Source organism: Periplaneta americana, chromosome 10, assembly GCF_040183065.1.
Source record: "Periplaneta americana isolate PAMFEO1 chromosome 10, P.americana_PAMFEO1_priV1, whole genome shotgun sequence".
In the NCBI taxonomy this organism is placed as follows: domain Eukaryota; kingdom Metazoa; phylum Arthropoda; class Insecta; order Blattodea; family Blattidae; genus Periplaneta; species Periplaneta americana.
The window spans coordinates 11485462-11619112 of NC_091126.1; the positions used below are offsets into that span (position 1 = coordinate 11485462).

Sequence of the window (133651 nt, forward strand, 5' to 3'; positions counted from 1 at the left end):
TGAAGTTATAGGTTATGTTTATTCTATCAGTACTTGCCTTATTTCCATATTCGCAATTATGCATTATAATTAAGCATAACGCTACGTATAACTCATAAATGCAATTTGTCTACACTTCAATTGTATTTATTCGTTTCAGACGGTACTCCAGTCTGAAGTCTGATTAGTTTAATATGTTACTAGTGCTAAACTAGCGCTGAGGTAGTTGCCTTGATATTCATACATCTTGCATATACAAATTAGTTCGGTTCGTTCAGGATTTTAATATGCCTTGCTTATAGGATCAAACGCATCTCGACAAAAAATAAATTCAACTGTTTTCAGTTCAGAAATTACCGGAACTATACCTCAGCGCTACTAAGTAATATAACATATGTACATTTCATAGGAGGGACTGTGGTGAATTTTCTACCTATAAGTAAGGACGGTAACCGTGTTCTGAAGTTTATCCTAAAAATATATTCTTCTTTATTAAATCTCAAAACCGTTATCGTTCTCAACTTAAGCCTAAAATGTTGACGCAGATAGGTTATGTTAACATGGTAAATTCTCTTCACATAAAAATAACAGTTTTATTTATTATTCCTGCCACATTATGCAACACATAAATGGCACTTATGCACATATTACATTGAATAAAAATTTAATTGTATTATTTATTTGTTCCCTACTATACTGAGTTGTAATAAATTGTATTTATCTAACCTACCAGATTAACACACAACTGTACATACACTAATTTCATAGGAGGGACTGTGGTAAATTTTGTATCTACAAGTAAGTAAGGTAGATGTGCTAAATTAAAATCACAATATAAATAATTCTTCTTTATTAAATCTCAAAATAGCTTCCATTCCAAACTTAAAATGTTGATGCAACCAGGTTATGTTACCATGTAAAACTCCGTTCACATTAAAATAACACAGTTTTGTAATTATTTCTGCAACATATTATGCAATAAGAAGTGTGAAGGGGTCTTATACACACATTACACTAAATAAAATTGAGCGCCGACACGCATTAAAGTAATATATTTCACTCAGCTCCGTATACTCAAATAGAAAAGCCCGACTCATCGAGTGACGTCACACAACCTGCATTACGGCCTGGTCTAGATCACGATGGCAGTGGCTCGAGCAACGTGTGTATGATGTGGCGAGCCTTTTAAATGAACAGAATGGATTTTAACAATAAAAAGTAGCTGTTTTACCTTCTGCAGCTTCAAGTGTTTTGTTAGCTTGCACTAATGAGAAGCAAAAAAAAAAAAAAAAAAAGAGAGAGAGAGAGAGAGAGACTGGGAAAGGAGATGGAGGTCCGGAAGGCAGGAGAAAGGGTTATTCCATGTTCTCAGTACAGATTTCAAACTGAAACAAAATTGTCCAATAGATATTTATTATATTAAAATGAATTGAAAGTTTAATTTTTTTTTCTTGCATATTGACTTCTGACGTTCTTTATTTTTGTTTTGATGTCGGAGGGACGAACAGACTCCAAATTTTTACAAATAAACTCCAGTGCATTTTCCCTCCGAATCCTATTGTGATAGTCCTTATTTCTGATGTGATAAAAGTATGGAAATTCCTCGTAAAGCTTGATTAATTTCATTACTTGGTTTTTGTTCCACTCTGACATGATGCTACAAAGCGCGCGGAAAGAGAGTAACAGCTGATTATAAAAGTTATCTGCTATTGCTTTTCCGAAACATGTTCGGGTCCTGTCGCGTCAATTCGGCTGGCCCACCTAGGAAATGTCGCACAGAAATAGAAACAGCTCCTACCCAGCAGACGTCGAAAGGAATGGAACGAAATCCGTACTGCGCATGCGCCCGCGTTGTAAGTCGAACGACAAATAGCAAGTGTAAATAGGGACTTAGGTTTTCTTCGTGAATATTGAGGGAAGGAGAGCTCTCTAGTGTCCTTCAAGAAAAACATTTCTTCTTCTCTATGTGTGGCTGTCCCGACCTTAAATATGTAGCGTGCAATCCGTGCGTTTTTTTTTAAGAGCTTCACTGAAGCGCTCCATGCCTTTGCTGCAGCAAAATGAGGGTCGAAAAAAAACGTAAGTAGGTCAACTGACTGCAAAATGGTGGACAATTAATATTGGCTTCTATTTCTGCCGTAATAAATTTAACCCTAAAAGAACCAAACATGTTAAATAATTTCGACTTCCATGATAATGACATGGAATTATTACTAGACGATTTTGACAATAATAAACGTTGCAAAAGACCAAAACACACATTCCGCCATGATGGATCGTGCAGCAAACTCTTCTTCTTCTTCTTCTTCCTCTTTTATGGCCTCGGTCACCAAAAAATGTCCATGTAGCCAGCTCAAATTATTTATACTATAGTCTCTGACTTATCATGATATCCTCTGAGAAGTACAATATCTTCTTTGGTGTCATAAAAAATCAATATTCCTCATACTTTAATTTCGCTACGTCTAATAAATTTGATTAATATACTTATAATGTCCATATTTGCCGACGCTAGTAATGTTTTAAGATTAGTCGGTAAAGGTATCTTCTTTTGCTGTAATTCCTCATACATTTTTTCCCTGTGTCCATTATTTAATTCACACTCAAAGAAAAGATGTTGATTATTTGGCCTCCTATTTCCACAATGACAATAAGGATTTGAAGTTAATTTAAAAAGAAATAATTTTTCCGGGTTTAGTGTATGATTTACCCTCAATCTATTAATTAAAACTATTTCGTTTCTTTTTACCTTGTATTTACTGAACCATGGAAAGTGTAGCCATCTGTTTTCGAGAGTATATAAATCTGTAGGTGATTGTAAATTTTGATTTAACCACCAGGTTTGATTTGTAGTTTGGAGATTTAGCTTCAGTTTTGGTGTGTAGGTATTATACGGAAGCAGTATATTTAGCAGTTTTCCTGAGAGCACTTGCAGCAAACTCGTAAAGCGAAGTTCTGATTTGCTGCACGCTTGCTACAGCGCTGCTGCAGCGACGGTGAAGCAAATGTAATAAAAGAACGGTCTTGCTGCGGCGCTTTACGTCTTGCTTAAAAAAAAAACGCAAGGAATGCAATCACAGCGGCAAACAATTGCATCAGCTGTGTACAATACGGCAGAAAATGTGAACAATACCACCTACAACTCTGTATAAAAACGACAAGAAGCGTAACTGCAATACAATAGATAAGACTCAAATATTATATGCACATTTGTTCGCATTTCCTCTTTATTTGTGCAATCAGAGAGAATAGTTGGATATTGCGATTTTAGCGCCCCTGCTGGAATTTATGTGAAATAAAATAGAGCGTGCGATCGATTGGGTTGGAGACTACTTCCAAGAAACTTGGGTTGGGTTCGAGACCTTGGAAAAAATGGCTACTAGGCTGCTGAGGTTTGGTGCTTCGGTGCGAAATAATACCAGCTTGGTAAAGGTGTATATTAAATGTTTCCATATTTATTACTATTATTCGTTCGAAATGTGTTGTTGGTTATAATATTTTGTAATAATAATGTTACAGTTTATCCATTATTCATTAACTTGTATTTGTGTTTTTTTTTTCACTTTATTATAGGCCTAATCTTTTGATAAAATGTAACTAGCTGCTTTAAACCACAAAGTTTTGTTATAATTTGATGCAATAGTTTTACTTAGAATCATCGGGAATCCGAATCATCTACCGTATATGTATTGTTTTTACACTATGCATTTTCTTAAAGGGCGGTTGCAAATGGCAATCAACAGCACCAGCCAAACAAGTTAATTATAGGCAGGCACTGATCAACTGCCCTCCAACCCAACTGACTACTCTTCAGAACGGATTGCGTGTAGCTTCTGAAGATAGTGGTGCACCTACAGCCACTGTAGGTCTGTGGATTGATGCCGGTTCGAGGTTTGAAACGGAAAGAAATAATGGAGTTGCACACTTTCTGGAACATATGGCCTTTAAGGTATTAAAATGTAGTACAGTTTTGTATTAATGTTTTACTATGTCTTGGGGGGAACAACTGGATAATACCCACGGCAGAGCAATGTCGATAGTCAACGTTACTCGCTGGCCGTACCGAGCCGTGTCAAACAAAAGACAATCGAAATGGTGGTAGTAAAATTCGCGACTATATTCTTAAATAATTCACTCCATTAGTCAAGTACAAGGTTTTATGTACTACAATGTCGGTTTTTTGAATGCATTAAAAGAAAATGCAGATGTAGTAAGATCTTAAAGTAGGTTATCACAAGGAAATGAACAGGAAAAAAAAAGGCGTGTTTCACGGAATATCATTAAAATGACGGAAAGTAAATTTCCGGTTAATGTTCGGCAAAGCGTAAAGTACGTAATTATGACCGCGTTGCTGTTTTATTTCTGGCCTAGTGAAAAATACCACGCCTTTTACGGAAAAAAAAAAATTAGGGGTCATGAAATTATTCACCGCTTTCATTATAGGTCTATTATTGTTTATCAATATTACGAATCAAAAACTGTCATATAATTTAAACTACTACATGGACGAATGAAATCAAATTTTATGTTAAAATTAAAAAGTTTCGTCAAATACATGAAAATAACATTTATATTACATAATATGTAAATGAACTTCATGTTAAAATCTCCTGTCACTTCCCTATCCCTAAACTAACCTAACCAAAGCTAACCTAACCTCCTATTCCTCGACCTCGTATCACTTATCACGTGCGGCTCGCGACAGGATATTACCTGCCTGCGCATGTGCGGACTTGACTAATAAAAACCTGAACTAACCAAACCTAACCTCCGTATATGCAAGGTCTGTAACTGGAGCAAGAAGGGATCTCAATCATTTAATTTGCAATGTACACGCGAAAATAAATTCAAGTAACGATCATGCTCCCACTGCATGAGAGGTCCACGCATGCGCTACAGCAAAACTGTTTCTGTCGCGAGCCTCTCATCTAAGCGAGTCGTCATAATTTACTCGCAATATTTACGCAAATACACATTGTCGCTAACAGTGGTGCTATCTCTCAATAATGTTCAGAACGAAGGAGGTAGACAGAGAGAGAAAAAAGAAATATAGCAAAACTGTTTTGTCCCGAGACTCATCCAAGCCACGTAATAAGTCACATAATCTACTTGCAATATATTTGAGCAAATACACCTTGTAGCTAACGGTGGTGCTATCTCTCAGTAATGTTCAGAATGAAGAAGGCAGAGAGAGAGAAAAAAAAACAAATTTCTCCCTCCAACTACACCACACACCAACGTCATGTTCTTATGTTGGCGACATTGTGTATTTAGTTAAATTTGGTGGTAAACATAACGGCACGGTTCAAAGTGACTGTGGTAATTCTCCAGTTTAGCAGTCTTGGGGATTTTTTTGAATCAGATGTACATCATTTACAAGCCAATATTTGAAGTAATATAAATATGTCATAAATTCATTTATATACTGTAAGAATGTCTCATGACAAATCTGCTGATTTTCTTGTGAAATTAAGAAAAGGTAACATGAACTTCAGTACTGTTTCCATTACCATGAAGGGATATTTGTTTCCATTGTATTATGTAAAACAACAGAGTTTTGTATATAAGTTTTACAATATATAGGCTACCTAAGAATAAAATAATTTGGACAAGTTGAGAAGTAAGTGGTAGAGAATTCTAGTTGTGTTAGATCTTTCAAAGTTAGGTTTCATTTGGTTGGTTAGTTTATTGGAAGCTAGAGACATTTTAATTAATTTCCTTTTGATACCAGTATATGTCATTAGAGATAGAACAATAAGAGATTTGGGAATATAATCTCATCATAAGTGTTACTGTTTAAGTCATTAATACTCGTTTATGTTTGTTAAATCTAAGTTAGTTTCAGATGTCATAGAAATGTAAGAAAATAGTTAGAAACATGAAAATATATACATGGAAAGCGTGTAAGTAGAAGATGGGACAGTTTAAACTAATTACATTAAAGTTTATACAATAGAAATATGCAGGAGTAGGTCTGCTTGATACAAATATAAATGATGTTCCATTGTACACTATGAAGAGTCAGTACTTTCAATCCAGGACGCATAAAAGTCGTTGGAGTATGGTTGGTTGATTATAACTTATATATTGTCAGAAGAACATATTTATTTACAACCTGTTTATCATCTGCAATTAACAAGGTTTTGGGTAATTCTCCCGAACATGTGAACTACCGCCCCACATTCTGACATTCCAAGAAGCATTCAGGCAAAGCAGAAAGATTGGTGTTTAAGAGTGGAAGAGGGTAGCTATCTGTGAGGAAATAAAAGAATTACAGGTTAGATTAAGAATTTGATTGCTAGATATCTCTCGCATCTGCTCAATGTGAACACTGTCCTCTCTTCCCTTTTCTGCAGTCTTCCTAATCTCTTCTCTTTCTTTCTCTGGCTATCTCTATGTTCCTGTAACAATGACATATAGTTACATATAACTTTTTAATTATAAATATTTACCAGAGATCGACTCGCTCCATCCATCTTCAGAATTAAATGTTGCCAATTTAGCAACTTTGTCGCTAAATCTAGCGACTTTTAACTGTTTTACGGCGACAATTTAACTTTCATATTGTTGAAATAGGTATTTAGCAACTTTTTCAGCACCCTCTAGCGACAAAAAATAAAATTTTCTCTGTTGATAATAAAGAATCTAGAGATTTTTGAACTACCATTTGGCAACTTTCTGTACACTTCATTTAGCAACATTGCCTCAGATCCACGGTCGGACACGTTACCCCTATGCTACTGTAGCAGTTGCGTGAAAAATTTCAGGTGTTCCTCATATCTTTCTCGAGAAATTCAGAGAAAATAATATTTGAAATGGACAGCATAATATTAACAAGTCTGCTGAGTTAGCACTGTGGCAGTGTATCTGCCTCCAGAGCAGAGGCCTGGGTTCGATTCCCAGTGGGATCAGAAATTTTCGTGTTAACTTTCTACCTCGAGTCTAGGAGAGGTGGTGGTGCATAACTTCTAATCGCTAAATTGTGTACCAATATGCCTGGGTTAAATCCCAGATCTCACCACAGTGCATATGAAAAGAAGGCATATTTCACAGTTGATAGTGATTCTTCCATCTGATGAGAACATTAAGCCTGGCGGCTCCCTTGGTGTTACGTGACAGGAGTAGGCTATGTGCCGGCACCGGGTTTCTCCTTCTCTCTTCCTCATCTTTATCATGAGCCTCACCAATTCCCTACACTACAGTTACACGAACACTTATACATTCACTCACCCTAGTACACGACATAACTCTTCACAGATACACATCATGTACAGTATAGCCCGCCAAAGTGGTGTACAAATTGAAAATGGGTCATAATCCTGTCATCTATCCACAATATGCAGAATCTGAATCACGCAAATGAAGTGGGTAGGCGTTAGATACATACACATTGTCAACGGCGTAATGAAGGGGCATTATAAATGTGGTGAATGACATAATAAATAAATAATGGGGTATGTGAACGTTGTGAATTGTCAGTGAAAGTAAAAAGAAATAGTTTTGTTTTTAATTGCGACAAATATTATACATTGTCAAAAACTAAGTCGAGAAAGTCCAGTTGGAAGGTTTCAGGGTGAACATTACCCAAACGAACCTAACCTCTGGAGAGTGATGGGTAGTCTGAAGTATAGCTACAGATGTGGACAAATTATTAGCAAAATTGAACATTTTTATTACATGTTTTTACAAAATATGATTCTTCAGCTTAGACTACAGTTGACATTTTTGCGTATTTCGAAATTATTAGCAAAATTGAAGATTTGTATTGTAAATTTTTTTTACAAAATTTGACTCTTCGATTTGGACTACATTTGATATTTTTGCATATTTACAAATTATTAGCAAAACTGAAGATTTTTATTATATATTTTTACAAAATTTGACTCTTCAATTTAGAATACAGTTTACATTTTGGATATTTCCAAATTATTAGCAAAACTGAAGATTTTTAATTTATATTTTTACAAAATTTGACACTTGCATTTAAATTGCAGTTGACACTTTTGCATATTTACAAATTATTAGCAAAATATGAAGATTTTTATTATATATGTTTACAAAATTTGACTCTTCAATTTAAACTACAGTTGATATTTTTGCATATTTCTATCTATTGTAATGATAGAAATATGCAAAATTGCCAACTGTAGTCTAAATTGAAAAGTCAAATTTTGTAAACAAAATTATCATAAAAATCGTCAATTTTGTTAATAATTTGTCCACGTCTGTAGTTGCAAATCACACAGGAGGAAGTAGAGAAATAGTGTGTACAAATCAGTGGCGGTTCCTCGGGGGAGGGAAGGGAGGAACATCCTCCTCACATTTTTCTTCTTTTGAAAGTAAATACCAAATGAAATATATGCCTTGAAATTCGAGGAAGATTCGATAACTTTTAAGTTCACAGCTATAAGAAAACCTCAGTTGATCGAGTTTTAAATGACGTTCACTCACGTGCTGCTAGAAAACTGTGAGAAGGATGCGAGATTGTTTGTGTGGAGGAAAGTCAATCCATTCCTCCTTTACTGCAGTTAACACACATAGACAAATTATAAATCAAAATATCTTATTCATTGCACTTTATATAAGCTACTATTCATGGTTTGAAACTTTAGAGGATATCTGAAAGTTGAAGTTGGATTTATATAAAACAAAGAGGAAGTAGTTCTAAGTTAGTATCGCAGATCTTTTTGGCCTCTGAAATTCACTTCCATTCATTGTCTACTAGACAGGACAACAGCCAAGTTGTCAGTTTTATACAGATATATTTGCAATTGAAAGTACTGCAAACTACATTATTTTTAACATAAAAAATTAATCGGCCACCGGCAGCTTTGAACAATAATGGTAGTATGACTTTACAAGAACTGACATTCTTCAAAAGCATGTGATACTGAACTTGTAAAATGTACATGTGGCAACACAGACCACGTGGGTGGGTGCAGTGTTCTCCCTTTCCTAACAGATTAATTCTCATTCCCATTTCCGTAAAACGGTTCTGGTTATGTGTTAGTAACTAGTCTCTTCCAACACGTGTGATGCTGTAGTGTGCGCGAAAAATGCTGCGAGGTTGTGAATTTCCTGGTAATTGTTAATTTGTGCAATTATTCAACAATGAATGGAAATGAAAACATATTATATTTTGGACAATTTAGGAAACTCAGTTTACAAAAACAGATTATTGCTGTACAAAAGGGAAGGCCAAACCTAACACTACCTGGTCTTACATGTATACATGTAGGCTAATTTGTAGCATGTTTCTCTCAAGGTGTAATTTTGCGCTGTTAACTTCTTTCCTCCTCTTAAGAAATATGTAGGAGCCGCCACTGGTACAAATGATATTGCTGAAGTAAATAATTACACAACTTCATTTCTTTTATCGCAAATACTCGAGTTTCCCCTGTAGGCATTTCACTATTTTTCCATTTGTCATCATGTGATGCTATGTAGTTTGCCTCCATGATGCATTGAGGACAATGCTAAGGTGGTGGCAAGGAAAAATACAGCTTTTGCATATTACTCCTGTATGGGGACGTTGGGTGACTGGTGCAGAGTAGCGTACCTGCCATTAGATTAACAAAAATCGTTATTTCAACTTTGTATTATGTTCACAAGAAAGATGTTCCAAGAGTTTTATTTATATACTTACTTACTTATTGGCTTTTAAGGAACCCGGAGGTTCATTGCTGCCCTCACATAAGCCCGCCATCGGTCCCTATCCTGAGCAAGATTAATCCAGTCTCTACCATCGTATCCCACCTCCCTCAAATCCATTTTAATATTATCTTCCCATCTACGTCTCGGCCTCCCCAAAGGTCTCTTTCCCTCTGGCCTCCCAACTAACACTCTATATGCATTTCTGGATTCGCCCATACGTGCTACATGCCCTGCCCATCTCAAGCGTCTGGATTTAATGTTCCTAATTATGTCAGGTGAAGAATACAATGCATGCAGCTCTGCGTTGTGTAACTTTCTCCATTCTCCTGTAACTTCTTCCCTCTTAGCCCCAAATATTTTCCTAAGAACCTTATTCTCAAACACCCTTAATCTCTGTTCCTCTCTCAAAGTGAGAGTCCAAGCTTCACAACCATATATAACAACCGGTAATATAACTGTTTTATAAATTCTAACTTTCAGATTTTTTGACAGCAGACTAGATGACAAAAGCTTCTCAACCGAATAATAACACGCATTTCCCATATTTATTCTGCGTTTAATTTCCTCCCGAGTGTCATTTATATTTGTTACTGTTGCTCCAAGATATTTGAATTTTTCCACCTCTTCGAAGGATAAATCTCCAATTTTTATATTTCCATTTCGTACAATATTCTGATCACGAGACATAATCATATACTTAGTCTTTTCGGGATTTACTTCCAACCCTATCGCTTTACTTGCTTCAAGTAGAACTTCCGTGTTTTCCCTAATCGTTTGTGGATTTTCTCCTAACATATTCACGTCATCCGCATAGACAAGAAGCTGATGTAACCCGTTCAATTCCAAACCCTCTGTGTTATCCTGAACTTTCCTAATGGCATATTCTAGAGAAAAGTTAAAAAGTAGAGGTGACAATGCATCTTCCTGCTTTAGCCCGCAGTGAATTGGAAAAACATCAGATAGAAACTGGCCTATACGGACTCTGCTGTAAGTTTCACTAAGACACATTTTAATTAATCGAACTAGTTTCTTGGGAATACCAAATTCAATAAGAATATCATATAAATCTTCTCTCTTAACTGAGTCATACGCCTTTTTGAAATCTATGAATAACTGATGTACTGTACTCTTATACTCCCATTTTTTCTCCAATATCTGTCGAATACAAAAAATCTGATCAGTAGCCGATCTATTACGCCTAAAACCACACTGATGATCCCCAATTATTATAATACACTTATGTTAATATGGATTTGAGGCTACATCTAATGACAATTCCTCAATATTGTGAAAACTGGAACATTTCTGTACTACTTCTAGCTCTGAAATATTGTTGCTGACATTTAATGCTTGATTTGTTTTACAGGGGACAGACAAGCGATCACAAACAGATCTCGAGTTGGAAATTGAAAATATGGGTGCCCACTTGAATGCATACACATCAAGGGAACAAACAGTATTTTATGCTAAATGTTTGAAAAATGATTTACAAAAGGCTGTTGACATTCTTGCCGATATTATTCAGAATTCAAAACTAGGTATGTTTTTGTTCTCTTGTACAATTTATTTTGGAACATGTAGGTTTGGTGGACGAGAATGAATTGTGGATGATTTTGTAAGCTCTAGAAAATTGGAGTTCATTGTCAAACAGTTATGCGATATTATTATTTGAGGGAGTTATGAGGTCTTTCTATGAACCTTTCTCATTTACGTTTGTAATATTGTCAAGTGTTTGAAATACGATTCTGTGTGTTAATACCAATAATAACTAGAGTACTAATATTAATAAAAGCTTACATTGTCAACTCGTACATTTTCAGTCTGCAGCTTCCGCTTCTACAGTTACCTTGAAAAGAAAATAATTTTTTTCTTAGAATGACTTATATGTCAGCTATTCTGGATAGAAAGTAATATGGCTAGTCGTTACAGATTTTATGCCAAAATATAAAAAAGCATTGAAGCATGTTCTAATGGCAGCGTTACTGTTACTATCTTCCCATTTTACGAAATACGTAGAAAATATTGTGTTGTTTCGAAAAACATATGTTCAAATCTTCGTGGGGGGGGGGGACTTGTTGTTTTTGTCACTCCATACATCAGAAACAATAGTGAGGAAAACGAGGTAGGTTGTATGTTGCCAAAGAATACAGCTTGTAGCAATTATTGAGTTCAGAAATTTGCATTAAAATCATTTAATATCATTAATTCGCATAAATTAATGTTCAGACATTTCATTTTTTTAAATCGGATATGATTTTGTGTGAATGAAGTTGAAAATCAAAATTAAAATTAAAATTGTGAAAAACTTTCAAATAAATATAAATCAACTGGAGTTTACAAACTAAAATGCAATAGTTGCCCACATTTTTACATAGGACAGACAGGAAGATCCTTTCACACAAGATATAATGAACATATTAAAGCTATAACCAAACCCTACATCATGACTACAATAATATACTGGGTGTTCATTTCAAAGTGTGTCATGACGTCACTGTTTTGAGTCAGCGATTTGAAGCGAGTTTCAGCTTTTATGTCAGAGAAGTTGCCTGTTATTCAAGGCGTTCAATCTGAACTTGAGAACGTGTATGGTATAACTTGAACGTCGTAACAACAGATGGCGGTCTGTACGGTCTTTGTGCTACTATAACCTTTTTCGAACTGTGTTTTGCACGGGCAAGTCGTACGCAGGGTATTTGATATCATTGGTTGCGTACGGCAACATTCCACAACACAAATCAAATGCTCCGTGTTCATGTTGACCGTCGAAGTTAATGTCAACGAATACGTAAGTAATCGTCTTGACCCTCTCCCTATATCCCGATAGTAAGAAAAAAACTCACTCAGTTTCCAAACAGTTCACATTCCTGCTACTACCAGCGGTACCGTACGTATTGGGACGTACTCTTCAGAATGAACGCCGTACTTGCTAGGAAACTTCTCTGGCACATAGGTAATACGCCTCTGCGGAAGTGTAGGAAGATTGAATTCTCTAGGCTCATCGGCTAGCCACATGACTGCATACAGCGAGCCATGACACACTTTGAACTGAACACCCAGTAGAAACAGATATGGAAATTTCATATCACACCAAAAAGTTCACAGTTAAACATCTTAGAACACTGAGGAAGACATGACATCACGTCGAAACGGGCCGTCTGTCAAAGGTATACCTTTTTAAAAATCTAACACTTTTTAACGTATGACTAAGTAATTTTATGTTTTTAACAAACAAAATGTTAACATGAACTTTAATCAATGTAAAATTGTGATTCTAAAGTGTCTTGAGATCAGTTTTGTATTTGCGTCATTAAAACATTTGGTTTGCAGGCGAAAAGGAAATTGAACGAGAAAGGGGCGTGATCCTCCGTGAGATGCAGGAAGTGGAGAGCAACCTCCAGGAAGTTGTCTTCGATCATCTTCATTCAATGGCATTTCAGGGAACTCCACTTGGACGTACAATCTTGGGACCTTCTGAAATCATTCAGTATGTACACATTTACTAGCTTGTATCACTAATTTTCATCACCGTCTTTATCATAATTATGATTATCACCAGATTATTGTTTTAGTATCACTACCACGTTCACATCCAGGAGAGTATTATTTCTATTAACCCATAGTATACCCCAGGAGATAGCTGTTGTATTAATGATATTTAATTGATATGAGGGTCATTCCATAGTGACACACGTAACATTTTTGAAGTAACTAACTATGATCTTCGCAGGATATTTAATTAAATACTTAGTAGTTCATGAAAAAGACATTACTGTCTTTTAACATAAGCATTCCTAAATATAAACACAAATTTGTAATGAAAAAGAATAATTAATATTGTAAAAGATATGATCCATGTTGAATCTTCCGTACACTACTTTTAACACTTGAATATAAATAATTGATTAAATGGCGATGAAACAGCTGTAAGCCGCACATGCTTACACAATTAACACGAGTAAGATCGCCATTTAATCAATTAAAAAATATGAAATATTGTATAATGTGACACACGAACATTTTCTTGCCACTTGATTTATTACCAAAATGGAAAATGTTCATGTTATTGTGCCAAATGACATAAATGCATTCAGTTGTTTTCCAAACAATGAAGACACTTGTGTAGTACATGTACTGCTAAATCACAAACTTTAAAAAAAAAAATTAACAGTGCCATTAAGAAATAGAATATTGCAAATATGTTGTGACACACGAACATTTATGTCATGTTGGTTACTAATTGTTTTAAATGCACTATAATACATCACTTTTTGTGACAGACTATGCCTACATTTCTTATTATACAAAACAACACTAGATTACACTAAAATACACTTTTAAATTTGTAGTACTTCTCTTCCTTGGACATCACAGACACTTCAAATTCTTCGCCACCACAAGCTTCTGTAACTTGACCTATATATATTTTATGTCTTTTTTTTTTTCTACTTGGTCATTTAATGACACTGTATCAAAGACTATGTTATTCGCCATAGATTACCTGACATTCGCTTTTACGGTTGGAGAAAACCTCGGAAAAAACCCAACCAAGTAATCAGCCCAACTTAAATTCTTGAAAATACTGTCAAAAAATATTCAAGATGTATAAATATTTATATCAATAGAACAGCTAAGTTAATATAGATTTAAAAAGGCCTATCTTTTAGAATTGCTAAATGATATCTAGGGTAAGTTAATTAATGTTATTAAATAAAACGATTTTAAATTAATATCAGAAATTTAGTACCATTTACCTAATGTGCAAATAATTACACCAATTTATTTATACATAGGCCTAGTATTGTGGCTATCTAATTACCATAAAAATGTACTGTATAAGCTTGTTTTTTATATGAAATAAATTAACATAAACCAATTCAAGGAATTAAAAAAATAATAAATATTTTATACGAACTTTAGGCATAAATGAAATGTCATATGCTAATTTTAGGCCTACACATTATATTTTTACAACAATTGTTGTTTAGTCAACTGTCCAAAGACAGGTGTGAACCTCACAAGTGATACCAAGTAGGCACCACTTATGAGGTAACTAGGCCAGGAGATAATGGGGTAGTATGGCCAGTTCCTTTCTCCCTTACAACAGTTATGGAACACATATTTTCAAGAGTGTTTAACCTACAGTAGCCTATATGTACATTGAAAAAAAAAAAACGCACAGGTGCGTGTGCACACACACACACACACAATTATCTAAATAAAAAAATAAGTATTTGAAATTCCACTACTACTTATGTTTAGGTGTAAAGACTTCCAATAACAAGAAAAATTGTGACTGGATTTTAGGATAAACTTTAGTGACACACGAACATAACATTTTTGTTCGTGTGTCACAGTCTTTGTGTTACGTGTGTCACGTGTTTTTCTTGTAGAATTTGTATATAAATCAAAATGTTGTCCATATAAGAAGTTGTATGTTATGTGATGTGTCTCACTTTTATATTTATGAAACATTAAAAAATGAAATGGTTTTTGAAGAAATATAAACGAATGTCCATTTGAGCGTGACACACGAACTCTCAACCTTTCCGTGTAATAATTGTAATCAAGCACGAAATAATCATTGTATTACAGTTTCTATGCAGTATAATTATTAACAAAGGTCAGCACTTCATTATTAATTTAACATAAATAAGTAATGATTTTTTTTGCCTTAAATGTGCATTCAAATATGTGATTTCTAATAGATAATTTCGCGCTCTTAAACTACAGATTTCTTTGTGCTTTTTCTCCCGCATGTTGTTACACAATCAGTGTTGTCGGATTCAAAAAATTCTGATCATAACGAAAAAAATGACATATAACAAGCAGATTCGTGAGATTTTTATTTTTCGCGATAATGTCGCATTTTCATGGAGTGACCCCACGATATATATTTTGTCACAGCATTTCTTACATGTAGGCCTAATTGTGGACCTCATATTTTCACGTATATGGTACCACCATTAACAATCATTACAAATAACACTTCTTTGCAGTACACCTTATTAAAACTACTCTATTCTCACTAGCTATCTCCCCTCCTACTGCTCAGTCCGTCGTCTATATAAAATTTATCTTATTTTGCTATTCACTATTTCACATATACCTTATTGTTTATACCATTTCATTTCTATGGGTGATTCGTTATTCAGTTCACTATTTGTTATAACAGCTTTTTTCCACTATCAAATAATTCCTATTATTCACACCTTCGTTACTTTGATGCCTTGGTATTGATTTAGTTTAGTACCACCAGACAGTTCCTACTATTTTCTCGATCTTTTCTAGTTCACTAATATTGGTCACTCATTACTCTAAAAATACTATTCACTTGTCTGTCTTTTTTTTTTTTTCACGTTAGTAAAACAGGTCGTTACCAGCACTGATCTCTACCTCTTTCACTGACCACTCCTTCCCTCCCTCTCTCCCCCTTTGTAGCTTGCACTTTCTTCACTTGCCTGTCTTCCTTATCGTGCTATCAAATCTCGTCTCCCCCATCATGTTTTACACCACCTTTTGTTATCCCCATCGACTCACTCAACGTTTGACTTAATTTCTCGAATTTTTTTTACCATCATACTTCTAAAATCTTCAACATCCGCAATAGACAATGCATTTGAGGCTTCTAAATTACTTCTTTCAATCCCACCCTTATTACTATCACTTTCTCCCCCATTTTCACTTCCCGACTCCTGGATTGGCTTTCTCCCATCACTCTTATTCTTGTTCTTCCTCCCTTTTCCCATGCTCCTTGTGCCACTCATTCTCACAGTCAGATATTCTAATTACAAAATCATACTTGCAGACACTCCTATATAACTAAAGCCCAGTTTCAGACGGTGCGTGTTTCTGTGATGGATTCCAAGGTGGCTGCGCTGATGGGTAGCCTGCGTGCTCACTTGCTGGAAGTAATGCGCTCTGGTGGCTCCTTGGATGGCTAGCTTGCTGGATTTCGAGGGTAGGTTCCTTGCTATTTTTCGTGATGGTTTGCAGACTGAAACCAAAGATGATCATATAATATCACCACTGAAACCATTTTGCCATGTTCGTTGTTTTCCAACTAAACCTGTTTTATATATATTCTTTAGTTTCTAAGAAACAACAATTAAATATCAGACTTTAGCTATTTTGCACTTATGGCTTAATTACTTTATTACGACATTTACTACTGTTAATGTAGGACTTCAGTTGTTTTCCACTCACGGATTAGTATCTTTTTGACCGTGAGTGTTGGCAACAGATGAAACAGCAGATGATTTTCAAATTTGAACTGTGAAAAGAACCAGCTCCGTGAGAACAACTACCATCACCGTAGCCAACACTGGAGCCAGCAAGTGAGCACGCAGGGCAGCCATCAGCACAGCCACCTTGGAATCCATCACAGAAACTAGCACCGTCTGAACCCAGGCTTAATACAAATTAAATTTTTCATTTGTATTTTTGTAATATGTGCACAATTTCCAATAGAGATGTCTTGCAATTCTGTGGCACTATGTTCCCTGGAGACATATTTCTGATAATTTTGTAGTAAATATGATATATTCTAGTTGAGCTAATAATTAGTGGTATTCCACATACTTGTGTATTGTACGAAAATTTCGGTATCAGTTCCTCATATTTCACGATCATTTCAACCTCCTTCCTTGTAAAGTTTCTGTTTTCCCGCTATTTTTTTTAAATTATAAAATTTACAATTAAATAATCTCCCTTTCTCTCCATCACCATGTCTGGCTTATTGGATGCCAAAACTTTTCTGTGTTTATAGGTTGATTTAAAATTGTTGCCTGTCCATTTTTGGTACTGCCATACCAGTTTCCTGTTTCTTCTGCTATTTCTCCTGTCCAATAGCATTTTATGCAGATGTGGCATTTTTTATAGTCCTTTCAGATATATTTTGTGTGCAGAGGATGGTGATCATATATACTGCTGTTTCGTCAAATAGATCACAGAAAATGAACCATACAAAAGGTTGCTGTGCTTCTCTTTTGTAATAAAATGTGTACTAATATCCATATATAAAGTGCAGAGGTTGTGTGAGATTGTCAGCCAATGCAGTACAGTAGAACCCCTCTTAACCAGCACCAAAGGGATCAGGCTAGTTCCGGATACGAGATTTTTCTAGATAATTGAATAAATACCGGTATTATGCAAAACAAGAGTTCATAATATTTCATGGTGCCAAATGTTGAAACTGCAGCATTTGAAGCTTATTTCTCTATCACTTGTTCATAACTGAATAAACATAAAAACTATGTGGATTTTCCTTATTACAACACATCACACAACAAAAATAATACAGTAAAACCCCGATTATCCGTCACTCTATTAACCGATTGGTGGATTATCCGACTGTCTTTCTCTCTCGCAGAAAAAAATATGAAGTACTGTACATTAAAGTAGCACGAATTTTTTCTACAGAGTGTGTTTTACAAACCTTTACCCTTACACTTTATAGTCTAACTATTCGAGTGGCCGTACTGTTTAACTTCTATGCAAAATGTCTTCTACAAGTGTCAAAAGAAAACATGTTTTACTACGGAAAAAAGTGCAAGTAGGTTTTTTAAGTAGGTTTTAAGTGCAAGTAATTGAGTGGTTTGGGAAAGAGAAAATGGGGTTCATCTCACATCACAATACGAGATAGGAATTAGAACTGTGCGTGATTTAGGGTAATGAAAAGCAAAATATAAAGTGTATAAAATTTGTAAATCTACAACATGAGACCTCTACTATCCCTATCTTTCCACAGACGGCCGTCATATGGAGTTTCCTTGAGCATTAAAAACTCGTTGTTGAAAACCAGACTTAAGTACAATAAATAATGTTTTAATAACTGACATCGGAAAATCAAACTTGAATTGCTAAAAAAGATTTAAATTAGTGAACTTCTGATCCACTAGTTATCGTATTACAAGAGACCATAGAGGAAATTACGAAAATATTATGTAGCTACTTAGTTTATGAAAACTTTTATGGTACGGATTATCCGATTTTTTCGATTAACCGTTCACCGTACCCCCCTTCATTACCACGGATAATAGAGGTTCTACTGTACACTAATTTTAGGTTTGAATATTCATTGAAAATGAAAGTTCGTGCAAACTTCCTAATGTGGCAAAACTGACGGACCAAACATAACTAAATAAACATAAAAACTATGTGTATTTTTCTTATTAAAATACGTAAATAATACACTAATTTATAATTTTAGTTCGAATATTCACTGAAAATGAAAGTTCGTGCCAACTTCCCAATGTGGCAACATTGACAGTCCGAACATAACTAAATAAACAGAAACTGTGTGGGTTTTTCCTTATTAAAACCCAAATAATACATTAATTTTAGGTTAGAATATTCACTGAAAACGAACTTCCTAATATGGCAAAACTGACGGCCCAGACTGTGGCAATGTGGCAGATTTAAACTTTTTTTTTTTCCCCCAGTTATTTGGGTGGCGGTTACGAGATATTTTACTGTAGTTAGCTCTTTTTTTCTGTATAGAAAGAATTGAAGCAAGCCAAACTTGCTTTAGAGGTATTTCCTCAGGTCAGCTCAACTGCAATACACAGGTCACAAGTTTATAATTGCTGGGCGTTGACGACACTAGTTGAGTGACAGAGGGTTTATAGTAAAGTTGAAGAATGAGGTGAAGCATTAAGGGGACACTTCTGTGAGTTTTAAATCTTTTACAATTTTCATCCAAGATTTATGAATTTTAAACTACATAAACATGCCTACAAAACTATCATCTGTACAAAATTTGGTGCCACTGACGCTAATAGTTTTGAAATGATATTTTATAAATGTATTTTATATTGACGTCACTAAAAAGGCTCCTTGTGTCACAATTTTTTATTCATATTAGCTCAAAAGCTTGAAAATAGTCATGGGAACATAAATTAATTAGCTTTTTGAGCTCGGTCTAAATAGAGAGCCACAATAAATTTTTAAATCGATTTTCTTAATTTTTCACCATTATTTCACCATAGTGTCCCCTTAAATTTGTAGGAGAGAACACCTCGAAGTGCAGATCAGTCATTCCAGTTGCTACACGTTACATTTTTACCATTTTTAAACTTTATATTTTGAAAATGAAATTACTTTTGTCAACTTTTATTATTAGAATCAATTTAGCTGATCAGTATCATTTTACAGAAAAAAAGTTCTTGAATGAAATTTATTATTATTGCAGAAAATGAAAAGTTTCTGTCACGGATGTTACAAGATTTGTGAACTCACTTCACACCTCACTGTGTTCATGTGAGAGCTATGCAAATCTCATGGCATCCAATTAGTTCACAAAAATATAATCGGTAAATATTTTATAGCTGTTTCTTCCATGGCACGGATGTTACACATATTTTGTCACGAATGTTACAGATGAGTTAATATCCTTCATTTTTCCAGTTTCAAAACCACTGTGACACTTCTAAGTCAAAATATTCACTTGAACTGTAAGATTAATAGTTATTAACCCAAACTACTGAAAATAAGTGGCAGAAATAATATAATACAGAGTAAAATATGGCTTGATCCAGGAGCTCTGAAATTAACTCTCAAAATATTTCTTCAATAATAGCTCCTTGAAAAACAGAGATTTGGATTTGCTTTTGAAAATAAAACATGAGAATACTTAAATTTAGAGTTTTATCTATGTCTTACTCTAATAATAAAGAAATATTCCTAAGAAAAGACTTTTTGATTGGAATTCCCAGTTTGCCGAAATGGCTGAGATCTGTATTGCTTGAGTATGTTTGATGAATTTCTATAGTACAGTTTTGTGTACTGTGTCTGCAATATTGGTAACATTAGGCTTGATTTGCAGCATGGCAGTATAGTCACCTTCTGGGATCAGTGCCCCTTTAGCTAAATCTTTCTTCACAACATTAACGAGTAAATGAGTATTTTTTGTCTAACGTTTTTTTACACCATCTGACATCTGCCAAGCCACATGCTTGTTACAGAAACTGCACAACATTACGTCCCCTGACCTTTCCATGCTATCTTGGGAAAATTGCTTAACATGCTCGTCTAAATTTAGTTTCTGAGGCATCACGTCCTTTTCCAACATCAAACTTAGTGGATAGTCAAGAACAGGGAGATCCCTGGTAAGAAAAGAAAGAAAATGATGCCGATTAGTGATGAACTTCCATTTCAGTGATCTGTTAGCGAAACAGTAGCATGAATTGTCTGAGCTTCAATTCTCTGACAATAACCTCTGTCATTTGACGGTAGAATTATTGTTGTTAACTAATGCCGAGTTCTTGGCAATAAAATCATTAACTCTATTACTGTACAATATTTACCACACACAGTGGATTTAGAGGAAATGGCTGGACATTGCTGAACATGATTGTTTATTTCTTCCTGAAGACTGCACATTAGACACAGTGGTGAAGAAAATATTCCAATCTGTTCAAGTGTGTCATACAGTAGAATTATGAACCTGTGTAACATGCCATCTGGTGACATAAATCCAAAACTGCAAACTTCTAACATACAGCGTATTCCGAATCTCACCGGACATGTGGACAACAATGACGTCATGCTGCAGCAAAATACAGTAGAATCCCGATTATCCGTCACCCTATTAACTGATTGGCGGATTATCTGACTGTCTATTTCTCGCTCTTTTTTTTTCTTCAGAAATAAATAACATATGAAGTACTGTTTTGTACATCATATTAGTGGGTTCTACATATGTTCTTGCTAGAGAGTGTTATTACAAGCCTTTATCGTTACACAGCATTATCTACTGTTCGAATTGCCTTTCTATAATATAACTTGTATAATCATAAAATGTCTTCCACAGGTGTTTACAGAAAATGTGTTGTGCTAAATATCGAAAAAATGGAAATAATTGAATGGTTTGAGAAATAGAAACTGTGGCTCATCTCAAATCAGAATACGAGATTGGAGTTACAACTGCGTGATTTAATAAAAAAAAAAACACGGATAAAGTATAAAAAGTATGTAAATCTACAACATGAGACTTCCTTTATTACTGTATTTTCGAGACAGTCATTAGGAAGGGCTTCCTTGCCCCTTAAAATTCCGTCGTTGACAACCAGACTTAAATTAGTGAATTTCTAATCCACTACCTAGCGAGGTAAATACAAGACCATGAAGGAAATTGCATAATCTTTTATGGTACGGATTATCTGATTTTTTCAATCAACCGTTCAGTCCACCCCCTTCATTACCATGGATAATAGAGGTTCTACTGAAGGAACAAAATTGCTGGAAGGTTCGATGGCTATCATGGCAGCTGTACAAGTTGTCTGTGCTATGCTAGCAAGATTTTGCGAAATTTCTGTACTGCCATCTCGTTCAAAGAAAAGAGAGCATAAACAATTTATTTCTTGAACCGGTAGTAATAACTGGTCCGTTGACATGTTCGCTCATATTGTTTTTACGTTGTGCTCATTACAAACAATACAGCAGAACCAAAGCAGAACAGACCGCCATGACACAACATTGCATGATGTCATTCGTCTGCTAATTCCTGCCCTATACAAGAACCAATCAGATTCACTGATGGCAACTGCCACCACCTCTGCAAGCTGATGAAACCGGTGCGACACTGTTGGAGCATCAGTGATGTCATTGTTGAAATTCCGAACACTGTGATGCTCAGCGCTGAGATTCGGAATATGCTCATGAAGTTCTTATTTCTTACCAATGACAGAAACTGGCATTAAATGTTGAATTAACCAAAATTTGAGAAATTTATAAAAAAATATAAATTTTGAATAAATATATGTTAAAATCCCGAATAATTACAATCATATGATAAAATTAATGAATTTCAGCGGTTTTTACCATTTTTGCGAGTAATTCGCCAGTCCTAACCTACAAAAATATGAATGGAATAATGTTAAAACATGTTTAAAAGCACTTTTTAAAATTTTCTCGATTTCGTGAGTTGCAAAATGTGATTTTTTATAATAATTAAAAATATTTCACCTGTCTTCATAATAACACTTTTAGTTTTCCTATCATTGAGAGTATAATTCAAAAGAATTGTGTAGATCTAGATCACTTTATGTTTTTACACATTACTTGTTTTAATGTCTAGTGTTTGTTTGCAAGTTAATTTTATAGAATTACTATAATTCACTTCTTACTCTTTAAACCTCGATATTAACAATTTCCTTTGTAATGTTTGATAATATTAAAAAAAAAAAAATGTCATGACTACTGCAAGCACTTTCACGTCTCACTCCAAACTTTGTATGACTTGTATAGAACCGAAAGCAATTTTTACAAATGGAAATGGGAATTGGTTGTTATTATTATTATTATTATTATTATTATTATTTATTATTTATTTGTTTTTTATTATTATTATTTATTTATTTTTTTTTTGCATTTATAAACTTTCAGTTACGTCTATTTAAACAGTAACTCTGTCAGTGACAGAGAGAATAGGAGATAATCTCTTAAGTTATTAAGGTATCAAATTCTGAATGGTGCAATGTTAATTTTTCTTCCAGAATTTTTTCACACCAGCTGTCTAATCATCTTTCGTTTTGTAGATCTCATATATTCAATCCATTTGAGGCATCTGATTTTATTTTTGTCAGTTCAAGTTGTTTTAAATATGTTTTGTTTCAAATTTCATCTTTATTTCTCCAGTAACAGAATCCTTCACTGTTCCAAAAATTTCCTTTCCAATATTAATTTTTGCTTACCTGTCCAGATTTTGCAGTCATACTTTAATATGTGCTTCAATTCATTAAAGATAAATAAAAGTGAAGAAAATTATGTTTTATAAAGAAAATTGAGGCATTCTTTGTGGTTCTTAATCTCATGGCTTACATACATAATCATGCACTGGTCATTGAAAATGAAAGAGTATGCCCAGATAAAGTATCTGACAAATCAATTTTTCAACTTACTCTGCATTGAGAACAGTCTGATTGGTTGATAATGATGTAAATTATATAGCTATTCTTATTCTTATTGATTTCCTTATTTTCTTGAGGCAGAAGTCATAAGTTATTACTAACCTTTTTCATAGCTTACCAACTAACTTTCGTAATCAATTGTTTCTGTGAACGTTTACTAGTCATACCAAACGTGTGAACACTTAACACAACTGGAGATGCTGGACAAATGATGTGAATGATATTATGAGCACATACATGCTTTTGAGTAAATATATACAATTTGTGAAATGTGAACGCTAGTAAAGAGCTTAATTGGAACTAGCTGCTTCCCTCTCATTCTTTCCTGAGCGTTTCAATGATTTGTGGTCCGCTCTGGGAAAATAGTTATGGTGTTCATCAGGTCATATGTTCTCAGTTTGTATAATAATCATGGGAAGTGTGTTACAACAATTACTATAATTATTATTGTGTTTGTAAAAGCATAAAGTTTTATATATCTAATTTAGTACTATATTTGTTAAATTCATTGTTTAAACAATACAATTGCTGCACAATTCATTTGTATTCTGGATCCTCGTGATCAACTGCAGTTCAGTAAAAGACGAAAATTATTACATTTTATTAGTAGTAAACTGATTAAGTTGTGAATATGTACATTAGAATGGAAATAATGTTGATGCACACCCAAATGAATATCTTCACTTGAGTCAGTTGGGGTAGCACTTAGAATTATGGACACATTTGTGTGTTTGTAAGCTGACATGCAACAAAGTTGTTACTTCAGTTCATAATTTGCATACTTTAGGTTTCAAAAAATGAAGAACAACACGTCACAATACAATACAGTATATATTATCATATTATAAGTATGGAGAACTATTGATAGTCACAATTATCGAGAGTTATGGGTAATTTTAATGTGTTCTCGATAGTTTCCTATGTGTGACAAGCACCAACATGAAACAAACTGGCCAATCACAGTCATAGGCAAGTGCTACCGTCTAGCAATAACTAAAAAACTAACTGAAGAAAGAAGGGCAATAAGATTATTTCGTTGAACGTTCTTATGAGTTCATATTTTCACATTTTTTCATGATATTAAAGTTGTAATGGAATTAAGCAAACTGTGCATTGATTTAAATTCTTCTTTGAATAGTAGATGTTAATATTTGAGTTTCCAGTTCTGAACTAACATTTTCTTGCCTCCTATTATAGACAAAAGTAGTGACCAGCAAATAATAAATAAATGTAAAAACAATTGTGTCAGTATGTTTCGCTGAGAGTTCTTGTACTAACAAAATTTACTGCTTGGTGGCAGCACTGTTCCTTATTTCTGATGTCCAAGTACTTTCATGATTATGCTTTATCAAAATGCTTGTGTTATATGAATTTCCTCACATGTTACTTTAGTTACAAAGGAATTACAAATTAAAAAATACAGTCCAAACCTCTTGAAGAAAATGTGTTTCATATTGTAATATTTCTTTCAAGAGGAATAACAGCAAACAGTAGTTGAAAACTTGCATAGATTAAGAAAATACAGTGTTATTTATTTCTTACTGTGAATTTATGAGCAATTACTTCATGCTAAGATCCAAATTCCATTGACATCTGGATAGAAATAGTAATTAAATGAATTTGAATTATCTAAAAAAAATCTTCATATAAATACAGAATGGAAATGATATAACTATGCAGATTGAAAGGGGCAATATAATACATTAAAATAAAATAAACTAATGCATTTTGCAATTTAAGTGCATGGTTAATTAGAAAATTAGGCTGAAAGTTTGGCAACAGCGCATCACCAGAACACCTACAAAAACACACATGCGTGAACATGTGTGAATAGCAACATTCTGCCCCTAGTCACTGCAGCGCATTGCTAGATTTCCTAATGGCAGGAAATTATGATACGTGTTAATCTTATTTAATTTGCAAGAAAACCATCCATTTTATTGAAAAAACTGCGAAAGAGTAAACTATTGTCAGTTTCTCTAATGAAAAGATTAAAAATCATAGTTGTACAGATTGTACTTATCGAATAAAGTGTCTTAACAGTAAGGGCAAAATTATTTGGGACTAAGATGGTGTTAGAATTTTTTGTTGTACTCTACCCAAGGAATAAGCCAATAAGATCTGCACAGTTATATTTCTTACAACCTGTATATTGCCACAAGACTTAAAATTTTCATTTTGTCGATAAAGCATTCCTTAAAATCTCATCACATTTAAACATTTTTTTGAGAGCATCCACATTATCGATAGTTCTCCACTTATAATGGTCATGATTGCTAAAGACATTTCTGATTTTATTGAAGGAATTTCATGAAATAGTTAACATTTTCTTAAATACATTGAATTAAACAAGTGACTTCATTTAACATATTACTTGAAACAGTCACGTTTAACATATTACTTGAAATAGTCTGTTTTCTGTAGTTTCTGTAGCAGATTTTATTTTCTAGTCTTGCTCGTAGTTGCAACAATGCCTTAAATCGAGAATGTAATAATTTACGAATTTTTAAATAAGAAAGTGAATGCTTGAGGAACCAGAGAGACAATACTGTGAGGAGTCAGTTCTGGGTTGTAGGAACAACGTAGTACACAAGCTTTTTGTATGATTTCTTAAAAAAAGTGATATATTGCAATGATGCTGGTTCATCACTGATGTGCTATTGAACCACTGAAGACATTATTTTAGAAATGTTTTTGTGGACATTTATGCCACTGGTAGTGTCTTCGTCTATAAAATAATGGTTGTGCAGCAAATCCTGTACTTGAGAAACCATCATTAAAATGATATACAAATCACTTTCCCATGCATTAGTGCAGAAAATCTGTACTTGAGAAACCATCATTAAAATGATATACAAATCACTTTCCCATGCATTGGTGCAGAAAATCTGTACTTGAGAAACCATTATTAAAATGATATACAAATCACTTTCCCATGCATTAGTGCAGAAAATCTGTACTTGAGAAACCATTATTAAAATGATATACAAATCACTTTCCCACGCAGTGATGTCAGAGCACGGATCTTAATACTTACTGTTAAATATTTGAATCCTTTAAGGTATTCATAGACCCTTTGAATGCCAATTTAGATGAATATCAGAGGTTTTATGGCTGTTCTGTTTCCAAATAGATATTGTTTATAAACAGTGTTTTCATTACTGGCACACAGTTTGCATTTTCTAGCTGGAAACATATTTCCCTTCATTCTGTTACGAAAATTTTCTCTCTTTCTTTTTTTACTTTTAGTTTGTCTTTTAAGTTTTCAGTAAAGATAACCATGTACTATATATCTCTTATCCCAATTTCACCGATAGCTGTACTTGATACAGCATTGTTAAATAATTGACGAAAGAATGCTGAAACTATAACTAAATGCGTTTAAAAAACATTAAATTTTTCAGCATTAACAAGATTAATTTGTTTGAAGTTTCAGACATTTCTCACACATTAGGAATATGTTGGAGCAAGGAACACCAACTTAGAGCAATTTAGTAAGAAATTAGTTGTATTGTTCTGATTATCTCCTACAAAATTTTTGGCATTTAAATATGGCTGGTACAGTAAAATTGTGTAAATAGTTTTCCAATAAGTGTAAATTCCCGTGTCAATGGAACATGAATATTTTACAGTCTAAAACAGGCATTTTGAGGAATGAGGTCACTATTACTTTCAGATGGTGGATGTAGCGACCCATGAATTAATGGGTAGATGGAAACTGCACACTTTGATCCAGAAACTGCACACCGCTTTTCGAGGGACCCACTAATCCTACCCGGATATTGCACACTGATTCACGAGGGTTTTACTAATCTTACCTGGAAACTGCACAATTTACAAAATATGTTTCTTTTGCATTTGGCTGACTTTACTCTGAAACTTCGGTTACTTCCTTCAGTGCTTTCCAGTTTAATAATACAAGTCTCAGTTTGTATGTCCAAAAGTTGATTCACGAATTTATACAATGAAAGATCACAGCTGTAAAAACTGAAATTCAAATACTTGTGAAATGATTCACAGCCATTTGTTGTGCATGACTCAGTCTGTCATGAACTTCGGGTTGTGATTTAGGTAGAATAAGTTGAAGTTTCCTCCACGATTTGTATGTTACCTTTTATTCGAGATATGTCACGTCTTTTAGGTTTTCTTTAGGCAAGATTTGACAAACAGCATGAAATATTTTTGATGACTTACTATTAACAACATCGATGGCTTTTCTTTTCGTAGCTATAGTAATTATTTGGCGATTTAATATACTATTGTTCAGCAAGCTACAGAGGTGGACAAATTATTAACAAAATTGAAGATTTTTATTGTATATTTTTACAAAATATGATTCTTCAATTTAGACTACAGTTGACATTTTTGTGTATTTCCAAATTATTAGCAAAATTGAAAATTTGTATTGTATAATTTTCAAAATTCAACTCCTCAATTTGGACTACATTTGATGTTTTTGCATATTTACAAATTATTAGCAAACCTGAAGGTTTTTATTGTATATTTTTACAAAATTCGATTCTTCAATTTGGACTACAGTTGACATTTTGGATATTTCCAAATTATTAGCAAAACTGAAGATTTTTGTTTTATATTTTTACAAAATTTGACTCTTCAATGCAGTTGACATGTTTGCTAATTTACAAATTATTAGCAAAATTGAAGATTTTTATTATATATTTGTACAAAACTTGACTCTTCAATTTAAACTACAGATGACAATTTTGCATATTTCTGTCTACTGTAATGATGGAAATATCGAAAATTGTCAACTGTAGTCTAAATTGAAAAGTCAAATTTTGTAAACAGAATTATCGTAAAAATCGTGAATTTTGTTAATTTGTCCACGTCTGTATAAATTTTCGCATTGCAACTTCTAACACAACACCTCCACATTACTTCATAGTTTTTCAATTCCTTGGCTTTATAAAATTTACAGTCGTCATATACCAGTACTAAATTACCCCGTTCACGTTCAGATGTAAACACGCTCCATTTAGAACAAAATTAAAACAGTTTGGTAAATTAAAATTATCTATAGGCTAGTATTGGCAAAGCAGGTAGAAAATACTTTGGTGTGCAGTTTCCTTATGGCCGTAATCCAGGTAGAAAATGTTAGTGTGCAGTTCCTATATGACCAAAATCCAGGTAGAAAATTTTGGTGTGCAGTTTCCGACGCCCGGAATTAATGAGGCAGAAAAACATTTTTTTGAGATCAGTGTTTATGAAAACACTACTTACGTAAGAAATTTAAATCAGTAACTATAGAAAATTTACATTGGTGCTTCTGAAGAATTTGATGTGACCCTCAATGTGCACTTAAATTAGGCCACTGGCATAGCGTAGGTCGTAGCATGTTTGCCTGCTGTTCTGGAGTTGTGCTTGGGCATAGGTTTAATTTTTGCTTGGGCTGATTATCTGGTTGTATTTTTTCTGCGGTTTTATCCAACTGGCCCACCACTGTGGAGTTATGGTTAGCGTGCCTTACTGTGAAATGAGCGGGTCTGGGTTCAAATCCTGATTGGGACAAGTTATCTGGTTGAGATTTTTTCTGGGGTTTTCCCTCAACCAATTAAGAGCAAATGCTGGGTAACTTTCGGCATTGGACCCTGGACTCATTTCACTGGCATTGTCACCATCTCATTCAGATGCTAGATAACCACAGCAGATGAAAAAGCGTCGTAAAATAACCAATAAAAAACCCAACTGTAAGGCAAATATCAAGTAATTCATGGCGGATCATCTACCTAAATACTGTCTCACTATTACCAATTCCATTGATGCTAAATAACCTAGAAGTAGATACAGCATCATTAAATAATGGAATTAAAAATACTTCAATTCACATGATACAAATACGAAGGATATTCAGATATTTGTTGCAGTATGTTAATCATGCCAGAAGAGCCCAGAGGTATACCAGAAAAGTAAATGGTATATTTGTTTGAAGAGGGATTAACCGTAAGTAATTCTTGCGATGGGATAACATTTTATTTAAAATATAATTATTCAGAATCTAAAGTCCTATATTTGGAAATAGTGTAATGTGTGAGAAAGTAACTCCTTATAATTTGAGAAAATATAAATTGATCTCTATATTGTTTTTATACTGCTAGAAGAGTTTGTATCCACTCTTATTGGAGATTCTTTATGCTTAATTTACAATGACGCGACATCGCAGTATCGCGTCGCGGACTAGTGTTCACAATTCCGCGACTTGAATCGCTGGTTCGTGTTGATTAGGAAACTTAACATGAAACGATGCCTGCCTTCTCTGTTTTTGGAGTAGAAGAAATCAACATATCATAACTATATGGGAATGGCATCTTCGCAATTTGATGATCTCCTGCATATCATTGGCCCTCAAATACAAAAAGTCCAATGCTGGAGGCATCCAGCAGAGCATCTAAGCGTAACTTTGAGGTTAGATTTCCCTTTAAGAACTTGGTTCTCTCCCTACGTTCTCTCTTTACGATTTTCGTATTGTAACTTTCACAATGTCCATTAGTTTTAGAAACAAGTCCTGTAATCTGGGGTAAATTTAAAAAAAAATATCATTAAGTGGAAGCTCTCTGAGGACAATTTCACGAAGGTAGAAGAAGGATATTGGAAAAAAGTAAATTTTCCGAACTTCATGGGAGCCATGGATGGAAATATTTATGTATTTCATGTACACAACAGTAATATAAAGGGTGAACCGATTAATTTCATAGGGTTATTCTTGAGATATTTTAAACAAAAAAATAATATGATTATTGTTTTCGTTTTGCTTCCTTTTCGAGATAAAAACTGTTTTATATGAAACATGTCTTACCATCTTTTGGAAAAACCATTGATTTAATTACCAATATGTTCAGTAAATTTAAGAGAGTATTGTATTTTCATAATAAATACGCAGAAATTTGATCTAACAAATGTAAAGTTTTAAAATTCCTTTTCAGAACGAAAATTTACAATTGTTCAGATGAAATTTCTGCATATTTAAATGACAAAAACTAATTTTTTTATCATAATACACTGCTCTCTTAAATTGACTAAGCATATTGGGAATTAAGTTAATTCAATAGCTTTCCCAAAATATGCCATGAAATGTTTCACATAAAATTTTTTTTTTCTTGAAAATGAAGCAAAAACGAACAAAATTATATTAAACTTTTTTGTTTGAAATATTCTAAGGAATAACCTCTTGAAATTAATGATATTACTCGCGGTTCATTCTGTATAATTCAGGGTATCCTTTAACCAATTCTATCAACATCTCATCTGAAAAAGTATTCAATTTTGTTGCAGACGACGCCGTCATAAACAAAACACATACGCATTCCGGTAACGTCACGTGGTAAAAGTTAACTCAATTTCAACTTTCATTGCGTCGCAATCTCCTTCGTGACGTCATGGAAATCTGATTTCCTATTGGGCCATAATTTATATAATGTCGCGTTGCTGTGTCGTGTCGCGTCATTGTAAATGATGCAAAACTCTATCTGACAATAAACGACGATGTTACTATGATAAGAGGAGGTCAGTGTTATGATAGGTCCACTTAATATAACACAACACATTGCTTTGACAATGAACAAGCATGCATGTTCTTTCTAGTCATGGGTTAGAAATACTTAGGTTTGATATTCCTTAGAGGGGGGACACAAGGGCTGCAGTTGACCTATTTCGGCTGTTACGTCATATTGTTGGGCCGAATAATATGGCAAAAATTAGGGTTACTATCTAGAGCAGTGGTCGTCAGCACTCGCTGAAATGTGCAATGGGTACGTGGTGCCGTCCCATGTGCACTGTCATGCAACAGGGAGAGATAGAGAGCATATCCGCTAGAAGCTACGAGAGCACTATAGTGCACTGCGTTTTCCGCGGGTAAGGGAGGCTAGCCCCACCGTGCTCTGTGCTGACGACCCCTGATCTAGAGTAAAGCTCGTGGTCTGAAGGCCCATTCACAATGAAAATTAAACATAACCGTAACATAAACACAGAAGTTTGCGCCCAGGCTACCAAATGGGATCATTCACAATGATTCACATAAGCATTGACATAAACATTACCGTAAGACGTTAACATGAAAGTTTACAAACTCCAAACTTTCATGCTTATGCTTACATGATTTGCAAACAGAACACAATCATGGAACGCTGAAGTATACGACAGAATATGAGGAAATGGCGTCGTTATGTTTCCATGGTTACCAAGTATGTTTGCAGTTATGTTTATGTTCCCATCGTGACTGATGGTATGACTTCTTGATTTTGCTGTAATGTTTATATTCTTAAGTTAACGCATACGTTATGTTTAATTTTCATTGTGAATGAGCCTTGATTCCTGCATCACACATGGACAAATAAGCGGCTGCTTTAAGCACAACACAGCATTGTTTGGTAATGTAATCACGAGAGAAACTATTGTCTTGTTTTCATCTTGTTCAATCAGTCACTCATTGCAATCATCCTAGGGACATACGGTACAAAATGGTAATTCTGTAAGCTTATACTCTTTCTTTGGCCTACATTTTTCCAGTTATGTTACATTGCCTCCTAGGTGATCGATGAACAGATCCACTGTCTTGAGAGAAGTTCTAGAATCCTTATGTGCGTGCTGTTGTCATCTCGCAAGATGGCAGTACACCAATCACACTTTGCACTTAATGCTACATGATTGAGTTTACAAGCGCTGATACACTTTATACATCATTCTCTTGTTTCTTTATACCACATAGTTACAATCTTTCTGTTACAATTTTTGAGATGCACACATGAAATTTAAAAATAAGTATAAAAAAATGCAAATCACTTTTACTGTAGAAAAGCAAGCGCAGATTGATGCTCTGCTCATTGGTTAAGACACTGCCTCTGCTTTGGTGTATCCAAATTAGAATGGCATCCACCTGTGCAGCTATGTTCTGTACATTCAGTGGGGTAATTAGTCCCTGCCAGAAATGTATAGATGATTAATTGTAATATGCATTATCAAGTATCTATATGAAGATTTAATTTTTTATCCTACAGAATTTTCTGTTGTGGTTATTATTTATTAGTAATGGAGAAAAATTCGCTCCGGTGCTGGGGATCGAACCCAATTCATTTTTGATCCTACAGAACAGATTTAATCATCTAACAGTACATAATTTTTGGTTCCCAGTTGTGCAAGTCAGTCTTATGTTATAATATATGTCGAAACATGGAGTAGACAAAAACAAAAGGGAAAAACCAAAGGAGAGGAGTTCGATCCGGTGCTGTGGATTGAGCCCTGGCGTATTTCAGTGGCGGAGCACCCAGTGTGTAGAACTGGGGGTCCTGGGTTCGATCCCCAGCGTCAGAGCGAATTTTTCTCCATTACTAATAAATGATCAAGTATGTTGTTTTCCAGTGACATCAGGTTTTAGACAAAATGTCTTCCAGCAACACAATAAGAAGTTACCACAGCTTCACTGTTTGTAGATAAGTTTGCATGTTTGACTAGGTGGTCCTTGTTTAATGTTACAGAGTATATGCATGGCTAATATTGGCAAAGAAATTGTCATGTGTGTAATCATGTTGAAACTATCTTGTTTCTTGATGTATATACATAATCTGACAATTAAATAACAAACCAGACGTCATGGGATTAAATATAGTAAAAACAGTTGGACGTACTTTTATTTTATTTGAAGTACATCACTCCGGCACTGGTACAGTGAGGTGCATGATTCAACAATGATGGAACGACCTCTACAAAATCTTCTTTAAAGATTGTCTTAAGAGTGGATGTTACATTTCGCTGGATGTCTTCAATGTCGGTAAGAAGATGCCATTTCAATGGTAACTTCACTTTTGGAAACAAAAAAATATTTGCGAGGTGACTAATCTGGAGAAAAAGGTGGATGGTTGAGCATACACACACATACTCACACACACACACACACACACACACACACACTTATTTCTGCACTAGAAAGTCCTGGACAGCTACTTGGCTGATATGTTGTGCAGAAGAAATCAATGCTTAGTGATGAGCATTTGGGCTGTACGTACTGAATCCTTTGCTTAATTGTTCCAGAACACTCAAATGATGTTCTCTAGTGATAGCATGCACCTCAGGTACGAGTTCATGGTAAATAATCATTTGGCTCTCTCAGAAACCCAAATCATTGTTTTAATCTTTGACTTTTAAAAACGAATTTTGCCTTTCGGTGATCCAGGGGACTTCCATTGAGCACTTTGGTGTTATGATCATAGTGAAAACACCATGTTTCATCCTCTACCATAATCTGTTTCACAATATTGTTATTTCTAGGAGCAGTTTTAAGGATGTGTCTTATATATTGCACGTGGTCATGTTTTTGATCATCGGACAAAGAATGTTGTGCAAACTGGCTAGCAATCTTCTTCTTGCCCAAATATTCCACTAAGATATGGTGAATTCTCTCTTTAACATTAAACTTATCTGCAAGTATTCTTACAGTCACACAATGATCTTCTGTAAGTTTTTCTCTACTTTGGCAATGAGTTCCTCGTTACAAACAGAAATTGGTTGACCAGGCCTCATTTTTAGAGGTTTCTGAATATCTGTGCACGTGGTAAACATTTATCCCTATACAATCGCCTCAGAAGTAAATTTCCAGTGTTTAAAATATAATTTTATATTCGTTCTCTGCTCTGTGGAGCTAACATGAAGTTGGCTTTCCACTATCTACACATAATGTCTCCATATTTTCCAACATGCTTTGCATAGTTCCATGATGTGGCGCCACATTGCAGAGTGACGCTAGGTCTATGGAATGCACTTGTGTGCTAGACTTCCTTAATTTTTGTATGATGAAGCGTTTCACCCTGCCACCCCCCTAAGATTTATTTTGCAATCTTTCTGTTTTGTGTGCCCAAAACTTCATATAAGATGTTTGGTAGAGTTAATTACTGTATGGGTGAATATTCTGAAATGGGTAAGTGTACGTCCCAGCTGATTTAAGGAGTTTCTTGAAAATGTTAACTGATTACTTTTGCGTTTAACTAACTAACTCAAACATGTTTTAATTGGAAACAAAGCATAAAAGGATTAATTTTAAAATTTATAATTAAAAAATAACATCCAAACGTCAAAATGTAACTACGGTCCCTATGTCACCAACTACATTTTACTCTTTTTACTAAGTTTTTCTCAGAATGTTTCGATTTGATTTTATTTCCTCGGCCAAGATTATAAAAATAAGTAGTTAAAATACTTATGAAAGACAGGAATTGTTGTTTGTTTAATTCTGAAAGGACACAACTTTAACGTAAATTTGTCCCCAAAAATTTCGCAACGCCGGTCCCTGGAAATAAAAGAGCTACACAAAAGACAATTTTGCTTCATTTGGTAAATTTTAACGGTTGGTAGTGATGAGAGGTCAACATGGTGCCAGTTAAAAAACTTTTCGTCCGTTGTCGTAATTTATTATATTGAAAAAATACAAAAATCATCACTGATGACTGAATGTTATGTTTTCTATTGGTAACACGGTCCCAGGTGGCATTAAATATAATTTGTATATATTAAACTTTCATAGTATATGCAAAACATTACAATGTTTGTCGACTAAAAATCTAACCTCCATGATATTTTCAACGATTTATTTTGTCAGAATATTGCGGAAATTATACTAATTTGTAGCAACAGTCCCTTTATTGTGGGACCGAGGTTTAATTTAACATACAATTATTAAATACTGGTGGATAAAGTAACTTCGAATATTATTTCATGTGATTGTTTATAGGAAAGAAAAAAAGTCTGATGATAAAAGTAGGAAATATCAAAGGGAGAAGATACGTAGGCAGAGGGCAAATATGACTGAAGAGGAGTTGCAGAAAAAAAGGGACTATGGCAAAGGATATATAAAAAAAGAAAGAAAATAGCAGATATGACTGATCGTGAAAAAAGAAATGTTCGAAGACAAGTGAAATCTGAATTACAGAAGTTTAGAAGATACCTTAAACAATGGGCTGTAAGGGAAAGCTAACAATCCCTTGGTTTTTTTTTTTAATTAGAAAATCTCACATAAAATTTTTTTTTAAGCTCAACTGATACCAGAATCTTCAATAATAGAGCAAATGTAACCAATGTGAGAAAAAAGTACACAATTTAATATAATATATTTTTCCAGTTTTGTTATTCATTTTTGCCCATTTCAGAATATTCACCCGTATAACATTTTTTTTTTTTACCTTCTCCCATTTTACACAATATAATTTGGCATGGAATGAAAACCTGGAATATTATGGATGGTTTTAATGGGCACTGTGCTGTATACCTTATTGTTACTGAGGAAGTGAAGTCTGTCATCCCAGTGATATTGGACTGTTTTGACACAGTGCTCTATCACAGCCAGACATTGCATGGGGATAATCATGTATCAGTGTTCACCAAAAAATTTGAATTAATCCACAGTACATATATGAGGGGCAGTCAAATGAAAATGGGTCAGATGCAAAAAGTATTTCCAAAACTGTTTATACATTTATCCCACTGCGAGACAAGACGATCAACCCCATTCTTGAAAAAGCTTGTGGGCTGTCTACCGAACCAGTTCTTTACCCAGTCACACATGTCTTCGTCCGATGCAAAACGAAATCCACGAATATCTTTCTTCAACTCTACAAAAATGTGAAAATCGCATGGGGAGAGATCTGGGCTGTAGGGGAGCTGTTGAAGTATTTCTCAACCAAATCTCTGAATCGTATTCCTCACAGAGTTGGCAGTATGTGGGCGGGTATTATCATGAAGAAGGATAAAGCTGTTCGATAGCATTCCAGTGCGTTTTGACTTAATGGCGCATCTCAGTTTCTGTAAAGTTTCTTCATAACCCTGTGCATTGATTGTGGCCCCATGCTCGAGAAATTCAACAAGCAGAGGACCCGTAGAATCGAAGAAGAATGTCGACATGACTTTACCGGAACTTGTGTGTATTGCTTTGAACCTTTCCAGTGAGGCAGAATCCATGTGTTTCCATGTCGTTTGCTCTCTGGTTCAAAATGGTGATACCACAATTCGTCCCCAGTGACAATATGGGACAGAAATGCATATTCTTCCTTGTGGTATTGTTGCAAGTGACCCAGTGAAACAGCCTTTCTATTTGTTTTTTGTTCCTCCGTCAACTGATTTGGAACCCATTGCACACAGATTTTTCGTTAATGCAGGTCCTTCATCGCACCTGCTTGTTGTGTTTACCACTCCTATTGTAGGGATGATTTTTGAAGTCTGTAGCACTGCATTCCTGTGAGTGTCGTGATTAACTATTTGGTTCACCTTGCACAACACTCCGTTCCAACGAAGTAAGTGCATTTAATACTCCTCCATCCCCTGAGACTTCTGCAATATCCTCAGAACAATATCACTTGTAAGTCAACGTTACTGCATCCTTTGTTGACCTGATACTATGATACTAATGAATGATGATGAAATGAGTCCAAGGGCCCAGCACTGAAAATTTTCGAGCATTTGCTTTGATTTGAGTCCCAATCTCGATTTGAACACAGGCCCACTAATTTCGTAGTTAGATTGGCTTACCACTGTTCCATAATGCTGTAATATTTAACTTCATAATGAAAATTTAATAGTGAATGTAATATACTGAAAGATCAACGAAATGTAACATGAGTTCATTCAATCTTCTTCCCAATGTTAATATGTGTTGTCCATTGAGTAGGATGTGGCAGTACATAAACACTTGGCAGATGCAGGAGATAGTAATAGTATATTTTATTTTTGTTTTATTATTGTGAAGTGTTGCTTACATTTTAAGTGTAGGAAAGTGAATACTGCAGTATGTAATTTGTATGCAATATAATACGTTTTTCCTAAATGTCTCTCTCTCGCTCTCTCTCTCTCTGTCTCTCTCTCTCCTTGCACATATGCTCGGTTTCTCAAACAGTGTATATCCATTCGGTTACTATTGATTTGTTTAAATCTTTGTCATGTTTCTAGAACATCACAACATCTAACTTATCGAACTGTAAATTATTGATTGGTTGTTCCAGTGTCACAAATGTCCGCTAGATGCCATGACAGTCCAATTTGCATGTTACGCACTTATTATTGATTATTGTTCAATTCCATAGATATAGACAGGGTAGTCTTCTTTTCCAGACACCAAATGTATGTTCAGTAGACATTCTTGTTCTAATATGGACATCATTACCTTCAGTATTAGGATTTAGAATATCATTGGAGACATGAGGTATGAACGACAAGGATAAGCACTGTCACCAAGACATATGCCATCAAATTCCTCAGCTTCAAATGTAGCTCTATTATGGAACTATTGAAAATTTTGCTATTATGAACAGATCCAAGGAATCGTACAACATATCTTCAACTTCCAAGAATTGATCACAGAAAACTTGAACCTTAAAAGAAATTAATCCTTTCCTGTTTCAATAAAGTTCACCTATATTTTAGCTTGGTGACTAAATAGGAGGAATTTGACTTCCATCAACACAATACATTAGCAGTGATTCTCAAACGGGGGTCCTCGACCCTCTGGGGAGGGGCCAAAGAGCAGTTAATGGGGGCTGCAAACAAAATAATAATAGTAATAATAATTTATTTCAATCATTGAATAAATTATAGTTGTATGTTTCGTAATAGTAGAGGTATAGAACATTAATTAGACCCTTTCGTGCATTTGACCACAAGTTACACAATGATTAACTCCTTTTTGACAGACCTGTAAGTTAGCAGATGACTTGTTGAACTGATAGAACTATCTCCGAGAAACGCGAAAACCTCGGTTATCCATTCGATAGCATTATAGGGTTGATATCTCATGTTTGAGAAACTGTTGTATTGACCAAAGATATTATTGATGTAAATTGCAAGATGTTTTAAATTTTGCCTGTGTATGTGGGGTAAAATATAGTAAAAACAAAGCAACCAAAAAATATGTTGTGAATTGCGAGACTGTAAAAGCGGGTTGAAATATGAATATATATGTGTCTAAATCTGCTGACAGTGGTTGTTGTATGAATATTGACATAAAATGAAATCAGATTATGTTCCTGCTTTACTTACATATCTCTGAATTAAAAATGAGTCAGTGCAGTGTGGTGATACAGAATCAGCATAATATGAACAGAGGATTTGTTAGGTCGGCCCTTAAAAAGATGGAAGGAGACCGTAACAGGCCACTATGCCTACTACTTGAATGGCTGATGATGATGATGATGTGATGATGATAATGATAATTTTTCTTTTGTAAGCATGGTGGCTTGCTGCGACTTCTCATGTCCTCTCATTACAATCTTTTGTCCTTACAGTGCACGGATTTTTATCAAGTTGCAAATTGAGCACATAATTTGAAGAATTGCAGTAGAGCTATAGTGGCGTAGGCAGGGAGGGATTTCAAGACATACAGTAAAACCTCGATAAGACGCGCCCGCTTATTACACTATCCCGTGTAATACTCTTTTTTTTGTCCGGTCCCTGAACATTTCATATATAACGCCTTTATAAAATACCCCGTTTGTTTCGCCCAAGTCCCGCATAATACGCCATTTTTGTGGAATATTTTCGATGTAATTTTCAGCAATCTACTGTAACAGCAATGAATCACTTTGGCCATTGAACTTACTGGTGCCATTAACCTGAAAAGTATTGCATTCGACCCTTTACCTGCGCATTTAAACCTTCATACTATACAATACCCACCCTCTTGCTAACCCTCTCTTTCTCAAGCAACATTCCTTACTCGACCGTAATAAAATTCTGGAAATTTTTGCTGGTCAGTTTATCTTTTAGTGCATTGAAGTGTCTGTGTGATTACAATGAGTGTTAAACGAAAAGCACTTTTTGTGTCTGAAAAATTCGAAATCTTACGAAAGTGCGATGAAAACAGTACTCTTAATCAGAAACAACTGTCTGATTCATTAGGAATCCCATCATCGACATTAATAACTATAATAAAAAATCGCGACTCAATCACTGCAACTGCGATGTCGGGAGAGCATAAGCACAAGAGAGTGAAGTGTGGTAAACATGAGGACTTGGAGAACACGCACACGGCAAAAAACTGTAAAGGACTCTTTTCGAAAGAATTAAGTACAGTACATACATTCAGTATCGTAAATGTCTTTATGCTCGACCATGCCGAAATGTAGTAATTATACACCTGGTAGCAGACCTTTAATACATGTCATTAAAGTACACCTACTCATTAAAGGTCAGGTCTTTCAGCCAATGACAGGTCAGCTTTCTACCGTTATAAAACCGCAAGTATCGATTATTCTCGGATATGCAATCGAAAGAGACTTAGCGAAAAGTCACGGAGGCTGGAAATCCAATACTGTCGCAGAAGGTTATGTTCTGTTACTATAATAATTAGCGTTAATTGTAAATAATATTCAAATAAATTCAATTTGTCATCTCGTTTTTCAATGTCGAATTCAATAATCAAGGTTATAATATAATATCAAGTTTAACGGGACTACGTCAAGGTCAATGACATTATTGTTCCTCGGAAAAAATCAATACTTTCGCGTCTGCGCACATCTCACAATTCACGACCTAGAACAAGGTCACTTCCGATCTTGTCAGTTACAAATAAAATTTATACATCTGAATACCGGTAATTTCAAGTTAGAAATATGGTCGAGCATAAAAAGTCGTATGAAACTCGCCTATAATGGTAATTAAGAAGCTCGTATGAAAATTATGAAACTCGCTTGCATAATGTACTATTAACGTACAGTACAGTAATTACATAATGGAGTAATACTGTATTACCTTTCATGAATCATGTATTTCAATAAAGAAAAATGCTAATAGATACTGTATATAAGTCAAAATTAGTATACCCGCCTAATACGCAGTCCTGGTTTATACGCGGTCTCGGTTAATACGCTGTTTACACGCGGTCCCTTGAACAGTGTCTTATCGGGGTTTTACTGTATTTTCAAATTTAAAGTGTGAATGAACAATCCATCATGGTGTTGCAAGTGCGGCACTAAAAAAAATTGACTATTTCTGCCTAAAATGACCAGTATTTAGAATAACAAATCCTTTATATGTATGCTGAAAATTGTTTTAAAGTCATCAAGGTTTTTGAAAGAAGCTATGAAGCTATAGTTCTCAACACAATAGCTAGAATTATTGTCATTTATTTAGGGTCGGCATCTGTTGAGTCACTCTGCAATAACTTTTTGTGAGTGTAAAATAATTTTAAATTTCATAGTATTAAACAATAATTATGTTGTATGTAAGTTATGGACAAATTTGCAGAGCGATATTCCCAACACTTAGCCCCCTCCCTCCCAAATTGAATTCTTGTCACTGAGTAGTGAATGTTATGTTAGTAAATGAATATCCATTTCTGTGCAGATTTTCAGGTCTAATACAAAAGAAGTAGAGAATGTCTGGATTATTGAACATAAAAATATGCTGTTCTCATATTTTGTTGTGTACCAGTATGTTTTGGTTCCTGCTACGAATTGTATTATGGTATCCATTTGTTTTTCAGAGCTATGTTCTCAAAATATGCTAGCATTGTGTTATCCTCAGCTGTTTTGTTTGTAATTGAACTGTTGAATGAATTTTGAATTTTGTTAGGGAAAAATACACATTAAAAAAATTTTGAAGAACCCAGAATTTTCTTATAATGTAAGGCAATAGTATCTGAGGATGTGCACATATCCAAAGGTAGTTAATATGGCACCAGGTAATCACATTTTGCTGATTTCTTTTAAATAAGCTAAGTATGTGATTTAATGAAGTCACATTTCTTAAATTACTCTTAGTTGTGTTTGTTTTTGAAACTAAATTGTGGTGCTGATAGGTTCGTCAGAATAAGTTTAGTTCGTGATACTTTCCACAGGTCAAGTTCATGCACCAATCACAGTGCATTTTAGTGAAAAAGTGAGGTTAAAGACTGAATTTACCAAAACTGACGGGTTACCATCTAAATTTTTTTTAACTTCAAACTACATAACTGGTACGTGTTTCTTGTACATGCCACATGAATTTCATTCTGATTGGATGAATGGTGTGGCTATATTGATGAGTTCTTTGAAATTGTTTTTTTTTTTCTGTAACTCAGAACTTTGATTTTTATTGTACCTTTTCTCAAAAACTAGGCAGAGGTGTGAATATTTTTTCACACACATTAGGAGCCATATGTTACAATCTGAAGAACAAAAATCTCATATCTTCAATACCAGTATATAAAAAAATTATTTGTAATGTTGAACATTTTCAGTAAAAAGAAAAATGTTTTCAGAATATTTAACATGCAATATGAATGAGTTTTAAGACATATCAATATGACTGTCCACACCTGTGGCGTAATGGTCAGCGCGTCTGCCCGCGAAACCAGGTGGCCCGGGTTCGAACCCCGGTCGGGGCAAGTTACCTGGTTGAGGTTTTTTCCGGGGTTTTCCCTCAACCCAATACGAGCAAATACTGGGTAACTTTCGGTGCTGGACCCCAGACTCATTTCACCGGCATTATCACCTTCATTTCATTCAGATGCTAAATAACCTAGATGTTGATACAGCGTCGTAAAATAACCCAATAAAATAAATAAATAAAAAATCAATATGACTGTTCGTTACAATATAGTAAACATCTGTGCAAAATCTGAATGAAATTGGACCCGTAAGTTCTGAAAAAAAGGAGCATTGAGAATTTCAAAATGTTTTGGAGAAAAACAGTGAAGAAGATAAATGTTATTATTGGTGCTGTGTACTCTAACTTGCTTAAAAACGTGCCAGTTAAGTAGCGAGTATCATAAATGACAAATTTAATAAACTATATATATTGCAATTCAGAAAAAAAATGGCAAATTTAACTGAATTAAGAGTGAAAATATTTTTTGGTCGTTTCAGTCTTTAATCTTCCTTTAAGTTACTTATGTCTTAAAAGTCCTTAATATTACATAATTATTCGTATTAATAATAAGCATGTACAGTCTCAGAAAAAAGTTTTGTCGCACAGATACTAGTTTTCTTTTGTTGCATGTCTGATCATGCACACTGTCTCCTTTCTGGGCCTTGTAAAGTATCTGTGTGACAAAAACCTTTTTCTTTCTAAGACTGTACTAAATTATGACTGCCTCCTTGATGTAGTGGTTAGCTTGCCTGACTATGAACTACAGTCGCGCTCAAACCTCCTGACGTTTCACGAGCGCCAGTAACATGCGAGCGCGATGTTGTCACAATTACTCTCTCCGTCTCTGTCTCTCAGCGGCAGTAGTTTTAAAACTGTGGAGCACGACCCTTTACCTGAGATTGGTTTGATAGGGAGATCCAGAAGGCTTCTTAATAATAATAATAATAATAATAATAATAATAATAATAATAATAAGTATTATCAAATTCCATCGGATGAGATTAAAAGTCACAAAATATAGAAACATTTGTTGAGTCAGACGTAAATCATCATACTCGCTGAGTTTATATCAGTTTTTGTAATAGTTTTACTTTTATTAGGGTTAATAAAGTTATCGAATAACACAAAGGCGCAGTGTGATAAAATAAATTGAATGATAGGCTTAATTTGAGACAGCGCCATCATATTATATTGAAAGAGATGGAGCATGCTCTCCACTCCGCGGTTTCTCTCTCCCCCTTAAGATTTTTCTTTCTTCTTTCCCCAGCAACTTTTTACTCAAATACAGGGAGAGTTTTCTTCAGGGAGAAGCGAAGTGTAAATCATGTATTTCAATAAAGAAAAATGCTAATATGTCTATAATACGCAGTCTCGATTAATTCGCAGTTTACACGCGGTCCCTTGAACAGCGTATTATCGGGGTTTTACTATATTAACCCATAAAATTGGAATCACTGGGGGTAGAAATGTGATCTTTGTTTCTGTGTGTTCAGACAACATTAAAATTTCATCATATAGACATGCAGGGTCCGTACAACATACCAATTTTCCGAACAAACTTTATATTTGATTTTTAGACTTTCTAAGCAGCGAGTCTGCGTGCCCATATGTTGCAACGCAGCACTGGCGTGATTGGCTACCGTCGATAAGCGAACACACCTGCAAACGTCAGGAGGTTTGAGCGGGACTGTAGGTTCCAGGTTCGATTCCCGGCTATATCGAATAAATTATTTGAGGATATTGGGTCTGAAGCAGGGTCCATCCAGCCTCATGATCTGAAAAATTGGGGAGTCACGATAGTTGGCAAACTTCAGTTAAAGGAAAGTTGATTAAGAACATCTATGGGGACTCGCAGAATTGACCACTCAGTGTCTCTACTCTGTATTCCAGCTGGTAGTTGTGCAGGTGCTTGGCTTGCCTCTGGCCCCCTGTATGGCTGTAGCTTCATGTACTTAATAATGTCGTCACATATGTTTTCGTAGTTAAGATTGTATTGCTGTTGGGTAGTGGTGTGTGTGTGTCTAATGCCTACTCACTTCACTTGCGTGATTCGAGTTCTGCATCCTGCAGCTAGATGGCAGGACTTTGACCCATTTTCAAGTTGCACACCACTTCGGTGAGCCATGTTATGCATGATGTGTATCTGTGAAGAATTATGTCGTGTACACGGGTGAGTGTATGTGTAAGTGTTCGTGTAAGTGTAGTGTAGGAAATGGTTGAGGATGATGATGAAGGTGAGGAAGGGAGAAGGAGAAACCCGGTTCTGGCATGTAGCCTACTCATGTCAAATAGCACAAAGGGGGCTGCCAGATTTAACGTTCCCATTTGACAGACCAATGACTGTAAACAGTGACATATGCCTTCTCTTCATATGCACTGCAGAGAGATTTGGGACTTAACCCATGCATATTGGTACACAATTTAGTGATCAGAAGTTGTGTACCACCATCTCTCCTAAGTCCCAAGGTAGAAATTTTACATAAAACTTTCTGACCCCACCGTGAATCGAACCCTGGCCGGCTAGTCTGAAGGCAGACGTGCTACCACAGAGCTAACTCTGCGGACTGGGTAGTGGTGTAAATTGTGAATTTTTGTGCCGTAAATGCTAATACAAGAAACAATTTTTATTTGTACATTCTTACTCTGTTTGCTTTTCCAGAAGTGAAATTGTATATGATTATAGAATTTCAGGGTGTCCAGTTACCCTACGCTTAGATGTAGGCCTACATTGAGAATATTTTCAGCAAATACTATGAAACGGAGAAGTAGCTACTCTTGTTAATGTGTTAAGAAATCCAAACTTTTGTGCTTTCGTGTTAAGAATTATTCTGTTGTATTTGTGGGTGAAATGTGTATTGTTGCTGGTATGTTTTCTGTTTGAGCAACCTGTTACATAGGTTAAAAATGACACATTATTTCATATCACTATGTTTTATTGAAATTCTGTAACTTTATCAACACTATTTTGTGGTTTAGTTCTCGACATTTCATTACTGAGATATCTGAATGTATCAATCTGTACTGTTAATTCTGTCTGGAATACCAGGAAATGCCGGGGAATTCTGGGAAAACTGCTGGAATTTTATTACTTCTTACATCTAATAATAATAATAATAATAATAATAATGATTCAGACACTTTGGTAGATAATAATGCATACACTTGTCAATACTGTAACTTGAAGCAGTGAAGATAATGTTTGCTGCATTTTAACCCACAGAGCACAGAATATGATAGACATGAGCATAGATGCAGACCTACCAGGCAAACAATAAGTTTAAGCTGGCTACTATCCAATGAGGAAGGTGTATTACATTATATTAGACTGCTTTGACTAATAAAAATATTAGTTTTGTAGGTACAAATAAAGGCTGGAGGGAAAAAGACCTTTATGGAGGCCGAGACGTAGATGGGAAGATAATATTAAAATGGATTTGAGGGAGGTGGGATATGATGATAGAGAATGGATTAATCTAGCTCAGGATAGGGACCAGTGGCGGGCTTATATGAGGGCAGCAATGAACCTCCGGGTTCCTTAAAAGCCAGTAAGTAAGGTACAAATAAATATGGTGGAGCACACATTCACCAGCGTCAGTTCTTAACTGTTCTATTGCTTTATTCTTGTTTCACAGCTTGACTTCCTTCTCTATGCGTTGTGACGCGTTGTTTTAAAAATATATTAAGTCTAATGAAACAAAAAATATTTTAATCTAATAATTATTTAATAATTGTGCATAAATTATTAATACTAAATTTAAAAAATAAATACAGTTTTACAAATTATTTAATGGACAACTACTTTATTTCCAGCTTCATTTTATAAGATGTAATGTCAATGAGGAAAAATGACTTTGTGTCTGGAAAACAGGGAAGTGTCAGAGAATCTTAAAAATAAATTTGGTTGGACATCCGGAATTTCCTTTTCAAGCACAAAGTGAAGAAAAAATTTAAGTTACATTGCATGGATTTAGAATGATGGTCTGATCCGGAGCTGCTCTCAAGCATGGGTTCGATTCCCGGTTGGGTTTTTTTTTTCCGAGGTTTTTCTCAGCTATGGCGAATCCTCGGCCTCATATCGCCAAGTACCATCTGCTAAATAACTGAGTAGTTGATACATCACCGTTAAATAACCATCTAAAAAAAGTATAATGACTGTAGCTTATAAAAGGAAAGGAATATATTATTGATTCACAGGTTCATTGCTCTGTACAAAGCAGGATTTCAAATTATACAAATTAGCATTTTGAAATATGTGCACCGTTTAATAAATTTACAAGTTTTAATGTTATGAGGTTAGTGTGTTGTGAAATATAAAATATTGGTAGCTGTTTGCTATGCCCACTCCTTCCATATTATCTATTCAGAAAGGTAATTCCACGAGGAACTGCTGGGAGCACACATTTCCCACCTTAGAAAACTGTTGACAGTTGATACTACTTGTATGTTGTACTCTAATCTTAGCGTTCATATGTTTCAGGAGTATCACAAGAAATGATCTGAAGGAATACGTAACAACTCACTACAGACCTCCACGTATTGTCCTAGCTGCAGCTGGTGGTATCAACCACAACGACCTGGTGAAAGCTGCGGAGAGAAACTTCCAGAGCTCCAAATCTGAGGCTATGGGAGAAATTCCAGTCATTCAACCCTGCAGATTTACAGGTGACTATATCTTCTTATTGTGAAGCTCACAGTTTAGATATTTAATGTTGAAAAATGAAGAATGATCATGAATTGCAAAATAACTTTCTCTCTTGAATTATCAGTTAATACAGTAATGTTTATCCTCTGGTTGATATGAACATCTATTATCAGGCAGTACATCTCACTTGAAGATATGTGTCAAAGGAAGAACAATTGTTTTTATGCATCTGAAGTCTCACTAGTGTAATATGTAGTTGGCAATGTATGCAATGGAGGGGGAAAAGAACTGGCTAGCCTACCCCATTATCTCCTGGCCTAGTTGCCTCATAAGTGGTGCCTTTTTGATATTTTGCCTTTGGACAGTTGACTGAACAACAGTATTAATGTTTCAGCATGATACATTCAATTGAAATTACTGTATTTTCTCTTTTATGATTTGTGTATATATCAAGTGAAGGAAAAACTCAGTGAGGTAGAAACAAGTAGTAAGAATAAAAATATTAGAGATTCATACAGTGCCTTTCACTGTCAAGTCACCCGTTGCAAGGCAGCCGGCGATAGCAACCAATGATAGCCCAGTTCCCGGCTTATATCTTTATTTTGTTTGAGGAAGACAACTGTCTTCCAATTAATAGCATTTATTTACTTATTTATTTTTTTTCTTTTGGACCAGGCAAGTCTAATAATAACTGACAGGAATTGGGCAGTAACTATTCCACATTTTGTTTAAACAAACTGAAACATCATTCCCAAGACTTTGTAAAACTCAATTTTAACGTTATTCTGGAAATAAAAATAAAATTCGCTTGGATGATGTTCGAATTCACTCCCCTCCACATGACTCATGCAGATCTCCAATTGATCTGAGCTACTGAGACGAGACTGAAGGCTTCACTTCAGCACAGCATGTCAGTATCCCGAAGAAGGCCCAAATTTCGATTTTACTGCACGATTTTTATCAATCTATTGTTTACAGCAAATCCACTTTCTTTGAATCTTTTCGAGTGCGTTTCAGAATGGGTTACAAGACAACACTCAAAATAGAACGCATTTCAATCTGGGAATTGGAATATTGAAATGGCCCATTACTTTTTGTGCGAGATCGTGCGTATTTGCTTGGTTTCCGCACAAAACCAATCTGCGGAAAGTCTAAAATTCCACATTCAGTATTCCCAACCTAACACACATAACAATTTCCCTCTTCTTACTGCTTAAGTGACATTGATTTTACTGCTTTAGGCTTTTAACATATTATTTTTAGAGGCGTTCAATGTAGTAATAATTATAAATAGGACACTTACCACTGCAATTTCACCTAACTTGCATTGTTAATTATTGTTTTTAAATATTTGCAAAAATTAAGTAAACTCTACAACTCCACTAAAGTTACTGCATTCGTGATGCAAGTAACATTAAGGAAGCCGTGAAAAAATCAACAATATTCCAGACTCATCATAGACTGGGGGGAAAAAAAAGACAGACGTATATCACGGCCTGCTGGAGTATAGTAAACACAGAAAACATTTTAAAGCAACAATGTTGAAGATAGATATTTTTGTTTTGCAAATTTGCCGTCATTGAACAGAAACCAAGATGGAGATTTCATTGCAACTAATTAGAAATTCCTCTTTCAGGTATGTAATAAACGATCTTCGCACAAAATAATGTACGATACACGAGCGGTATGTTTTCTTTCAATTCTCGGAAATTAAAAAAGCTCAACTACGTTTCGCTTTTTCAAACTTTTTCTCGAACATGAAAACTTCAACATACCGCTCTTGTAACGCATATTACTATTTCTGCAGTGTACATAAAATTGAAACGTGTATTTTGTTACAGGCTCTGAAATTCGAGTTCGGGATGATTCAATGCCCCTGGCGCACATTGCAATTGCTGTGGAGTCCTGTGGATGGGCGGACTCTGATAACATCCCCTTGATGGTTGCAAACACTCTCATTGGTGCATGGGACCGCTCACAGGGAGGTGGCATGAGTAATGCCTCTCACCTTGCTGCAGCTGCCACTGAGAGCAATCTGGCACACAGTTTTCAGTCTTTCAACACATGTTACAAGGACACAGGCCTTTGGGGCATATATTTCGTCTGTGAACCATTGCAGTGTGAGGTGAGTAATGCAATCTTTCATCAGTATTATTGTTTGCTCTTGTTATTCTTTATTTTGTATTTGAATGATTTCACAAACCCCCAAAGAATGTGGTTGCAGGATGTCAAATCACATGACGTCGGTGGCCAATTCTGGTCGATATTATATGAGATTGTTTTGTATTTATTTTCATTTCATGGTATTCATACATTGCTTCACTGCTAGAATATGGAAGATGTCAAAAAAAAATTAATAGTACTACAAAGTCTTAATTATAGTCAGTCTAGTTGAAATACATACAGAAGACTTTTACAATATCCCGAAAGGTTTTAAAATATACTAACTAGTACAACACAAGGAGTTAGTTTCGATACTTAATATAAGACAGAAATATTCATTCAATGTTGTTGAATGTCATAAATTCATCTACAGAATAAAAGACGTGAGAAATTACTCATCTACCATTGAAACTCATTACAAAAATATATATATTATTTTTTCTAGGACATGCTGTTCAATATCCAGAGTGAATGGATGCGGTTATGCTCGACAGTAACTGAGACGGAGGTTGACAGAGCGAAGAAACTCCTGAAGACCAGCATGTTGCTCCAGTTAGATGGCACGACACCAATTTGTGAAGACATTGGTCGTCAGCTGTTGTGCTACAATCGCAGAGTACCTCTTCACGAGATGGAAGCCAGAATTGATGTAAGAATAGTTGGCACTAAGAATACAGAGAAATGTTTTGATGCTTGTTGGTGACTATTGACTAGGTAGGAAATATTAGGAATATTCTGAAACAATTTCCTGGTTCCGTATGAATTGGAGCATGCAAATAAGGGTTTAAAGGACCTAATTACAGAAGGGTGTAAGACACTGAAGCGTGGCGTTGAACAGTTGAAAGATTTTAAACAGTGCTCTCAATCACATCTTGTGATGTAAAGTATTTTCTTTAAAGAACATTATAAATAGTAGTGTTTCGCAAATTTGCGAAGTGTATTGTGTTGATTTTTTTAAATACAGTAGCGTGCAAATTAATCCAAACAACGTAATTACTTATGCAAAAACACTCAAATGGGATAAAAAAAGGATCTAAGACATACCTCAGTAATCTATGTGGCCTCCCTTGTTCCTAATAACAGCTCTGAGACGATTTGGCATGGATCCCACTAATTTCCCACAAATATTCTTCATTTCTTCATTGCGAAACCATACACCAATGAGGGCAGAAATCATCTTCTCCTTTGTAGAACAATCCATTTTTTGCATTCTTCTTTTGCAAATTGACCACAAGTTCTCAATGGGGTTGATGTCGGGTGAGTTGCCTGGCCAGGGGAGTACCTGAATATTCTTCTTGTTGAAGAATTCTGTAGTTTTTCGAGACGTATGGCATGGTGCCAGGTCTTGTTGGAACACACCTCTGCCATCCGGAAATGATTTTTGCAGCTGGGGTACGATTCTGGTTTCCAACAAGTGAATATATTTGCCAGAATTCATCATTCCCTTGATAGGTATTAATGCTCCAGGCCCTTCATGTGTAAAACAATCCCAAAACATTACTTTAGGGGGGTATTTGGGTGCTTGTTGGAGATGAGCTGCTGTTACTTTTTCGGATCCTTTCCATACGTAAGAAACACGGTGGCCGTGGACCTCGAAATGAGACTCATCGGAAAAAAGTACATTCTTCCAGTCATTCACTGTCCAGTGTTGATGTAATTTTGCCCACATTAAGCGTTTTTTGCACATAACAGGGGTTAGCAGTTGTTTCTTAATAGGCTTACGAGCCCTTCGTCCAGCTTCCAAAAGCCTACACCGCACTGTTGTGACGTGAATATTCGCCCCAGTGGTAGCCATTAACTCGCGAGTTAAGTCGACAGCAGTTAGTCTAGGATTTAATTTACTTTTCCTGACAATTAAACGATCATCTGCAGGTGAAGTCTTCCTTTTCCGGCCACAGTTTCCTTTTTTCTGGGGTGTGATGGATCCAGTCTCCCTGTATCGTTTTATGATCGAATTAACAGTAGCCAAACCGATGTGACATTCTGCAGCAATTTGCCTCTGTGTCATAGAAGAATGCTCTGCTAATGTTATAATTTTAGACCGTTTTCGTGGAGTTGTATCCATTTGTGAAGACGACAGAATGTACACAGGATTGCAGTATTAAGTCTTCAACACAATTGAAATGCTTGTAAGTACAAAACGACAGGCAAAATTTCACATATTATAAAAAAAAATAATGACAGACCTTCAACAATGGAATTACACGTATTACAGATGTCAATTAAAGCGGTATGAGCAGCTGTGAGGCCAACAATGACAGAAAATGTAAAAATATGTCGTGTTCGGATTAATTTGCACAATACTGTACTAGTAATTACACAGGGTGGAAGTGAAATAGCTTTGCAGATTTTCAGAACAAATAGTTCATGTTGTATGTGACAAAAAAACTATGTCATATTGGTGGAAAGTTCATAGTTTTTTTTTTTTTTTTCAGAATTTTTTTTCCCCAAATGTTTAACAATCTCTTATTCGGTAACTATTGCGAGTAGAATCGTGATTTTTGTCCATATCGATAGGAAAACTAATACAGAACAATTTATCCCTCTGGTGTATTTCAATAGTGTGGACGGTTTTCGTGTAAATTTAATTTTAAAAACTTCTAAATTCAAGCCATTCCACAGTGCAATTTGGTTGCAACACAGCGCCAGAGAACAGCTCATCTAGCGAGACACACAGAGTTCATTGACCTCTTACATCTGTAACACGAGAAGAGAGTGTTAGTGGGGATGTTGCCGGACTGCTGAAACTTCAAACTTAATTTTCTAATTAACCGTGCATTTAATTGCAAAATGTAATATAGGTTTTGTATTCATTTCAGTACCCTACCATCCCTTTCAGTCCGCAAGGTTATTTCACTTTCACGCTGTATATCTAAAATACTTTATGTGCCTTTCCTGAGTCATTTATCTATTTCTTACATAATTCGTCCATTCATTTTCATTGCATAATTACTTTCTTTCGGTTTCTTCTCAACAGGATAATATTTTATTCTCCTTCCCCATGCATATCTTCTGTTTTGGTAAATCTGCCATCTTCAGTAAGACCAACTGGGTAGTGTCATAATCGATTATTTCAATTGTAGCCATTGTACAGACTCAGAAACAAAATTTGGCCCACCTGAATTTTTCAAGTTTCAGTTATAACGTTGTACGTATGCTCAGTAAACACTCGGCATGCGCAGTTTGTTGTAACTGAAACTTGGAAAATTCAGGAGGCCCAAATTTTGTTTATGGGTCAAAAGACATTTATTGGCTTTTTATGTTCATTTTGGTGTTACCATTAGCCCTTTATTTGAAGTCTTTGAACATGAAATTAAATGGACACATGAAAGACTCGTGATACCGGGTCTCCATCTACATCACAAAGACAATGAGCAGACACTCATCCTGCTGTAAGGGATTCAAACACACGACCATGGCTTCTGTTTATTACCAAGCATCTAGTAGGAAACTCAGCATAACAGTAATTAGAGTAAAACTGCTAATCCTTCTTCTTCTTCTTCTTCGGTTCTACAGCCGGGTTCCAGCCTTGACCCCCCCCCCCCAACGACGCTTTTCCATGTCCTTCGATCTAACACCTTTGTTTTCCATCCTCTAACACCTGCTGCTATTATATCCTTCTCCACTTCATCCAGCCATCTTAGCTGAGGTCTCCCTACTTTTCTGGTGCCAAACAGTATAGTGAGAGTATAACGACAGAATGTTCCATGTTCCTAGTCGTAAACATTTATCCTTGCAGGGTCGTCTATAATTAATCCGTCCGGCTTCCATTCGTTGAGGTTTCATAACATTTAAGTTTTTACAGGGTGGGGTGTCAGCCCCACGCCCAACCCCCAACCTGGAGGACCAGGTCCCATATTTATAACCCCTGGGACAGGGTGACCTGGCTATACCCCCAGGCACTGGGTACCCATTTTAGTTGCCTTCTACGACATGCATGGGCTACAGTGAGGCTATTCTTCAATCCCGGCCATCACACAGGATACTGCTAATCCTAACATGTCAAAAAAGAGAGAGAAGAGAAACGGAAGGGGGGGGGATGAGTATTTAAACTGTAACTCTATTAATTTAATGCTGCGATATGTAGAAACTCAAAATGTATAATATACAATATAACTTGAATTTAATTTAAATGGGCTATGACAGCGACCTGAATTGTACTTCCCGATCATAATATTCTATCAGTCCAGTAGTTTAATGTTCTTGATGAACTGAATCAAACTACAGATTGAGACAGTTGGTAACTCATCAAGCTTTGGAAAGTGTGTTCCAAAGACGAGAGCTCTTTGATGAGCAAGAGCATTGCAATCACATAACAGATGAACTACAGACTCATCTCCCTGTAAACAACGAATACAAGCTGGATTAATGTTTTGTTCCATTCTTTGCAGGTTCTTTTTGAGGGTACAATGTCCTGTAAAGAATTAAACTGCCCAGAAGAGCTGTCTCTTGCTCAGTTTTAACAAGTCACTTGACCTGCTTTTATCAAAATCTCTTATGAGGGCCTTGCAGTTCTGCAGCCCTCACTTGAGTTCCAGTACTTTTTGTGTTTCTTAAGAGCCCAGTCTCTGATAACCTGCTTAACTGGTCTGGAAGATAGTCTCAGCATAGTCTCAAGTCCTATGAATGGTATCTCGATCTCCTCCTTGGCAGCCTCATCTGCTCTCTCATTACCTTGAATCCATACGTGTTCTGGCACCCATTTCAATTGAACTCTTTTGTGTTCAGCCAGTAACATCAGGAACGTGCAGCATTCAGAGACCAGGCCTTAAGTGCCACTTGACTATCTAAAAGTATATAAACATGTCTACGATTGTAGCCCTTCTTAATACTTTGCCTGACACTAGCTCAGATAGCGAAAATCTCAGCCTGAAACACTGGCATACTGACCCAAGCTGAAAGACACCTTGGTGCCATTTCTGGACAATCCGTCACCAGTTCCTAACTTGGTTTTGGAACCATCAATATACCAGACTCACCCCTTGTTTTCCTCAGGCATAACCTGCCTCTCCCATTCACAGTAAGTGACAGTGATTTTTTTTTGTCAGACGAAACCCTTGATTCTAAAATATCAGTTCTTATATTATCTGATAAACATCTTTATTCCAAGGAAGTTTGAGGTGATCCAAGTGTTCAATGTTGAATACAGTTGTTTGGCAGCAATTACAGTACAACTTACTTGATCACTAGTGAATGAATTAGGCCTCGAAACTGAACACGTGGAGAGTGAAGGGTGGGGAAGGGAATAATGCATGGTTTTCTTGCTTGTATTCCTGTCCCGTGCTTAATCCGAACAGGTCCGTCACAATTAGTTCGGATTAGCGGGGTTGTACTGTATTTTGATTATGTTCGAATTCACACTTATGCCCATGTGCACCATTCTCGATTAAAATTTGACCATGGTTAAGTCGGCACTTGATCTTCAATGCCAATTTGCAGAGTATCAATCTCGATCAAAGTTAAACAAGCGAGTTGATGATGATCAAATTTGATCACGGGTGTGGGACCAATTATCTTGAATAGAACATGGTCAAGTCTAGAAAATCAAAATGGCGGCACGATTTGACGTACTTGATGGAATTGAAGATGAAATGATGTATCTTGAACACGCAAATCACTGCGGAAATAACAGAATTGGTGTTATTGTAGAAAGAGTAAGTTTGTAGATGAATAATAAAAATGTTCTTTTTTCTCAAAATAGGCTTATGTTTTATATGTTTCTGCTTTGGAAGATCGGGACTTTACTTGAGGACAAAATATTATTTAGGCCTAACTGTCCAATTTTGTTAACATAATAAAGTAGTTATTCTACGTGGTACAGTCATTAAGTTCTAATACTGAGCGCATAGTGGCGTTGTGGTGCACTGTAGCGCATAAGTGGCGCCATGGTATGATACCTTGTCAGTTAGTCTCTCGACCCAACAAGAGACAGTTGAGTGCATGCACTGTAAGCAGAACTACGGTCTTTGTTGTGACGGTGATTTGAATGCGCGCGTCGGAACTCGAGTATGTTGCAGTTTGAGCAACGGGCAAACGTCACGTTCTGTCAGAAATTAGGCGAAACTGCTATAACCGATCATAACTGGAGATGAAACATGGTGTTTCCTTTACGATCCTGAAGCGACAATCCGCCACCTGGAAAACGCCATTATTTCCACGACAGAAAAATCCGCAACAAGACAGGTCAAAAGGCAAGGTGATGCTTTAACAGTTTTTTTTATTCAAATGGAATTGTTCACATAGAATTCATCCCACAAGGTGCAACTGTAGACAAGATCCTCTACAAAGAGATTCTTGGCCGTTTAAGCAATTCAATTCGTCGTAAGCGTCCTGAGCTTTGGCATAGGAAGAATTGGCTGTTCCTACACAACAACGCCCCTGCACATCGCTCCATCCTTGTCCAAGAGGAACTTGCAAGGCAACAGGTTGCTGTTTTGCCACACCCTCTGTACTCACCTGATCTCGCACCATGCGATTTTTTTCTTTCCCCTCATGAAATCAATCCTACGAGGGCGTAATTTTTATGCGGCCGAAAAGGTCATGACTACCACAAGAGAAGCCGTACGGCATCTTCCTGCCAACATCTTTCAGCAGTGCTTCCAGCAGCTACACCAACGTTGGCAGACGTGCATAGCGGCCAACGGCGACTATATTGAGGGAGGATGTCGATCTGTTTAGGTGTACGCCGTATCACGCGGCATCTTCTGAGACATCCAGATTCTTGTGGGTGCCTACCCTTCAGGCGTCAGTGTCAGAACTTAATGACTGTACCACGTATGCCGGTAATAATATAGTAAAACTAAATGACCATTTTGTAGAATGCGAGATTATCACTTATTAGCTATAGATTTGCTGTTTGAAAGTATTAGGACCTACATGACGTTTTGGACAATTAGGCTATTTACGCTTGAATTAAGAGAAATTACACGGATACCTTCCTTTCTCTCTTACTCCAAAATTCCAACCTTGTGAACACAAAATAAATTGGCACTAAAAACTTCCTTTTCGTATGCATGATGATGCATATTCGACATACACAGACAAATTACTTTTTTTTATTATTTTAAAATAATTGTTAGCGAGATATCCGTATACTGAAATTTTCCCAAATAAATTATTGGCACTGAAATGTATCTTTTCGTAAGCAAGATGATGAGCATTCGACAAACACATACAAATCTGCTCTTTTTACTAGCCTATTTCAAGATAATTGTCAGTGAGGTATCCGTATACTGAAATTTTCCCAATTATTATCAATAATATGAAATAACCACTGTATAAATTACGTTACAAATTATGTGGAATTATGTAAACACATATAACTCATGTTGAATTGTGAGGTTAAATCCAACCAGGTAGCCTGCTTTTCTCTTAGAGAACTTCCATCAGTACTTTTATTCCCTAATATGGATGCAGAATTACAGACGAGTTCTAAAAGAATTCCCACTTCGAACTGTGAGAAGTTGGGTGCTCTTTTCTTTTTTTCTTCCATGATTATTGAAACTTGTTATTTGAAAACTGCGAGGATGTTTGAAACAGTCCGACAAACAAAAACGAAGCGATAATTGACAGAGTGCGTTCGTTCGCTGTTTTATACGCGATAACCTAGCACTCAGATGATTCTTCTCAAACGAGCGTACCATCAGCTGACGGTACTGAGTTGATCTAGGGAAAATGTCAGTGCACCACGTCTATAACTTGATCATTGTCAAGAATTAACCATGTTTCCGTGATTGCTGATAAACGGGCTAGATGATCGAGAGTGGTGCACACGGCCATTAAAGTAACAATTGTGATTGTGATTTAAGCTTCTCGAAGCATTTAGAAAGAATTTTTTCATTTCTCAAATTTTAGTTGTCTAGCTTGTACACAATAACCAAAGTTGCAGTAGAACAAACCTGTTGGACGGTTTCCATGATTACATGGCCATTTATTGTTAATTTAGTGTATTTTATCTGAAAACCTTTGCATCACACAGAAAATGCTTGTTATTTTAAAAAATTAGAAAAACTTTCCTTTCCTGAAAGATGCATAAATCTCTGAACTGATGACCATAGTGACGTTGAATGGTCATCATACTATTCATTATTATTCCGTAAAAACATCAGTTTTATTTTTTGAACTTAGAAAGGAAGCTTGAAATGTACTGAAGACCAATATTTTCACATGAGCAGTCGAGAAATGAGCTCTCAGCAACCGTACTACTTCTAGTTCTTCTTGATTAATACTGCCATTGATGATTTGGTTGCTGGGAGAGAGAAATGTTTTGTAGATATGCAACATAATCCTGTATCAAGTAAAGATTTTTACACCTTTTCTTTCTCCAAATATTCGACGTCGTTGTCTTCATCATCACCAACTGGTAAAGTCTGATGTGGGCCCAGACCTCCTCTAGCAAATTTCGCCATCTTTTCCTGACCTGGGCTACCATCTTTCAGTTCCTACAGTCCAGCTTCCCAAGGTCGTTTTTACTTCATTTCTCCATCTGAGCTTACGTTCTTCAAATAGTGAACTGAAAAATTTATTGGAATTCTTGTTATGAGTCCATTTGTAGCAATATTCGCTGTTCAGTTAATTTATTTACCTGGACAGTATTTCACTGAACTTAATATTTATTACACATATGGTTCGGAAATAAACGGCATTTTTATTTATATTTTATCTATTTATTTATTCATTTATTTTTTGCAGAAACTTACAGCAAAAGATGTGCGAGAGGTTATGACAAAATACATCTATGACCGATGCCCTGCAGTTGCAGCTGTTGGTCCAGTTGAGAATTTACCTGACTACAATCGTATCAGAGCATCCATGTATTGGTTAAGAGTGTAAATACAGGTAAATTTCAAATTTCAATAACGTTTGTAGATTATGTATTATTTAGTTATGTTATTGTTTTTGTTGCTGTTGTACGTTCTGCCTTCCAAACAAAGGAATTGAAGTTTTTCTATTCTGCCAGGTTTGACTTATGCTTCTTTCCATCGCCTGTATCACAGTAGTGTAGAGCAGTGTATTGCGTATTGGTAGTGCTGTTGTGAAATGGAAAACACTGGAACAAAAAAAATCGTGGGACTAATTTCTCTTCGTTCAACAGAAGCCTTCTATTCGAAATAATTTCGCAGTATAAACTAATTATTGAGAATAAACAAACAAACGAATCTGTGTTAAAAGCGAAAATTGAGGCTTGGCAGAAAATAGCCTGTACCTTTGTATGAACTTCTATTCTGTCAGATCACTCAGAAAAACTTCTATCCTCTCTGAATCAAACAATGGAAACAAGCGAGAATCGCAATTGTCAGCGTTTAAAAAACAGAATTCAGCCTATAGCCTACTTGGTTATAGGTTATAGTTAAACCCTAGAATATCTGGTCCTAACAGAGAGTTAACAAACAGAATATTAAAATGTGAAATGTAAAGTTGAAGAAACGCAATATTTTTAACAGCATTTTATACTTTTAACTTACAGTTAATTAACGCTATGTTAGGTGCATTTTAACCAAGGTTAAGGAAACCAGGCCTAAATCTAATAGAGCAGTAGATATCAAAACAGTGACAGCAGTAGCAGTGACGAATCTCGTGACAACAGTCAGCTCATGAATATCAGTAGTGGAAGAGTTAGAATATAAATCAGTGATCGGAAATTTACAGTATTTAGTATAATTGTATGTATGTATTTATTCACACTGCAAATGGGTATATACCTGGTGGCAGTGGTAACTAATTACACTCAATAATGACAATAATAAACACAACTAATAAAAAACAATAATTAATAATAATAATAATAACAAGGAGCATCCTAAATTAAATGAAGCGTGGTCGCTTAAAATAACATTTAAAGTATATCTAATTTGTATCTTAACCCTAAGTTCGAACTAAGACCCACGAGTGTGACAGGTTCATACCTGCACAAGTACCTTTCGGCACTTCACTTATTTCGCTGTCAACTCACTCACTGCACTGATTCTACCTGATTTCACTAAGGCTCAATTGTATAAAACTCCCTGACTAAAGATCAACTTTGATCGAAGATCGAAGAGTGAACCGAGTTCAGACACTTCTTCTATTGTATAAAACTTTTCTGCGATCAAATTATCTTGGTTCAAATGCAGTCTAAGTTCACGTGAAAAGGATTTGGCAACATCGCGTAAACAGGTGAAATACGTGATGCGCGGACAGGTTTGTTCAGTGTTGCCAATCTAGCGACTTTAACTTTTTTTCAACAACAATTTCTTTTAACTTTTATATTGCTTAAATAGGGATTTAGTGACCTTTTTAGCACCCCATAATGACAAAATTTAATCTTTCTTTGTTGATAATGAGAAATATAGTGACTTTACAACTACTTTTTGGCCACTTTCCGTACACTCTGTTGGAGACACTGGTTTTTTGTGCAATGTAAATAATGGCGAACAATAAGAAGGTTCGCTAATATGTTTTCGCGGGATATCAGCCGAGTTAAGATTTTGGAATGCTCCAAGCTTTCGACTGCTATCTCTGCAGCCATCTTCAGGGAAGTGATGTCCGAACAGAAAGTCGAAAGGTTATATAGATGTGGCTGTCTCAGGTGAAACGGGATTGGTTGGCGGATCGGCCAATCCGGGGCCGGGAATTGTCATCGCTCGTAAGCTCCGCCCCTCCCGGGATTACTGCGTGAAGTTTGGCGGGCGGCGAGCCCTGTTCCGCCGGTTGGAATCGGTTGCCGTCCTCGGTCCGTGATCTTCATGACCTTGATTGTAAGAGGGCCTGAGTTGGTCTAAGGCCGGTGTCCATGCCTGACTGAGCTGGAGTCCACTGTCTCTGTTAATATAACCTTTCGACTTTCTGTTCGGACATCACTTCCCTGAAGATGGCTGCAGAGATAGCAGTCGAAAGCTTGGAGCATTCCAAAATCTTAACTCGGCTGATATCCCGCGAAAACATATTAGCGAACCAACGCCGAGAAAGCCTCAAATCATACAAATAAGAAGGTTGACTGTTCTCCGAGTTGTCATCATGTTATGGTGTTTGATACTGCTAAACATAATAAAGCTTTATAAAACGACAATTTTCGTTTAGTAATACAGTTAATTGAAAATTTATGAATGTACCTATCATATCCATTAATAATTAATGGTTGTTATAAACATAATATAATTATAGGTTATGTTATTTGATACTGCTGAACATGATAGAGCCCTATAAAATATAAGATTGTTTGTGTATTAAGGCAAGGAATTGAAAGAAATATATATAAATGCACCTATCATATCTATTATTATTAATAATAATGGATATTTTATTTGCACAATCTGTCACTCGTATATTTCAAACAGAAAAGTAATAACTGAACTTGGATCATCTAACTTAATCGGAGAAATTTCTTCAGTCAAAGTTGACTTCAGTTTGAGACAAATTAATCTCAGATTAGACTTTATACAACACAAAATTCCAAGTTCAGCCGAAACAAGGATCAATTTAACCTCTGATCTAAGATTAAATGGTTTATACAATCGGGCCTAACACTTCTAACCATTTCACTGTTCAAATACATTGCACAGCCACTTCACTGACACTACACACTTCACTGACACAACACACTTCCTCACTGATAGAACACTTCAAATAACAAGATATCAATTACACCCTTTAACAAGTGTGTATAATATACTACCATCTATTAATAAAGTCCTTAAGCCTATTTTTAAATACATTTTTGGTTAATTAGATATGGTTTGTGCAAAGAGATGTAGGATAACACAATACTTCAGTTCTATAGTTAGCATTATGTGCATGGTTTTTGGAGGTGTCCATGGATACTTCGGCTTGTACTTTTTGATCTTGCACTGGTGAGTTACTCACTCTGATATTGTCTGCATGCCAGGCACAATGTTGCTTCTACCTGCACCATTTTGGTAGAGACTATTGAAATAGAGAGCAATGGTGAAATGATGGAGAAACTAGAGAACCCAGAGTAAAACTCTTAGGAAACTTGGTTCTGTTCGCCATAAATACGGACTACCATCACCGGGATCTGAACCCAGGTCTGCAGTCATTGTAATCCAGTGCTGTGCCAACTGCACTGTGAAGACAGCATTGTGTTGCTTTACCTCACTGTAGTTTAGAATTGAATTGTTGGGAACTTGGGAATGCAGTATTGTGCTCTTGTTACAAAATAATCGAATAAGAAAAATTCTCAAGTTTCAAATTATAAATTTATTTTGTTTCAGTGTAATTGAACTAGAAGAATGCCGTAGAATCACAAAAATTGGTCATCATGAAGACCTGAAGAACCTTATAAACCCGAAGAAAATTTTTGTTACATTCTCTTTGTTAAAGCATTTAAGGGGAGGCAGAGGTGAAATTTTCGAACAAAACTGAAGAAAAAATGAAAATTTGGTTTTTTCCATTTTTATTATCTTTATTTTGATATTCCGATGTTAGTTTTTGATTTTGTGCCCTTAAAAGTATGAAATTAAAGCCAAGATAACTGTATTACTATATTATTCCCATAATAATCTAATACTTATCATTATTTATATACCTTCTCTGAACATATAAATAAAAAGAAATATTGAAAATTTCTTACAATATGGTGAATGGAGCATTTTATATCAAATGATATAAAGTTTTATCATCATCATCATCATCATCATCATCGGCGCTACAGCCCAATTTGAGCCTCGGTCTCTCTTAGAACTCTCTTCCATGTATCTCTATCCGTGGCAACCAACCACCATCCTTTAATTCCCACTTTCTTTAAATCCTCCAACACTCCATCCATCGCAGTCTTGGTCGTCCTACACTCCTTTTTCCTTCAAATTTATTCCTCATAACTTTCTTGGGTATCTCATGATCTGCCATCCTTTGCACATGTCCTGCCCATCGCAATCTTGCTATTTTAATAACTGTAAATAAAGTTTTATAAAATTATTAATATTTACAGAACTGTTGTACTTAGAAAGTTGAAACTTGGTATGTCCATTACTAATAACATACTCAGTATCCATGATCAATTTCTAACAAATCGGATAAATTTTGTGGATTTTGAAATATTCACCTCTGCCTCCCCTTAAATGAGAACTTTGTAATTCTATTTCAGAAGTGTCATGATTGGAAACTTCGGCATCTGTACATAAAGCTAATTACTTTGCAGAATGTGTTTAATTAAATAAAGTAATAATTTAATTATTTGTTATTACTGTGAAATTACATAAAAATAATAAAACACATATTGAGAGAGTCCTGCTCACTCACAGAACAAACTATCCTGAAGTCATATAAATTAACTTAACCTCACCTTACCTAACCAACCAGATGCAACCAAACTGGTGTAGCATAATCCAATCCAATCCCATGTAACCAACTGAACTCATATTGTCCTAGTCAGACCTTATGTTAGTTGGTCAGTTACAACAATATTCAGTAGATTTTGTTTGAACATCAAATTAACAAGTACAGTAGCATGCAAATTAATACCAGGCCCTTCATGTGTAAAACAACCCCAAAACATTACTTTAGGGGGGTATTCGGGTGCTTGTTGGAGATGAGCTGCTGTTACTTTTTCGGATCCTTTGCGTACGTAAGAAACACGGTGGCCGTGGTCCTCGAAATGAGACTCATCAGAAAAAAGTACATTCTTCCAGTCATTCACTGTCCAGTGTTGGTGTAATTTTGCCCACATTAAGCGTTTTTTGCACATAACAGGGGTTACCAGTTGCTTCTTAATAGGCTTACGAACCCTTCGTCCAGCTTCCAAAAGCCTACGCTGCAATGTTGTGACGTGAATATTCGCCCCAGTGGTAGCCATTAACTCGCGAGTTAAGTCGACAGCAGTTAGTCTAGGATTTAATTTACTTTTCCTGACAATTAAACGATCATCTGCAGGTGAAGTCTTCCTTTTCCGGCCACAGTTTCCTTTTTTCTGGGGTGTGATGGATGCAGTCTCCCTGTATCGTTTTATGATCGAATTAACAGTAGCCAAACCGATGTGACATTCTGCAGCAATTTGCCTCTGTGTCATAGAAGAATGCTCTGCTAATGTTATAATTTTAGACCGTTTTCGTGGAGTTGTATCCATTTGTGAAGACGACAGAATGTACACAGGATTGCAGTATTAAGTCTCCAACACAACTGAAATGCTTATAAGTACAAAACGACAGGCAAAATGTCACATATTATAAAAAAAAATAACGCCAGACCTTCAGCAATGGAATTACACGTACTACAGATGTCAATTAAAGCGGTATGAGCAGCTGTGAGGCCAACAATGACAGAAAATGTAAAAATATGTCTTGTTCGGATTAATTTGCACGCTACTGTAGTAATTGTGTTGCATCTCATTAAAATGAGAATTATTTTGAAGTGAAACATCTATGTTCGACCTACAAGAGAGAGAAATTGTAACATTTTGGCGTGAAATATTTATTCTGATATCACCCATATCATGGAAACAGAAATTTACACTTCCTGCCTGGGATCTGCAAGCATATGAGTGATGTCACACAGTGGGTAGAAGCAGTATAGGTAGTATATCGTCGTTGTTCTTGTGATAACTCCTATGTGCAAATGAGGAGCATCATTTCAAATCGTATTAAGTCCACTGGTGAACAAAATTGAGTTTGATACATTTTCGTATAGTTTTGGATGCGCTCTTTCACGCTGTGAACTCTGATTTATCAAATCGTATTCGTTAACAGTGTAAATAACTGCTTAAAAGTAGCGGTTGTTTCAAATCGTATTCAGTATTTATAGTGTCTGTTTCATATCGTATTACGTCCAATATTCATGTTATAGAATACGTATAAATGAAATTAATTACTTTCTTATGTTAGTTATACTTACAATCTGGCCCACTGTTTTCGACAATGCTACACATTCAATACGGACAGCACAGTCTTTTTCTCGTGAGCTGTGTATAATGGAAGTTGTTTAAGTTTGGAACAAGAAACTATTGTAAGTGACAGTTCAGGACGATGCCCAAAGAAGCAAAAGCAACCAAACCATGCACATAAACTGAAATCTGAGGCAAGGTACGTAAAGAATAGATTTTAATGAAGAATGCAGGGATTATGAGAACCACTACAAACATTTATCACACCCCGGCAATATTTTAATGAATGTAGAAATCCTATAATTTCATTTAATTTAACACAATACTAAGTCAACATTCAAATCTTCAGGTCTTCACCTCATTCTTACGCATCAGGATATTTACGAATTCATACGAATTGATGTCGGAGAAGGGAAATGGGCTGAAATCTACCCTCGGAAGTTTTAAAATGTAAAATTACTGTTTCATTTCTGTATATGACCTATAGTAACTTATGGCAGAAAGGAATAGTTAAAAAAAAAGGCTGATTATTTCAATTGTGTGAAGCTTTAGATTTCTGTGGTAACATCGATGCAGTTACTATGGTAACTGGCAATGAGGATGATGGTAGTATGGCTACTTGTGGCTGCTTAGAAGAAGAAGGATGATTGGAAAAAATGTGAAAAGGAATCAAACACCATGAATCCAGCCGGATGGATGTTATGAACACCCTGTAGGCCTACATAAAATTTGTTTATTAATAAAATAATGTTTTATTTAATAATAACAGTAATAATGGTTTTTATGCATTCATTTATCTCGTTAAAGACATTCGATAGCAGGAAGAAGTTATGAACATTCTGTATATCAAAATGTTTAATGTGGAAATTGTAATTTTATATTAACAAATAATGTTATTCTTTAATAATAACAATAATGATTGGTTATTTTATATATTTGCCTCATTAAGAATTTTTAATTACGAACATTTGTACAATTATTGGATCAAAACGTATTATGTCCAACACATTTTCCTTCAATTTGAAGAACACAATTGAAAAGTGATTTCATTTTTTCAAGTTCCTTGAAGTACGCCTCAAGCATAATAACTTCACTTTTTTCATTTTATGAAAAATTACCCGGATTAGGAGTAATCAGTTTTTCGTTATTCCTGTAAAATTTTGTTTTTTGGCCATAATATGATTTGAAACGATGCTCCTCAAATTATACCATTTTTCAGTAGAAAAAACACATTTATTCATCCTATGACAGTCGTACATAGGAGATTGTGAATTCTTACATTTTCGAAAGAAAGAAATATAATTACATATAGGAGATTTTATTATTTGCTGTATCACTATTTAAGTTATTTAATAGAGCAAATATCTGAAAATCGATAAATATGTCACATAGGAGTTACTGCAGGAACAACGACGATATGCTCGCGCGTGCGCACTCTCTGTTTTACAGACGAAGCTAACAGCCGCTATGCTTTCAGATTCCAGGCGACTAGTGTAAGATGAACTTTATTTATCATGTAATTATTGAAATTATACCGAAAGTAGCTTTGAAAATCAAGGGAGTTAAAAGTGGCATGCTTTTTTTTTCTCCTGCAAAACATTTTTAAAAGTACATAGATGATTTTGGAGGTGTAGCGACGATATCTAAGTCATTTAAAAATTCTGTAATAATTACTGTAAACTAGAAATATAACATTGTGCTATTGCTAGGATGTTGGAGTTTCTGTTGAGTTTTGGCCCAGAAATTGCAACGTGAAAAAAAAAAAACATTCGTCCAGTATACTCAAAATAGCCAAGTGTGTAATACTGCATTGGATAATCACCTTAGAATTCAGTGGTTCCCAAAATGTGGATCACGATTCCCCAGGGGTCGCGAGATAATTTACAAAGTAAAACAAAATGTGCCTTTTTAACATGCATTCAGGTTGTATCCAGAAACATAATCAATGTTAAACATAAAAATAAAAAAATGATTTAGTTATCAAATAAAAAAATGCGAAAAATATGCCTGTTTTTGAAGCAGTACCTTCTCAGATCTGAACTCTGTATTAGATACACAATGATATCATTTTCAAGTTCAAGGAAATTTCTCGCTTTTGTTTTGATGACAATCATAGACGAGAATATTATTTTCTATAAATACGAGGTTACAAATACTATAATAGTACATTAAGCAACGAGCCTATAATGGTAGTAATTAAGACGCGAGTATGTTTGTTTATGAAACGAGCGCAAGTGAGTTTCATAATTTTTATACGAGCGTCTTAATTACCATTATAGGCAAGTTTCATACGACTTTTTATGCTCGATCATATTTCTAACTTGAAATTGTTTATAAGTATTCATGTTATGGTTATGTAAGTGAGGAGCGGAACTGACCTAAATTGTGAGATGTGCGCAGACGCGAAAGTATTGATTTTTTCCGAGGAACGAATGTGTCATTGACCTTGATATAATCTAGAGAATAACATGAACATTAATTTTGATATAACTTGGAAATTGATTTAGAATTGAAAAACGAGATGACAAATTGAATTTATTTGAATATTATTTACACAATTAACGCTAATTATTATAGTAGCAGAACATAACCTTCTGCGACAGTTTTGGATTTCCAGCCTCCGTGACGTTTCCCTAGTTGTCTTTTGATTGCATATCCGAGAATAATCGAAAACCTGAACTTTAATGAATAGGTGTACTTTAATGACATGCATTAAAGGACTGCTACCAGGTGTATAATTACTACATTTCGGCATGGTCGAGCATAAAAAATGTACCGGTAAGAGCTTCTTCTGAAGGGCGAGGCTTTCTTACATTCTTTTGATCTAAAATTGGTTTACACTTTGCGAAAAAGGAAATGGATAGTTTCATACTTTCATCAGTAGGTAAATATTTCAATTAGGTAATCTCTCTCTCTCTCTCTCTCTCTCTCTCTCTCTTTTTATTGCATCCGGTTGAACATAACTGTCTGTAAACAGATTCAGTATCCATCTGCGATCATCATAATTGTTTTGAGTTTCTTTCGGAAAATGCTCAAAAGGCTTTTGTTTAGAATTGTGCAAACTTAACTGTATGTCCGCAAAAACAAACTCAATATTTGCCATATCATAGTACATAGCTTTAATACACTGAAATGAATTAAATTCCTTTTTGTTAAATCATGTCGACTAGAAATTAAGTCTCCTTACAAATCTCTCGATTTTATCTGTGGCTGCTATTATATTAACATCTTGGTCTTCCAAAGTACAATTCAAAGTGTTTAAGTGTTCAAAAAAATCAGTAAGGAAATCAGCGTAGGAAGCCAAAACGAGAATTCGAAAATAGGTTTGCATATTCATATTTCTCTTCCTGCAAACACTGGTAGGTACATTAGAAGTTTGGTGGTATCCACTAGTTTTGAGTAAAATTATCGTTGTTTCCGATTTTACAAAGATTTGTACTTTTCCAATGGTGTTGAATACAGGTATGGTAGTGGAGGATTATGAATAAATGTTTCGCCAAAAAGTGGGTTGCAACTTCAAGAAGTTTGGGAACCATTGCCTTAGATAATGGGTCGACATTTCGAATGTTGGGATTATTTCTCCTGCTAGAAGTTCTTTCGGTTGTACCACATTCTGGCTTCCACATATGAAGTTGCAGTATCTCGTGGTATCGTCACATTTTTGGATTCTCTCTTTTTCTTCTGTGTCCTCTTTTTCAACTAAGGTTCTGCCGGTAATGTAGGCCTAATTTCAGCTTCACTAATTCATATTATTTCTACCTCCATAAATTCATCATACAACACCTTCATTTCCGCATTGTCTTCGCCTGTGAATAATCATCACTTCAAACTCACTCAGGACCCTCAGATTAAAATGAGGTACTACATTTTTCATATAACCAAAGAACTGTTGTCTTTACCTTCTTCCTTCTTTTTTTATGAAGGGCCCCCTCTACCAATTGACATACTTTCTCTTCTCTCCTCCATTTTCTTGTTCCTTGTCTGGATCTGAATTTAATGTTCTAACACTTTTTCAGTTGGCCTCCACTTGCAATACTATACTAATATTTTCCTATGCTTTTGATTTTTACTATTATACATAACATTCCAGTAATGATTAAGGATTAAGGAATGAATAATCAAAGCAAAATGAATTGTTTTTATAGCACAATTTTTCCTCTATTTATTAGGCTATATTTACAATTACAGTGTAACCTAAACAACATTAGTCCTAATTCATTTCCTGATTTATTTAGGTAACTTTATTCTAGCATGTATTTCTGCCTGAAGTAAGCGGTTGTTGAATTGTCAACAATAGGCTACAATCTAATTTCAACATGCAACAGAAGTCACTCGAGCTTAAATACAGTAGTAATTTTCTTTAAATAATAATTCTGGTTTCCGTATATTTCATCAGTGGATAGGAAATTTACAACAAGAAATTGTGACATTTGGCCTTTTTCGAAGTTCTCGTAAGATTTTCTCATTGACTTACATGCAGTTCACGAGTGCAGCACGAGCCCCTACCACGCCGTAGCGGAGAACTGAGAAATATGTTCCCAAATTGAAGCAGCAGAAAGCCGCCATTTGTTTGTTAGAAAACGCGCGGGATTTCGAAACAGCTATTTTAATACGTGTTGTATTGCGTATCCGAAAGCTAAATGTTTATGTTTAGAGGAACAATACTTCCTTTGCGATATACCTTTAATAACGTGTGTCTGCTGTCAGCAGAGTTGCTAGGTTTTCTTCCAGGGAAATCGGGATATCAGAAGCTAACTTAAGACATTAGATTTATCATCACTTTATCAAAGAGATTTATAGTTGTTTTCTGCAAAGTAGTATTCGCGTGCTTTTAATGTAATATTCGCCTCCCTGAGAAACACTAAAATACGAAAGACACACAGTACAGTGAATACTACAGGCTAATCGTTTTTTGTTTTATTAACCACGAATATGTTTTAACCATTCGCTACTAAATTAACTTTGCAACTTTTCTTTTTCGGAACCGGTACTGCAACAGTACATCTGACGATGAGTCCATGTTTAAACATAGTTCACTGCACTACAGAACGCAGCAATTGTATCAGTAGCGACCGGTGATCGAAATCCTCGGTGAGGCCAGATGCAACTAGTTTAAGTGCCTTCGATAGGAAATGTTTGCTTATGATATTAGTTATTATTGTTATATTATTAATATCATTATTACTGTATTATTATTAGTCTATTATTATTACTATTAATGAAAAATAATAATTTCACTCACCAAATAAGCTGTTATCAGTGGCGTAGCATGAAATTTTGAGCAGGGGAAGCTAACTCAAGTTGTCTTTAATGTACATATGAGAAAACGTATTACAGAAATATAGTCTAAAAATAAATAGTAGTCAATGTCAAGTTAGCAGTCCGAAGATTGGTTGGAACCTCGTAAGTAACACCAATAAGGCATGACCTCAAATGGTACGTAGTAAAATATGATTTCATGGTTTACACATATCTCTAACAAATAGACACGGTCATTTGTTTTTTAAATCGCACTTTTATTCGTAAGTCAGTCTTGATAATAGAATTGTCCCAAAAATTCAAGTAAATTGGTGTCAGGAACTGTTATTTCACTCATTATTTATTATATCAGCCACAATGCACACTAACACTTCAACTGAACACAACTCACGAAAGCGATAACTCGGAAACTTTCAATGTAAAAGCTAGCTTCTTCCGTGCCTTGCGACCAGGGTAGTTTAGCTAGAAAGGAATGGAAAATCTGCGGGGTGGGTTACACAGAAGAATGAGTGAAAGAAATCAGTCTGCTTGGAAGCTGGTATGTGCAGGCTTCTTGTTAACTGCTGCATCACAAATCATCCTGAGCTGCCGCATCACAATATTTAACGCATAAATACTCGTATAAACTCTATTAAAATTAATAAATCATTTTCTCCATAAACTGCAGGTTTATTATGAAATTATTATTAACGGGGGAAGCTGAGCTTTTTAGCTTACATTGACGCTACGCCACTGGCTGTTATGCTCTGAGTTTCAGTGATTGTTTCAGTGTGATGAAGCAACCCATATGCGTTGAAATTCCCCTTTCTTTCTTTTCTTTTTATTTTTTTCCTTTGACAGCAAAAAACAAGGCCAAGAGAAGTTTATTTTGCACCACATTACCACATAAACATTTATGTTGCCCATACCAGGATGCAATAGAAACTCGCGTTTTAAGATTATCTGTCTGAAAAATTGTCAGCGATGTCGTAGGTATCTCGGTAGTCTCTCTCTTTATTTAAAACTTCCTTTATTTCAGTATTATTTCTTCTCGAAAATGGATACTCTAACAATGAATTAACTGCACCAGCATTATTTCTCTCATTTGTTTCTGTTTATATTTTCCCGAAATATATACCATTGGCCCAGATTCACTACTGTACTACGAAGTACAATATTAGAACACCCTCGCTTATGTCATAAACTAAGACATAAGGGGAGAGAATAGAGTGGGTCTCTGCCTGCCAAAGAGCTGGAATTTTGTCATTTATGGCCTATTTAGGAAGACAAGTCACCACTGCTATTCCCACCCCACTCGATCCTTGAGGCCGGCCCATGGATGGGAGAAGTGAAACCTGACCAGGCCAGATGAATTGTGCCTCAGCTACAACGTTTTAAGCGCAAACTCAAAGCCCGCGAAAGGACATGAAATGCATAAGCCAGACCCGGCAGAGCGATTCTGGCCTCAGGAACAAATTTTACTGCAAAACAGGTCTATATACATCACAAGCCAGACCCGGCACGAGCGATCCTGCCCTCAGGAACAAATTTTACTGCAAAACAGGTCTATATACATCACAAGCCAGACCCGGCACGAGCGATCCTGCCCTCAGGAACAAATTTTACTGCAAAACAGGTCTATATACATCACAAAGTTTTCAAATGCTTCTACAGCGATATATGCTTCATTCAAATAACTAATACATTATAATAGAAACACAAAATTTGATTTCAGTTAAGCCAAGTGACTGAGGCCCGGCCTCACTTGCCTCAGTCAATCAGCCGCCACTGAATTTTATGTGTCTGTTATTAGTGTAAAATACGATATCAAAACGCTCTTTTTTTTTTGGCACTCAACGCACCTAAAATACACAATGTTGATTACTTGCGAGAACAGCAACTAGGTACAGAAACGGATTAATCAACAATGTGGTAGAACTAGGGGAACTATTATCTTGCGAGTAGAGTTACCTTACGGCAATCAGCTTGGTTACCTCACAGATTTACTAAATTTCCGCGGGTTACCTCTATGTTTACAATGTAACCATTTGAGTCAATATATAAATAAAAATATCGGATAATAGGAAATGCAGACTAACTTGTTTAAATTACGTTCTAGGCTATTATCCCTCAAATCGGGATTTTTATCAATCTCGATCCGCTTTATCGGGATTCAACCAGGCTGTCAAGCTTGCATCATTTTCATAGGAACTCCGAATGTGAATATTCATGACCAAGGTTAATAATGTCTACTTTTTAATTTAATCTGTAGGTTAAAATGTTGTATAAAATCAAAAAGCATTGTTATTATTATTATTATTATTATTATTATTATTATTATTATTATTAGTAGTAGTAGTAGTAGTAGTAGTAGCAGCAGCAGCAGTAAGTAGTAGTAGTAGTAGTAGTAGTAGTAGTAGTAGTAGTAGTAGTAGTAGTAGTAGTATAAAAACTGTTTCATTAATCCGTAACTAAGACAAGAGTTACTTTCAATCAGGCCATATTATAAAATTAACTTTTTGTAGTTTATACAGTTTCTGTTGAGTTGTCCAAAGGAACGATGGTGTGAAAATTCCTCTAACAGGCTATGTGGCCTAATACTTGCTCTGAGAGTTGAATTTGAAATGTGTTATGCCATTACTTAAAGAGTGGATAGTACATGCAGTATTAACATGTTTCAGCTTTTAGGCTCTGAAATTTGTTTATATATATATATATATATATATATATATATATATATATATTAAACAGGATCTATTTGTACCGTCCCGAGCCGTGGCGTCGTGGTGTAAGGCATCCCGCCTAGGACTCGCGTTACGGAATGCGCGCTGGTTCGAATCCTCATGGGGAAAGAAATTTTGTCATGAAATTTCGGCCAGTGTATGGGACCGGTGCCCACCCAGAATCGTGATGCACTTGGGGAGCTACGATAGGTAGCAAAATCCGGTTGCGAAAGCAGCTGTAAAGGCTGGGGGGATCATCGTGCTAACCAAACGATACCTCTATTCTGGTTGGATGATCGTCCACCTCTGCTTCGGCATGTGGGCGTGAGGCCAGCAGCCGGCTGGTCGGTCTGGGGTCTTCACGGACTGTAGCGCCACGGATTATTATTATTATTATTATTATTATTATTATTATTATTATTATTAATTCTGTGTCTTCGAATTCGGTGAATAATTTTATTATTCATGTATGCACTGAAACAACAGGTGTTTGAAGAAAGGGAAGGATATGGAGTGGATGAAGGACAATAACAATGTATACGGTAATAACGTAATTTGAGAGGTAACAACTATCTTCGAAATGAGTTGAAACACTGAATGATTCATTGTAGGGTAGAAATTCTCTCTGCGGATTGCACCTATCCATTTTCGGTTAAGGGAATCTTTACTCAGAGGACATCTGAAGCACAAACAGTCGTATAAATACAATAGTTTGTCTTCTGTAACATAATACGGGCCAAAAATATTGTAGAAATTAAAGATTAACTAATCAGTGAAATGTAACATTCCTTTCTTCTTTATCTTTACATCTGTGTGCATTGCTGCAATTAAAAATAGCACACGAACTAAACCTGTACTTATTCATCTCAACCAAGCAAATGGCCGCCCGTCGGCTGTTCAATTTGGGAGCATAACACTAGCGCCAATGAGCGGTCTAGCGGTTATTTAGTAAGTCTATGGTGCGGCATAGTGAAGCAAGATGGCGGCTGAGCGCAAGGTTAAACTTCAATAGCAAGAGCAGCATCGCCGGGCTGTGTTCATATATTCGCGCAACTACGACACTTCCACCCCCCCCCCTCAAACACACGACAGCAAATGTGACAGTAGCGTTCCAGCGGCAGGGTGTGTAGAGTACATATGATAACAGAGCAGAGAAAAGCATTGGTTTTTCTGAACCGACGCATGCGAGATGCGAGGCTGGCGCTGCGAACCATCTTCGCAATGATGCTGCGAGGCTTGTGATTTCTCAAGCTGCGAGTTCCCGTGGATCAGTCGCTGAGCGCGTGGTGTGTCCAATGGATCTCGTCGCCTGTTTGCTAATGATGGAAGAGGAAATGATTCTGCGTTTTTTTTTTTTTTTTGTGGTGAAGACAGTGATATCTTCAAGAATAGGAAAAGCGAGGGTGCCTATAATAACTTGTAAAACGCTATCTGATTGATGGTGAAACAAAATTCAGAAGTTATTTTAGAGTCTCAAGAAACCTTTTCTACAGAATTTTGTATTTAATTAACCCATTAAAGCCCAAATTTTTTTTATTAAAAAAAAAACGAAAAGAATGTATCTATTTCATAAATTTAATCCATAAGATGCCAAGAATGTTTTGTTTCTTCTGCCTTGCACAAAGTAGTTGAAAATCACCCGGTCTATAAATAGACCGTTGGGCACTTATGATATCTGCATATTCATTTGGAATAAAGTAAATGTATATATATATATTTTTTCGTATTTAATGTTTTGTAACCAGAAACATTTTCACCAATATAGGCTAAATAAATTTATTTATGACAGTTTTAGTATTTAATGTAATAATACAATGCTGCAGCAGTAATGAAACACATTTATTTTAGTACCGGTAATGTCTGTCTTTACCTAGTATGGTAAGGCTCAAAGCATCTTTGACAGAGAGTTACATCACACTTCTTGCGGAATGTTACTGGTCTGCATTTACACCATTCCATCCGGCGGTGTTCCTGAGAGGGTCGTTTTGCAATGAAATGACCTCTACTATCAAACCTCATAGGCCTATCAAATTTCACTCCTCGAGGTGATGAAATAGGGCTCCCCATTCTCTTGCAGTTCGAAAACATCTTGATATTGAACAGCCAAGCATCGTCGGAATTCAAGTAGGTCCAGGGAGTCTCGTCCACGCATTTCTCTGTAGATAATCCAACCATTTACTATAGCAATATCCACATTCTAACAAAGAGATCCTAGTACAACTTTTTTCCACGGGTTGAAGTGGCATATTTTCCTGCTAACCAGTTATGATGGTCCACAACACCAATTTATTTACTGTAGTTCTCTATGACCTGTGGTCCACATCTGTGGAGTAACGGTTAGCGCGTCTGGCCGCGAAACCAGGTGGCACAGGTTCGATTCCCAGTCGGGGAAAGTTACCTGGTTGAGGTTTTTCCGGAGTTTTCCCTCAACTCAATATGAGAAAATGCTGGCTAACTATCGGTGCCGGATCCCGGACTCATATCACCGGCATTATCACCTTCATCTCATTCAGACGCTAAATAACCTAAGATGTTGATAAAGTGTCGTAAAATAACCTAATCTACATCTTCCGGCTGCGAAACAAATCACGTGGGAGGGCGCTGTAATATTTTCTATTCAGTTTTAATATTGCTGTATGACAGCTCAGCATACGTCAGGGAGGTTTAAACTCTGTTGCTTGATGGGGACATATGAAAACTTCGACCGAGTTTAAACCTTCCTGAGGTACGATTGCCGGTTTTTTTTACACGTTTTCTACAAATTTACGCTTCCCTATGCTATTCTACTGCTAGATTCATGGTTATTTGCATCCAGTAGACACTTTCCCTACTCCTCCATCATCATCGTCATCATCATCACTATCCTCATATTAATTATCTTGGACTAGGCCTTCTCGTCTTTTCCGCTTCAGATGAACGCTGGTTAAAAGCTGGTCTCTCCACCGCTTCCCATCTTTTCGCCTGAAAATTACAAGTATATGAAAATATCCTCAGAATAGGGCATTAGTCCCTCATTGAGTGCGTTTCGTGGTGGGATTGTTACCTTAAGACCTCTAAACCTGCCTGCTTTTCTATCTGGGTATGATCCCATAGCCAAAGGATTCCGGTTTGTGAGGAACGGACCCTCGCTCTCATTCTCTCCCGTTTGCTATAACCAGAGTTTACACTGCCCCGGGGGCCACGACGTGGACGTGAATGTAGGTTTTCCCTACTCAACACATCTAAATTATAATTGTTCTATTTTCCTATATATTTCATTATTTTCTTCATACATCTGTTCATATATCTCATATTGTTCTTCAACTTCTCACTCTCCTTTTTTTTTCATCTACGACGAAGATAAAACCATTCTCCGAAACGTTGTGAATTCATTTACAATTAAGCAATGTAAAAATAATCCAATCTACATCTCTCCTATACAACCCACCATTGTTTCTTCCCTCTAGATGCAAAGCTATTTGCTGAAGCCTCGCAGTGCGCGCCTCGCACAAATTCGGCCGGACGAATCTGTCCGAGGCGACGCAGCGAGACCTCTCTGCGACGCTGCACAGATCGCGCATCTCGCAGCTGTAGAAACCACTCACTATCTCTAGTGTAGTTGGTTCAGAAAAACCAAGGCCGGTGCTGCGTATCATCTTCGTAACAAGTCCCCACACTGCCGGCTGCGCAGAAGATACGACTGGACCCAAATTGAAGCGGTCTCTCGCCGCCATCTTTGGGCCGTGACGATAGCGGACGGAAAGCAATGCTGATAGAACGCAATCGTAAAACAAACTAAGATTTATTACTATACAACATAAAAACAACCAAACATGAGCCTAAGAGTAACAAGGATAAAGACAAATATAAATAGTAAAACGTAATTATCTGCATTCTTGTGGTATAACATCAAATAATCAAAGATATTAATCCTTCAACTGTCAGTCAATAATCGTCGTCGTCTTTGTGACTTGGGGGTATTTATATTTACATAATTTATCATATCCGTAGGATGGGCTTCCTGAAAATTATTTCAATAATCGAGTGAGAACATTAACTTAATCTTGCATATTGTGTGCATCTTGCAGTCGTGAAAAATAGCGGACGAAAAGTAATGCTGATAGAACGCAACCGCAAAAGACACTAAGATTTATTACTATACCATAAAAAACAACCAAATATAAGCTAAAAGAGTAACAAGGATTAAAAACAAATATAAACAGTGAAACGTAATCACCTGCATACCAATAGTAGTCTACAACAGCAAATAATTGGAGAAACTGGAACTGTCAGTCAGTAATCGTCATCTTTGTGAACAACAAATATTAAGGTAATATGCTAAAACTGTCAATTAAAAATTCTTGTCTTCGTGATTTGGCCTATTCATATTTACACAATTCATCAAATCTGTACCGATGGAGTTCCTGAAATATTTCATTAATCGAGGTAGGACATTAACTTAATCTTGCACACTGTGTGCATTTTGCTTAGGCCTAATAATAAATATTTCAATAAACAAGGAAATGCATCAACTGTTATTATTAAATCGAATATGTGCAAGAATGTCAAAATATTGTAACTAGGCCATATCTAGATAGTATGAAAATACTTAACCAGATTTATTTTGCACTCACTTATTCATTCATAAATAAAATTGATTTAGAGAGATGCTGGCTAACTATCTTCTTGTGCAAAGCAATACTGGTGGTGAATTGATGGTATAAATTTATCGCGTTTAACAGGAGATAACCATTTACAGAGAAGCTCAGGCTTTCCCAATGGAAACCTAAAAAGAAAGTTTGCGCGTACTCCTATAAAACACTCTCTTCTATTAACACAATAAATATGTACTAATGTTCTCAGTCATTTTACAATATCCTAATACAATATGTAACTAACTTACTTGTGAAAAGAAATTTCCGAATCCTTCTTACGTCGATTCGTACAGTTGTATGCGGCACAACTATGCACCATGATTCCTCTTACGGAATTTATATAGGAGTACGATGAAAATAAATGATAAAAGAACACTATTTGTACAGTTGTATGCAGCACAAGAGCACATGATGGTTTCACTTATAACAAAGAAATATGATTAAAATACTATTTGTATAGGCCTCACATGTAGCACAATAGTAGGCCTACACTTTGATTTCACGTATATCACAGGAGAACGATTCATTTAAACTATATAAACACTATACACACACACTATTGATTAAATTAATACGCACATACTCCTAACACATTCAATAATACTGAATAACCTTCTATGTTATTTCAAATTAAGCGGAATTGTGATGTAAACATATTGTAATCACATGGCTCTCTGCCCCAAGATGGAGATGCGCGAAAGTGTTCAATTTTTGGTCGAGGAACAGCGCTCGTAGTGAGTCTAGGTTAAACCATAAAACGTCTTTGCTTCGCAATGACGCTGCGAGACTTGTGGTTTCATATTCTGCGATTTCCCGTGGATCAGTTCTGAGTGCTCGTTATGTCCAATGGATCTCGCCACCTTGCTACTTTTGAAAGAAGAAGCCAAAATTATCCTGCATTGTTAGTGGAGAAGACAGTGATATCTTCATTAGACTATTTTCAACGCTACGTGTATCTAATTCTAATATTTTTCTTGCGACGAAATTGGATATAGATAAACTGAAGAACGAAGAGAAAGAAGAAAATTTGAAGCAAGTTTTCAAGAGAAAGCCACTAAATTAGAATCCACACCTGAAAATAGTAATGAGTATTGGACTCATTTAAAAGCTGTAAACCAGGGATATCAAAGCGCCTGCACTTGGTGATCTAAGAACCTGCAAAACGTTTCCTTAAGAGCGATGACTGCACTTTATCTTGCTGAAAAGTGAACCTTGTTGGATTTGTATTGCTTGTAGTATGAGCACGTAATACAGGCGCGTTGATATCCTTGCTGTAAACAGATAACAAATTGGTTGGGTCACTGGCTGAAAAGAAACTATCTACTGAATGATGCACTGGAAGGAAAATTGTGAACGGGAAAAGAAGTTCGGAGCAGAAGTAATTATCAGATGATGCATAACATTAAGATATTTGGAACGTATGTGGAGACTAATTGTAAGAGGAAGGTAGAAAATATGGAAGATTGCATAATGCTGGATTTGCAGTGAAAGATCTGCCCTTGGGAAGAACACTGTTAGTGAATGAATACGGTTTTACTGCTAGATGCACAGTTATTTGAGACCAGTATACTGTCTTTTTCTACTCTACCTAGGCTATCTAATTTCAATTTTTTCTAGATACGTTAGTATTTTCTTCATATATATTTTCTTACGAACCCTCATGTTCGTTTTTCATCTCCTACTTATTTTATATTCCGCTCTTTGCAATCTATCGTTGGTTAGTCAAGTAGAATAGGTGTTTGTAACGACTTCGACAAGTACGCTACCCTTCTCACCTCCTCCTTTTCTCAGCTGAAGAGGAAGATAGAACCAATCTTCGAAAAGTTGTGAATTCCTTTAAACTTAAGGAGTGTGTTAAATGTTATGGTTTATTTAACGACGCTCGCAACTGCAGAGGTTATATCAGCGTCGCCGGATGTGCCGGAATTTTGTCCCGCAGGAGTTCTTTTACATGCCAGTAAATCTACTGACATGAGCCTGTCACATTTAAGCACACTTAAATGCCATCGACCTGGCCCGGGATCGAACCCGCAACCTTGGGCATAGAAGGCCAGCGCTATACCAACTTGCCAACCAAGTCGACTCTTAAGGAGTGAAAAAAATGTGAATTTACAACTTTCCTTCACCACCCACCATTGTTTCTTTCCTCTAGATCCAAAGCCATTTGCTGAAGCCTCGCAGTGCACGCGTCGTACAAATCCGGCCGCGCGATTCGGTCCGAGGCGACGCTGCGAGGCCTATCTGCGAACCTCCGCAGATCGCGCACCTCGCAGCCATAGAAACCACGCACTATCTCTCATGTAGTCCGGATTTGTGCGAGGCGGGACACGCACTTCGCACGTCGCATGCATCGGTTCAGAAAAACCAAGGCTAAATGATACGGTGTAGTATTCAATTGTAGTATTAAAATGCAGATAAATTGAATGTGCGGGGTATCATACATGACATTATGTTTAATTATAATCTGTAATTGCGAATATAGGAATATATGTTAAATATAGTAAACATAGCCTATAATTTCCATATGACATAACATACACAGCTTTGTAATTATTTCTGCAACATATTCAACAAGAAATAAACGGAACTTATGGAGACATTACACTAAATAAAACTTAGCAATGATACGCAATAAAGTTATAATATAGGCTAATATTTCACTGAGCTCCATACACTGAAATAGAAAACCCGAACATATATTATAGCCTGGTCTAGATCGAAAAGGCATTGACTGTGCCGTATTTCGCATTGTTGTGAAAAGTTTAGTAAACTATGAAATGTAAGTTATCGGTTGTAATAACTGTAAATGGCTAAAATACAATAATTTGAATAATAATGTGGGACAAGGAGACGATTGTAGCACTATAAATTGTAAGAAAAAGAGGTCAGAGTTATCTTTCTTCCGAAAGATCCAGGAAGGTGAGTTTATAAATATATAATATATACTTTATGAAAATAATATATAAACCTTATGTATTTCATATTTCAGTAGTGGAAGGAAGGTGTTATTTTTTTCAAAAGAACGCGATATCGAAAGTACAATACGTTTTATCAACTACTAGGAAAAGGGTCTGTGATGAGACGATAGTGGCGATCCTGGTGGTTAGCAACTATCTATGGATGCATGTTTAGTAAGTATTGAGCTTCGTGACTGTATATACTCGACCAACGAGCTAGAAGTCTAGCTCGTTGTACTAGACTGTAGTGATGAGCCCAACCGGCTCTTAGGCGCGCTCCCAAGAGAGAGTGGTTCAAAAGAGTCAGTTCGTTCACGAGCTGGTTGCCAGCTCTTTCGTTCGCGAGCTGGCTGCTAGCTCGTTCGTCAACGAGAGGCTAGACAGATCGCGAACGACGTCGTTCAACTATAAAACGTCTTTGCGTTCAAGAGCTGGTTGCGTAACAAATTGAAACTGTCAATAATAGTCTAATCTATGACATTAGGAATCAGAAGGATAAAAGGGACAATCGTATTATGTTAAACAAAATAGATGAAATAACAAAGCCTGCAACATAAACGTCAGCTGACAGCTGATAGAAAACCGCGTAATATTAGTTCCACATCCGTCCGCTACCAGCGTATGGCGCGGTCTCATCTTCTCTGTCTTTCTCAAAGTAACTACAGATCAGAGTTGCCACGACCTACTCACGAAAATCAGAAGAAAATCATCGAAAAAAAACAGGAGATTACAGTAGATTAATTAAACATGAATTTCCTTTTTGTATTACCATATTAATTACAGTGTAGGCCTACTGTAAGAAAGCAGTAGCGGCTGGTGATCAAAATAATGAGTGTGCTACAATCTCTACATCTGCCTACTGTATACACATAAATGTATTTATCTTAATTTGAGACTCGCCTAGTGACGAAATATGAAGTCCATACGAGGTTCCTTCCTACTGCAGAACTTGTCATTTACCCTGGTGTTAAACCCCTCCATCTTGCACATCATACTCTTTTCTATTGACAATATTGCAAGAGCAGCGAGGCGATCCTGGGACATAGTGTTCCTTAAAAACGTTTTTATGCGTTTCAAGCAAGAAAAACATCTTTCTGGCTCAGCAGTGGTCATTGGTGTTGTAACCAAAATATTTAACAACTTCGTTACTTCACAGAATGGATCCTGCGAATTATTGGAGACTATGTATTGTAACAATTGAACAGCCATCTATATTCCGGAAGTCGAGTCTTTCGTATAGAACTCCAACTTGTGTCTTTAACGTTGCTTTAACACTCTTTTGTTCAGTACAGTATAGCTGTTGACAGCAACTTCAAGTTCTCGTTCAGGAAAATTATGCGAAAAATTGTCAAAAAATGTGCTGTTTAACAATTTTTTTGCGTCTAGGTAGCTTTCACACATCATCTCTGTATTCCTCATCTTTCACTGTTGCTATCTCTCGTCACTGGAACTCTCTGCCGCCTGAAGTCAAGGGCTGCCGAACATTGAAATCTTTCAAATCAAAGTTAGAAAATTATCTTATGACGAGTTGCCAAACTAACTTACTATTATGACAAATGTTGTATTGCATGTTTCCACGTATTCACATTTTTTTATGTTCTAGTGACATTTAACTTATTTTATATTTTTGTTTTCATATTTTCCGATAATGGTGTATCTCTAATGTGATAAGTTGAGCTATATATAATCATAATTTTCCTTACTGTGTACTTAAAATATTGTATTCATTGTATGCTTTGTACTGCACTGTTTTATTACTACTATTAGTATTATTATTACTATTAGGCCTGTTATTATTATTATTGTTATTATCATTATTACCATTCTTATTTATTATTATTATCAATAATTGTCTTATTTTTTATACTTTGTATGCCTCATTTATTTTTGACTTGCTGTTCACGTTTTATTATGCTTTTTTCTTTCTTTCTGTATGTTATATGTTATGTCTGATTTCTTCTTACTTGTTGTTTACATTTTATTATTATTATCTCCTTCAGTTTTGTGTGTAAAATTGTAGTGTACTTTGTAAATTTGTAGTGTTTTTGTAACTCAGTTTTTACTCCTGGTTGAGTGTTAGAGAAGGCCGTATGGCCTTAACTCTGCCAGGTTAAATAAATCATTATTATTATTATTATTATTATTATTATTATTATTATTATTATTATTATTATTATTATTATTATTATTAAAGGCTGGAAACGGGTGAGTAGCTTCCTGAATTGTATGGTCATATACTTCCTTGGCATCAATTTTCTGGGATTCCGTTCTCCGTCGCTTGCTGACTGATTCAGGAGGAACCTAAAAAAACAGGCAGATGGCAGCAGCAGTCGGACATTTGAATTACCAAATACATTGTGCATAGTTCTGAGCTCTTCCACAAACAAGCATTCTCTCGTTACGCTTTACTTTTGCAATCTCCAAGCTGTGTTGTGCTGAAGCTGACTACAGCACTTCCCCGCGTAAAAATAGCCAATCAGGGCAGTGATTTCAGCTTCGCACATGCGCATTAATTGTCTACATTCTCATGTAAAGTTTTGAGTAGCACATTGTACCCCCTGAGGCATCAAAGAGCGAAGAGCGAAGACTAAACACTCTATAATGCGTCATGAACATAACCACGGGAAATTGTCAAATGACAGATCAAATACTATGGTATTACAAATACATTATTTGAGCAAAAATTATCATTGTGCTGTAGCACTGTAGCACATAGGGACGGGCCGCCCCTGTAGAAAGATAGTACTGTTGTATTACTAAATAACACATCCTTAACCAATGAAATGAACAATTTTGCTAAATGTAACTACTGTCATCTCTACTCAGCGTATGTAATTAAACAGACGACTAGACGCCCAATGCAATTTTGTTTCTCCACAGTAAGGCCGGCTGCACACAGAATCAGACGCGGCGCGGCGCGGCGCGACATTTTGTCTCGTGGTACTTGTCTCCCATTGATTTCTTATGATGTGGTGCATACAGAATCAGACGCGGCGCGACGGTCGCGAGCAGACACAAGGAGACACGAAGAGACAACATCGAATGACTGCTAGAAGTTCGTCGCGAGGAGACTGTCTGACAGCTGCAGTGTACTGCGCATGCGTTAGTAGTGGCTATGATTGCACGCTTTCATTATCTACAAAAAATACTATTGTTGTGTAGTGCACATTATTCTTAATGGAGCTCGGTGCGGATATATTAGTTGATTTAGTACAGGAAAGTTACAATCTTTGAAACAATATCACGAGAATAATGTGGTTTCTGAAAAATATGTGAAAAATTGCAAATGAGATGAAAGCACCAGGTGAATAATAATTTATAATATTTATAATAATAACACTGCGTAACAAATGTTAACATTTTTTTTTGCGCTAGGCATGTGATATAAGTTTTCTATATAATTTGAGCCTCCTGAATACGAATATGACAATAAAAACAGTTGTTGGTTACGGTTTTTGAGAAATTTTGGAATTTATATCTATTCAAAATATTGTTTTATATAATGACCATAAGGCTAAATATTCACTGTTCAGAAGATTACAGCTTTCTTTTTCTGCATTTTCTTTTACACTGGGCATCAGGTACATCACGAGCTAAAGTCCGACAATAGTCTGCTAGCATATTGGTACTCCATTGTCCTTGGTATCTTTCTTCCATAGTTGAAATTTCTTGATGGAAGCGCTCATCATGCTCATCACTGAAATCGCACAATTATCGGGGGAAAAAAGTCAAGATGTAAGTGAAGGAAGTGAATTTCCAGGGAAATTTTACAACCCCTAGTTTAATACGCCAACAGTAAATTTTTCACTAGTTCTTCATAGTTCTCACTTCTACAGTTATCCAGAAAATTAATTCAACTTCCTTGAATGCTATCCAGACGGCTGTCGCTTTTCCTTCCAGCAAAGATTCGAAGTGATTGTCCATTATTTCTCTAATTTGTGGTCCATTGAGAACTCCCTCTTTCATTTTTGAATCACTAATAGCAGGAAATGTTGAGGAATGCGCGCTGGTCCGAGTCCTCATGGGGGAAGAAATTTTCTCATGAAATTTCGGCCAGTGTATGGGACCGCTGCCCACCTAGCATCGTGATGCACTTGGAGAGCTACGATAGGTAGCGAAATCCGGTTGCGAAAGCCAGGTATAACGACTGGAGGGATCATCGTGCTACCCACACGATACCTCCATTCTAGTTGGATGATCGTCCACCTCTGTTTTGGCATGTGGACGTGAGGCCAGCAGCCAGCTGGTCGGTCTGGGCTCTACACGGGGTGCAGCGCCACGGATTATTAATAGCAGGAAATTTTTCCTAGATATTTTTTAAATGCTTCAGTTTTATAATTTATCCCTTTAACAAAATTCTTGTCCACACCTGTGGAGTAACGGTCAGCGCGTCTGGCTGCGAAACCAGGTGACCCGGGTTCGAATCCCGGTCGGGGCAAGTTACCTGGTTGAGGTTTTTCCGGGGCTTTCCCTCAACCCAATACGAGCAAATTCTGGGTAACTTTCGGTGCTGGACCCCGGACTCATTTCACCGGCATTATCACCTTCATATCATTCAGATGCTAAATAACCTAGATGTTGATACAGCGTCGTAAAATAACAAAAAAAACAAAATTCTTCATTAACCCTAACTTATTGTGTAAAAGGGGTAAAATTACTTCGCTTTAAGGTACAAGTGGTTGATGTATAATATTTTTCTTCCTTGGCTTTAGTGGTTGTCGTTTTATTTTATAATGCTTATCTCGAGCGCGACGTAAAATAACCCAATAAAATAAAAATAAAATATCTCGAGCGCGACTGTCCAATTCGTACAGAAAGCAGAAAAATTTTGTGTAGCCTAATTGCATTCCAAAAAGCAATACTACAAATCCGCACATATAAACCATTCGTACTTTGAATATTATCATTAAAGCACACTTAAAGAAATACACGTCTTACACAGAATAGTAACACCACAGAAATATCCTGGTAAACTGAAGCGTTTTCATACGGCGAACCTGTTTCTTCCCCTCCAAATGGAACCGAAAAGGACAATAAAACAATTTCCGCTTCTAGATGTGGTTTTGACATGGTGATATATTGCAAAATATAAACTACAGTAATGTAATTAAAGCTCACCGTGAAAGAAATGCACATCTCAAGTAAAATCAGGTAAACTCAAGTGAATTTATACCGCGAACCTGTTTCACTCCCTCGAAATAAGAGTCGTAGAAGGGCAATAACATAATTTCCCTTTCTACAAGTGCTTCCAACATGGTGCCCTACTTATACTAATATTGTTTTCACATAATGGGTCTTCACATTTGTAAAACAAAATAGTTACACACGAAATACGGTGATTTTTTAAATAAAATGCCTAGAAAATTAATTATATTGTGCATCTCGAAAACCCGAAGTGATGGAACATTTTGCTTGTTATTTATTAATTCAGGAGGTCGAAATTAGTAAGAATTTGTTAATTTTATGTCTGGCGCAAAATGACTGTTGACCAGTGTAATTTGTAGTAATCTTAATTCTCTGCTCTATACTATCACTCATTATTGATTTAATATATTATTTTTCTTTATTGTGAGTCGTGAAGTAGTCCATAAATATAAAAAAATGACGTTTGTGCAGTACATTTTAATTTTAAGACTCTTTCAATCGTATAGAGTTTTAGGAGCTTGCGTCCTTAGGAAATAATAAGCAAATACAATGGAATTTTTCATATAGACAGTCCTCTATTATTGACGCCATTTTATAGCCTAGGCCAGTTTTCCAAACCCACACAGCCAACTAATCAGGTGTCACGAGCAGACAGTTTTAAGCTGTCGCGAGGCGTTGTAAAGCAAAACGTAGCGTCGCGTCTGATTCTGTGTGCACCCGGCCTAATGTCTCATTGACAATGTTCCGCATTAAAATGTATTAATCAGGAATTTTTTTGTATACACTATTCACAAACGATTTTCGATAGAACTAGATTTATTTTAAAGATTATATTAAAGACAGTACTGCATTAGCTGCGATTATAACAGACTTCTGTCCAAAAAAGACAGTATGACAGTAAGATAGTGACAAGTGACAGTCACTTTGAATAACATGTGATTGTGTGCTTTACTGCAACATTAGGGTCTATAAGTTATAACAATAAACTTACTCACCCTGCATCGTATCTTCAGAAACTATCAGCAGTTCCATTATTTCTTCAGTTTTCTTTATTTTCGCTCATGTTGTCCGTCACTCTCTGCGTTAGTGAAGTGTTTATTGGAAATGAGTAACACTGAGATCCTGATAAAAGTCTTCTTGTGTGCAGTAAACCACAGATTGTTTTAGTTCCAAGTCTGTTTCTTGTTTCAGTCTTCATCAAGTTAACTGACGAGAACACTCGTTCCAGTCCACACCTGTGGAGTAACGGTCAGCGCGTCTGGCCGCGAAACCAGGTGGCCCGGGTTCGAATCCCGGTCGGGGCAAGTTACCTGGTTGAGGTTTTTTCCGGGGTTTTCCCTCAACCCAATACGAGCAAATGCTGGGTAACTTTCGGTGCTGGACCCCGGACTCATTTCACCGGCATTATCACCTTCATTTCATTCAGACGCTAAATAACCTAGATGTTGATACAGTGTCGTAAAATAACTCAATAAAATAAAATAAAAATAAACACTCGTTCCACGGCCGCACTTGAATGGGGAAGACTCAACAAATTTTGATAGTAATGGAAACACAGGACTGTTGCCGGCGTATTTTCTTTTTCTCACATTCATCCAGAAGTCTTGAACGGTACCGTCACTGCCCGTAGCAATGTCTGTGTTGCGCAACAACCTCCATTCAGTATCGAGTTCCTGAATTTTCGTCTCCTCAATAATGTTAGGGAATGAAGCTGCAAGTGGTGCTACAGATTGAATGGCGGAGTCTTTTAATACTAAGGGATCCAGAATTTGTAAATCCTTCATTACTGGATCTGAGAATGGAAATCGATCAAATATTTGACGAAGTGACTCTATGTAGAATTCTATACACCTTAGTTTGAATAATTTTTTGCCTTGCTCTTGGAGATTTCAGGTACGCAAGGAAATGGCAACTTTCGCACCAAAGACGTATTTTCAATGGGCAAAAACTTAATGGGATCCTTATAATCAATATTTTATATTCTTTTGTTTCCAATATACTCCGGTTTTATGTAGCATTCTGCAATGGTTTTGACAGAAGTACATACATTAGTTCGCAACTGATGGATTTGAGGATATTCGCTTTGCATTTGTCTATTCAATCTATTGAAAATTGGTAGCACAAATTTAAGGAATTCCAAATAAAGTTTATTGAATGGATTGTTTAGTTTTTCTAGAATAGATTATGAAGCTAACAATCTATCCTCTGCAGGTCAATGAGTGAAAAAGAGTTTCAGTGCATCATATTGCTCTAGAAGTCGGGAAACTACACTTTGTAGGAACAACCAACGTGTTTGGCTGGGATGCAACAGTTTATGTGGTTTGACCTGCACGAAACTTTGAAACTTTTTGAATAGTTCAATACGTTTTGCACTCGCATGAAAAAAATTATACACATCACGTGCCAAATCTTCAGGAGCGCGTGGAAGTTTGGTGCAAGCGTACGAGGAGCAAAGATTAAAAGAATGACAAATGCAATTCATAATAAATAAGTTGGGTACATCTGCTTTGAGCATGTGCAAAGAGAATGCCTTTTCCCCATCATAAAACTTGCATTATCTACAGCAAAGCCAATTAAGTTGTCTTTATATGGGATGTCATTAGACACAAACGAGGTTTTTACATGTTCATATAAATGCCCCGCTGTTCCCTCACTTATTGGAATAAGATCGAAAAAAGCGTCAGTAATACCTTCCCCATTATCAACGCGTGCAACAATACACAAATGTTTTGTAGAACTTTTGTCCGTAGATTCATCGACAATGATAGAAAATTGTTTTTCCCTCAGAATTTTGTACAATCTTTCTTTGCTTTCCACTCCCGTTACATTTTGGACGATTGCTGTAGTTTTTGTACGCCCACAAGTTATCTTTTTGGCAATTCCAGAATCTGGACAAATAGATTTAATTAGTGCTGGCAAATGTTCCATAATATTGAAAGCCAGATTATGTTCTGCTACAAAACCTGATAGTCTCACTTCTGCTTCTCTCACCTGAGTGTCTATTTTTGTAGTCACACTCGTAAAACTTGATAGAGTTATTTGTCCTAAAAGTGTTTTCGAACTTTTCAAATGTTTTTGTGTTTCTGCATGTCTTTGCAAACCTGTTTTCCCGCTTGCTCCTATAGACACATGAAAATCACAGACTTTACAGTACGCAAAATTATCCCCTTTCCTGCTTTTGCATAACCACCCTTTAAACTGTTCATCATTTTCCCACTCCGATTTATAATTCTGGGAGTATTTCCTTTTCTTTCTTGCTGGGACACTTTCACTCATTTTAAAAGATCACTGTGCAAGAATATGCAACACAAAAATACCAGTACCCACACTGCACTCTCTCACTGTTTCACGTGCACACAATGAGAAACAAACTTCACTACTGAATTATCAGAATAAGTTTTCTTCGTCTGTTCCCCAGGTTCCCAAAACAATATTGAAATAACTTATCACATACTTACGTTGCATGAAGATTATATTACTGAGTGTGGGGGGGGGGAAAGGGTGTGCATCCTTTCGTGGTAAGGTTTCAAACATTCGTTCTCTATAAACAACTATCATTCTGTAAAATTATGTTTAGACTATCGAGCAGATTAGAGAGACACATAACTCTGAGTCATGTGTATAAAACAGTATGGCCTTTATCTGCACAGTGTGCTGCTGATATACGTGGTGCAGTCATTAAGTTCTAATACTGAGCGCATAGTGGCGTTGTGGTGCACTATAGCGCATAAGTGGCGCCATGGTATGATACCTTGTCAGTTAGTCTCTCGACCCAACAAGAGACAGTTGAGTGCATGCACTGTAAGCAGAACTACGGTCTTTGTTGTGCCGGTGATTTGAATGCGTGCGTCGGAACTCGAGTATGTTGCAGTTTGAGCAACGGCCAACGTCACGTTCTGTCAGAAATTAGGCGAAACTGCTATAACCGATCATAACTAGAGACGAAACATGGTGTTTCCTTTACGATCCGCAACTGAAGTGACAATCCGCCACCTGGAAAACGCCATTATTTCCACGACAGAAAAATCCGCAACAAGACAGGTCAAAAGGCAAGGTGATGCTTTAACAGTTTTTTTTTATTCAAATGGAATTGTTCACATAGAATTCATCCCACAAGGTGCAACTGTAGACAAGATCCTCTACAAAGAGATTCTTGGCCGTTTAAGCAATTCAATTCGTAGTAAGCGTCCTGAGCTTTGGCATAGGAAGAATTGGCTGTTGCTACACGACAACGCCCCTGCATATCGCTCCATCCTTGTCCAAGAGGAACTTGGAAGGCAACAGGTCGCTGTTTTGCCACACCCTCCGTACTCACGTGATCTTGCACCATGCGATTTTTTTTTCTCTTTCCCCTCATGAAATCAATCCTAGCAGGGCGTAATTTTTATGCGGCCGAAAAGGTCATGACTGCCACAAGAGAAGCCGTACGGAATCTTCCTGCCAACATCTTTCAGCGGTGCTTCCAGCAGCTACACCAACGTTGGCAGACGTGTATAGCGGCCAACGGCGACTATATTGAGGGAGGATGTCGATCTGTTTAAGTGTACGCCGTATCACGCGGCATCTTCTGAGACATCCAGATTCTTGTGGGTGCCTACCCTTCAGGCGTCAGTGTCAGAACTTAATGACTGTACCACGTATACCGTCGCCAGAATAGTGTTAAGTCTACAGGGCGGAAGCTGTCGCCTGGACTCCAGGCAAGAGGCGACACCTTGCTCCTTGTAAGCATTATTGTGGCGACGCGTTATGAGCAGGGAGACAAATAAAAACACTGGATAAGATGCAGAAATAAGACGTGGTGACATAATATATGTATACTGAAGTAATAAATTGAAAATCCGGGCATAGAACCATTGATGACTGCAGCATGCAAAAAAGCAGGAGAAATTCCGACTTTTTACAAAAAAAATCAGTAGGGCAGTAGATTCAATGGAAAAACAGGAAATCTCCTGCTAAATCAGTAGGTATGGCAACACTGCAGTACAGATGTCACGTGATCATGCAGTGACGGCCATTGGTTATTCGAGAGCGGGAGTCGTGAAACGAGCTGTGAGCTGGTTGAGAGTCGCGAGCTGAAGGAGCTGGTAGTGCCTCGCGAACGAGCAGCTCTCAACGAGTGAGCTAGCTCGTTACTAGCTCGTCGGAGGGAGTCGTTCAAAAGAGTCAGTTCGTTCGCGAACGACCCATCACTACTAGACTGTGATATAATTACAAACTCTTTGGATTGTTCTTACACCAACGAGTTAGAAAGAGAGGCTTCCTTGCGTTGAACCAGAGCCTTAACTGAAGATGGCTCTGGTTGAACACAACCGAACACTTCAAGGAGTATAAACAGTTTATGAATCTTCTCCTAGGTTATGTTCTCTATTTCTAAAAACACAGGTAAACAACGTAGTAATTACGTTGGCAGTGAATAGCTGAAGACTTGGTGGCGTTACCATTCACAGTTGAGCCGAAGAGGCCGAATTTTGTGTTTTTGAATTAAATTAGATCAAATTTGTATTAAAATATTTAGGGAGGTGTTTGTTAATTGGAAAGGTAAAGTTAATTTTAAGCTTGTAGTTTAATATTTAACCTGTCTCAAACGATACTGTCTATTTTTTTAAACGAAGAAGTGTTTGATCGATTGCCATTGGAAATTTCGTACTTTATTTTTGTTATGTATTAGTAATTTAACGTTTTCTATTAATACTGGTACTGAGATTCTACCGAGATTGTGTTTATTATAATATTTTTTACATTAATAGGATAAGTAGTTATTTTTTTTATTCACTCGTGTACGAAAGTCTTTGTATGGTACATAACCTGAAGATGCCAATCTAACCCCATTTTTACACTTTCCAAAACTAATAAACTATTTCTTTTCATATATACCATACTACAATGAAATGACTGCAGTACAAACAAAATTGGCACATGCTTTGATGGCAGTAGATGTTTGCAGCATTTTTAGTCGAAGAAAATATTTAAGACTAGTCTCGTCTGCTCATATGTTGACATTGTATGTAGGGAAAATATTATATATAATTAATTTATATTTATATGATGGATTGCATTAACGAAAACATAAGTTATGCAGGAACTTAAAAAAAGAAAGTATTTTATGAAACCATTAAGGACAAAATATGTGATATAGAGTAAAGTGACGAACAAATAATCATCTTATACTGCTTTTTTAATTGTTCACACTGAATTGAGCTAACTTGAAATAACTTTGAAACAAACAATGGAAAAAGTTTGTATTTGGTTTAGAGCTAACGGTCTTATAATTAATAAGAAAAAACTCAACATCTTATTTGTAGATTGAACTATGAGAATGATCATGTAAAAATTGTTAATAATGTTAATGAAATCAAAGTGTTAGGTATAAAGATTGATCAAAAATTGATCTTGACCCCACATGGACCTATATTAGATATGTGCACTAAATTGTCTAGAGTTATATATTTGTTAAAGAGCCTGAGACTTGTACCTGATAATCATGTATTGTGTGCTTAGTATGCATCTTTTTTCAATTAATTATAAATTATAGTCTTATGGTGATAATAATAATAATAATAATAATAATAATAATAACACCTGTAATATTAATAACAGGCTATTTGTCAGAAACCAGTATATAAAGCCTGGATATGACATCTTCAGATTAGATAATATACACACGCACACATACACTCGCACATGCCCAACAAATAAACAGAATGTGATGCAGTTTAACACATTTACACAAAGACAAAAAGAAAAATTGAAATATAAAGGATTACATTTCTAAAATACAGTATTTACATCACACTCCATGAATTCATTCATTGAGTAGAAAGCTCTATTCAGCAAATATACTGTATGTACACAGGACTTAAACCTATTTATTGATACCTTTTTCGCCTCCAATGGTAGCTTATTAAATATTTTGATGCCATTAAAAAAAGCAAGTATTGGAACTTACACTGAATTTGCACCAAATATATATTTATTTCTAGTGTTGAATGTACTTCTGATCTAGGTTGATAAAGATCTATATTAGATCTAAGGAAGATAAAGATTCTGTAAATGAATAAACTGTAAACTGACGTTACCTGTAACTCTGGAAATAGTGGCCTACATGATACTTTGGTATTTTTGTTGAATATTACCCACAGTGCCCTTTTTTGCAGTAATAACATGCTATTGAATCCTGTTGCACTTCCCCATATACGAATTCCATAGTTCATGTGCGATTCAAATAGTGCAAACTATAGCTGTCTGAGAGTTTCTGTTGAGACCAAATGACCTTAAGTTCCTAAAAACAGTAATTACCCTTGACAATTTAGTACATATAATTTCTATGGGGAAATAGCCTAGTAGCAGTATTAGTGGTGTTTTGTTGTTGCAAAAAAATGCTATTAGACCTATTAGAATAATATCCAAGTCAACATTGAGAGCATGCTGCAAAACCGTTTTCATTAAATAGATTCTTACAGTAATTAACTTAATCTACGTATATATTTTTCAGTGTTTATTAAATGTAGAAAAGCATGAGAGTAACAATACAGTTGAAAGGAAATTCACACATATAACACCAGAAGCCAATCATTGTTTGATATACCCTATTATAGGTTAAATAGTTTAAATGTTATTGGATTAAAACTGTTTAATAGGCCTGACGATAGTGTGAAAAGACTGAATATTATTATTTTTGATCATGAGTTATGTAATTAATTGGTTAATTTCTTACCCATTTTTTAAATAAATGAATTCAAAATAGGTCTACAATTTTAATCAGTTCTTTTAATTAATTCTTTTATATTGTAATGTAGGGTTTTATATGTGTAGGACAGTGTTTATTTCAGTTTTTGTAATTGCCTAATGAATGAAATGGGTCATTCCATAGTGACACACGTAACATTTTCGAAGTAACTATGATCTTCGCAGGATATTTAATTAAATACTTAGTAGTTCATGAAAAAGACATTACTGTCTTTTAACATAAGCATTCCTAAATATAAACACAAATTCTTTATGAAAAGTAATAATTAATAATGTAAAAAATATGACATATTATGTGGTGTGACACACGAAAATTTTCTTGCCACTTGATTTATTATCAAAATGGAAAATGTTCATATTATTGTGCCAAATGACATAAATGTATTCAGTTGTTTTCCAAAAAAATTAAGGCACTTGTGTAGTACATGTAACTGCTAAATCACAAACTTAAAAAAAATAACATTGCCATTAAGAAATAAATTATTGCAAATATGTTGTGACACACAAACATTTCTGTAATGTTGGCTACTAATTGTTTTAAATGCAATATAATACATCACTTCTTGTGACAGACTTATAAACTATGCCTATAGTTCTTATTATACAGAACAACACTAGATGGCACTAAAAATACACTTTCAAATTTAAAATATCCACGGTTGTTTACAACCATATATGGTGATATTTCCTGTGTAGTGTCATGTGACGAATGCACCAATATGTCAGCCATTTGTAGTACTTCCCTTCCTTGAACATCACAGACACTTTAAATTCTTCGCCACCACAACCTTTTGTAACTTTCCCTGTATATTTGATGTCTTTTTTTTTTTTTTACTTGGTCATTTAACGAAACTGTATCAACGACTAGGTTGTTTAGTGTCAATGGGATTGGTGATAGCGAAATGGTATTTGGCAAGATGAGGCCGAGGATTCGCCATAGATTACCTGACATTCGCCTCACATTTGGAGAAAACCTCGGAAAAAATCCAACCAAGTAATGAGCCCAACTTAAATTCTTGAAAATACTATCAAGAAATGTTTTAATAATTATATTTAATATTTATGATATTAATAGAACAACTAATATAGATTAAAAAAGGCCTATCTTTCAGAATTATTAAATGATACATAGGGAAAGTTAATTAATATTATTAAATAAAACCATTTTAAATTAATATCAGAAATTTAGTACCATTTACCTAATGTGCAAATAATTACACCAATTTATTTATATATAGGCCTAGTATGGTGGCTACCTACCTATTATAAAAATGTATTGTATAAGTATGTTTTTTTATATGTAATAAATTAACATAAACCAATTTTTGTAAGTTTTTAATTCAAAGAATTAAAAAAATATATATATTTTATACGAACTTCAGGCATAAATTAAATGTTTTATACGAATTCTAGGTCTGCACACTATATTTTTACAACAATTGTTGTTTAGTCAAATGTCCGAAGACAGGTGTGAACCTCACAAATGATACCAGGAAGGCACCACTTATGAGGCAACTAGACCAGGAGATGATAGGGTAGCGTAGCCAGTTCCTTTCCCTCTTACAACAGTTATGTAACACATGTTTTCAAGAGTGTTTAACCTACAGTATATGTGCATTTAATTAGTCAGGTAATCTTTTCGTACTTTGATTTTTATTGTAATTGTAATTGTAAATTTAATACTAATCGTAATTTTATTTGTAATTGTAATTGTAAATTTAATACTAATTGTAATTTTATTCTTCATATTATAGTTGGAATCTCCTATTAGAGGGGCAGAGAAGGCCTGACGGCCTTATCTCTACCAAGTTAAATAAATAAATACTACTACTAAAAATACTACTACATTGAAAAAAAAAACACACAGGTACGTGTGCACACACACTCACAATTATCTGAATCACCAACAAGTATTTGAAATTCCACTACTAATTATGTTTAGGCATAAAGACTTCCAATAACAAAAAAAAATTGTAACTGGATTTTAGGATAAAATTTAGTGACACACGAACATGACATTTTTGTTTGTGTCACAGTCATTGTATTACGTGTGTCACGTGGTTTTATTGTAGAATTTGTACATAAATCAAAATGTTGTCCATATAAGAAGTTGATTGTTATGTGATGTTTCTCACTTTTACATTTATGAAACATGAAAAAATTAAATGGTTTTGAAGAAATATAAACAAATGTCCATCTGAGCGTGACACACGAACTCTCAACCTTTCTTCGTAATAATTGTAATCAAACACGATAATCATTGTATTACGGTTTCTATGCATTATAATTATTAACAAAGGTCAGCACTTCATTAGTAATTGAATTTAACATAAGTAATGATTTATTTGCCTTAAATGTGCATTCAAATATGTGATTTCCAATAGATAATTTCGCGCTCTTAAACCATAGACTTCTTTGTGATTTTTCTCCCACTTACGTGTTGTTACGCAGTCAGTGTCGTCAGATTAAAAAAAATTCGGATCATAGCGAAAAAAAAGCCATATAACGAGGAGAGATTCGTGAGATTTTTATTTTTCGTGAAAATGTCACATTTTCATGGAATGACCCAAATGGAAACTATTAAACTGTATCAGATATTACAAATATTACAGTTTTAATAAATTTGTTACCTATGTAAAATTATTAGGATATAAATTAACCAGTATACTTTTGGATTTAGTTGTTATTGGCACATACTATCGACAGAATTTCATTAAATGTCAAAAATTAATAATATTTCGAATAAGCTGATCAGCTTGCATTCTGTAGACCTATTCCAGGTTGAGTCGACTTCTGTTGTACTGATTAATAGATGAGGTTGTATGAATATGTCATTGTAAATTTAGAAAAAAGAAATGAGAGTGTTTAACACCAAATTAATGAATCATCGCAGTGAAGGAATTTTCTCATGAAATTTCTGCCAGTGTGTGGGACCAGTGCCTACCCAGAATCGTGATGAATTTGGGGAGCTACGATATGTTTCGATATTCACTTTCGAAAACAGCTATAACAAAGAGGGGAAATAATCATGCTGACCAAATGTTACTTCCATATTGGTTGGATGATCGTTCACCTCTGCTGAGGCATGTGGACGTGAGGCTAGCATTCAGCTGGTCGTTCTTCATGGGCTTACATTACTAAACAACATATTTACGGACTAGGTTTCACTGATTTCTTTCTCTCTTTCCATTTCTGAAAGAAGATGCAAGAAACATAACTTGTTTTCTTACAGTCCGAACTGATGACAAGGTGAATTGTCATGTCTATGATGTTCTTCAAGCGACTTAGTTCATACATTTCATTTTCTTTGTGGCTACAATATTTTGTCTGGGTGCATGTAATATTTAACTTACAATAAACAACAGTGACTGAGTCTTAACAATATAACTAGGCAAAGTTGCATCAAAAGGGTTTTAGCCATTTATAAGATGTACAGTGATGCACACAAATTTCTGTAATGAACTCTTTAATGTTTATTGTAATTTATAAGTGTTTCATCAACAGATGCTGAAAGATCTTGACTAGAATTCAACTTTTCCTTTTCTCATCCGTAAAAGAATGGCTGCACACGCATTCATAACTAATTTTGCAATTTCCTAACGTAAGAGTTCATCTTGAATGACTCATTCTTTTACACTCCTTTTTTTCTAAATGTTAAATATTTTAGCAAAGTTTTCATATTTAATCATTATTCAAAACCTCTGAACATGATGCCTAAACGACATTTCGTACAAGTTGAGAGGATGCAAAGGCATTTCTTTCCCCTTCTACTTGTCCTGAGTCCGTCAGTATAATAGACTGGTAGCTGTTACCTCTTATACCTGCACCCCCCAAGTTGTTCACACAAGAAAATAAAATATTAAATAAAATACATAAATGGATATAAAATACAGTGACACAGATGTTTGACAATTACATGTTTCAGTATATTTTAGTGTCGTTTTTACAAAATGTTCAACTAATAATTAATTAAATAAAGGGATGCTAGTTTGTATTATGAAGTCAGGGGGGAGTGACACAGTGCAGATTGTCCCGTTGTTTATGCTGTAGAGTAGCAACTAGCAGTGAAGAAAACATTTATCATCTGCTGTCGGTAGCTTTTTAATGTGCCAGTTGATATAAACAACAATAAAATGAAATATAAATGCTTAATATAGATTTTCGAAATATAGATTACCGGTAAACGTTTTCAATAATAAGAATGTTCACTATGTTCAAAGTCAATTAGTCGAATGTTAGTAAGATAGCCAGTAGCATCTTCCCCTTCACCGATGGTAAAGAGTGTGAGTAGAGGGGAAAGCCTATCAACCAAACAAATGGGGATTACATTACCATTTATGTGAGATACGGGGTAAAGGTCTCTCTTTGGGCTTTATTCTCAGCAGAATTAATGTTCGTTTAAACATAAGCTGTAAGGCTTTCAGTATCGGAAAGCACAATAAAGTGAAAAAAAAAAAATGCTACAAAAATACCAACACCTTGTTTTTTAAAAGGATGTTAATATTGTAATAATTTTTTAGAACTTTGGCCACCAAGCTCCTTTAGAAAAATGTTACACCTTTCTATCCCTCCTGAAAATGACGAACAGTGAACGTATTTCAATGTAATTTTGTTTATAAATTGATAAAAATGGACCACAGAAACATGAAGGGGCATTGAGGTGCTAATTTTATGGCATAAAAATCTTTGCCAAAAGAATTAGTAATAAACTGCTGAATGTAAAAGACACATGCCACTACAATGATTTCGGTGTCTGAATATGATTACTTATGAATTCTGACATTCTGTTTCTTCTCTGTTTTTCTCACATAGCGATATGAAGTCAATTATTCTGGAGGGAGTTGATCTCTGATGCTCTACATCTACAGCATTGTTGTACAGTGGTCTGAAATCACAGAAAAACGAATTTACACATTAGGAAAGCGTGGGAAGGCATCAGGTGAGTCATAATGAAGATCTCGATTCCATCTCTTCCCGGTCTCAACAGTTTGGACTTAACCTAAACGCATTTAAATCACAGGCTATTCTGTTCGCGAACCATAGATTAATTCCTATGTCAATGGCCTGAATATCCCACCTGTGAAACTGAATAAAACAATCATCCTGTCTAGCTCTACCATAAAAAATCTCAGAGTGCATTTCGAATCTAATCTCATTTGGGATACGCATATTAAATATACATGTAAGAAGGCATTCTATATTCTCCATTCACTAAAAAGATTGTATCATTATCCATCTAAATTAAAACAGACGCTGGTACAGGCACTCATTCTACCTCACTTCGATTATTGCGACGTTTTGTTCAGTGATCTCAGGATTGATTCTGCTCAGAAACTACAGCGTGTTCACAATGTGTGCGTCCGCTTCATTTGTAATGTTCGATACTATGATCATATCTCACCTTCTTTCGAGAAGTTATCATGGCTTAGGTTACATGAGAGGAGAAATCTGCACTCGCTTTCTCTCTTATATCGAATTATGCACACTTCATCCCCCCTCTTATTTATTCGCCCATTTTCATACACTCTCTTGCTATCATAATATTAATACTCGATCACAACGTGATAACACGCTAGAAATTCCACTTCACACATCATCTCTGTATTCCTCATCTTTCACTGTTGCTACCTCTCGTCACTGGAACTCTCTGCCGCCTGAAGTCAAAGGCTGCTGAACATTGAAATCATTCAAATCAAAGTTAGAAAATTATCTTACGACGAGTTGCCAAACTAACTTACTATTATGACAAGTGTTGTATTGCATGTTTCCACGTATTCACATTTTTTTTTATGTTCTAGTGATATTTAACTTATTTTATCTTTTTGTTTTCATATTTCCCGATAATGGTATATCTATAATGTGATACTGTAACTTGAGCTATATATAATCATAACTTTCCTTACTGTGTACCTAAAAATATTGTGTTCATTGTATGCTTTGTACTTCACTATTTTATGACTATTATTATTATTATTATTATTATTATTATTATTATTATTATTATCATCATCAATAATTGTCTTATTTTTTTATACTTTGTCTCATTTATTTTGACCTGCTGTTCACATTTTATTATGCTTTTTCCTTTCTTTCTGTATGTTATATATTATGTGTGATTTCTACTTACTTGTTGTTTACATTACATTATTATTATTATCTTATTCAGTTTTGTGTGTAAAATTGTAGTGTAGTACTTTGTAAATTTGTAGTGTTTTTTGCAACACAGTTTAACTCCTGGTTGAGTGTTAGAGAAGGCCATATGCCCTAACTCTGCCAGATTGAATAAACCATTATTATTATTATTATTATTATTATTATTATTATTATTATTATTATTATTATTATTATTATTACTATTATTATTATTATTATTATTATTATTATTATTATTATTATTATTATTATTATAAAAAGTTCTGGAGAAGGGAGAGGTGGTACGTGAGACTATTAAAAGTATATAGAAATTCGTAAAAAATAAAACAAAATAAAATTTATATACAATGAAAATAAAAGTAGGCTCAGAACATCCTTCCTATCTAGTGATGTATCAAGGAAGTTAAGATGGGGAACCAAGTTTCGGGAACATCATTTGAGAAATTTGCCCATAACTTACACGCATATATTTAAAAGACAATAATAGTATTCAATTTAAAATCAATTTAGATTCCCCAAAAATTGTTATAAAGCAACTCCATTCTCTGTCATTACAAAGAGAATTAACAGACGCCGACTCTAAGTAACTTACTAAATCTTAATATTGTATTGAGAATGGTAGCTTCATAATTTATTTGAAAATCATCGGCCAATTGAAAACAACTTGTCGGTATAAATATAAAGGCTTTGTTGTTATAAATATTGGTCTTTGTCGGTAGAAACAGTCAAACTGTTTTTTTTTTCTTTTTTTCCAGGTGTCGGACTCGCAACTTCAATGGTGGATTATTTCTTCATGATTTAAATCTAATGTAAGTTTAAAATATAACCTGTAAAGTGGGGGGGTTCAGCCCGCTGAGCCCCCCTGCCTATGCCACTGATCCTGTTGAAGAAAATAAAAAAAAAGTGGAAGAACATAGGTGCTCCACAGCTTTTTTGGAAAATCTATACTACCCAAATAAGTTCAAACCACTTACCGTCAATTGTCAAATTTTATAATTATATCGATGGTATTAAGGTAAAATGTTATAATTCACAAAATTGAAAATTTGATATTTTCACACCATACTATTTGTTTATGACCATTCTAGAGTATGTAAAAGGAATTAACTCTCGGAAAATTAATTTTTTCTCTCATTTAGTATGTAGCTTGGCAAAATGCTGTAACCCTCTTGGTATTGGGTTAGCATTTTGCCGAATCTTGTTTTTTGTTGACAACAAGGTTACATGGTGAAGTCATGTGGTTACTCATAATCAGGGTTAGGAGTTCTTAAGCAGTTAGCATCAATTTGTCTGCACTGAAACCATTACGCCAGTACAAAGAATTTAAACACAGAGTTTATGAGTGACTGACGGACATGTAATCAAGTAAACAAGGCCGTCAGTCACTCATAAACTCCGTGGTGTCTACAGTCGAGTTAATAAACAACAGAAAAATAGTGACTAACGACTATACTAAATACTACCACATCTTTACATATTTGATATGAACTTATTTGCAACATATACGATATAGTCCACACCTGTGGAGTAACGGTCAGCGCGTCTGGCCGCGAAACCAGGTGGCCCGGGTTCGATTCCCGGTCAGGGCAAGTTACCTGATTGAGGTTTTTTCCGGGGTTTTCCCTCAACCTAAGATGAGCAAATGCTGGGTAACTTTCGGTGCTGGACCCCAGACTCATTTCACCGGCATTATCACCTTCATCTCATTCAGATGCTAAATAACCTAAGCTGTTGATAAAGCGTCGTAAAATAACCTACTAAAATAAAAAAAATATACGATATATAAGTTACATACAATAAGTACAATATGAAAAATGTTGCATTGTTAAGACACTAAAGTTACAATATGTACAACATCAACAGTCTTGCATTATTAAAAGACACCATATTTACAATATAAATACTTAAATGTTTGTATCTTTAGAAGTAGATATTTATTCTCAGTTCCTATCATGCAGGCATCCAAATTACATTATTATTATTATTATTATTATTATTATTATTATTATTATTATTATTATTATTGTTATTATTATATTATTATTTTATTGCTATTATTATTATTATTATTATTATTATTATTATTATATATTACTGCCTCTCAAGTAAACACCGTTATGACTATTGAATCTGCTACTTATCTTGAAATATGATTCATCCGCCCATAAACATTTTTGTAGAAATTTGGATCCTGTTCCTTTTGTATTAGACACCCACCACTCACAAAATTCTACCCACCAGTCCCTGTCAACCTCATGTAGAGAGTGCAGAAGTTTGGTCAGCATGGATTGAATTGAGGCCTATAACATGCGTCTTAGACTTGTTATTGAAATTTCAAACTCTGCAGACACTGTTCTAGTTGATTAATATGGACCTTGAACAAGCCATAATGCCAACTTTTCTTTATTTTCTTCCATTGTAAACTTTTAGTGCAACAACATCTAGAAGCATCTGCTACATTATCTGTCCTTTGAAACATAAGTTAAAGAATAGCTTGTCTTGAGGGTGTAATAAATGAATAAGAGTGGAAGAGGTTAGCATTAAACTTATTTAACACAACAGCACTTTTTATGACAATATCACCAATTCCGAAGTAAAAATGCACTTTCTTGGATTATGAGTTGGCGGTCCATGTCAATGAAACTGTTCAAATTAAAGCGAGAAGCAAACATAAACTGGAAACTGTTTATTCGTCACCAATTGTTGATTAATTTGACTTGTGTCGCCAAACTCTCTACAAAATTACAATTGTAATCAGTATACTAAGCTGTTGTTTTTGCACAAGGATTCATACATTTTGGTAAACTGACTTATGAACAACCCATTGCTAAAAGAATTTCATTCATGTAGGATAGAAATTAAAAGAAAACATCTGATCTCTATACAGCATTTTGCAATTCATAAATGTTTTGTAAGCTGATAGGGAAGTGATATTTTATTGTAATAATCAATTTTTACTAATATTATTTGAATTTTCAGGATTTATATTTCGTGGGAACTATGGAGGTGAACATTCAGACATCACAGAAAAAGAAGTCAAAATTGAAAGATGCTCCAGTCACTGTATATAGAATAATAGAAGTTCCTCCAAATATTGAAGGAGTTACGAAAACAGCTACAATCCAGATTGTACCAAAAATAGAATTAGATGATGAAGTGTCTAATCACAGTAATGCTGGTGACCCTGACAAAGTCAATGTCACTGTTACAACGTCTTTCGTTATTGACGATGACAGCACAGTGAAACAACATTCCACTTCCCAAGTAATTCGTCTTCCAGTTCCCATCCAACGTGGCCGTCAGCGTAAGGTACTTAATGGAACATCTGATGCAGATGGCAGTGGCAGTGGAAGTGAATTGGACCGAAATTTTCCTTGTGCAATATGTTCAAAAACTTTTAAACACAGTAGTCATTTGAAGAGACATATCAACACTCATACAGGAGAGCGTATTTATAAGTGTGATTTATGTGAAAAGACATTCCTTGATGCTTCTACTCTGTCCCGCCATAGAAAGATTCATTCTGGTGACAAACCGTGGTCCTGTAAGATCTGCAAGAAAAGCTTCGGAACTCTTGGCTCTCTTCGTCGTCACATAACTGTTCATAATCAAGAGGGGAGGCCTTACCAGTGTGAAATATGCAAGAAACGTTTCCCAGATAATAGCAGTTATCAAAAGCATAAGTTCATTCACACCGGTATAAAACCACATGTTTGTGATATTTGTAGCAAGGCTTTTGTTCATATCGGTGACCTCAATTGCCATAGAAAAATCCATGTGGAAGTAAAACCTTACAATTGTGAAAGATGTGGCAAAGATTTTGCAAAACACAGCAATTACGCGAGACACTTGCTTATTCATGAGGGGGACAAAGAATTTTCATGTACAATATGTGGTGTAAGTTACAATTTTCAAAGCTCTCTCACGCGCCACCTTTTAACACATGTCCGCAGAGGTAACAAAGCTGCTGCAGAAGCTGCAGCAGAAGGAAAGCTCACAGGTGGTGAAAATCTAAACTCTGAGTCAGATGAGAGGGAATCTTCTGTAGATACAAACAACCCTGCTGCAGAGAAATCAAAGAAGAAAGTTGTTTTCAATACGAATCAAATTAAGGTTACAAGAACAAAAATTAAACACCTCAATAAAATCAAACAGCTACACAAACTTCAAAATCTGGTACAGACCGAGAGGCCTGGCAACGTGTCACCAGATGTTGATGACCCCCAACCGCTAGATATTACAGTTACGAATCCCCCAGAAATTTCTGCAGAAAATGATGCGATAACTCCAGATCATGTTGAATCTGATCCGACAATTTTGCCACCTCAGGATGAACTTACTTTAAAACAAACAACAACAGAAGATGTATCTTCACTTCTTATCTCCGCCGAGGACTTTGGTTCAACGAAAGACATTCCACAAGCACTTTTACCTCCAAGACTTGAGCCTACACTGCTTGCGACTTCGAATGAAGGTGAATACATTCTCTCCACAGATGAATCCGGTGAAGTCATATCAGAAGTTCAGACAGTGGTAGATGGCGGTGCCATTCTCTCGAATTCTGATTCTGTCATTACTATAATTTCCATCTCAAATGATCCTGTTACAATAACAGATGTTAGCAATATGAAGGAAAGTTCTTCTATAACTGAGGATTCAAATGTTGTTGTAGCTTTGCTGGAATCTGCTCAAACGGCTGACATAGAAAGTGAGACAATACTTTCAGATATCTATGCTGACAATGAGCAGCAGGAGAGGAAGACGTCGTCAAATGTTCAAAACACAAAACAAATGCTGGTGAAAGTGTCGGACTTTGGGAGTAAAGGTGGTGTGATGTTGAAAAAGAAGGGAAACCTTCTTACATTGAAGCAAGGAAAGACATAGTCCCACAGGAAACACAAACAATTGCATTTACATAAATCTCATTTCTCCTTGTTTGCAACTTCTCGGCAGTTTTGGGGCGCGAGATGAGAGGAATAGAATTGTTCCCTTCATACATATGAATTTTAACATTTTAATGAAATATGTTTTCTTGCATTCTTTCGCAGTTTTTTGTATACAGCAGTGTAAATTTGTAATATTATAACTTGTTACAAAAACTGTTTACTTTCCTTAGTATGAAAGAATTCGCTGTTGGAAATAGGTAGAATGTGACATTGTTCTTGAATTGTGACTACAGTCTATTCGGAATAATTTCCTCTCTTTTAAATTGACATAAGAAGCATTAACTGCTGTACCATATGAAATCAATAAGCAATTTGCACTTCATTATACACATAGATTTGTATCTACACTGTTCACTTGCATTAAAGTATCAAGGGTCTTGATTTTTTAAACAAGTTTTTAAATTTTGCAGCAGGAACCATTAAGAAGCTTTGACTTTCATGTTTTATATGGAATAGTTGATCAAGCAAATGGAATGTTGTTATAATTAGAATTGGTGGAAGTGAAAAATTATAATACAGTGTATGTCATTCCATTTGCAAATTTGAATACATGTATGTATACATACAAGAGTTCTTCATTCAAGGAAAAATTAATTATGCGGGTTTTATAGTTGACTGTTAGAATCGATTGACTAATGGAAACTATATGCATTCAATACATCACTGAGACAATTGCTACAACTTAAAAAATATATGCGATAGTTTGGGGAAATACGGACACTTCAGTAATTCTGGCATTTCTAGCTAAAATTTCACTTCACTGAAAGAATCAAATATAAAATCCTCTTCTGTTAAACATTTGCCTTAAGCTTATTGGACGTCTATGCATTCTTAAGTATGAAGTGCTTAGAGTAGGCCTGCTGTTGGAATTCAGATACACTTCATAAACACCCTCAAATACATTAAGGGCTACATCAAAGTTACATAGTTGAGTGCCAGTCAGTGTAATTAATATTTTCAAATTGTTAATCAGTAAGTTTTAACAAGCACACAAGCTTCCACAAATATGAGATAGTTTTCACAATGTTATACAGTAGCGTGCAAATTAATCCGAACACCGTAATTACTTATGCAAAAACACTCAAATGGGATAAAAAAAAAGGATCTAAGACATACCTCAGTAATCTATGTGGCCTCCCTTGTTCCTAATAACAGCTCTGAGACGATTTGGCATGGATTCCACTAATTTCCCACAAATATTCTTCATTTCTTCATCGCGAAACCATACACCAATGAGGGCAGAAATCATCTTCTCCTTTGTAGAACAATCCATTTTTTGCATTCTTCTTTTGCAAATTGACCACATGTTCTCAATGGGGTTGATGTCGGGTGATTTGCCTGGCCAGGGGAGTACCTGAATATTCTTCTTGTTGAAGAATTCTGTAGTTTTTCGAGACATATGGCATGGTGCCAGGTCTTGTTGGAACACACCTCTGCCATCCGGAAATGATTTTTGCAGCTGGGGTACGATTCTGGTTTCCAATAAGTGAATATATTTGTCAGAATTCATCATTCCCTTGATGGGTATTAATGCTCCAGGCCCTTCATGTGTAAAACAACCCTAAAACATTACTTTAGGGGGGTATTTGGGTGCTTGTTGGAGATGAGCTGCTGTTACTTTTTCGGATCCTTTCCGTACGTAAGAAACACGGTGGCCATGGACCTCGAAATGAGACTCATCGGAAAAAAGTACATTCTTCCAGTCATTCACTGTCCAGTGTTGATGTAATTTTGCCCACATTAAGCGTTTTTTGCACATAACAGGGGTTAGCAGTTGCTTCTTAATAGGCTTACTAGCCCTTCGTCCAGCTTCCAAAAGCCTACGCCGCACTGTTGTGACATGAATATTCGCCCCAGTGGTAGCCATTAACTCACGGGTTAAGTCGACAGCAGTTAGTCTAGGATTTAATTTACTTTTCCTGACAATTAAACGATCATCTGCAGGTGAAGTCTTCCTTTTCTGGCCACAGTTTCCTTTTTTCTGGGGTGTGATGGATCCAGTCTCCCTGTATCAATTTATGATCAAATTAACAGTAGTCAACCCGATGTGACATTCTGCAGCAATTTGCCTCTGTGTCATAGAAGAATGCTCTGCTAATGTTATAATTTTAGACCGTTTTCGTGGAGTTGTATCCATTTGTGAAGACGACAGAATGTACACAGGATTGCAGTATTAAGTCTTCAACACAACTGAAATGCTTATAAGTACAAAACAACTGGCAAAATGTCACATATTATAAAAAAATAACGACAGACCTTCAACAATGGAATTTACACGTACTACAGATGTCAATTAAAGCGGTATGAGCAGCTGTGAGGCCAACAATGACAGAAAATGTAAAAATATGTGGTGTTCGGATTAATTTGCATGCTACTGTAGTTAGAGTTGACATGTTTAAAAAAGAGTGTTCAAAATTGTTTAAAACAATATCTGTTGATTAAAACATGTTTTAAAGAAAACGTTTAAAACTATATAATGATAATAATTTTTAAGCCAACAGAATCTCTGTTATCTTTATTATTTCTCCGTTAATAATAAACAATGCTTAAAAGTATATCATCAAAACATGTCTTTTTTTTTTTTTTTTCCATAGAAGTTATTTTTCTCGTTTTCTGGTTATTATATTTTAGCATAATTGTTTACAATATAAAATCATGTTATAAAATGTACAGTAATGAATTTACAGTTGGTGCTCCTGACTTTATGTAGCCAAAATTTAACTTTTTTCCAAACAAACATTATTATTAATAAGGAATTTTTGTAGGATATACAGTGCAAACAATCTGAATGCTGATATCTGCATGTAGGCCTACCATTTTGTTATATGATATTAGTGGGATATTAATTTTATGAATAAATAACCTTATTTAATTTAATAAACAATGTGATAAATTTAAAATGTCTAAAATGCCAGTTTCCCGAATTTTTCTTAAAATGATCTGGAATTTCGCTAATTTTTACAATACCCATCTGCCAACCCTATGTTTAAAACATGTTTAATATTTAAAAAAAATCATGTTAACTTTATCATTTTCAATAGTTGAGAGATTAATCAACTCAAAATATCAACCATTTCCACGAAATTGCAAATAAAAGATGGGAGAGTCTCAATGTACAAAATATAATTCCTGAGTATCCAAGAAAAGTGCAGTTGCATCCTTTCGACTTACTACAGCTGAGCATATGAAAATTTGAAGCAGCATTTGCGATTGAGAATCCACAAATGGACAAGGGAAAAAATGACGAGTTTATAAATCTCCAATTATTTTGAAAACTTATTATTATGAGATTATGGAATTCATTGAAAGCTTCAGAACATCTAGAAGTATGATGAATTAGTTCTCCATCTCATTTGCAGATAAAACATTGAGATTTCTCTTTCTCTCTTACGGAAATTTTGAAAGACGTGAAAATGTTAAGTGCTTTGGTATGCAGGAATTTAAACCTGATTTTCATTTAGATGAATGTATTTGTTCAATATGAAGAAAGTGTTATCAGATTTTGAAATAAGTATACTTACGTATATTTATAGAATCTGTTCGAAATTATGTCCCCTCAAGATACAGGTTTCACACCTTCGTAATAAATCCTGAAATGCAATTTCATCTTGCTTAATTTCCTGTTTTACACTTAAGTACACTTAACTCTGTCAAGACGCTCCCACTTAATGTGCTTCCCCATGCTCTTTTTATCTGGTCCATCAAACTATCCCATATGATCTATGTGAAAATTGACGCATAAAATGCTCCCATATAAAGCACTTCCCAGAGCGATGTGCTCACATTTCATCACTTGCCTGGAAGAATTTTATTTCATTTGCTTACATTTTTTAAGCTGGAATTCTTTACAATGGAAAATAGGTTATGCCATCTGGATCTTGAAAGTTTCTGCTAAGGGCGGAGGGTGAAAGGAAAGTACGAGTATACGTTTTGTACTTTATTCTAACAATAAGAGTGTAAATTTGTAAATTGATTTTTGACAACTGTAGTTGCTTTTAAATTTTTGACAGGTGTTTACAAAATGGTCCTGTTTTACACTGCCATAAGCTGTCTGTCAGCATTAGGTCGGAAGTAGGGATGTAACATGCCTACACATTAAACAGCACTAGAGAATAAAACTGTATTTTACTTTGAAGTCAATAATGATTGTCACATAATGCTAATAAAAAGTTGTAGTTGTGCAAGTGTTTGATTTCTAAAATGCAAGTGAGAAAGGAAAAAAAGAGGCATTTTCATTTAGTGAGAAAATGAACATCAGACCCATTACCCTTGCATCACGAAGTCCTGATGTCATTCCACTAATGTGCAGGTACATTGCAGCTGGAGCTGCTGCCCATTCTGATGAAATAGACCAACATTTGATTCGTATTGAAAATTCAGTAATAGTATAGATTCAACGCAGAATAAAACGACTAATTTTAGCACATGAAAGAAATACAGTATATATTCCGAAAACTACTAACTTTAGACATATTTTTTAAAGAAATGGTGTACCTTCTGTTCTAATGTTGTTTGTAATTTCCCTTACACATTATGTTTTTGTACTTACATTAATGTACTGTACAATAAGATATATCTTACGTTTTAAGACAATGTAATAGTTTTATTGTCTTTGCAAACCTTAGAATGCTACATATCATAGCTCCATATTTAGTTGCAGAAGTGACATGACCTCTGGAAGGAATTTCCGTCTAAGACCCATTTTTTTTTGTTTGGTCCCTTCAAAAGCGTCTTAAAAATGTATGTAATTTTCAAAGCACTCCAATATGTGCAGTCCATACCTGTGGAGTGACTGTTAGCGCATCTGGCCGCAAAACCAGGTGGCATTGGTTTGATTCCTGGTCGGAGCAATTTACCTGGTTGAGGTTTTTTCCGAGGTTTTCCCTCAACTCAATGTGAGCAAATGCTGGGTAACTTTCGGTGCTGGACCCTGGACTCATTTCACCAGCATTATCACCATCTCATTCAGATGCTAAATAACCCAAGATGTTGATAAAGAATCTTAAATAACCTACTAAAAAATTATGGGCATATTGTTTCCGTTTTCAGTTTTGCTTCAAAGGTCTAAACAGTAAAAGTATTCCCTGTACCCATATGTCATGAAGATGCTTGGGAGCCATAGAGCTAGTGTTTCAGCACTAGAATGATGTGGTGTGGCTGGCACCATGCTCCGACCACCTTTTAGCCCTGGGAAAGACCAATCTGATAGGAGGCTGAGTGAATATTGGGGCCATTCTGGAAGTTTAGGCAGCGAGAAATATCCCATCACCACCAATGATCTTCCGAGGTTTCCATAGACAAAAATCATAAATATTGAAATTTGGAGAATAAGGTGCCAATAGTTCGATCTTCATACATATTTTATAGGTCTTGTGTGTGTCTTTTATTTGCAGCAGAACTCATTTCCGTAAACTAAGCATACAACTCTGTGTCACATCTCCACGTTGAAATCAAAAAGTTAGGATACTATCTTGTGAATGTTGTGATACATTTACAATACATTTTTTTTTTTTTGTGGTACATATTTCAGCAAGAAACACGTGTTGTTCAACACTATCAAATTCGATGGCTCTAGAAAAGATATTGGCTGGTTTGAATTTCCATACATTCTGAGCCACAGCAAGTTACTGAGGAAACAGAAGAAGCAGTATTGATTGACCCATATCTTGCAGCAACAGGTATTGCAACTCCCAGATGGAAGAAAAATTCACTAAGTTGGTACTTTCCCCATTACACATTTGGTATATGTGACTTCAGATTTATGAAGAATTTCATTTTCATTTGTCATTGTGACATCAAAGAAGACAGTGTTCATTATTTAATTTGGCATCATGTCTCTTATTTAGAATGCAAGTGTCGGTATTCCTCCAAACTGCCATGTATAAACTATGATGCTGAGAAATAAAATGTCTGATTTTATTATGCTGTTCCATAATAATGCCATATTTTCTTACAGAAAAAATCGTGTGTGCTTTCGAAATATGGGAACTTTGTATCTGTGAGAAATTGTGAAAGCATTATTTAAAAATAAAATTAATTTTACTTTTGACATGAAACGTGTATATTCGAGCCACAAGAGATATCAATTGTAACATTTTTGACATGAAAGATTTACTCTGACATCACTTGCAGTGCCATGAAAGCAGAAATGTAAGACGAACTTCATGCCTCATTGTTTTCCTTTCGATCTGTTTTGTTCCATTTTCTCTTTAATGTGCCTCGCCTATCTCATTCCATTGTCTAATTTTGAAAAGGTGTACTCATTCTGCCTGTGGTAGTGTTTATTTAATCCTTGAATCTTTCCACTCCTAACCTAAAAATTACACACGAAGAATAGAAACATCCCACGCAATTCAAGGTTTTCATAAATCTCCTGTTGTTCTTTTCCACATTTCTGTACAGCTAATTTAGTCATGATAGAACTAATAATCAATCTAGTGAATAGTCAAACTCGATAATTTTCCAATTTGACACAGACTTTTCTGTCATATTTTCTTAGATTAAGTTAATTATCATAAAGTAATTTTTGATTACTCAAAGAAATTGCATCATCTATTACATTCCATTATTTACACAAATAATAAAATTGTGATCGTATCTTGCTGTTTTTTTTTTCTTTCTTTTTACATATCCTGATAACAATGACAAGTATTTCCATGCTGCTTATACATATCAAAAGTTTTCCTTCCCTTTCTTTCTCTGATAATTAAGCAAGTGTAAGTATCAATCTGTATAATAAGGCTGGTGTTCTACTGAAAGCTTTTAGAGATTTATTGGTGCTGATTTGAGAACTTCAATAAAATGAAAAAAAGTGTGGTACATTCTTAGATTAATTTTAGCTTTCATATTGTTTTGTTGTAGTGAAGTGTTTGGCTACTTACACTGTTTTTGGGGTAACTCTCTAAATTTGGAACTGGTTACTTGCGCCATCTTCATCATAAAATAGACAACTACTGTGTGTTAATTGTACAAGACAGGGGTAGCTTCTACAGGTGGCTTTCAGAAAAACAAGTCCGTTCTAACCTAGTGATTTTTAAACTGTAGCACAGTTCCCTAAAACATCACAATTTTCAGTTAGGGGCTCCATCAATGTTTTTGTAACAAAATTACAATTTCACGTGCTACCTGTGTGCTAGTGACTTCTAATTAATGTCTTCATATGTAATGGAAGATTTATATTTCCGCAGACTTCAACATCTTCATAAATTTACATATAAGGAGAGCCATTTTCATACCTTTTAGGCTAACCAATGGAAAAAATATCAACTAAAAACACATATCTAAGTGAGAAAGTCCATTCCAAACCATATTAAGTCCACTGATGTAATTTTTTTTTTCAGGAGAGAAGAAAAACTGTTTATGTGCCAACTATAGGAGATAAATTAAAATACTGAAATTATTAATTACTGGAAGAACTTAATTTATCAGAATTTTGAGAAAGTTCTAGATACAGCCCTCCAGCCATATGTGAAACAGAAACATTTCCTTCTTATGTTAGATTCATGGGGTGGGCAAACAAACAGTGCTATATATAGTCAATGACAGAACATGCCGGCCTTCTCTCATACCACTCCAATACACACCCACATCGTTGGCAAGTGTAAGGGAAAAAGTCAATGTTGTCAAACTGCAATCTCTTTCTATACACTATAATGGTTTGACACCTAAGAAGTAAAGGTTAGCTATAACCCATACATGGGCACAATTTTCGGTTACGTGAGCAACTCCATTTGAAATAGTTTGTTTACTAGGAGAGGAGACTGCAGAGTAGGATGGGAAATATAAACTGTGACTTGCCTCACGGTATCGTAATCGCTAAGTCGGTCAGTGGTGAATTATTAGGAAAGCGCTTGGTTAACGTGAGAGACTCGAAAACTTTTATTCAATTTGGCAAATTAATTCGGCAGCTTTAATCATAAACCTCTTTACTGTTTCTCCGTCGCTGAATTGATTTAAATCGCAGGCGAGAAATTGCGTAACTACCCAATAATATTCCATCACGTTTACGTTTATTGTCTTGAATATTCTGGCGTTTCTCAAGATTACTTAATAGATTTGCACGTTCTCGACCTAAAATAATTTCAGAAAATCATATTTCGTTTTCTACGCACATCTGATATTTTTTTATAAATTTCTTTTGGAAATAATACGTACAAACAACATTTAATTCCTCGTACTTTTTAATGCAGAGTGTTTAAGGTATAATGTAGTATTTAGTATAGCCTACTATGCAAATGTTAAGATCATAAATTTTCTTCGGAATAGTACGAAAAATAACATTTAATTTGTCTTACCTTCTAATTCAGCATGTTTTTTATGACAAGGAGTAATGTCGTTGTATATTAAATTTATTAATGCCTAATAGGATTTTCGAGCATAACATACATCGTATGGTCGACCTAGTTGGCAAGTTGGTATAGCGCTGGCCTTCTATGCCCAAGGTTGCGGGTTCGATCCCGGGCCAGGTTGATGGCATTTAAGTGTGCTTAAATGCGACAGGCTCATGTCAGTAGATTTACTGGCATGTAAAAGAACTCCTGCGGCACATCCGGCGACGCTGATATAACCTCTGCAGTTGCGAGCGTCGTTAAATAAAAATAACATAACATACATCGTATGTTCTCCCCTTCTAAACAGCAAAAAAACTCTTCCTCCCACTTCTCATGAAATAATCGTTTTCTAACGCGTACACACTGCTTTGATAATGCCATTATGCCACCACTGATATTGCTTATGAAACTGACATAGAACCTGCCCACGCCTATGAGCTGTGTGAGGGAGGGACGGGGACTGTGAAGATGGTGTCACTCAGAGCGATAAGCTCTGTAAAGTTCAGTGAGGCATAAATTCTCAAGTGAGGCACGATGCCCATCTCTGCTATAACCAGTACCAGATCTAATCTTCACCGGAGTCTTCTGATGATGAGTCCACTTAAGTCTGTGAAGCGACTTTTCACCTGCGACCAAACCATTTCAATCTGGTTTAGGACAAAATGATAGGGTGGCAAACATAAAACCTTGTGTCCATATGAAGCCGCCATTTCATCTATTGCATAACTTCGCTTGCGTTCATATGGTAAAAGCTGTTCATCAATAATATGAAGTAGGACGGGTATTATGGGAACAAGATAAGGTATGGTGATGTTGTGTTTTCTCATATAATCTATTATTGCGTCTTTCTTCCAAGAGGAATTCGGTTTAGGATTCAGAATTCGACTGTGATATGAGACATTGTCAAAAACTATCACTGATGGCTCTTGCAGATGTTTGAGGATAGAATTTTCAAACCAGTTTTAAAAAATGGTGGCGTTCATTGTACCATGATAGTCTGCCAGCGCATCAACCATACTCTTGTGTGTGATAAATGTTCAATAAATCCCGCCTAGCCACCACAATGAATAATCAATATTCTGCAGCCCTTCTTGTCTCAAGCAGACACCACACAGTTTTCAGAATCGTCCGACCAATTCTTCATTTGGCAAGTGTTGCTGTCATACCAAGTCTAATCTAAATAGATGTCCCTGTATAATCCCTGTGACCGACAATTCTTAATTTCTTGCAGATGAGAATAACTCCAAGCGATAATCTCATTGGATTCGGCTCTAGATGATCTCCTATTAACAGTCTGAAATGGAAACCCCATGCTGTGTAACAATCTATTTAATGTTCGGCCACTATAAGGAAATTCATAATCAGCTCCTACCGTTTTTTCTGCATTATTTTTGTAAGCGTTTCCAATGTGGGTGACACATAGCACTCTTATAGCACTCGTATACTGTATGACAACAAGGATAATGTTTAACATAAAATATTAATTACTTTTTATTCATAAATAATAATTAAACATTTAACATGTTCGCTACCGACTGTATTGTTGTAAAATCTATCCCCAGGAGCCGATTAGTTTTTTGTGTTTATTTATCATATAATAGTGTCTATGAATAATTTTAAGCCTCATATACAATTTTCGAGTACAGACAATGTTTGAAATCTTGATGACGCTTTTACGCGTCACCAGCACCGAGTTAATTCCATTACCAGTGCCATTTGACGCGTTTACGCGTCACACTTTTGTTTGTTACGTGACCGTGTATTGAATTGTTAGGGAAAAAACGAATTAGGTCTATCTTACTTCATTTGTGGTAGATTCCGAAGCAGGGATTGACACACAATCCAGGTTGACCAAGGCAATCAGGACAGTAGAATGTTGATTCTCTTCTTCTGCCATTGTCGTAACACACTTTGCAGCGTTTCCTCATTATTTTGCCTTTAACATTAGCGCGTTGTTTTGCAGGCAGGTGTTTCACAGCTTCTGATACTCATTTGATTGTTGGACTGCTGAATGTTGCATACGAGAGCAAATATCGTGTTCCTGAGAGTTTGAAGTCATATAACGAAACCTTACTCCTTGTGGCGTACCGAGAATGCAAATGATGTGCGTTCAGTAACATTATTTGTAAGAGGTAGATGCCAATTTTTTTATACCTCCGAACTGTTTTTCTTTCACATGGGTAATACGAAAGCATTTGATCTTGCCGATCGACGCCTGACATGTGGTTATTATATTTTTCAATTGCATGCGGCTTTTGTACTTTTTGCCCTCTTTTATTCACTGTTTCAAAAATACTCCCTTCAAATTCACTCGAGATAAACAAACGTCCCTCTTGTCTTTCCACTTCGTTACAGCTACACGTTTAGCCGTGAAACCAGGTGGCCCGGGTTCGATTCCCGGTCGGGGCAAGTTACCTGGTTGAGGTTTTTTCCGGGGTTTTCCCTCAACCCAATATGAGCAAATGCTGGGTAACTTTCGGTGTTGGACCCCGGACTCATTTCACCAGCATTATCACCTTCATCTCATTCAGACGCTAAATAACCTAAGCTGTTGATAAAGCGTCGTAAAATAACCTACTAAAATAAAAAAATACAGCTACACCATTAGCATATTGACACCTACGGTCTCCCTTCTGTAACTTGGATTTCGTCTCTTCATCTGGGTTGTTCTTGCGATTGGAGCGTAATGTTCCTGTACAGTACGTGTCAGCTTGGAGTAGCTGTACAGCTAGGTCATAACTATTGTAAAAATTGTCCACGTATAGAGCATGATCCACATTCAGCTTGTCGTCAATCAGTTTTAGTACAACATTCGAGGCATGACCTTTACTACCCAAATTATCAATTTGTCCTGTGTATACTAAAATTCGTAATACTATACCATTGTCTTCTGTCAGCGTGTATTTGTGTCTTTTCCCCTTTATGTACTGCAGCGGTGGCGAAAATGTAATCGTGCGCCGAGCCACTGTGTAACCTCCAACGTGCATAGCACCTATGAAGGGAGGCGGACACCCGAAGTGGAAGTGAAGCAACTATCTGACTTATTAACGGATTTTCATTTTCCTTACGTCAAACACTTAAATATAATTTTATACAGTACAAGACTACAAATTAATGTTTAGTACGTGTAACGAAGAAAGAAATGAACAATATCACAACCTAAAATTAACTGTCTTCAGAATGTCTCTGCGACAAAGTTTCAAAATCAGGAATTATGTCACTTACTGCCAGTCGTAGTTGATCACGAAGGTATTTGTCTGTCAGTCGTGATCTAAATTTGGTTTTTACTATTTTAATTGTTGAAAATAATTTTTTCACAAACGTAAGTTGAAGCGAACATGGCTTCAACAGAGCAAGCGAAATAACGAAGCTTAGGATATCTATTTTTTGGCAAAGATTTGAAAGTTCAACATTTGTCAAGTCCTTACATCTAGCTTTCATTTGACATCACGTAGTAAATCAGTGAGTTCAAATTGAAGAGCTAACCGCATTATTCGTACATCTGCTGAAAAAGGGTCGACGTACAGAGATGATGATGATGATTATGATGATAACAACAACAATAACACTTAACCTTTTAATGTTTCATCAGTAACATGTAGTATAATGCCGTTTTATGTTATACAACCATTTTCCTCGTAATACTTGTGAACAAATCATACATTTAATATTCTCATCATATTTACAGCAAAAAAATGCGTCCTGCCATCCTACTTGGAACTTTCGTACATGGTTTCGAGAGAGACATATGCCGCTCGCAGGTCAGAGACAAATACAAATGGAACGGAGTTTGACTCCAGTGAGTGAGAGGGTGGGGGTTGGCGGAGGTTAGAAGCGAGCGAAATGCACAGCTATCACTGCGAACCACAATGTCTCGCGAGTCACGTTCTCGCCACGGCTGATGTACTGTCTAAAAATTAGACGACCTCTCCATAGTACCATAGATTCATCTAATGAGAGATTCTTTCCTGTATAATACGCATTATCAATTGTATTGTTAAAGAGATCCAGCATAGATTTTATCTTCACTAGTCGCCCATGTGCGTGGGTGGGCAACTCGTACTCACGAGGCGCTAAAAACCTTGACTCAAGAAAGCAAACACACTGAGGCAACCGCTGCAGTTACAAGTTGTGTGTAGTTCGTTACAGAAGCAGTTCACTGTAATGGTGCGCTGTGGCGGCTCGTGCAGGTGGTCGTGATATCTAGGTCTACTTTAAGATTTATATTTCAAAATGAAGCATGATACAATAATTACAGTAGTTTTAGAAAGTCTGTAACTAAATACTCAAGGCTAAAGAGGTCTACTCCATGATTTGTATTTCAAAATTATACATGGTACAATAATTAGGCTTACAGTAATTTTAGATTTGCTATAACTAAATACACAAAACTAAAATTCCATTATTGCCAAGCGTTGTAAATTATAATACGTTATTATTTAGGGTTGAAAACATAAATTAAACACAACCTTTTCAAGATACAACAAATATATTTGCAGCACTTATTATACTGTTTGTTAATATTAGTTATTATTTGTCTTCATTGAAACATAGAAAGTAATCAGAGTTTACAAGTGTTTGTAGATTAAAGAGATTTCAAAAAGTTATTACATTCCTAAAGAATCACAAAATCAAGGAAGTAATTTTATACATATAACAGAAAATGAAATAAACTCACTTCTGAACTACTCCTGTACGTTTAGACGTTTGACACCTTTTTCTTGCTGGCTCAAGTTTGGAAAGACATAAGCGTAAAACAGCCACTAAATTGTCGTCTGTGACCCTGGATCGCCAAACAATTTTGTTGTTGGTCATCGTAGTGGAAAACTGCTCGCACACATATGTGGAACCAAACATGGCTGCTAGGCGGGAGGCAAACAAGCGTAGATTTGGAAATTCTGACTTAGGCAGCATTGCAAACAGTGCGATTCCTGATTTCGCTGAAACTCTGAGTGGCGTGCTGTTCTGCAGATTTATCGATTCAAGCTGCAAATTTTCAGGAGCTTCTATTGGCTGAAACCCAAAGGGATTGCAGAATAATCTGCATTCCTTATCCATTGTCGCTATCTCTCCAAATCTACCATTATTATTGTTGTGAGGTCTTGAAGAAGGGTTTTATATTTGATAAGCTTACTTTTTTCATCGCTCTTGAAAACATTTTATAGGGAAGGAAAGTGGTGAATGTTGTTTATTTTCTACTTGATACTGCCACATTTACCTACAAATGCTCTCAGATGGTCGATCATATTTATGATCAAGTTGTCTTTTCCTTGTAAATGCACGTTCATAGCATTGAAGTGTGTACAAATGTCCGTCAAAAAAGAAAGATCATAAATCCATGTTGGGTGTGTTGTAGTAGTAGTAGGGTTTAAGAAGGGCTCGTCAGCTACTATGGCTATTTGCGCCCTTTGGGTGTGTTTGTTGTGGAATTTCTTTATCTTCGCTTTTCGTAAAAATATCTATTTCTTCCTTGAGCTTGAAAAACCTGTGTAACATGGCACCCTTGCTAAGCCATCATACTTTAATGTAATGAATATGATCGTTAACTTTCACTGTCAATGTCCTTAAGAAATTTGTGATACGTAAGAAAGTGTAGAAGAACATATAAGACACACAGCTTTACCTTCCTTCTTAACAAAAAAGTACCGGTACTTGTTTTCCCATTCGCCACTAAAAGGGAAAAGATTTGAACGTATTACACTGTGATTCGCTCATGACGAGCCGCCACTCACTGTAGACGCGAGCGAACTCTCTCAAAACACAACCACTCTTCTTGCAAGGCCCACGTACACTTAGCGGCAAAAATAATGGGCCGACTCTTGGTCGATAGAAATGCTAAGTTCTATCGCGCGGTTCACTCATGTAAACGTAACCCACTGCAAGGCATTTCTGTGGTGTCTCTTCATTGAAAGTCGTCCGTCTATAATGTAGTAAACCTTACGAGCAGTGTGTGGCCCAGTGGTAAAAAGTCTGTCATCCGTACCAGAGGTTGTGAGTTCGCCTCCCGGTACGGTAAAATTATTATTATTTTTTTTTTATTTTAACTTTTACTTAATTTATTAGATTAAATGTGAAATGGCATTTGTTAACAAACTTCGTTATGCCTGCCTTGTAAAAATATTATTGCCCATCACCTGTGGGCTATTAATAGGTGAGACCCGGCCTGTATAAACAAAAGTATTTGTTTCACATCCTAAAAAACCGGACGCATATCAAACACAAATAAATAATTAAATTAACAAAAACAATTTTTTAATATATTGGCAAAACAAGGCCTGTGGTGGGGACTAGTATCTCGTCCACAAACCACCTGCGTCAACAACTGCCCTCATTCTGCGCGGCATGGAGTCCACAAGATTATGGAACAGGTCTAAATTCTTGGCCATCTCCTCCCACGCATCTAGAACTCTGTCCCACAATTCCTCAGGTGTCCGAACGGGTGGTTGTTCCGCTCAATTAGAGCGTAGGATCCTTTAGACTGCAGCCCACAAATATTGAATTGGATTCATATCTGGTGAATTTGGAGGCCAGTCGACTGGGTCGACATCATGCCTCCACGTAAACCATATTTGAATCCGGTTGGCGGTGTGTATCGGATTATTATTCTGCGGGAAGAAAAGTGTTCCTTCTGGATACCGTTTTCGGGCGGAAGGGATCATTACATTTGCCAAAATGTGTTCGTAGACTTCTGCCGTAAACCGCCCGTGGATGCGTTCCAGAAGTCCTTCCCGTCGTAAGACATCCACCCCCAACACGCGAACCTCACGCAACCCGACTTAATAATTGAAGAGTTCGCGGGAAAAACGATGAATGTCACATTTCTGTTAAGGATTAGATAATAATCTAATTGAGTCTATAACTGCAAGATATAGTGCTGTTTCTATAGAAAATAAAGGAAAGGATTAATGTATTCGTGGTGATAATTCTCCTTTTTACCATTTTTCATAAGAACAACATTAAATTTCGCAGTGATCCATTGAATTAGATAATGACATCAACCTTAAGAAAACTGCGACATTCATCGTTTTTCCCGTGAACTTTTCAATTCGTCTCACGAAGCGTTCATCGTATCGGTGGCCATTCATATAATAAACTAGGGCAGTACTATCGTTGCTATTGGAGACAATTACCTCGTCGGAGAAAATGGCATTTCTCCAATCGAAATCCTGTCGGAGAGTAGCATACGGAGAATAACCTATGCGAACCAGGGCAAGGAGTCATCGTTTCTGTGCCATCTTCAAGCGTAATGACCAGTGGCGGCTCGTAGTCAAATGTCCAGGGTAGGCAAAATTTACAGAACATTTTTATGTAATTCCCGCGATTCAATGACAGCTCACTTTCATCATGCCCCCCGAAAATTTAACTCTTGCTTACATAACAATACTGTTACATCAATGAGCCGTCTCATAATTTGTCGGTTTTTTCTAGTTTATTGTAATACTGTTGTCTTGCAACCCTTGTTGTTCAGACAACATTTCCGAAATTGGATTCAAATTCTTTTCAAGTCTCTTTAGACTTACCGAGTTACAAATATGATCTGATTCCAAGTACCTTCTTTAGATTACAATAACAAACGTGACCACCTACAGCTTAGCTTTAACTTCACTTCCTGTTAGCCATTTATGTGTTTCATACCATACTTACTTACTTACAAATGGCTTTTAAAGAATCCGCAGGTTCATTGCCGCCCTCACGTAAGCCCGCCATCGGTCCCTACATTGTGCAAGATTAATCCAGTCTCTATCATCATATCCCACCTCCCTAAAATCCATTTTGATATATCCTCCCATCTACGTCTCGACCTCCCCAAATGTCTTTTTTCCTCCGGCCTCCCAACTAACACACTATATGCATTTCTGGATTCGCCCATACGTGCTACATGCCCTGCCCATTTCAAACGTCTGGATTTAATGTTCCTAATTATGTCAGGTGAAGAATACAATGCGTGCAGTTCTGCGTTATGTAACTTTCTCCATTCTCCTGTAACTTCATCCCTCTTAGCCCCAAATATTTTCCTAAGAACCTTATTCTCAAACACCCTTAACCTATGTTCCTCTCTCAAAGTGAGAGTCCAAGTTTCACTATCATACAGAACAACCGGTAATATAACTGTTTTATAAATTCTAAATTTCAGATTTTTTGACAGCCGACTGGATGACAAAAGCTTCTCAATCGAATAATAACAGGCATTTCCCATATTTATTCTGTGTTTAATTTCCTCCCGAGTATCATTTATATATGTTACTGTTGCTCCAAGATATTTGAATTTTTCCACCTTATCGAAAGATAAACCTCCAATTTTTATATTTCCATTTCATAGTGTTTCATACCATGAAGGATTAAATTTTCTTGCACCTTTAGCACTGACTTTATGAACAATAGAGCTTAATGCAAGAGTGGGTCGTCCATTGTCCAAAATACTTCTCTTTTCAATGTCATTACGACGCGAAAACGGACAACGTAACAGTTTACTTATTATATCAGTCATAATATAATATTATTGTTATCACTTACATTAACTATAAATCACCAAATATACGTAACATTAATATACAGTACATACTTGCAAAAATCACATTTTCTAAAATACACTGTTAAAAAAACATCTTTTAAAACACACTGTTTAAAAACTGTTATACTACTCGTAACAATCTACGTTCCAACTCGTGAAACTTTCAAACAGAAATTTCACAAATCGTAGGTGTTCGATAATGCTCGTGGGTTCTCGTTAGGGCAGGCAGAATTCTAGCGCGCTGGCTTCAGCATAGAACGCATGCGCTAAGAAAGCATTTAGAATAGCGATCTCTTTTAATGCTTACTCCAGGGCCAGCTTTGAAGTTACGTGGAAGGTCGGCTAACTTCGCTTCTGCCTACCTTCTGACAGTTCTGACGCATCGTGATCTGTCCAGTGTATTCTTGTCGCATAAATCGAACTGCCAGTAGTAAGCAACGTCCAACTAACCCTAAAAAAATCCCATTCATAGTTAATTGAAGAATTTCTAAGCACCTAGACAAGAGTATATAATTATATGAGGTTTTCCAAATGTGTTGGGGTAGTTAATAAATATCCACTTTTAGGTTTTTCTAAATGTGTTGAGGTAGGCTTAGCCTACCCTGCCTGCCCTGAGGAGCCGCCTCTGGTAATGACGAGACAGAACGTTGTATTAACAGATAGCAGTATTGCTTGAAAGAGAGAGGGAAGTTTATTATTCATTAGAGTTTGGGCATATTCTAAGAGATATCGCCACATAATTATAGCGTTGCGAGACACATATGATGGCAAATTTGTAATTAAGAAAAATAGATTGGGGGAGATTCGAACCTTGAGCTACTACTATCAACTTGTTCAATAGACTAACGCCGTAACGACTTACGCTTCTGTGACTTAATATCAGTTCGGCGTAATACGTGGTTTTCCTGTTCATATTCGCTCCGGTTGATTTTGTATTTATTAATTTTATTATTATTTCACTCTTCAAGGGCCCTGATGTATCTAGAATCAACCCGCCATTCGATTTTATTACATATTTTAGACTCTTAAACAAAATACAGCAAATTTAAATGGTTTAATTATGTGTTACCTAGTGAAGTATGATTTTGACGAGACGAGCATGTTACGTCTCTGGAACTTAGAAATTGTCGGCCGGCCCATTCCTTTTGCCGCTAAGTGTACACTAAAGCTAGCACAGAGTTCGTTCTACCCGACTGAGTTTGTTCACAGTTTGAGAGCACGAGTTGCCTACCCATGAGCTTCTAGGTATTTTCCATAATCTTGAAAGGTTCATATCAACTGAATATCCTTATTCAATATCGACAACACATTAATTACCATGCATTGTCACGGTAATTAATAGTTCATGAAAACAGTAGAGCTTCACTTCTGGTCTAACACCTTACACTGTAATATTGATTCCTGTGATTTGACGCTCAAATTATAAAGTAAATTACCATACTATAGTCACAGTCTAGTATATACAGTCGCGAAGCTCAATACGTAGTAAATATGCAAACATTAGATAGTTGCTCACCACTAGGATCGCTAATATCGCCTCAGTACAGGCAATGCAAAATAGTACCGGCACAGTCTATTGTTTCTAGCACCCTCAAAACTCAAGCTTCGTGACTGTATACAGTAGACTGTGCTATAGTCCAGTGGCTCTAATTTCCGGCAGCCAATCACGTTGCAGGTCGGCTACATTTAAACGTGTGCGTCTTGTGATTCGCTGATGAAGACGTTATAGGCTCGATAAATACTTAACATAACCGCCCGCCATTTTGGCTCTTTCGTTTGCGTTCGCAGAAAGGACACGAGGACGTTATTTGCCTCTCAAGTATTTGCTAGATTACAGTGCGTTTGATTTATTATCATAGGAGGTACGACATGATAATATTTAACGGTGTGGCAAATAGATCCCTCGTCTGGTAGCTCGGCAACGAAAGAACAAAAATGGCGAACGATACTACCTACCTAGACTTTATAGAGCCTTGACTTCCTAAGACGTAAGCAAAGAGGAGGAGTCACGCCGGGAATAACAGCGTCGCGACTATAAGTACGAATCATATAAGGAAAAGTAATATAAAATGATCATGCTTACAGCGGAGCTCTATACTGCTCTATACTAGTATTTCTATGATTTGGGTAATTGCATGCACAGCTATAAAAATAATGCTTCGTAATTTCTATGATGGAGAAGTGTTCAAGGTGATTGAAAATGGAAATGTTTGCTTCAAACCTTATACAGAAAATGTTACTACTGAAGATATCCACAATAAATAAATTACTCGTAAAATGACAGGAAAAAATAGACATTTTACGATCGTGTAAACTCCAGGCTTCTACGTATGATTTTTAGTGTAATTAAGCAAGAGAGACCGCCAATCATTGATGAAGAATCTGCGTCTGAGAAAATGACGTCATTTGATGAAAAGCAGATAATTTTACTTCAACAGCATACATGTCCTACGACAAAAAAGAGCACAATTCATATAAAGAAGTACAACTGAAGAAAAATATCTGGAAAACAATTAAAATAGCATTATAAACTGAATGAACGTAACTATGATATGCATTTATTTAAAAGATTAGGCCTATATCGTATATCTCAAATTTAATCGAACTGTTCTCGCACATACCCATTCCACTAGTATTATGTTATACTTTTTCATAGTTTATTATCTACGTTAAGATTTTATTGTGAATGACAACAATATTCCTTAATTATTTCTTTCGTTTAGTTTAACTTCCTAACTTTGTCTTAACTTCTGTTGTGAATGATACCTAATTGTAATTTATTTTAAAAAACTTGTTATAAATAATCATAGATGTAGGCGATCTCCATCACGGAAGTGACTGTCGTCTTAATTCAGTATTTAATTTAACATGGTACTATGATGTATTAATTATCAGGACTGGTACATTCATGAACTATAAAAAAAACCTTCTTTTAGAAAGCTGATAAGCAATTGACATGTGATATTTTGTATTATAAAACTTATGACATGTAAACTGCAATAGCCAGCACGCCACTGATGTCCCTTACAAACTCCTGCTACTACGGAACACAGTATAAAAACAACGAGCAGTTCAGAGCCAGCGTTGTGGGGTGAGTGAATGTTAGCATCCACACATCACAACCGTCCGTCCCTCCATGCCTGCATTAAGAGTCTACGTAGTTAGACTGAACAGAAATTGTGCGTGTCTACTGAATTTAATGTTTCCTTTTTATTTGCTACCATAACCACTCCAAGTAAAAAAAAATACACAATTTTCTCTGTTAAGAAGACATTTCTCAAAGCAGCTATCCGCATTCATTCGTTTAGGTCACAGTGGTACACAATAGAAATTAAAGAGCCAAATAAAAGAAACAATATTTCTCGGAGGTCCTTAACAAGTTTCATAGTACAGGGACATCATTTTATTTTACTTCAATTTTTATTGTACCTGAGTTTTTTAATGTACTTCACTCCCACACCCCTCTACTAGTAAACTTACAACCGTCCACCACACAGAACCAAGGCCGTGTATGCAGTGAAAGACGCCTGAACAGTACTAAGTTAGTGAGTATAGTACGTTCCAGAAATATGTTCGCGTTTTCCAGTGACGAAAGAGCTTTCAATATTGAATCATATTTTCGCACAGGTACTGTCGTCCGTTTGCCTACATCGCATCCCGGTTTCCCCCATCCGCTTCTGTTCGCCCCTTTGTAAAGGCTAGTGGTTGGGATGTCTTAGCTCTTTTCTGAAAACATTAATTTCTGTTAGTAATTGGACGTCTACGTAATATTATACAACTGTTTAAAATAACTTAAATGAAAGGGCCTCGTTAAGTAATTAATTTTCACGTGATTTCCCCCTTTCTACGACTCTGCTACAAAACCACTTGGACGGACAGTAGATAGCATATCTGAGTAATTTTATGTTTTCGGATTGGGCAGAAGTGAATATTGAATTTACAATAGTCTACGTAAGGTACTCTATTATAGAGTATGTACAGAATTATATCAACATGAGTTACTAGTACGAAGGACGAAACTGGTAATTGGAATTAGGTACAATATTCTATAGTGCGGTAATATGCCTGTATCGAAATAAACGGCCACCATTTTAAAAAAATGTGTTTAAATAACCATATTATGATTATTTTTCAATTTGACTTCATTCTCTATATTGTACGCTAATGTGCTGTAGACAGTGTAATATACACTGCATAATGAATACGTCCGAATGGATAGCTCAGTTCGTGAGTAAAACCACTTATTGTTAATATAGTACTGTATTTTGATTAAAGAAAAACCTAATAAAAATTATCAAACTCAAAATCGCGATATTATCTAGTTTACGTAAATGGATGAACTACTTTTCTTCCCTCCTGTACTTAGTAAAGTGATTTGTTTGTATTTTACGTCAGTATCATCGAACTCCAGTCGTGGAAAAGGGTAGCAAACGGTGTTTCCTGTTCTCAGCCGTTATTCCAAAGGTATAGCCAGGTTAACATTACAAATGTTAGTAAAAATATAATGATGTCCCTGTATATGCTATATTAACGTGCAAATTTATGCATTCATTCATCCATCCACCCAATCATTAATCATGATTAATAATTATATTGCTAAATAGTTTATTATTATTATTATTATTATTATTATTATTATTATTATTATTATTATTGAAATTTTAAAATAATATACAGTTTTGTAGACTAATATAATTTGAAGTTGAAAGCTGTACTCTGATCCTCTTCTGCACAATCTTACCAATACGGATGGTTGATTAGCTATAACTCAGCAAGTTTTCCCAAGTTGGCATTGGTGAAGGATACATCTTTTCACTAATAATGAATCAATATCAGAAATCTGAATCTTTGTATCCCGACTGTCAAACGACTTACAGGATATTTTTACCTAAATTAAGCAAAGTGATATTTGGGGCCAAACTAGATAACTTCTATTATTTGGTTCACTAATCTTTATGGTTTAATTATTTATTAATTTATATAATATTCAAAATGCATATTCCATGCAAACTAATGTAATTGTGGGTGTAATGTAATTCTTCGACTATCATGATAATAGTAATCATTCAGTACACATTTATTAGCGCATATGATTGCATATTTTAAAATTTATTTACATTGCATACATGTTTTCCTATTTCAGTATAAAAATTGCATTTTGTGAACATATTCTGATGTATATTTTCTTTTGTAATACAAAAAAGGCATATTCAGCAATCCTCTGAACGAATGATGATGATGATGATAATAATAATAATAATAATAATAATAATAATAATAATATACCTCTGATTGAGGTTCTGGCTGATACGTACATACATCTATTAACAGGTAGTATGTACATCTCACTTGACGATATGTGTCAGAGGAAAAACATTTATATGCATCTGAAGTCTGACTAGTGTAATATGTAGTTAGTCGGCGATGTATGCAATGGAGAGAGAAAGGATCTGGCCACCCTACCCCATTATCTCCTCGCCTAGTTGCCTCATAAGTGATCCCATGTTTGTACCACTTGTGAGGTTCAGACCTGTCTTCGGACAGTTGACTAAACAACAAAAACAATAATCATGGTATCTCCACGAAGTTACAGAACTATTTTATTACTGTTTGAGACATTTGTTTTCTCACACCGTGTCAAAGTTTCTCAAATACGCAACGAATCCATAATCACAAAGTGCAGTGAGAATAACACTGGTTACGAGATTCCCCGTTGTTTGCTTTCACTTGTGTTGGGGACGATACAGAACTCGGATTCTGCATCTGTCATTCAGTACAAAATATAAACACATCCTACCTTAATGGACACTGCGAGGATATTAAATAATGTAATAATACGAGGCACCAAAGCCCACAGGGGGTCCAAAGTCATTGGTCTCACGTTCACATGCCTCAATAGACATAAATAAATATCGATCGAGTACGCGATAATGTGTTGACAACACTATGGTCTTTCCAGACGTTACAGCTGGTTTCGTAACCGGACCCTAATACCTATCGTAGCTCCTCAAATTCTCCATGGTGCTGGGTGGGCACCGGTCTCACACACTGGTATGAGAAAATTTCTTTCCACATGAGGACTCGAACCATATTTCATTCCGGAACTTTAGTCCGAGGCATGTCGAGTTAAACCACGCAAAAAGGTTGCGCGACTAATATCTTTTTATTCCATATGAAATGTGATTACTAAAATTTATAAACCATTATTATTATTATTATTATTATTATTATTATTATTATTATTATTATTAATCGTCTCATGACAATCATTTAGGATATTTATATGTTTCATAATTATGTAAGGCTTCAACCACGATTAGATTATGAAAAATGCTGTTGGATTATTGGGAGACGGAAAATCTTTAAACATGGTTCCCAAACATGAATAATTTTCTCCGCGTGCCTTTACATAGGCTATATAAAGTAAATAGGCCTACACTATTTTATACTCAAGGACAGTCTAAACACTACATTTTACAGAGTTGGATTTCTGGCGGAGATCTGCAAGAGTATCAAGGAAGGACAAAATTAGGAATACTGTAATATAAGAGAAAAAATGGAAGTGCAAGAATCGCTTGTACTGTACAGTAAACTATAATTATTGAAACAAAACAATTACGGTGATTTGGTCATATGAAGAGGATGACAGAAAATAGATCGCCGAAGAAAATGTATGAATTAATTCCAATGGCAAAAGGAAGAGAGGAAGACCAAAATTGACATGGACACAAGGAATAATTAGAATAATGAGATAAAGGAGATTGGAAGATGGCATATGAGAGAAAAAAATGATAATAGAGAAAGGCTATAGAATCCTGAAAATCGGCGTAGGAAAATGGTCTAGGACATTTTTAAACCTAATAATAATAATAATAATAATAATAATAATAATATTAATAATAATAATAATAATAGTAATAGTAATAATAATAATAAATTAAATGTTATTGTGTTTAAAAATAGATTATGAAGACTGTAGATATTATGTTGTTGATATTTTTTGTTTGTGACATAATTAGAGGCAGTATTATATTTCTTTCATGTGGGTTTAATAAAGAATGGTACAAGAAATTAACAACTAGTGAAATGTTTCTACAAAATTATTAAATACAATAACGGAAAACTGCAAACGTTTAAAAATTCATAAATAGCGGCTAAAACGTCAAGAATTCGTATTTAGAAAAATGTGTAGTACACAATTAACACGCAGTAATTTCAGAGGGCGTTACTGTCGAGAAAGTTGGTTCAAATATTTGGTTAATTTATGAATATTAACATCAATCTGTATATCAAATATTTATTATTTGTAATTTGAAATAATTAATAAGTTTAATTTACGATTAAACATTAACTAAAGACAAGTAACATATTTTAAATGAATACATCGAGCGACAGGATTGGTAGAATATCACGTGACAATTACAACTTGAAGATCGGAATCGGAATGATATCTAGGAGGACACTGCCGTCAGCACTGGTCGTTCACTGCAGGTTTTGAGCTCGTGGCGTTCAGTTCGTCAGATACGAAGAACCAGCTAGTCTGTGATCTAGAGACTTCGGAGCGAGATATATTTGCTGTTTGGATATTTGTGGCTTTTTAGAACTTCATAAATTGAGTCTAATTTTTAAAAGTAAAATATTAATTTCTGTGGTAGTTACACAAGCTGCAAAATTTTAGCGTGGTATTAGCACATATTTGGTTTTATTTTCTATTTTGGATATATTGATATTCATACGGTTTAATAATTAAGAATGTTAGTATTTCTAGTCGTTTAGATTTTGAGTACTTAAAGTTTGACAATAAATTGCACTAGAATGTACTCGTAGATATGCTTTTAAAAATGGTTGTCTGGAATTCTTCTTGATAAGTGAAGTTTAAAGTAAATTCTCATTCAACAGGAATGTATATAAAATTGGCAAGGGGAAATATATATACACGAACTTTCCAGAACCGCTGTGAATTTAAAAATTGGTCTCAAATATCTTCGTTTCTTGAAATAAATTTTCACTAAATTTTAACTTTATAAAACTCATTTGTTACGAAATTGCAAAAGTTTTATTCCATATGTGTTACTAAGTTTTGATTCGATGAATATGCAATCAGAGCTGCGACTGGAACTTCTGTTCTCCTACGTAGCAATGAAACTTGCGTAGTAAGAATTTTATATTCTTTATATTGCTAGAGTTTAATTTCAAAATTTTCTACAGACGACATTTGACTGCCAATAAAATGTCATTGGCTCTGTGAATTTTCCATACTAAGAACTGAATCGCATTCGATGTTCATACTTCATCAAAGTACACATTGCTAGAAGGACTAATGATTTCTTATTGTCTTTGGTGTTTTGTTTGTTGTAGCTTTGGTTGTAACATTAATGTAGTTGTATTGCTTTGTCTCCTACTCTGTAGTTCTGTGGTCTAAGGTGGATGGTTGATCTGGTCTCAAGTTAAACTATGCAATTAACCCATTTAACAATCGCTGGCGCACATTTCGAACAGATGAAGTATCAGGCTTTGAATGTGATTCACTTAAAATTGTTCTATTCATTGTTAATTTCTTGGATTTTGACTTTCAGATGCCTAAAGAATAGGCATATGTGGAACCATGTAGTAAAAGAAATTCAAAATTTTGCTGTAGTAATGGCGGTCTCTGAATTATGAAATCGTGGGTTGGTTTATACGGGAACCTTCCACTCGTTACAGATTTGTTGAATTCTGAAACTTCCTAAGTTAGTAGTATAATGTATAAATCATAGTTTGGCACTTGATAAGCTTATTACTAATTTCAATATTAATTCATAGGATCAGGTTTCAAGAAACGTTTAAATTTTGATCTAATTGACTTGAACCTAGTGCGTACACAAAATTTAGGCCTACTTAATAGGGCAAACGATAATTGCGAAAAAAATATAAGCTGTTCACTTGAAGTGTTCAATTACTCGTAACAGGAGAAGCAGTTTGTTAGAATTTCCGTTACTGAAATCTTCCTGAAGTTTGGAAACCTAGACAGAAAACAGGAACCTTATTGCCAACTTGATTTTTATGTAAAATCAGGTAGAAAAAGGTGAAGTTGATAAATTACCTATATTTCGCCGAATTAACTCTAATTCTTGTTTGGAATAATATTTACTGTAGATTGATACGTTATCACGATATACGCGGTCTCGAATGTTATTCGAAATTTATATTAGCAACCCTGATGGCAAATATATCCAGCATGCTCCTGAGGTTAACAATATCGGACCTGCTGATTGAAGAACAGATAGGATGATTGAGGTAAGATATCGCTACACACTCATGGATTCATGATACAAAATTACCAACATATTGGTAGAAAACGTTTGTCAATATGGCGGACATTGTAGAGGGTGAGTGACGGGTTAGGATTGGGTTGCAAAAGTTTTTAGTATGCCTACCAAAGAACGCATAACGAAGGTCAAACCAAAAATTTCCGAAAACGAAACCTAATCTCTTGCTGATCCTCAATGTCTGTCATATTGACCAACGTTTGGTACAGTTTTACCAGTTTCTCATTAACCGTTCTTTGACCTCTCTTCCAGAATGTGCATCACAGATACAGAAACTGACGGTCTGACAACTTCAAGCGACGTGTAGGCCTACTACGGATCCTGAACTCTGAACAGCAAAACGGAGGATTCGCGAAGTAAGTTGTTTCATATTTTCGAACACTGCTCTTTTAAAACTCTTAAAATACATAATTGGTGGAAATGCAAAGCATTCAAAGTCCTTAAAACATGCATTTCAAGAATGCAGTAAGGCTTTTGTATATTCAATTTGCTTTATATTGAACAAAAGTAAGCATCAAATTTCAGTCTGATATAATTTTAAGCCATACTGAAACATAATTCTTAAGTTCAGATGTAGAGAAAACTTGATAAGTTTTGTTGTAGTTCTGAAGATTCTTGCACTTGGCACATAATAGTTCACTTAACTAGAGTTGTTTATTCTGGTATTTTGCTTAAAATTTTCAGTTACTTAATGTACTATTAATTCATTTTTTAGTTTTTAATTTTAAACAAATTTATTAATATGCAAAAATTCCATCATTCCCTGAAAGTGATTTTCGAGCTGAGGGGTGGATTAAACACAATCAAATTAAAATTGGATACAATTAAATATCTTAAAATGTTCACCAGTAAAGAAGTGCTTAATACGAATTTTTAAATGTTCAACAGTTTTGATGAATTGGATAAGGACATTTCTTTACTATTTTTTTTTTATAAGCTCTAAGATTCTAGGTCTAGGATTCAATACAGTACAAAATTACATGGATAAATCGCAAATATCTTTAAAAAAAAGTTAATGATACGATAGCTGATTATAGCTGTATGTTTAAAAGTCTGGTAATATGAAGAATGAAATTAGTTTATCTCCCCCATTAGGAAGCAGTGTGAGACGTTGATAATCGTATAGGTAAATGTGTATGGATTTGTTTTCAGGTTCCACCACAAAGACCTCAAGTGGACTTCTGACCACCAGTTTCAACTGCAGCCCAATTGAAAGGGTCCCCTGAGAGATCTCCACGAATAGTAGGATTGCACATTTTGTCACTTTCTGCTGCTTTATGATCAGTAAGGGTCACTGGCTGAACCATTCAGAAAAATTCGCGAACCATCTCTGCAAGGTGGTTGTAGTTCCGCTGTAGGCATTTTAGTTCTTAAGCGTCAAGTTGGCTGGCCTGATTAGAGATGTCACTGCATAATTAAGGATGTAGTATTGTATTTTATTGCATTGTTTTGTGTTGTGGTTTTTCTTTTCCGCGCGTCGTCATTGGTCAGGTTGTTAGGCACCCTCTATTTGTCAGGATAATTGTAAGTCGTGCCAATGTGCGGGGTCGCATTGGTAGCGCAGTGCATCGACAGGCTGTATGAGACTTGGCAACCATGTGGTTCAGCCAGAGGCGGACATAAAGCGGTATAGTGAAGAGGTCTGTAATAATTCTTCCAAATTTTTTTAATTATCAACTTAATCTCTTTTAAAATCAAACGCCTAATATTACTGGTATGCCGGGAAGTGTAATTATGTAGAACATTGTAAAACAAGGAACATCATAAAACTCACAGAAATAACTCTTGAATGAAATGTCAATCACGATTAATAATTGAATCATTGTTAAGCTATGAATACGACCTCTTCACTGAATCTATCGGCATGCGTCAGGGTAGAGTTAAGTGCTGAAACTCTTCATTCGTTTTCGAGTGCTGGGTGTGGCATATAACTCTGACCTAACTAGTTCTCTTAGAGTAGCTGGGTACCTTCTGCACACAAAATTCTCTTTTCAGATAGCCTGGATAATATTCACATGAATTAATCAGGATGTCCAGAATACTGCGATTTGAATATGAATTTAATGAAGTCACAGAAGGTATCCATACAGCAGAATTGACGCATGCAATGGATTCGTCCCCTTACATTCTAGAGAGAAACAGCCAGTTATCGTAAACATAATGGAGCACAATTTTATTAAATGTTAAATATGAGTAAATATAATAACGCTAATGTGGAGATATTTAATAAATTCATTTCAGTTCAAGTAATGAAGTAATAGAGAATTGATACATAAATATAATAAAATGCAATTAAATTATAATATATAATGCATATGAGAATTAACTAATAAATATAAATTTTTATAATGCAAGTTAATGAAGTAATTGCGAATTGATAAAAAAGTGCACTTTGTGATGTTTAATAAATATATAAATGTTTTGATGGAGGTGCATATTATGTTTACGACTTTGTAGATTATTTTGTTGATGGCTGTGGATCTCGACGGCTTGATTGGCTGCCGGAAAGGTGAGCGGAGTTATCTTCCGATCTAGAGATGCGTGTGTGCGCGCCTTGTTACGCGTCTTTTTTTTTTTTTTTAACCGTCTTAGTTAGAATTCCCCTTAGGTAGTCAGAAAGGCGTGCACAGATACATGTCCAGGTGTGAGGAGATGCTACGCGAGCCACCAAAGCCAATTTCTTCCAAATTTATAGAACACAATTATTGAACAGTAGTGGCGGACCATTATTAACTTCCCCTTCATGATCCTGTGACTCAACGTGTCGAAGGGGTGGCAACAAGGAAATGTGCTGGAATTACGAAGTTTGGTGTATAGTACGTGATGTGTGTAATTTTTTGTGAAAGGATTTTATATAACTGAAATCTGCCAAATTCGCAAGGTTTGATAATGCTGATCACGATGCAACTGAAAATAATTGATATATTAAGACTGTAAATTATATAAAATTTGGAGTTGAAGTTTCACTTCAGACATATGCGAATGAGTCTATAAATTTCCTAGGAATAATTTCTATCGCATCTCATTGTAAGTAATTTTGCGCAAATTTCGTTAAATGCTATTTTTGTAAGATATTTTGTGGTTTTAATACACGTATAAACCAAAAAAGAATTCTCTCTACATTCGTGTTCTGAGGCACATTTTCTTGGCGAAACAGGATCGATCTATACATAGCGAACTTCTGTTGAAAATTAATGGTTTATTTCGATATTGTTTCAGGTGCTTTGTGGAGACTGAAGAGAAGTTGTGCTGAGGGATGATGCATCATAACCACTAAATAGTTTAAACATCAAGTGGACAGTTTGTTGGTAAGCGTGTAAGATAATTCCAATTTTTGCACGATCTACTGTATTGTTTAGCATTATTTGTAGGCCTAACTTTATTTTATGCTTGGTGTAATTTATTTTGAAGTAAAAAAAAATATTTCTAGGACATTATACTCAAACTAAAAATACAGAAATATATTAAATTATAGTTGCGGTTTGATAAATTAGAAGACTAAATTTTCTAAATGAATATTTGTTCGGTCGAATGTCTAGTCTTATTGTAGACTAGATTGACAATAGCGATTCAGTTTGAAACTGTAAGAGTAACATTTAAATTACTTTCATTAAAATTATATATTGCTGATGTTCGGTCATGCGAAATTTTCATTGAATCAAATTCAGATTAAGTGACCTACTTCTGGGAAATTGTAATTTTTCTTTAAGAAAATGTGGTTTTTATAGAGGAAAAAACTTTTCGAACTGCAGTTGACACTTTGGACAAAGTTTATTTACCATACACTGTTGATACGCTATTGCTTGCTTCACTCGGATTTTTTATGGAATGGTATAAATCTTCTAGTCTTTAATTTTTTTTTTACTGTCTCTAAAAATTTCTGAAACTCTATTTTTTTAACTTCATTTTGCATAATTTACTTAGTTCTAGTGCACGAAAGTGAATATTAACATTGCTCGAACTAATTTTTGAATCATCTGTTGAGGTTTTTTCCTGTCTTAAGTGTTAATTTTGACTACATCTCAGTCACATTTCTAATGATGCTATTACTTCTGGATGTTTATGGCTTGGAGAATGTTCAGAAGAATTGTATTTTATTCTTTTTTAAAAGTTGCAGTGTTATTCACTTTGTGTGCAGTATACAGACATTTGGTTTCAAATGTTATTAGGAGCTCCTGTCCGATACGAACCTTTTATTCAACGTACCAGCTAAATCCAAAGATATTGATTTCCTATGAAAGCTATTGTCTAAACCAAGATAGGAACTTTAATAGGTACTTCATCCGCAAATTTTTTTCTGGTATGAGACTTGGTTAGTTCTCATGTTCTTTCCTTCAGTTTAAGAGATTTTTGAGAGAACTATTTGATGAAGTGAACAGGAGTTTGTGGGTTTAAATACATTCAATAGCCTTGTTATAATTCGAGCAGTTTCAAGCGAGGTTTCTTACATCGCTAGTTGCACT

The 133651-nt window shown here is 35.6% G+C and overlaps 2 protein-coding genes across 6 annotated transcripts; both read left to right on the forward strand.

Moving 5' to 3' along the window:
- The first annotated feature begins 3250 nt into the window (after window positions 1-3250).
- Window positions 3251-61931, forward strand: UQCR-C1 (Ubiquinol-cytochrome c reductase core protein 1). Of its 2 annotated transcripts, none has more exons than XM_069836847.1 (9): window positions 3251-3411; window positions 3698-3928; window positions 11000-11171; window positions 12964-13120; window positions 46357-46541; window positions 48363-48646; window positions 49130-49333; window positions 57376-57522; window positions 60894-61931. In XM_069836847.1, exons 1-8 carry the CDS (start codon window positions 3352-3354, stop codon window positions 57514-57516), a joined length of 1434 nt encoding a protein of 477 aa, XP_069692948.1. In that variant the 5' UTR covers window positions 3251-3351; the 3' UTR covers window positions 57517-57522; window positions 60894-61931. The 2 variants fall into 2 exon arrangements, with proteins under 2 accessions (XP_069692948.1, XP_069692949.1); XM_069836848.1 differs by having other exon boundaries at window positions 3296-3405.
- A 27494-nt stretch (window positions 61932-89425) lies between these two features.
- Window positions 89426-107217, forward strand: LOC138707438 (uncharacterized). 4 transcript variants are annotated; one of them, XM_069836850.1, is made up of 5 exons: window positions 89589-89731; window positions 93694-93806; window positions 96752-96878; window positions 98848-98901; window positions 101072-107217. In XM_069836850.1, exon 5 carries the CDS (start codon window positions 101093-101095, stop codon window positions 102974-102976), a length of 1884 nt encoding a protein of 627 aa, XP_069692951.1. In that variant the 5' UTR covers window positions 89589-89731; window positions 93694-93806; window positions 96752-96878; window positions 98848-98901; window positions 101072-101092; the 3' UTR covers window positions 102977-107217. The 4 variants fall into 4 exon arrangements, with proteins under 4 accessions (XP_069692953.1, XP_069692950.1, XP_069692951.1 ...); XM_069836851.1 differs by lacking the exon at window positions 89589-89731 and adding an exon at window positions 93122-93474; XM_069836852.1 differs by lacking the exons at window positions 89589-89731; window positions 93694-93806 and adding an exon at window positions 89426-89575.
- Window positions 107218-133651: the final 26434 nt, after the last annotated feature.

Bases quoted from the DNA above. Each gene is read 5' to 3' on its own strand.
- UQCR-C1 (XM_069836847.1), top strand. From the start codon at position 3,352: ATGGCTACTAGGCTGCTGAGGTTTGGTGCTTCGGTGCGAAATAATACC. The intron at 11,172-12,963 runs GTATGTTTTTGT...TTTGGTTTGCAG, and splicing joins TATTCAGAATTCAAAACTAG to GCGAAAAGGAAATTGAACGA. The intron at 13,121-46,356 runs GTATGTACACAT...CATATGTTTCAG, and splicing joins GGACCTTCTGAAATCATTCA to GAGTATCACAAGAAATGATC.
- LOC138707438 (XM_069836852.1), top strand. From the start codon at position 101,093: ATGGAGGTGAACATTCAGACATCACAGAAAAAGAAGTCAAAATTGAAA.